The sequence below is a fragment of the Pygocentrus nattereri genome, chromosome 8, assembly GCF_015220715.1.
Source record: "Pygocentrus nattereri isolate fPygNat1 chromosome 8, fPygNat1.pri, whole genome shotgun sequence".
Classification (NCBI taxonomy): Eukaryota; Metazoa; Chordata; class Actinopteri; order Characiformes; family Serrasalmidae; genus Pygocentrus; species Pygocentrus nattereri.
Window position 1 is genome coordinate 39,883,827 of NC_051218.1, and position 144,179 is coordinate 40,028,005.

General features: G+C 38.6%; 8 protein-coding genes and 1 non-coding gene across 13 annotated transcripts in view; 5 read left to right on the top strand and 4 right to left on the bottom strand.

Annotated features, from left to right (window-relative positions):
• Window positions 1–23,782: 23,782 nt before the first annotated feature.
• clcf1 (cardiotrophin-like cytokine factor 1) lies at window positions 23,783–53,676 on the bottom strand. Its single transcript, XM_017691973.2, has 3 exons — window positions 53,400–53,676; window positions 27,861–28,021; window positions 23,783–25,225 (listed from the first exon to the last, which is right to left on the bottom strand). Exons 1-3 carry the CDS (start codon window positions 53,413–53,415, stop codon window positions 24,176–24,178), a joined length of 1,227 nt encoding a protein of 408 aa, XP_017547462.2. The 5' UTR covers window positions 53,416–53,676; the 3' UTR covers window positions 23,783–24,175.
• Window positions 26,445–26,547, bottom strand: LOC119263940. The gene has a single exon (XR_005130654.1). It is a non-coding gene; the product is annotated as a U6 spliceosomal RNA (small nuclear RNA).
• Window positions 53,677–55,618: 1,942 nt separating the features above from the next.
• On the top strand, window positions 55,619–81,811 carry ssrp1a (structure specific recognition protein 1a). Its single transcript, XM_017692083.2, has 18 exons — window positions 55,619–55,657; window positions 58,212–58,274; window positions 58,701–58,886; window positions 62,934–63,039; window positions 64,308–64,501; window positions 65,388–65,488; window positions 66,496–66,625; window positions 69,224–69,327; window positions 69,525–69,653; window positions 70,491–70,712; window positions 71,609–71,681; window positions 71,943–72,063; window positions 72,211–72,256; window positions 72,351–72,486; window positions 75,947–76,114; window positions 78,648–78,745; window positions 79,529–79,688; window positions 81,246–81,811. Exons 2-18 carry the CDS (start codon window positions 58,221–58,223, stop codon window positions 81,318–81,320), a joined length of 2,103 nt encoding a protein of 700 aa, XP_017547572.1. The 5' UTR covers window positions 55,619–55,657; window positions 58,212–58,220; the 3' UTR covers window positions 81,321–81,811.
• Window positions 81,812–86,916: 5,105 nt separating this feature from the next.
• p2rx3a (purinergic receptor P2X, ligand-gated ion channel, 3a) lies at window positions 86,917–98,457 on the top strand. Its single transcript, XM_017692084.2, has 12 exons — window positions 86,917–87,149; window positions 90,258–90,393; window positions 90,476–90,547; window positions 91,737–91,806; window positions 91,967–92,051; window positions 93,418–93,495; window positions 93,585–93,720; window positions 95,827–95,963; window positions 96,574–96,667; window positions 96,780–96,845; window positions 97,119–97,196; window positions 97,850–98,457. The coding sequence occupies exons 1-12, from the start codon at window positions 87,028–87,030 to the stop codon at window positions 97,994–97,996; spliced, it is 1,221 nt and encodes a 406-aa protein (XP_017547573.1). The 5' UTR covers window positions 86,917–87,027; the 3' UTR covers window positions 97,997–98,457.
• Window positions 98,458–98,602: 145 nt separating this feature from the next.
• On the bottom strand, window positions 98,603–109,001 carry zgc:113229 (uncharacterized protein LOC550612 homolog). The gene is made up of 5 exons (XM_017692086.2): window positions 107,987–109,001; window positions 106,579–106,757; window positions 104,826–105,420; window positions 103,039–103,290; window positions 98,603–101,091 (listed from the first exon to the last, which is right to left on the bottom strand). Exons 1-5 carry the CDS (start codon window positions 108,704–108,706, stop codon window positions 100,801–100,803), a joined length of 2,037 nt encoding a protein of 678 aa, XP_017547575.1. The 5' UTR covers window positions 108,707–109,001; the 3' UTR covers window positions 98,603–100,800.
• Window positions 109,002–110,773: 1,772 nt separating this feature from the next.
• Window positions 110,774–119,267, top strand: rad9a (RAD9 checkpoint clamp component A). The gene is made up of 11 exons (XM_017692088.2): window positions 110,774–111,108; window positions 111,303–111,373; window positions 111,578–111,700; window positions 112,221–112,335; window positions 112,998–113,097; window positions 113,262–113,368; window positions 114,614–114,720; window positions 115,237–115,301; window positions 116,872–116,979; window positions 118,548–118,755; window positions 118,860–119,267. The coding sequence occupies exons 1-11, from the start codon at window positions 111,075–111,077 to the stop codon at window positions 118,974–118,976; spliced, it is 1,155 nt and encodes a 384-aa protein (XP_017547577.1). The 5' UTR covers window positions 110,774–111,074; the 3' UTR covers window positions 118,977–119,267.
• On the bottom strand, window positions 118,386–133,333 carry tbc1d10c (TBC1 domain family, member 10C). Its single transcript, XM_017692087.2, has 10 exons — window positions 133,260–133,333; window positions 132,855–132,979; window positions 129,581–129,677; window positions 129,298–129,405; window positions 129,077–129,183; window positions 127,663–127,777; window positions 125,698–125,763; window positions 125,423–125,612; window positions 124,369–124,529; window positions 118,386–122,845 (listed from the first exon to the last, which is right to left on the bottom strand). The coding sequence occupies exons 2-10, from the start codon at window positions 132,974–132,976 to the stop codon at window positions 119,330–119,332; spliced, it is 4,482 nt and encodes a 1,493-aa protein (XP_017547576.2). The 5' UTR covers window positions 132,977–132,979; window positions 133,260–133,333; the 3' UTR covers window positions 118,386–119,329.
• A 2,156-nt stretch (window positions 133,334–135,489) lies between these two features.
• ndufs8b (NADH:ubiquinone oxidoreductase core subunit S8b) lies at window positions 135,490–142,400 on the top strand. 5 transcript variants are annotated; one of them, XM_017692091.2, is made up of 7 exons: window positions 135,490–135,554; window positions 137,072–137,129; window positions 137,302–137,367; window positions 137,853–137,942; window positions 139,946–140,118; window positions 140,708–140,836; window positions 140,959–142,400. In XM_017692091.2, exons 2-7 carry the CDS (start codon window positions 137,090–137,092, stop codon window positions 141,088–141,090), a joined length of 630 nt encoding a protein of 209 aa, XP_017547580.1. In that variant the 5' UTR covers window positions 135,490–135,554; window positions 137,072–137,089; the 3' UTR covers window positions 141,091–142,400. The 5 variants fall into 5 exon arrangements, with proteins under 5 accessions (XP_017547580.1, XP_017547582.1, XP_017547579.1 ...); XM_017692093.2 differs by having other exon boundaries at window positions 135,509–135,554; window positions 137,075–137,129; XM_017692090.1 differs by having other exon boundaries at window positions 135,537–135,601.
• Window positions 142,401–144,045: 1,645 nt separating this feature from the next.
• Window positions 144,046–144,179, top strand: part of ran (RAN, member RAS oncogene family) — a 3,626-nt gene continuing 3,492 nt past the window's right edge. Inside the window, exon 1 of the mRNA XM_017692095.2 lies at window positions 144,046–144,163. The gene's annotated coding sequence lies outside the window, so the exon portion shown is untranslated. The remainder of the gene's footprint in view (window positions 144,164–144,179) is intronic.

Sequence of the window (144,179 nt, forward strand, 5' to 3'; positions counted from 1 at the left end):
AATGAAACCAATTTCATTGGAGGTTCTCTAAATATGCATATGCAGGCTTCTGTGCATTTTCTGTTAAATGCAATGTTTTTTTTAAAACTTGTGCTTAACACTTTACATTGGCAAAGTTTTATTACATACATCTGTGACCTAAGAATAGCTCAACCGTTTGCATTGAAGTCCCTGTAGTTACAGAATAATTCGCCTTATTTCATAACAAGACTGGGATTTTAATGGTAGTTAATGGTAGTTTTACTTGGAAATTAAATACATAAATACATAAATTGTTTGGACTTTTGCAAAGTGCCGTATGTACTCATTTTTGTTATTTTTGAATGTAAAAATCTACGTCTTTCATATGTAATCAAAATTTTGTGAGATCAGGAATTGACATCCCTGCTGTTTGAGATGTGCATGATTTTTGATACTTGTAATTTGTTGTTTGAAGTCATGGAATTTCCAGTGAAATCACTGGTGAGTAAAAATGAAAAAGGCTCTTAAAAAGCTCTCTGTAGAATTTAAAATGAAAATAAACTACTTAAATCTTTCACAATGAATCACCTAGACCCAGAAATTAGTCAACAGTTGGCAACACTGTTTTGTTTAAAATTAACTCATGGAGGGAGGAAAAATCCCACTGTACCAGTGATGGGTAAAGTACAATCTCTATAGACACTTCCAGTTTCTCTACATGTGATGTAAACATTCAATAAACAGCTGAGAAACACTCAGCAAATTACAAGCCAAGCTTAATTTGTTCTAGCAAGAGAAAATGGAAAATCTGTCAGTTGTGAATGTGTTTTAAATACGGAGGTGCAGGATCAGGCTCTGTGGAACAGGGTGGCACAGTTACTCAAAGCTGTTTCAGTGGAAACATTTTATATTAGATTTACACAAATGCATTGCAGGAACTGATGAGGACAAATTTTGTTTGATTTGGAACAGTTCAGTATTTGATTTAAGAAAACCACAATTCAATAATTCTCCATTTATTTTTTGGAAGCCAAACGCTGCCAGACGTTCCATGTAATGTTCTTCTGCGTTTAGTGAATTTGCCGCTCTAACTTCTCCATTCCTAATGTTTCGCTGTGTATGTACAGTCGTGCAGCTGTATAAACATCATTGGAGCCCCAATCAGGATGAGTTGAGTACCAATTCTATTGTGGGCGTTTGAAGTTGTTGTAGGTTTGACATTTTTCATGTTATACTATAGCAGATTGAATTGGCAGTGAATGTAAAGAGCTCAGAAAGCCCACTAGTTCTTCTCTGGAGTAAAATTCACTAGCTTTGAGTCTAGCATGGCCGGTATTCATTCAGCAGCACTTTTAAAGTGCCTGTTTCATGGAAAACCACATTTCCCCACTGTTTTGAGAGGAGTTTGATGTAATATGTAAATGCAGTTAAAGTTTTGTAAATGTACTATTCACTGCCAAGGTCAAATATAGAAACTAAGCTGCTGTTTTGATTTCACTGTTTTTGTGATTACATGTATCCACCTATTCACTCAGTTTAGTCGACTACATTTTGAATAGGAAGCACCTCATGGACCTGGTTTGTAACTCACTCACTCACTCTCCCATCCACCCACCCACTCACTCACCCACTCACTCACTCACTCACTCACTCACTCACTCACTCACTCACTCACTCACTCATGTTAACTAGGCTGAAGATTCTTCACCAGGTGAGGCTTTGCATTAGTGACACTATATGTTCTTGTTGAATGAGGCACACTACAGGACACACACACACACACACACACACACACACACACACACACACACACACACACACACATTATCTTTTTTAAAGATAATACAAGAAGAGTGTGGGATATGGGCCCTTCAGTCTATCTATTTTTTTTACAAGGTAGTCCATTTGATTGGTGTATAGCTCAGGGGTCTCAAACTCCCACAGGCCAGAAACATAAGGTCTGTCATATTTACCACTCACCCATGAATTCGACTTGCAATTTTTAACATTTTTTCAGGGAGGGGTAAAATTGCTTCACTCACCAGACACTGTGGTTGGTTACCCAACATAATCTATATAACATCAAGCTTAGAGTAATGATAACAATTAAAAAAAAATAAATAAATAAAAACAATTAAAAGCAAAAACTTAGCTTAGCTTTAGCAATCATTTACTAATATTCAAGTTTAGATATTTACTGAAATCTGCCTTTGTAGGTTCATTCAGAATTAAGAAATTAATTGGATTATCAATCTAATCCATGGACAGAGATTTAATCACTGTAAAAAAAACTTCCATCATGTTTAGCACGAATTCCAGCACTTCATAATTATTTTCAATTACATTTAATTCATTAATTATTAACTTATAATACCATTATTGTGTGTATATATACATGGCTATGGTTGAATCTCTGTTTTTGTCATTTTTCAGTTTTTGACATAATTTGAAAATGCCTGTGGTCTCGTACATTGTTTGTACATTTCATGTTGAATGGACCAAAAGAAACAGCCCAATTGCTTAGAAAAAATTCTGGTTCCATTGACTTACTTTAAAAGCAAAGTAGGTTTTCTCCTCCTCCTATAAAGCTACCATTTTGGAAATAAAAGGTTTTGTTCTGACAACAGCAATATATATAGACTTTAGCTAATAAGACAAAATTCACACTCTTATTTTTTAACCTTGGAGAAGACCACCTAGCTAGTGGTTCCCAGATAATTAGAGTTTAAGACACCTGGTATAGAATGACACACTCACAAAAATAACACACCCATTTTTTTTGGGGGGGAGGGGGATCGAGGGGTGGGAGCAGTGGCACATGTTGATAATTGTCACCTTAGGTCAGGGTTTTACTGAACTTAGAGCTACTTCTAATGAAAAAGTCAGTTAAGTTGACTTTGCTTTGACTATTTTGCAAACATAAGATGTTGATGTTTAAGAATAAAAGAAGAAATTAAATGTCATTATATAGAGATCTCCAATCACTAAGCTGATCTTTATAAACTGATACTTTTGGCCTGCTATAGGCTCATACTAGGAGATATATTTTTTAGTAATGCCTTTAAACCACAATACTACACAGCAGATGGAAATGGGTACGGAAGAAAGATGACCACAGATTTTTCTTCCTTTCATCTGTGGGGAAATTCTCTTTATTCTGTGTCTGTTAAGTTCAAGGTAAGAAGACCTTGGAAGGATACTTGAAACGTGTTGGTTTTTACATGGAATCGGCTTGGGCCCACAGAATCTAGCACCATGCTTTCTAAATGCTTTTAACTGCAGTTTTCCCAGAGACATACTCATTTCATAATTCATTTGGATTCAGTGCTTGGAAGCACGGCAGTCCCAGACCTTTCGCTCTGTCTGATTTAATGCGGCTATCTGAGCAATGTTTACTTCAGCGTATCTGAAGACAATATAGTCAGCTGTCCTCACCCGCAGGGTCAGGATTGGAGAGGAACTCTCTTCAATTTCGATCTAATTATCATTCCTCAAACTGTCTCTGGATGATTGGACTGCAATCAGTATGAACATATAAACAGACATCTCTCTCTCTTTCTCTGTCTCACTCTCCCCCTCTTTCTCTCTCTCTCATGTGGTTTTAATTTCCAACCCCAGGCAGTGGAGTTGGAGTTTGGCCTAGCTTGAGTTTCATTGCAAAACTGGAGGGATTCCACCCCCAAGCCCAAATGTAAAGGCTTCAGTTTATTGTTATTTCTTAAGATGGAGGGTGTGTTGAAGATGTGAAGAGCCTCTGAGGTTTTTAAACAGCTTTGTATGGAGGCAAGTGCACCATCTACGGCTGCGCTACTTGCACTAACCACAAGGTGACAGCAGAGCACGTGAGATGTTATGTGTATGCTGACTTAACTGAGTTAGCAAGGATTAATAGGTAGCATTTGATTCCGAATCCAGCAAATCCGTCCAGCAAATTGAGTCCAGCAAATCAGGAAGCTGATGGGCTATAAATGTTTGCTTTGCTTAACCCACTTTATTTCATACTGCATTTTGAAAAAAACTCTAAAGGACACTTTTTTTCTTTGAAATAAAGGAACTGTGATAAATGACTGTGCATATATGGTCTACATTGGCTACAGATTTCTAAAAGATCAGGGTAGTTTGGTCCATCGAAGACCATACTCTCTGGGTGTCCTCTTTCTAAATCTGTGCACATGGCAGATCAAGTCGAGACCCCTGTTATAAGGACAAAACAACCTCAGGACTGGTGCTGGTTTGAGTGTCCTAGGACCTGATGTTCCTTCTACTAGCAGGAGTCTTCAAGAGTGAAAAGTTCTTCCAGGAGCGAAAGAGATGATGATGATGATCTTAACTGAATAGACAGGACGGAAGAATGATAGATGGTGTATGACCGCCAGCGACAGGAATGATGAATGACCGCGAAAGTCAAGAGAAGAAAAGCTGAGGATAAAGTTAAATTGTAGGAAACAATAGTCTTCAATGGCCTAACCTCTGTCATTGAACCACGTCCTCTTCCCGGATACAGTGTGTGCTCTGACATATTACATTGTTCAACTTCACATTTGACGTTCGTGTCTAGACCTACTAGAATCAGTTGGCCACAGTCATTAACCCTTTACTGGATGGCAGAACAGATGTTTTTGTTGTTTTCTTTTTTTCTTACCTTTTTAAGAAACTGAAGGCTTTCTGAGCAACATTGTATACTTTTATCTGATCATAAACCTTCCAGTTGCATTTATACTTCATACTACTCTTTTTCCACACACATAACGTGGGGAGGGTAGGCCTCTGAAGAGTGTCTGTAATTCAATATTCATTCATAAAAACATTAAGAAAGAAATTTAAATCTATATCTTTGGGATCTTATCATTTCTTTTCACAAACAGTTTAGATGTTAAGCCTTTTATATTAAGTGATAAAATGTAATTGTTGCCATATGGCAACAGCATATGACAAGAACTACAATCTGTAATGCAGTGAAAATCAATTCACTGCCCCACATTACATTCCACATTGATGGTTTTATGAATATAATGTTTTCATTATCCTTTCTGTATTAAACATGTATCTAAGCAGAAAATCTGAACACACCTGGTCAAATGGCATGGTTTTGTGACTGTATAGTAAATTGAAATAGTTTTTGCAAATTTTCTGCAAATTTCACGTCACGGTTTCTGTTTTATGCTGAATTTTACATATTTGAAAAAAAAGTGTAACATTAAATGTGCCTTTGTACAGGCCACATTTTATGTTCAGTTTTTCCCCAATATGTTAAATTCAGCAAATAAAGAGAAATTGTGCATTTAAATGTGCAATTGTATACTTAAAAATTACAGATATGCGTCTATTTTCAATTAGAAAATGACCAGGGGTGCCAAAACTTTTGCATACGACTGTATTTGGCTGTGATGTTTCCTTTAATGCCCGGAGGATGGCTATATCTTGTGGTGGTGTATTGGTTTATCAATGTATGCACTGCAGACTGCACTTCCATTGCTGTATGCTGTTGCCATATGGCAAAAAAATGTGACCTCTTGATTATTTTAAAACATCTCTATTAATTATGCCATCATCACTTTTTTAATGTGTGTTTCACAATTTATGCAATAAAAGATTAAGCCTTTTTTCCTACATATCCATAGCAAGATTGTTGCTGTCACAGCACTATATCTGTTTGAAATAAGTTCAAACATTTCCAACATTTTGCAAATGCACAAAGCACTCCTTTAGCTCTTGGTTAAAACTGACAACTGTAAATGCTTTAACACTTCACATGATTTCAAAGCTAGCTTACAAATGTTCTTTGGTCATTTAAAATCAAAGCCTGTTTGTCCATGCCTTCGCTGATACAGCACATGACGATGTTATATACATGGGTTATGAGCCGTAACTCATTGCTGTTGGAAAGAGAACTTCATCCAAATGTTTTCAGAACCACCTTCAAGTGATAAGATCAATTTTCTTCTTTTTTTAAAGACCTACCTTTACAGAGCTTTTGAAGTTGCCGTAGCCATCCTGTTTTTCATTATTCAATGAAAACGAGGCCAACGAGGCGTTCTTTTCATTGCCTCTCATTTTCGAATGATCCAGGAGTTGATTTTTATCTGAGATTTTCTTTTTCATTGTGTATTTTCTTGACAAGCTGCATACATGAGAGAATCTGTCCAGTGGATAAAAGCTCACATATATCGATTCTGTGAGAATCTCCAAAATGGTAACTTTACATCTAAAAATCTACTTTACTTTTTAAGTCAGTGAACACAGAATGGGGAAGAAAGGGGATTTAAGTGACTTTGAACGTGGCGTGGTTGTTGGTGCCAGACGGGCTGGTCTGAGTATTTCAGAAACTGCTGATCTACTGGGATTTTCACACACAACCATCTCTAGGGTTTACAGAGAACGGTCCGAAAAAGAGGAAATATCCAGTGAGCGGTCAGTTGTGTGTACAAAAATGCCTTGTTGATGTGAGAGGTCAGATGAGAATGGGCTGGTTCCAGATGATAGAAAGGCAACAGTAACACAGTAACTCAAATAACCAACCAAAATCTCTGAGGAATGTTTCCAACACCTTGTTGAAAGTGTGCCACGAAGAATTAAGGCAGTTCTAAAGGCAAAAGGGGGCCCAACGTTTTACTAGCAAGGTGTACCTAATAAATAAATAAATAAATAAATATATAAATAAATAAATATATATATATATATATATATATATATATATATATATATATATATATATATATATATAAATTATTGTAAATTGCAAAAGTGCCTGCATTATATTTTGTGGTCTGATTTTTAACTGAAATGTTTGGTCAATGTTTGGTCGACATAGAGTACTGATTTTTATATTAATGTTAATTTTATATTTCTATGTACAGATCACTGCCTATCTGTATTTCCCATAACAGTTTCTTTTCCCAAATCATCTGAACTGTTGCAGCATCTGTATTATTTGAAAAAAATACCTTTTGTATTCCTTCATTTTATTACTTGTAGCTTTATTAGGTATGAGATATAGAGCTGTCATGTTTTTCTTACAGCTTTAATTATGATCCTACATGGCCAAAAATGTGGACACCACTACTGTTTAGTAGTTTTAACTATTTCAACTACAGCCACTGCTAACAGATGCTTCAAGCATGCAGCCATCCCCACAGACAAATACTATCAGCAGAATCAGTCACACTGCAGAGTTCAGTGACTTTCCAATGTGGTGCAATCATAGGATTTCACCTTTACAACAAGTCAGTTTATGAAGTTTCTGCCTTGCTAGAGCTGCCCCAGTCAAATGTAAGTGCCGTCTTTCTGCTGTAGAAACATCTAGATGCAACAAAAGCTCAGCTACATCCTGGCCACACAAGCCCAAAACAAGACACCTAAGTACTTGAGCACAGAGTGAGAAAAAAATAATCGGTCTTTGGTTGCAACACTCACAATTGAGTGACTCTTTATCGTTACCACTATCAAACGCCTCTGGAAGCTGTATCAGCAATCACATGTGTAAGCTTCATGGTTTTATTATAATGGCCACAAACAAGCTCAAGTATCAGCTGGAGTGGTTTAAAACACACCACATTTGCACTCTAGAGCTGTGGAAAAATGTTCCCTGGAGTGAGCCATGATGTTTCATATCTGAAAGTATGTTTTTTAATGAATCTGGGTTCAGTGGATGCCAGGAGAAGGCTACTGGCACAAATGCATAGTGCACACTGTGAAGTCTGACTTGAGGAGAAACAATGTTGTGAGTTGTTTTTCATGCTGCTTAGTTCCAGTAAAAGGAATATTAATGCTACAGTATAGAACAATATTTTAGAGAATTTGTGGAAACAGTTTTGTATGGAAGAACTCAAACACCTTTTGGATGAATTGAAACACTGATCTCTCACTGATGTTGGTCTCGTCACATCACTTGACCTCAAGCACCTAATGCACTTGTCGCTGACTGGAAGGAAATATTGACAGCAGTGTCCCACAATTTAGTGTAAATCCTTTCTAGAACAGTAGAGGCTGTTACTGCAGCAAAGCACAAACTCCATATTAATACCCTTGGTTTTGGAAAGACATGTTTAACATTCATAACATTTAGCATTCAAAAACGTTCAGCCATGTTATATATCCCTGATATATTTCCTGGAAGGAAACCTCGTATCTCCAAAATGGTAACTTTACAAGAGAAGAACAAAACCTACTTTATTTTTAATGTAAGTCAGTGGAACCAGAGTTTTTTCTGAGTCATTTTGGACCATTTCTTTTGGTCCATTTTTCATGAAATTTGCACAGAATGTAAAGGGAAACAGGCATTTTCAAAATTATGATAACAACTGAAAAGTGATAAAAATGAAGATACAAGGTTTTGTTTCGACAGCAGTAATACGTTAAGATGTTTTCAAAATTATGTTAAACACCAACAAAATTAGGCAACAGATTTAGTCCAGTGCTGTACTGGCTTATGGTTTGGAAAGCTTATTTTAAGGCAAAATGCATTATTTTGGGGAAAAGAAAACGTGTATTTGAATCAGTTGCTTTCAACTTTTTCTGCCCATGAGTTGCACTGATGTGAAATGTAAATGTAAATCTAATAACCATATGGAATTATATTTTGTCTGATCCCAAATTTCCATTTCTGAAGATTTGACCCTGGCCCTGAGATTGCATCCTCTAAGGTCACCAAAGGTCACCAACCTCTGTTAGAGTTCTTGCAACTGACCTTTTACTTTGAAAGCCAACATGTGTCTGCAATTTCATCCCTGCTGCTGCTCTGAACTTTGTGTGAGTGAGTCTGTGTTCATGTGTGTGTGTGTGTGTGTGTGTGTGTGTGTGTGTGTGTGTGTGTGTGTGTGTGTGTGTGTGTGTGTGTCTTTCCTTCCAAAAACAGGTGTGTTTCCCTAAAGACTATCATTCAAGCATTTAAAAGGGGAAGCTCCAGTGAGTTTTCATTGTTTCAACGACATGTCTTTACTTTGACGGTTCTGACTAAATGGAACATAACATTTCTTGGACTCGGTGGAGTTGAGGAAGAATCTTTCTAGTTAAATTCCAGCGGAAAGCGCTCTTATCGTGCCATCAGAAGACACCGTCTACCCAGAAGCTGACACAAAGTAGAAATGATTTGCAATCAGCCTTTGCATACTAACCACATAATCTAGACAATATGTGATTCATATGCTACCTTTCAAGAAGTCAGATGTAGATAAGATACCATAGAGGCCCAGGAGGAAACAATGGACCTCTTCAGCTAACCCCTGTAGGGGAGAAGGTAGATCTCTTTCCAGAATAGCTTTGAAAGGCACTCAGGGCTTGTCTAAACCACACCATAAAACTGTGAACATAAATATCTGTATTTCCATTATGACAGATGGACATATCATATTCAAGGGTATGTATAACAGTCACACTGAGGAAATATACTGGACTTCATGATAATATACACTGGCATTGGGAAAAAGATACCATATCCTAAATTGAAACATATAAACGTAATCTAGAATAAAAACACACATATGCACACATATTTTAACTGTTTCAAATTTCAGCTGAATGCATTAAAGTGCTTCATTTATAACTATGTTATGAAAAATGTATTCATAACATTTTTATATCTGAATATTAGAGCTGTTTCCTGAACATTTGCAGGGAAAGTTTTCTTGACTGCAGTATTAAATATGTTCCAGAAGTTTTGTATGATTTTCTGGCAGTTTTTGAAATAATATTTTGCAATGATTATGAACTGTTTTGAGAATAATGCCAGTAAGTATTTCAATAGCTCTTTTGAATCAGAGATGACATCAGCCTGATTGTTTTGCTGTTTCCTTCCTGTATCCTAGCAGATGATCTCTTACAAACAGCTTTGCTCATGTAGAGCTTCAGAGGAAGGGTGTTGGAAAAGCCATGAGCTATCTAAGTATTATGCAGTACTGTACACCAACTTACTTACATCTGCCAGCATAACTACACTTAGGCCCTGACCCATTTTACCCCTTATGCCAAACACCTAGCCCTACCCTTCCATTTTGCACCTCTAGGAGTAGGGTTGTCCGGATTGCTGTTGAGATGGAGGGGTAGGGTGAAGTGTTAGGGCTACATGGCCCTACAAATGGAGTGTTATGAGAAAATTCCCAGAATGCCCTGCGAATCATCGGTAAGATGACGGCACAACATTTACATTTACAGCATTTAGCAGACCGGCAGGGTCGCCTACAGAGCAGCGCTAGTAGCAGTTAATGAAGTGATGTAGTTTTTTGTTCGTGCTCTTTTTTATTCGGTGACTCGTTTGATTGATTGATGCGTAAAACTGAAGTTGTGAATGAATCGCAAGTGCTTTTCAGTCTCCTTCAGATAAACAGCAAATGTCACTGTTACTGCTATAGTATATAGACAAAGCAGGAGAACATATCCTGATTATTTTTTCAGGCTATTTTAAATATGATTCACCTGTCCTATCATGTGACACACCAGTGAGATAATCACAGCTGGAGGCAGTGTATTGGAAATGTCTGGAAAACCTTGTCTCATCTGTTTACGTAAAAGTCGCTGACAACAACTGATGATGTGTCCGGTTCTTGAATGGCCATCCCATTTCATTGGGTGAAGATTTCAACCAGTACCCCGTGTAACTCAGTTTCAAGAGGGAGGGTTACACTCGAAAACAAGGGGTAGGGGTGAAAATAAGAAATGGGACTGGGCCTTAGTCTTTAACTACTTAAATTCAGTGCATGTGTTAGAAGTTATTTGATTGAAATGAAAGGTTAAGGTGATGGACCGCTAATACACTACACTGTGCATCACATGCATGGGATTGGATCCCATCTTCATTGACCAAACCATTAATTGGGCTCCTCATGCTACCTGTATTGTGCAGGATGTTGGTATTCTGTGTAAGAGATGTGGAGTAGAAGATGGCAGGCTCAAATCCTAGCAGTGACTGGTTACTACCAGTACCTTAAGCAAAGCACTTAACCCTCACCACCGTAAGTATTAAAGTTCAGTGGTGAACCGTGACTGTTATGGCTAGGTCTCCAGTTCAAGCCATAAATGTTTTTTGATTGTTCTAGATTGAACACTGATATTTGTTGCTTGTAAAAGATGTGTCACATTTTATCTGACACTTCTGACAGACATTGACATATATTTTACCTTGTAGCAGTTTTATAGTGACACCTGGCTCAAAGCTGCTGTCGCTCTTTTCCATTTCTAAACTGCATTGGTCAGCCTACTATGTGTACTAACTAAAACGTAATTGGTCGGTTCCACTGTCACTTCCTAATTATGTTAATGGTTAATCTGACATGTTAGGCCTTCAGGTCAGCTTCTGAAGTCCTAACCAATGGGAGAGCTCACTTGGCTGTACCTACCTAGATACTGCAGAGAAAAAATCTTGATTGTATCCTGGGTTTCCTCCGGGTGCTCTTCTTTCCTACCACAGTCCAAAAATATGCAGTCAGGCCAATTGGACACATTAAATTGTCCTTAGGTGTGAATGTGTGTGTCTGCCCTGCAATGGACTGGCGACCTGTCCAGGGTGTATCCTGCCTTCTGATCAGTGCCCGCCTTCTGGGATAGGTTCCAGCACTGTCTGCAACCCAGAAAGTGATTTAGAAAGTATGTATGTGTTTCCAATCAAAACTTATAAACATTAAAATGAGAATATTACTACAACACTTGCAGAGTTTAAATACAAGTATGTATGATTCTGTAAGTTAAATTGCAGACATGCACTTTTATTTATTTCTTAGAAATCATCAAGTCTTCTCTCATCCCCACTTAAACTTGCTTCCAGACTGGGCATAGTTAGGGAGCAAAACCATCAACCAAAGATTAGGATTCAATTAGCCAATCAAATTGGTTGGACAGCAAAGTGACCAATTAGAGAGCAAGTTTAATTAACCACAGGTTGCAACACTGAATCACTAAGTGAGGTTGCAGAATTCAAATAGTCAATTAGAACACAAGGTTTAACAAGCCAACCAGATTGCAGCACTCAAGTAGCCAATCATAATGCAGGATTCATGTAATCAATAAGACTGCAGGATTCAATAAGTTGATCAAAGTGTAGGATTCAACAGTTCATTAATTTACCACATAGAAAAAAATTGCTTAGGGCTTATACTGATGCTAATTACAATTTCAAAATGATACACGTCCTCAGAGGTCTATTTCAAGAAATGTTCTATTGTAAACTCCAGGGAAGAGATGCCAGCATGTTTCACAAATGTCCTCAGTAATATTTCCTTACTATTTGGGGAGTTTCACAGTCTGTAACACTGTAAACTAGAGGATATTTCACAGCAGAGCTTTTACAGAAAGTTCCTTCAACTATTACCTAAAAAAGCAATGGCAGCAGTAAAGTCTTGGTTGGTTTTCATGCATTAATATTTACTGAAGGATATTTACGCTCTTTTTCTTTAACAACAAATGAGAACTCTAATGTTGTTTTGGACTTTGTACGGTTTTGACTGTTGAACAATTTGAACTTGAAATCACCTGCTCGCTCTCGCAGCGTGAGAAAACCATTCCTCATCTGTCAGCTCGTGTTTGGGTCAATGAGAAACAACAGGACGAAGATGAGAGAGAGATGTTAGCAGAGAGACTGTGTGTGAGAGAGAGAGAGAGAGTGAGAGAGAGAGAGCAGAACGGAATGAAGGAACCTTTCTTTCATCCGGATTTTAGGGAACCCGCACGAGGCTCATTCGTTTATGTTGAAAATTCTTGGAACTTTTAAAAGCCTCTTAAAATAGGACTGGCCATGTGTGTGTGGAAAGAGCGAGAGTGTGAGAGAGAGATTTGACTGGATAGGTTTGTGTGTGTGTGTGTGTGTGTGGGAGGTTTCGGTACTGTAATCTCTGTCGCTCAGTCTGGGACACTAAAAGCCTTTTTATTTACCTTTCACTCACACACACAGCACTCTTTGTGAGTGTCCTCATGCATGTGTGTGTGTGTGTGTGTGTGTGTGTGTGTGTGTGTGTAATTTGCCCGACACTCATATTGACAGAGTTCAAGCTCTCCTCCATCCCTTCATCTCAACTCCTTTGTTTTTTGTGTTGCTCATTCGAGGGTTTTGTGAAGCTGCCAGCATTGATGTTAGACCTCCCATTAGGTTCCACTGAACATCTACTCAGTCATCCTATTTACTCCATCACTCAACACTCAACACTCAAAACTCCACCGCGCACACACACACACACACACACACACACACACACACACACACACACACACACTTGTTTTTAATACAATGCTGGGACGTGAGTCATACAGATGCCCTATACACAATTTATATTTGTATATTTATATTTATATTATATAAGACTTGAGCCCTCCAACATAACCTTGACATAACAATACCATGTCATGAATTGACATGACAGATTATTTTTCAGTATTCCTTGTCATGTTACTATTACCAGTAACTGCCATGATGTCAAAATGTTTAATGTCCTGACAGCAGACTAGACTACACAGTAAAAATTAGCATGCAATGCAGGCGTAACATCATAACATCATATCATTATTTCATCTGTCATGACATGTTTATGGTATTATTATAACAGTGTTATATGCTGTTAGAACAAATGCTAATAATATTAATACAATAATTTGTACTTTGTACATGGCTGTAAATCAATGTATTCGCATGTCCAACCCTCTCCTCATAGAAGCCCAGTATTAATTGTAGTAATCATACAATATCTGGTTGGATAATCAATATTTCATTGAATTGAATAATGTGTACTGCTGGTCACATATCTAAGTAATGAACAGATCAATGTAATTTCTCAAGTAGAAAAATCGAGTCAAAACTACTGTTTACTATTTTTATGTTTAATTATATGTATTTCACTGGCACAAACACACTGCCCATATACTGTATATATCTCTGTTGTCAGAAGAAAACCTTGTATCTCCATTGTTTACTTTTTTTTTAGTTTTTGACATCATTTGAAAATGCCTTTTGCTCTTTAAATTGTGTGTAAATTTCCTGATGAATGGATTAAAAGAAATGAACCAAAATGACTTGAAAAAAGTCAGGTTCCATTGACTGACATTAAAAGTAAAGTAGGTTTTTTCCTTCGCCTGTAAAGTTACCACTTTGGAGATACAAAGTTTTGTTGTGACAACTGCAATATATAGACTCGGGAATCAAATGTCAAGATTTGAAACTTACTTATTTGAGTCCTGAATTCTAATATTCAAGTTCTGGACAACTTACAATACTAATAATAATGCTTACTGTATTATAGCCTATTAATGACAGCATGCAGCATGTTAGTGGTGTATGATTGTATATTAAAGTCTTTTTTTTCCCACTTCCAAATAATATATAAAATTTATGGTATACAGATAACTACAACTAGCTTAGCACTAAAACAAGCGCTAGTTTTGATTAAATTATTTGATCATATTTATCGCGCCCTTTCACTTTTTTGGTTTGGAATTTTCAGACACACACTCACTCAGCTGAGTTGCATGTTCAGTGACATTGAGCTCTGTGAATCAAGTCCAAAGTAATCATCCGCAATCTCTTCTCAAAACATGTTAAAATAACCCTGAAACACACATACACACGCCCCACACTAATATGTGTGCACACACACACACACACACAAACACACACCTCTGTGGTTACCTGCTGTTATCTGGGAAAATCGGCTTAGTAAGCCGTAAATCAGTCAGCTGGTGCCTAAGGTGTCCCCCCTCCACACACCCCCCTCCTACCCACACTGAGCTCTTGGAAGAATCCGCCCAGCCCTGCAGCAGAGGAGCTGGGAGATTCCATTGCACGGCAACAGCGGGGGCGGGGGAGTGGCAGGTGAGTGCAGAGAGGTGACAGGAAGGGTTAGGCCACAGGTAGGAGACATGGATAAATAAGTAGATACGTTAACAGAGAGGGGGGCGGGAGAGAGAGAAAGAGAAAGAGAGAGCTCAATGAAATCATGGCATTCGTTCTGGCAAAAGATGCAAAGAAATAAAGCGACAGATGGGGCGAGTTGAGAAGAGAGGAATGCAGTAACTCCCTGGGAGACGGTGCAATCCTCTGGAGAGAAAAAAAAAGAATTTTTATGTGCTGCAGGTGAGCGGGAAAGAGAGAGCGAGAGAGAGAAAGAGAGAGGGGGGTAGAGAGAGAGAGAGAGAGAGAGAGAATATGAGGATTAATAAAAGATGAAGAAAGAGGAAAGAGTGAATGAAGAAACAGGACACAATGAAAGAAAGAGAGAACAAGTGAGGGAGAGGGAGGGAGAGAATGAGTATGGAAAAGAAACAGGACAAGAGAGAAAATGAAGAAAAGGAGAGAAAATGAGAGAGGGAGATAAAAGGGAGAGTGAGTGAAAGAGACAGAGAGAGAGAGAGAGAGAGAAAGAGGAGTGAATAATTGGGGAATAATAAGGGAAACAGGAAAGAAGGTGAAGCAGAATCAGAGAGAAAAAGTGAGAGCAAGATAGAGCGACAGAATGATGAGTGAGAGAGAGACAGAGAAAGAGTGAGTCTGGGAGGGAGAGAGAGAGAGAGAGAGACAGAGAGAGAGAGACAGAGAGAGAAGTGATGAGAGAGAGGGGACGAACAAGGATTAACAAGAGAAAAGAAGACAGAGAGAGAGAATAAGGGGGAACAGAAAGAAATGACAGAGAAAGAAAAGGAAGGAGAGAGATAAAAGTGAGTGAAGGTGAGAGAGGGAGGGCGAGAGACAGCAAACAATGAAAAATAAAGGAAATGAAGGAAAAAAAGACGATAGAGGCAAGGAGGCCAAACAAGGATTAACAAGAGAATAGACGATGCAGATAGAGAGAGAATAGTGGGAGACAGACAGAGAGAAAGAGAGAGACAGAGAATGTGAGGGAGAGCGAAAGGGTGAATGAGGATTAATATGAGAAACAGAGTAAAGAGGAGCAGACGGAGTAAGACAGTGAGTCAGTGAGGAGCTGTTCCAGTGAGTGAGAGAAAAGAATGAGCGGTGAGGGAGAGATAAACAATCACTAAATACACAGCTGATGAATTGATGACAGACTGATTGGCAGGAGAAGAGCAGGAGAGACCCGAGACTGGGACACTGTCAAGCATATGGCAAAAAGATTGTGAGTGAGAGAGAGAGAGACAGAGTGGGAGAGGGAGAGGATGACACAAGATGAGAACTTGGGGAAGGGGCTTTTAAACCAGAACAAATAAAACAGAGCAGAAATACATAAACAGGCTCACACACACACACATGCACACACACAAAGCAAACGCGCACACACACACACACACACACACACACACACACACACACACATTCGTAGATAAACAGACTCACACACACCCACTCACGTACACACACAGACCAACTGTGATTCACAGAGAGACGTTCTCAGTGATTCACTGAACCCACACATGATGACACACACACACACACGCATACACACACTCACACATGCATGCACACACTCACACAAAGCTGCCTTTGTTGGCAACGTGTGGTCATCTCCTCAGGGCTGCAGTCTACTGGACTCTGCATTACGCATTTAAGTGAATGCTCTGGCATCAGTGTGTGTGCATGTGTGTGTGTGTCTGTGTGTGTGTCTGTGTGTGTGTCAATCCTAAACGTCCTCACAAAGAGCTAAAAACTAAAATGCTTCCTCAGTGTAGTTAAGGATAGCCTCGTTCTGCATACTCCGATATCTTTTATAGATATTTTGATTTCTATTTTTGCCCTGAGTCGTCAGATTAACAGGCACTGTTGGCTCTCTGTGTGTGAAATTGTGACTCTGCGTTGAGCTGCTAGTGAGCAATGAGGGACGAGGTTCCCTTGCTGGGAGAACATTTCCCACCTCTTCACAAAGACGGCCGTGCTGAAATAAAACTGTCAGTACATCTGCAGCTTTCTTCATATCAAAAAGTCATTGCTATTGTCAGAACAAAACCTCGTATCTTAATTTCTGACGCTTTTCAGTTTTTGATATAACTTGAAAATGCCTGTTGTCTTTTACATTGTGGACCAAAAGAAACTTAAAAAATTACTTTTTTACATTGACTTACATTAAAAGTAAAGTATGTTTTTTCCTTCTCCTGTAAAGCTATCCTTTTGGAGATATGAGGTTTTGTTCCAACAGCAACAATATGTACAACTGCCACCAAAAAAAACATCATTTAACCCTTGTGTGGTGTTGATGTGTTTGTTACTCAGTGGTCTGTTGGACCCACCACATTGTTGATTGTTTAAATCAATATAGCCATAACGATTTAAGTAAAAATACTGGATGTTTTAAATATCACAATGCAAATGCGTGGGGGTGAACAGTGTGAAGACACTGAAAATGTGTTATTTTATATGCTCTTCACAGAAAATTAGTTAAATAAATTGCATTTTTTTCTTTTGGTAAGCATTAAAAATGGGACCCACAGACCTGAACACCAAACAAGGGTTAAACACAATAAAGAAAATAAAGTTTTCTAACTCTTGACTCTCTTGGTCACCAGTCCGCTTCTGGTTTTATGCAGTACTGTGCAAAAATGCCAAAGATCACCCTTCATTTGTTTCATTTACGGCCAAATTTGCCAGGGTGGTTTTCTGAGAACAATGAACTGACCACACCATGGTTTCGCCCCTAACATCACTGAATGTGTTTAGGATTACTTGAATTGTAAGAAGCAGAAAATGCAACCAACTCCTAAGACTGAACTTGAGTACAGATTACCTTGAGAAACTGAAAGCAGGTTTTTTGGAAATAATTATTATTATTATAGATTATAAAAAAAGTACACAGTAGGTGCAATAAATGCCAAAAAATATTGATTATTTACTGATTTTTAGTTATTAATGCTGTTAAATATGTTTTCTGCCTTTTTCTTGATGCCGAAAAAAAAAGCTTATACTGAACTTCCGTTCTGACTGGAAATTACATAAAGAAAAGGTGGTTTCTGACTTTGCCACAGTAATTTCTTTTGAAATATACTTAGTTATTATTATTATTATTATTATTGAAAAAAATGCGAAGTTCAATGGAGAGACAGACAAAACAGATGGAAGTTGTGTTTTATGGCTACTGTGAAATGAAAAATATGTGTGTGTGTGTATGTGTGTGTGTGTGTGTGTGTGTGTGTGTGTGTGTGTGTGTGTGTGTGTGTCTGTGTGTGTGTGTGTGTGTCCATGAACCTTGTCAACCTTAACCCCTGTCATCTTTAGCAACAATTTCACATACGTCATTGAAAGCCTGGCACGTATGTGTGTGTGTGTGTGTGTGTGTTGGGTGTGGTAGCAGTAGGACTGCTAGCATGCAGGTGTGTAGCTTGAAGGGATGAGACAAATTCCCACTGATTCTTTACTTTTACCCCAAACACCAACTGTTTGGGGGGACAGGAGGGCTGAAGTTCACCATTTAACACACAAATCTGTCATCTGTGTGTGTGTGTCTGTCAGGGTTATTACAGGTTTGACATTTTCATTAGTTTGAACTTTTAGGTTGTTTTTACTGCACTTTTCAGCTTCAGTTTAGTGTCTGTTTGTTTTAAAGGGCTCACATCCTGGATTTTTCGTATTTTTTATTTCCCACTCTCCTTATCCCTTTGATTTAGATAAGGTATAAGTATTTATTGTAATGTATTGTACTGCACCTATTGAAACTTTAACTCTTATTCTCGAGGTGTTAACACAGGCTTTTCTGTTTCTAGGAGTATCTGAGCTCAGGACTGGCTTTCTCTGTAGCCTATTTGTAACTAGCAAAGATACTTTCTCTAGGTAGACAAAGCAGTTCTTTAAGTTGCTATATAAAAAAAAAAAAAAAAAAAAAAAAATATATATATATATATATATATATATATATATATATATATATATATATATATATATATATATATTATGTTGACTATTTTATTTGAAATGGGTTTTAAATCCTTTTGGGGAATTTCAAGTGCTTAATTAGCACAACTCCAGGCTGTGCTCAGCTAAAATAATTAAAAATCTTCATTTCCTATTAAACACTGAAAACAAAGCCCTACTATACTATACTACTATTCAAACGTTTGTAATGATTTTTAATATAAGACCAGCTGATATGTATATAAAATTATTCTATGAAGATGCTACTACTCTACAGCTTCATACACCTCAACTAATTCATATGAAGCCATAAATAAAAATAAAGAAACATTAGATGTGTCCATTTCGGAAGCCCAAAATGACCATTGATTTAGTTATTTTTATTTTTATTTGTTTTCTTGAGATCTTGTAATACTTCTGTCACTATCAAGGCAAAAGGAATGTTGTTTTTTTTAAGATCTCAAGTTATTTATATTATTATTACAATGATATGGTGTTTTATTGAAATAACCCATTATCTTTAGATGTGGCATAAATATTTTCGGAACTCAAGAAAACAACATTCATTGTGTTGTGATAATGACATAAATGACTCAAGACTTCAATGAAATAAAAATAACGCCATTACTCCATATAACAGAAGTTAGGACAACATGTGAATCCATGGCCCTTTATGACTTTCTGTAGTCCAGAATGGTGTACAGAGCTGTAGATAAGTCTACGACTGAGCTGTATAAAACTGTATGAGGTTGAAGTTGAAGGGAAGAAGAAGTAAAGACAATTACATGGGGATGAACCGAAATTCATATGAACATATAGAACCCTTCATATTTCAGAAGTCATGATGGAATACATGGTATTTATGCTTCTTTAAAGAGTCTTTTAAAAATGGTTCTACATAGTACCAAAAAGGGGTCTGCTGTTGTTATGTCATAGAATCATTTTTGGCACTTTAGAGAACCCCTTTTTTATCATAGATACGGTATTGAGTTTCGTAGTTCACAATGATGATTTAATATTTGTGTTTTTGAAAACTACTTTTTGTTAATTTTATTGTAGTGTGTTTTTTTTTACTGCTTTTATTTTAGTCACAGTCACCTTTGTCACTTAAATAAGTAAATAAATATCTAGCACGTCCAATAAAAAGTAATGTCCTGAAAATTTTTATTTACATTTTAGAATATACTCAGCATATATATATATATATATATATATATATATATGTGTGTGTGTGTGTGTGTGTGTGTGTGTGTGTGTGTGTGTGTGTGTGTGTGTTTCAGTTTTGTGTGTGTGTTTTCAGTTTTTGACATTATTTAAAAATGTCTGTTTCCCTCTTTTTATAATTTTTATAAATTTCATGATAAATGGAAAAGATACAGCCCAAAATGACTTGGAAAAAGTCTGGTTCCACTGACTTACATTAAACATAAAGTGTGTTTTTTTTCCTTCTCCTGTAAAGTTACCATTTTGGAGATACAAGGTTTTCTTCTGACTGCTATATGTATGTATATATTTAATTTTCACAGTGGTAATCACTGTATGAATGTTTCATAATGATTGGTTCATTTGCAAAGGGGTCAAAATTACTTTACATAATACAATCTCTTACATTATCTCACATTACTGTGCAAAGGTCAGAGACCACCTTTCATTTATCTCATTTCCAGTCAAAATAGCAATTATGTGCCATAAATTATTCATTTCTGGGGATTACTTGGATGATGAGAGACTGAAAATGCAACCAACTTCTTTTGCAGATTTCTCTGAAAAACTGAATGTTTCCTGAAAAGAATGGAAATTCTGATAAAAGCATAAAGTATGATCTTTTTCATGTGTGTTCTTGTTTTAAATATGTTTTTTTTATTTAAACGAGTAACTTGCAATTGGCTGGTGGTCTCTGGCTTTTGCGCAGACTGTGCATTAAAGTGCATTAAAGTCCTGAACACTTCCTCCATTCTATGTAAAGTTGCTGTTACAATGAGTCAAGCTTTACAGAGGCATATTTCATTTAATGTATATGTTTTTCGTTAGTTTTTTTACTGGAGTGTTAAACGGTCATTGTGTTTGTGTGCGTGTGTGTGTGTGTGTGTGTGTGTGTGTGTGTGTATGCGTGAGAGAGAGACAGTAGGTGAGTGTAAGGGGAAAAGGAGAGGCGTGAGAGAGATTGAGGGGAAGAGAGCGAGGGATGAGAGGATGTGGTGTTAGATGAAAGAGTGGCCATAAATTTCATTTAGACAGACTAATAAAACTCTCTCTATCCTCCGAGTCCCCCCGCTCTTCCCTCCAGCGCTGAGACCTCTCTCACACAAACAGCCCAGCCGCACAAAACAGGCTTTACAGAAGGATTTATTCATGTGACACTGTACCAAAAAGGGAAATAAATAAAATAATTAATAAATACTTAAAAAAAAAAAAAAAACATCGACATATACAAACACAGAGATGTGACTTTTGCACATGAGAAAAGTTCCTGGTCCACTTGTACATGTGCTTCATCTGTTTTTTATCAGCGGCAACAACATGCAACATCTACACACATGTACCATCAACCATGTTTGTTTTTACATCATATCAGGACGCAGGGTCAGACCTTCGTCCCACATGTTTTACATACATACCTGGTCCGAACCATTAGTTCAGTAACTGAAAGAAAATGGTTTTAAAGGGCCCATATGATATCAGATCCACACCTTGCTTGTTTTTTTTTTTTCATAAAAAGTTTGATATAGTATGTAAACAGTGTTAACATTATAAAAAACTGGGTCCATATATCACAATGTCACAATTCAGATTTACCACAGCAGTTTAGCTCTGCCTATTCACATTGATGTTATACTGTTTTAGCCCCGAAGACTTTCAGAAAAAAGGCACAATGCAACCCAGACAGCAGACAGTTTTGGGCCAATTCTGGCTTTCCTATGTGACTGTTGGTTGTCTACTGGGTAAATGCTAGGCATGTGGGCCAGAATAGGGCCTGATCCTGAAAAGCTTCATATGGTTCTGCCTCATGTGTGCATTCATGGGACAATGCTGGCATGAATGTTGTGAACCAAAAGCTCACAGTTGGGCCAGATTAGGGCCACATATGGGCCATATCCTTTAGTTCTACTGACTTATAGTGTGTGGACCAGATCTGGGCCGAGGACCCAGTCAGATACTCAGCCAGAACAAACAAAAGATGTAGCCCAGAAGTGGGCCAGACAAATTTTGCTAATTGGGAAGGCAGCTGATCAGAACATATACATATATCAGTCTTAAAGGCACAGCAATCAATAACAACCCGTGATAGAAAGAAGTTGGAAAATGGTCATTTAAAAATGAAATCTGTCAGTTTTTCATGCATGACCCCACAGAGACATCATAAGTGGACCACTGAGGAAAAATGAAAGATAAGAAAAATATAAGATATGGGCCCTTTAAAAAAATTAAAAACCATGGAGCGTTTGTAAAAAGCACCTTACACAGTCAGGGCCATTTTCTCAGCCCTGTTTATCATTGGTTTTGCTACAAATTTGGGTCATTTTTGTCCTGAAAATTTACAAAAACAAACACACACTTTTGCAAACACCATACAGGAAAGTTCTCGTACGGGACAGTAGTGCTCCAGTCATTATTGGGAAAAGTGAATAAACTGGGTGATCTGCTAACGCACCAGTTCCACACACACACGCATGATGAACAGTATTATGGTAAGTCTGCTGGTGCGCTGGCGTGTGTGGGAGTGGAAAGACTGCGGTGACCGCTAGTGACGAGTTGCTGAGTCAGTTAATGAGACAGCAGGAGCTTTCTCTGCTCCTTTTTCCATTCCTCAACTCTCCCTTTTATCCTTTATTTCCCCCATTCAGCCTTTCCCCTCCGTTTCAGTCCAAATGTGATTCATGATTCACTTTCCCTAAACTGCTGAGTCGCCTCTCGCACTCAAAGAGTGGCCTGTCTCCTCTGTTTCGGGCCAGTTCCTCTGTGTCCTCTTTTTCAGCCCAGTCTGATTTTTCCATGAGAGTGCAAAGTGCGAGACCGAACCGTGTTCTTTTCAGTCCTGTCCTGGAGCGAAATTCATCTCCACACATGACCTTTCACCCACATGCACGCAGAAACATCACTGTTCAAAAGTTTGGAGTCGCTTCTCATAATTACTTCTTGTTCTTTCATACACAGTTATGTGCAACTGTTTGAGGAATACGACCAAATTAAATGTTTTCTTGATTTTCTAAGTGAAAATAAGTGAACACATCCTCTATAGTGAGCATTCTGCTCATTTTAGCACTTGATGTCTATTTATTGCTGAATTTAACATTTTAGAAAAGATAAAACTTAAAATATAATATGTGCCATCATTTTTGCAAAGGTCACATTTTACATTTCATATTTTTCCATATGTGTCACTCAGCAAATTAATGGTAATTGTGCATTAAAATGTGTAAAACTTTAAATATCTGCTTTTGGCGTCTGCTTTTTAACATTAAAATCTAAAACCTATTGTTATATATAAACTATATATAAACTAGTTCCTGAGCAGAAAACTGATCACACTGGCTGTTATTATTTTATGTTCTTATACAAGATTTTATCTTCTATTAGTTTTAGTTTGGTGCTTTACTGATACATATAATTACCCATGCTCAATTATTAAACTGCTTAAATACAAATGACAGAAACTCAGTTTTAACTACCCTCTGTGAAAAAAAGGAGGGTTCTTTGCACAATGCCACAGAAGAAGCACTTTTGGTTCCTTAAAGAACCTTTCAATGACTGATCATTTATAAATGTTATGCATCATGTATTATAATTAGATTTATACAGGCATTTGCAAAAGACACCACTTGTCAAATTTTGTTGGCTGTGCAAATGAAAATAAGTTAACGCCTCCTCTACAGAGAACCTACAGAGAATATACTGAACTGTGGCACTATTTAGAAAATTTTAGGGCACAATTTCTATTTTTCAGTCTTTTTTTTACATCATTTGAGCACAACAGCTGCACTTTTTATTGCGTAAAAAAATTCATGATAAATGGACCAATGGAAATTGCTTGGAATAAAAAATATCTACCAACAAAAATACAAAATATAAAGTGTGCCATAACATTTGCACAGGACACATTTTTTTGATTAATGCCTAAATATGTTAGTCAGCAAATAAACAGTAGGTGTGCATTGAAATGTGCATAAGTGTGTTCTCTGTAGAGGATGTTTTGACTTATTTTCACTACAAAAATCAACAACACATGTCATTTGACCAGGGATGCCTAAACTGTTTGCATACAACTTTTAATTGAAGTAAATTGGAACCACTTTGAACCACAGACCACTTCGGTAGCACTCTCATTTCCATTGGTCTATGCATATAGTATAGTTTCTCTCATTCCTTTAAACTATTGACTATTTAAACAGTGATTCTACATGTTGAAGTAATGTTTCCAAACTTTTGAACACATAAGCACACTCGCACTCATACACGCAGACGTTTCTTCAGTCTGGTGAAGTCTTTGGCAGATCTCCACAGCCAGCTCTGCAGCTCCCGCAGCACCCAGAAACCCTCTACCTTCCGTGTGAAGTCGTTGAGTGCAGGACGTCCCGTGGTCAGCGAGCCGGGAACCTCCGCATCCGAGTAGAGGAGTGTGAGGGGAGAGAAGGTGGAAGAAGGAGGGAGGGCGCGTCCTGAGCGCACAGGGCGGAGGGATGGAGAGGAGAAGAGGACGGGGACACTCTGCTCTTCTTCTTCTTCTCCACTTGTCCTTCGCGCTCTCTCTCTCTGTGGTAGAGCGTCTATGGGAAACTGGCTGTTATTGCTATTAATGTTACTGTATTTGTCCTCACTGTATTGGCTGAAATAACTCATGTGGGTGTTGTTCTTGTTGCTGCTGTTCTGGTCATAGCTCTGGCCGGTTCCTTGACCATCTTTGTCTTCTTCCACCATCAGCAGCTTCCTTCTCCTCCCCCATCTTTCCAAACCTTCATCCTTCTCTTCTTCTTCTCTTTCTGCCCAGCTCTCTCCTTCTCTCCTTCTTCCTCTCCTCCCTCTTTCTCTGTCCCTCTTTCTCTCCACTCCAGGCGTCCCCTCTCGGACCCCTGATGCGGTCATGCCACCCTGGTTACGGGCAGGGTTGCTCCTCAGTGGGATGGGGCTGTTTGCACTGGCTCTCTGCAGAGAGGTCAGCAGAGGGCCATATCTCTGATTGGCTGGTCCGTTGGCATGCAGCGGTGGAGTGTATCCCAGAGCGTTCATCAGGCCTGATATAGAGCCCAGCAGGCCGCTGAGTCCAGAGCAGAAATGCAGCAGGGAGCTCTGGAGGTAGGGGCACAGTGTGGAGCGGGCCAGCTCCCTCACAGCGCTCAACAGGACACTGTAGGCTCGCTGGTTCTGTGCTAGGCGTGCACCGTTCTCCAGGCCCCGCCACAGATCTACTCGCGTGGCTGCGCTAGGAACCGCCAGTGAAGAGATGTTGGGGCGTGGTGGAGAGAAGCCAGGGTCACTGAATGGAGGGCCAAGATATGAGAGCTGAGAGAATGAGAGAGAGAGAGAGAGAGAGAGAGAGAGAGAGATTAAATTTCACACATTTTACAAATTTCAGTCAATATGAATGGCATTTATTCATGCAAGCAAAATTTTCAGTTTACTTGCTTCATAAATTTTTGAAGTGAAAATGAATTAACTCACCCTCTACAAGGAACACACTTAAAATGTCAGATTTCTTGCTAATTTTTATCACCCAATTTTTATTTATTACATATAGCAAAAATGTTTAAAAATGTTGCTGATGACAAAGACTGTCATCTCCAAAATGGTAACTTTACAGGAGAAGGAAAAAACATACTTCACTTTTAATTTACATACAATGTAAAGGACAACAGACATTTTCAAATTATGTCAAAAATGATATAAGATATGAGGTTCTTTTCCGACAGCAGCTTTATATAATATATATGAAATGTGCCTTCACTTTTACGCAAACTACATGTTACACATATATTTTTTCCAATATGTTATTTTTACCAAATTTACCAACATTCATTGTGTGTTATGAGGTGCAGAAGTGTGTTCTATGTTGTGGACAGGTGGACTTATTTTCACTTAGAACATCAAATAACATGTGACCAGACGTGCCCTAAACTTTTGCATTTGATTACACACTACTTATACAGCTGTTCAGACTCATCATTCAAAAGTTTGGAATGACTGTAGTAAAATTAAACTCAGTTCCATACAGATGTTTAAAGTAATTCTACTATACAGATCATATGCTTGTCAAATTGCACGTTTTGTTGTTGTTCTAAGTGAAAATAAATAAACACATCCTCGACGGAGAGCATGCTCCTGCACTTTTAGGCACAGTGACTGTTTATTTACTGAACTTAACATATTGTTAAGGCATTACACACAAAATGTGGCTGTGCAATAGTTATGACACATTTTATTAAGATTAGATTAAGATTAAGTGACCCTTATTAGTCCCACAACGGGGAAATTTCATCTCCGCATTTAACCCATCTGTGAAGTGAAACACCACATACACTCTAGTGAGCACACACACACTAGGGGGCAGCGAGCACACTTGCCCAGAGCGGTGGGCAGCCCAATCTGCAGCGCCCGGGGAGCAGTTGGGGGTTAGGTGTCTTGCTCAAGGACACCTCAGTCATGTGCTGTCGGCTCTAGGGATCGAACCGGCGACCTTCCGGTCACAAGGCTGGATCCCTAACCTCCAGCCCACGACTGCCCCCTAAATATGGAGCGCTTCACGGATTTGCATGTCACCCTTTCGCAGGGGCCATGCTAATCTTCTCTGTATCGATCCAATTTTAGTATATGTGCTGCCGTAGCATTTATATTTTATATTTTAGTTTTTATTGGTATCGATTTTTTATTCCAAGCAGTTTCCATTGGTCCAGTGATTATGAAGTGTTCATGCAGTGAAAAAGGCAGCTGCTGTGCTCAAATGATGTACAAAAAGAAAAGTGATAAATCATTAACAAAAAGAGAACATTATATGTGGCCCATGCAAACGTTATGGCAACTTTTTCTTTTAAATGTCTGTCAGTAATAAACTCAAACAAAAGAAACAGTAGGTAAACACAAATCAATAGAAATTGTGCATAAAATTATTGTATTATTATATTTAAGTTCCCTGTTTTAGGATGTGTTTTTCATTAAGATATTTAACAAAACTTGATATTTGTCCAGCAATGTTCAAACTTCTGCATATGACTGCAATAATCCTGTGCAACTTCACAAATGTCTAATTGTTAATGAAAAGCTGTGATAAATAATATTTTAGAATGTTGAACAGGGCTCTATAATGATTCTGAAATGACTGAGAAGAGCTAACATTAAAAAGTCTACCATTAAAAATAAAGGTATACTAACATTAATATCCACAAAGCCTCACATTTTATAAATCTCAAAGAAGATAACTTAACAAGAACCTGCTTTGAATAGATAATTGACTAGAATTGTTTCCCAAACTTTAGTATTATAAGAGTAAATAAGTTTAAATACATTTGAATGTATAGTTAAAAGGATTTAAAACTGTGTTGGAACTTATTGTATTTAAAAATGCTAAAAAATATTACTACTACAGATTCAAAACTTTTGAACAGTTTTGAACAGCCCCAAGAGAAAAAGAAAGAAAAAGAACTGGGTTTCTGTTTCCCACTGTTTTTCATCCAAAATAAACACAGACAGGCTATTTGGACAGAGTTGCGAAAATGGAACAGGATTTAGAGACAAAAGCAGCGAAGAAGACAGAAGAGTAAAAAGGAAAAAGTGTGTGCGGGTGTTACACTCTTAGTGGGGACCTAACGTCCCTTTAGATGGTAGAAAACATCTAATTTTGACATAGTGGAGACATCTGTGTGGTGTTAAATAAAAAACAAATTATAAAAACAAGAAAAAGTAAAAGATTTTCTTTGTGGTTCCTGAGGTCAAGTTCGGGTTTGGGTTAGGCACAGCGGAATTTAGCTACAATCATACAAACATCAGTGGAAATACCCCACAAAGGAATACAAACTTTTGCATGTGTGTGGTAGTGGTGGTTGTGGGGGGTGGGGGTGGGGTCACAGAGACGAGTGACGAGAGGGAAAGACACACACATAAACATAAACATGCGAAACCGCAAGCGCAATAACTCAAGACTCACGTAAGTGTCTTTGATTTCTTTCAGCTGGTGGTCCAGGTATTTGGTCAGCTCGTACGTCCTCTCTATGGTGCTGCGCTCATTGGACAATATGACAGCACGGTCCTGCACCTGGACACACCCCACCACGGCAGCTAACAGCAGCACAAGGGGAGCCTGACGGACTGGAAAATAGAAAACAGAAAGAAAGGATGATTATGGTGTTCAGATGGTCCTCGAAAACTGTCACATTACCAAATTGTAACTACCTGTTGTTTGATTTTGGCTTTGCTTTGGCAACTGGTAAATTTCCCTTATATAAAACATCTATATTAGGACTTTCAGACATTAGATTTCTATACTGTACAATACTTTGTAATACTACATAATATTTTTGCAGTATAGGTGTCTGTAATGCTTGTGTACTATCCTGTGGTAGTATTGGTCCCAAATTACTCATTTGTGGGGGTAGGACTGTAGTGCTATCTTGGTCACTGAGTATTTTACATTGCCTCTGTCATTCTTCAGCTTCAGAAAGGTGAGTCTTACCCTAAGAATACAGCTTGACCACATGAAAAGCCAAACATAAAAACCCCCAGGATGCCTGGTGAGTGGATTACGATTAGGAAAACTCAAATCACATTCGAGGTGGTCAGAGACAAATCTTGACCGCATTTAACACAAGTGTAAACAGAATGCGTTTTTGTTATCCATATACAATTACGCGAGCAGAAGTCTGCTGAGCGCTGACTAGCAGATGAGAGAATAAACAATGACACAGAAGACGTGGGACTCGTGAGGCTGAAGTTAGCTCCAAACCAAATGCCTTCTTGCACATCAGGCCAATCAAAATGTCAAAGCCAAGTGTGTCCACTCATATCGTAATGACGTGTGTGTTCATGTGCTTTTTACTTGGGAAAAGTACAATCAGACCTTATCTGTTGAGAGTGGAGATGCATTTTACTGAAAAGCGTAAACAGAATCCTGTAAAGTTTATTCAGAGGTGTGTAAACAGGTGCAAACAGGCTCCCAGAGTCACCACTCCTGGGCGCCCCCTTCTGTAGCAGTACCTCCGCTGTGGCTTTCTTGTTATTATCTTGTCATCACCATAGCACTGGCAATCCCACCGATGAAACAGTGACAATCTCTTGTCACATTCCATAATGTGACTATTTTGAACAACAACCAAACATAATGTTGGCAAAACAAGGCATTAATAACCTGCTACACCAAGTTTTCATTATTGTAAAAAACAAGGATTTGTAGGGTTAGGACTTTGACTTTGACTTTTTTTTGGTTGGTTTATCTGAAACATTATTAAACTCATCATATTTTGATAAGATTGTTTGCACTATGCTTTAATTGAATAAATTATGTTCATGTTGCTCTTTTCCCGAATGAACTCCTGCACCCTCCCCCACCCCACATACTCTGTGTGTACAAAATCTTTGTCCATGTGTTCTAAAGTACTAAAATGTCCAAATGTGTTCTAAAGTATTAAAACCCATGTGTAACATTGTCACTACCGAAACACATATTTTCTGCAAATAAGTAAACTTCTTGTGTTTTAATAAAAATTATGATTTTATGTGTGTACAACTGCTCAAAGCTGTGTTTGCTAGTCACGTATTGGGCAGTATCTGCTCAAATTAACTACAGTTGTCACTACTAAAATTGTCATTACTTAAGCACTTGGTAGTTTTGGTAGTGTTACGGTTGTTTTGGTAGCGACAAAATGCAAAGTTAATCATTTGTTTAAACAAAATAAACATAATTAAGGGACAGGGTCACTCAAAGCAAAAGGATTTTAGTCTAACATCCAAGGCACGTACAAGTCCAAAATATGTTTTGAACCAGGCCAGTAGTATGATCCATATCTGCTGCAATGGACTAGAGACAGTAGCCACGTTTACATGCAGCCTAATAGTCCATTAATGATCCGACTACTAGCTCAATCGGAACAGAATATGTCCATGTATATATAACAATCAGAATAGACCAGTCCGATTGAGGCCATTTGGGATACAATAATCCTGTAAATAATCTGCTAATAGAAGAATATTAGCTGTGAATTTTAGAATTTAGAACCATCAGTCAACTGTGTTTGCACACTGTGGAATTAGACCTCCATATTTAACCCATCCATGCAGTGAAACACCCACATACAGTGCATCCGGAAAGTATTCACAGCGCTTCACTTTTTCCACATTTTGTTTTGTTACAGCCTTATTCCAAATTTAATTATATTAATCTTTTTCCTCAAAATTCTACACAAAATACCCCATTGTGACCATGTGAAAAAAGTTTTCTCGAGAGTTTTGAAAATGTATTAAAATTAAAAAACAAAGAAATCATATTTACATAAGTATTCACAGCCTTTGCCATGAAGCTCAAAATTGAGCTCAGGTGCATCCTGTTTCCACTGATCATCCTTGAGATGTTTCTACAGCTTAAATGGAGTCCACCTGTGGTTGATTGGACATGATTTGGAAAGGCACACACCTGTCTATATAAGGTCCCACAGTTGACTGCATGTCAGAGCGCAAACACCAAGCATGAAGTCAAAGGAATTGTCTGTAGACCTCCGAGACAAAATTGTCTCGAGGCACAAATCTGGGGAAGGATACAGAAAAATTACTGCTGCGTTGAAGGTCCCAATGAGCACAGTGGCCTCCATCATTCGTAAATGGAAGAAGTTCGGAACCACCAGGACTCTTCCTAGAGCTGGCCGGCCGTCTAAATTGAGCGATCGGGGGAGAAGGGCCTTGGTCAGGGAGGTGACCAAGAACCCAATGATCACTCTGTCAGAGCTCCAGCGTTCCTCCGTGGAGAGAGGAGAACCTTGCAGAAGGACAACCATCTCTGCAGCAATCCACCAATCAGGCCTGTATGGCAGAGTGGCCAGGCGAAAGCCACTCCTTAGTAAAAGGCACAAGGCAGCCCGTCTGGAATTTGCAAAAAGGCACCTGAAGGACTCTCAGACCATGAGAAACAAAATTCTCTGGTCTGATGAGACAAAGATTGAACTCTTTGGTGTGAATGCCAGGCGTCATGTTTGGAGGAAACCAGGCACTGCTCATCACGAGGCCAATACCATCCCTACAGTCAAGCATGGTGGTGGCAGCATCATGCTATGGGGATGTTTCTCAGCAGCAGGAACTGGCAGACTAGTCAGGATAGAGGGAAAGATGAATGCCGCAATGTACAGAGACATCCTGGATAAAAACCTGCTCCAGAGCGCTCTTGACCTCAGACTGGGGCGACGGTTCATTTTTCAGCAGGACAACGATCCGAAGCACACAGCCAAGATCTCAAAGCAGTGGCTTCAGGACCACTCTGTGAATGTCCTGGAGTGGCCCAGCCAGAGCCCAGACTTGAATCCGATTGAACATCTCTGGAGAGATCTGAAAATGGCTGTGCACAGACGTCTCCCATCCAACCTGATGGAGCTTCAGAGGTACTGCAAAGAAGAATGGGCAAAACTGCCTAAAGATAGGTGTGCCAAGCTTGTGGCATCATATTCAAAAAGACTTGAGGCTGTAGTTGCTGCCAAAGGTGGTTCTACAAAGTATTAAGCAAATGCTGTGAATACTTATGTAAATATGATTTCTTTGTTTTTTAATTTTAATAAATTTTCAAAACTCTCGAGAAAACGTTTTTCACATGGTCACAATGGGGTATTTTGTGTAGAATTTAGAGGAAAAAGATTAATATAATTAAATTTGGAATAAGGCTGTAACAAAACAAAATGTGGAAAAAGTGAAGCGCTGTGAATACTTTCCGGATGCACTGTACATACATGCACACTAGCGAACACACACTAGGGGCAGTGAGCACACTTGCCCAGAGCAGTGGGCAGCCCTATCCATGGCGCCCAGGGAAAAATTGGGGGTAGGTGCCTTGCTCAAGGGCACTTCAGTCATGGACTGTCAGCCAAGGGAATCGAACCAGCAACCTTCCAGTCACGAGGCTGGTTCCCTAACCTCCAGCCCATGACAGGCCCCTGTGGCAAGGCCATATCTGACTAAATTAATAATGTTTAATGTTTAAGTCCTTTCTGCATGTGCGTCACGTCATGAAAGTTTATAACGTTCAACATGGCGGAGCAGAAACTGGTCTGCAGAGGAGACAAAGTTTATGCTCTGACGGTACACATAAGGATGTTTTTCTGAGTCTGACATCATTTTAAAGCAATTAAAAACACAAGCGTGCCAACTGGAAACTCATCTCACTCTGACTGGACTCATGTGATGCTCGCTGTCATGGCAACATCTTCTCTAAGTGCTTCTCTACACATGTGTGCCATTTTGGCTCTGATTACTTTTTAGTGAGCATGTAAACAGTGATTCCCATCAGATTGTTGAGTAGAGTGCGTAGATAAACACCTCAGTCTTAATATATAATTGGAATGTATTCAATAGGATTGGCAAAAATCTTTGCATGTAAACACAGACAGAGTTCACTGCAAAAAATCATTTTGCTGTTGGTTTTTTACTGATTGGGATTGCCTATTTACTTCAGGTATGAGTAATCTCATGATCATTTACACACATGAAATATAAATTAAAGTGTCATCAGCATATTTACCATCGGCGCATTGATTGCTAGTATGGTCTACTGTTTTCGTGGCGACTTGACAAAATATCGTTTTTTAGGCCAGATTTGAGCTGATTTTTCATGTAGAATATTTGTTTTTGTTTGAAAGAAACTGCCAACATAAATTTCACGCACTCTCACGCATTTTCTCTGCACTCTCACTCGCTCTCTCTCTCTCTCTCCCTAGTACAGTCTAGCATGTGTACAAAAAGGCCAGTCTTCCTTACAATTCATCTTGGATGAAATAAAGGAAACAGTTTAAAATTCCAAGAGTCAGAGTCGTCTTTGTGGACACATTATGATCCGGTTGTTTGGTCGAGTAAAATCAGACTGGCCACATACAGTGTCCAGTTTGCATTAGTATTTTGAGTTATGATAGCAGGAAGACTGGTATGTCATCTCTTTAGCGACACATTTACTGTGGATTCAGCCATTTTGCAGAGATAGACAGAAACAAATGTCTGTGTCAGGGTACTTCCTCACACCCGTTAAGTCACTGTCGGCTACAGCAAAAGCTCGGCCTTCGGATGAGTTTTTTGAAGTTTTTCTATCAGCTCAAGCGCTTACTAACAAAGCAAAGCACTGTAAACTGTGTCTAGGATAATCGATCACTATTAGCGTGTGGTTGCAAGTTCGGGTTTCAAATTTCGCACTTTGGGTTGGGTCAGATCTCAAAGTTGTGGGCACGCGTCATGGTTCGGCTTTAGTTGTGAGCCCGTGCAGATTTCACGTGGCATCAGAAACAATGCCTCTTCCCTGAGTTTACCACTTATATTTACAATTTTGTCAGCCGTTTGAGCACAGCTTTCTTGAGGTAAACTTAGAAATTCAGAAGTTTACAAGGGCCGTGCAAACACACCATTAGCAGTGAATACATGGTCTTCACTAAAGGTGATTTTCATCAGTATTGTTCCATTATTCGCTGAGCGAAAGGTTAATCTTTTGGCTTGGACATAGTAGTTCTCAGACATGAATTCAGATTCACAGCGCAAGTGCCAAAACGCAGCATTTATCAAAACATGTCGCAAAACCCAAAGAAACAAAAATGTTGACGTTCTTATGAGAACCATTTCCTGCAAATCTCGTCGCAGCTGTCACAATTCAAAACACCCAGATCAAATAAAACAATCAAATCAGGCGCACTGACTACAAGACAAATAGTGTGTTTACTCTTCAGTAGACAGTGACTCAGTCAACACTAACTACAACTGTCAGCTCTAAATATGCAAAAAGCCAAAGGCCTCTTTCTCAACGTCTTGCTCTGAACCTTTAGACAAAGTGCGGAGAGTTTTGCTCAGTACAGAACTGTCACTTGTGTCGTAATTTGCACAACAGCTGTAAAAACCGAAAACCCAAGTAAAACGGTCAGCTCTTTGTTCTTTGGCTAGGATGCAAACTGAGCTCCTACAAATCCCTTTATTTCTCTGATAGAAGTGAACAATTGTGAGCCTCAGGGTTTTGGCAATTAGTTTTAGCTTGGACCTCCTCTCATAAACAGAGTATCTGTCTAGCCTTTCAAAATATTTTTAACAAGTGAGCTTGTTTTGTTTGTTTGTTTGTAATAACTTTATATGTCAAGCAGAAATCTCTTTAGTTGACATAATCCATTGTACAATTTGTTTTCTTTTTTTATCCATTTACCACCACAACACTAGTGCTAGTTAGTGCTAGTATAAGATCTGAGATATTATGTTAGCACTGAGCTAATGGTGGTGTATATTTACCATACTACACTATGTGTAGAGGTTTTAGCAAATATTTCAGACTTAATTAGATTAGCCTGTTAGCTATCTGCCAAGTTAATAGCTGTAAGGAACAATGTGCCTAGTTTGGGTTACATTACTTTTTAAAGCAATTAAATGAAATGAAATGAAATGAAACCAGATGCTCCCACAAGAAATGTTTTGCCACAGGCGTTAAATTGGGTGTTGTTGCAAAGGCATATTGCACATCTTAGCATTCATGTTAAATGTGTTGGGTGACCAGCTAAAACAGCACTAGACAAGCATAAACCATCTTAGACCAGACTGTGCTGGTTTTTTCTGCAGTGTGAAGAGCTTTTATGTTTTAAATCCTCAAAAACGTGTGTCTAGATCTCCTTGGATGGCGTACAGTGATTAAAAAATAGAGTGAAATTTGTATCAATGTTCACACAAAGGTTCAACTTTTTCCATCACATAAACATGCTTTCTCAGTAAATCTGAGAAATAATTCATAGTGAGCTGTACAGAGTGGCTTAGTTTTGTATTCTGCAAATGAGCTTTAACCTATGAAGGTCCAATATACTAATGTAATAGGCACCATGGAGAGTCATAAGGGGCAGCATAAGGCCAGCATTCAAGCCTCAAGCACCGATGAGAGCGCTAAAAGCTAGAGTTAGCTTAGCAAAAAGGCCTAAACAGCTGTACACACAACTGCCCAGGTTTATTCCAGCTCACTGAAGCCTCACTGACGCAAGTGAAGAGAAAAAAGACTAAAATCTGAGCTGATAAACCTCGGTTTGTGTGTGTGTAACTATCAGCTCAAGCTATTTTTAACTCATGTCCATGTTAGTACCAGAGGCTAACGTTAGCCTAGTGAGAAGGCTAAACCACCAGCATTTCTGGAATCTTTCTGATTATTAAAGTTACAGTGGGAGCTTTGTTTGTTTGTTGTGTTTGTGCTCTGCCTCCTCTGTTCAAACGACTGCTTATAGAGTAGTGGAAGGGGCGGGGCTTAGAAACAGGGTAGCAAGGAGTATTTGCATAATCGCATATAATGCATATTCATAGATCTTTGCATAATTTGAAGAGGTTTAGGGATGTTGCAATGTCATAAATAATAGTTCCTTTGACACAACAATGATACACAAAAAATGTAACTTAAAAATGCACCACAGATGGCTTTTTTGTCTTTTAATTATGACTTTATAGGAAGAAAATGCAGGTAGGATTTCCTGCTTAATTGAGAAGTTATCCTGGAAATCCAATATTACTAGGAATATTGCACCAGAAGGTGACGTGTCCCCAAACTTTTGGCTGTCAGTGTGATTTGGCTGGTTTCTCTCCCACTGAACAGGGAAACTGCTTTATGATGAACATTCTGGCAGGAGATCAGCAGCTACAGGCAAATTTCTCTTGCATTACACATGAAACATTTTTTCGTGTCTTAACACAACAAAAATACAATGATTAATAATTGCTTTAAATCATGCGTGACATTAATGCCTGTCTATTAAGATCACATACTTTTAGCCTTTGTGTATTAGATATCCTCTCTGCAGCAGAGTACTTTGAAAATGAAGATTCATGTGCAGAGAGCTATCAGTAGAACAGGGTGTACAGTGTATTTATGAGAGAATATACATTCACTTTTCAACAAACACACATTACAGCAAGTAAAGCTTTCCTTTGTAGTAGATTAAAAGGGGATTCAACAGATTTTCTAAAATTACTGTACACAGAGTTATTCGGAGTGATCTGATGTGAAATGGTTCATTGTGGAGAAATGTTCTCACTCAGATTTCTTTCCAGTGTTGGTGATAGGAACCAGGGGTCACAATGTTTACAATATAAATATAGACAATTTATTTAATATCCAAAGCGGCTCATGAACCTACATGTGCATTCTGAGTTTTATATGTAGTGTTGATAGAGGTAAAATTCATAATTGGAAAAATATTTTCAATTTGAGGACTATTTTACTTTGAATGTACAATCATACACAATCATACAATCTTACAAATTTGGGCACCCCAGTCAAATTCCATGTTTTTTTTAATTATTTTCTAAATGAGAATAAGTTAACACAGCAAAGAAACAGAAACTGTCCGCTAAAATTGCAGAAAAATGGCATATCAAAGTTCCCTGTGGAGAACACGTTCACTTCCTTTCACTACAGAACATGTCATTTGACCCTGTTTAAACTTTTGCAAATGACTCTCTCTGCCATGAATGGACAAAACAGGTTTCGACCAAACGCTTAGAACAAAACTATTGGAAAGCAATGTCTCAGGCATCCGAGAATGTATTCGTAACCATTTCCTGAAATGGCTTCTGTGAGGGAGCTTTTAGAGGCATGACGTCTGGTTCCTATCACCACCACTTTGAACAATTATGACTTTGTTTCTTTAGAATGAAGCACTTCACATCAAACCACTGTGAATGACCTTGTTCATGGTCTTTGTAATTTAATTAAAGTCTTGGTCTTTGTTTCTTGATGATATCAAGCCATTTGTTTTTGTCTAATCCTGTGTAATGTGCACAAATGAAGGTAAATGGTTGGTTCAGTTTATTTCTGCAAGGAAGGAACTACTTTGTTGAAACAGAAAATAATGTTTCTGAGAGAGTGCCAGTGACCTGTGGTGTCCCTCAGGGTACGATTCTCAGGTCACTCTTATTTAATTTATACATGGTTCTTTTCTCTTGGCCAAATCCTAAAGGCTAAGGAATATCTTACCACAGCTATGCATGATACTCAGATCTACTTGGCCCTCTCCCCAAACAGCCATGGTCCCCTTGACTCCGTTTGTTGAGCACATTACTAACTTGATGGAACATAACTTTCTGCAGCTGAATAAAATAGACCAAAAATAATTTTATTGAGGTATAGCAATAAGAGGCACAGACTAGCTGTCTATCTGAATTTGAATGCCCTAAAATCCAAAGAACTAGTACGTAACTTTGGTGTAATAACAGACTCGGATCTCAGTTTTAGCAGTCGTGTTAAAGCAGTTACTACATCAGCCTTTTGTTGCTTTAAAAGCATCAACAAGATTGGAGATTTTCTGACTAAACCAGACCAGCTCATCCAGAAACTCACCCATGATTTTATTTCTTTCTGGATTGATTACTGTAATGTTCTTCTAACTGAACTCCCAAAAAAGACAATCAAACAGCTTCTGATGATTCAAAATGCAGCTGCCAGAGTCTCACTAGGCGTAATAACAAGGGAACATATCACTCCAATTAAATCTGATTATTAGTAAGTGACAGAGTAGACTTTAACCCCTTGAATGGCCAGTTTCCACCGGTGGAAAAAAAAAATTACACACTTCTAACTTAAGAATAGCTACAGTTTGCTTTGTAGTCCATGTAGTTACTGAATTATATGCATTAGTATTTAATAAGCCTGAGATTAAAGGGGTTAAGGTTTTAATGACCTATAAATGTCTTATTAATGTAGGCCCAGCATATTTATCTGATATGCTGCAGCAGAATGAGCCAAACAGAACTTTCAGATCATTAAGAACAAGTCAGTAAGTCCTGCTTAAAGTGAAGACTAAAGATGGAGGAGCAGCATTAAGATACTATGCTGCTTTAAATGGAACCAGTTGACAGAGACCATTAAAAGAGCCCCGACTCTGTACACCCTTAAATCTGGGCTCAGCACGTTCCTATCTGAGCAGCTTTCAGCTCAGTTTAAAACACTGTTAGCTCTACTGCACTTCTCTCCTGTAACAGCACTACACTTAACTATTTTAATTAATTGGATTTTTAATTTAATGTTTAACTTCTTGTTTTTTAAATCTAGTGCTTTAATCATGCTGTAATATTTCCCACGTCGCTTTAATTTGAATTTAAATTATCTTTTATTTATGTATTTATGTAATTTATATAATTTCTTATTTGCAAAGCACTTTGAATGACCACAAATGACCACAGTGTATGAAAGGTGCTACATAAAAAAAATTGCCTTGCCTAAAAAGAAAACATTTCTTTCAGTCTGGCTTATTGAACTATTATTTTGTGAGATTGTGAGGATTGTGGGTGCATTTCTGCACATGCTAATACATTTTGTGAGAAAATAATGAGCATCACTACTGTGTGCTGTTCATGGGTGTCGGCCATGTGGAATTGGTTTGTGCAACTTGAGCAACTGAAAACACTGTGGTGAAGAAAAAAGATGTGCGAGAAGCTGCTTATAGTTAAAGATCTCCCAAGCATTGTTTCTCTAATTTCTCCCCTGGTGAATGCAGACCCCCTCACAATCGATCAAAATGATTCTCAACTGGCAAAGATGACGATGCTGCAGGCAAGGCAAAAAGCGGCTTGATTCCAGTTTTACAGTTATGGTTACAAACAAATTCAGAGAACGCAGTGTTTTTAAGAGGTTAGCATATGAAAAGCATTTGGAGTTTGATACAACTTGGACTGCATATAAAATCAGAGTGCAGTCTTCCCACGGTAGGCTATTTTGGGCCTGCAGATTTTTGAAATGGACAAGGCTGACAAAGCTGATTTCTTTACACATTGAGCACTTAAATACATTAGATGTTACTTTTTGAGTGTGAAAATGTGAAGTATGGGGCCGTTCCTCTGTCAAGTGTGTGGGGTCTTGCTTGCTGGAGATGCTTTTTTGTTTGTAGACTGCATTTGCATGGAATGATATCCTTGTCTTAATGCCAGTGCGCTGTTTACATGCCTTACATGGTGATAGTTTGCTTATCTGGGTGTTTATGATGAGTAGTTCTGATGAGCATGTTCATGTGTGTGCATGTGTTTGTTTTCGTATGTATTTTTTTGGGCAACCTACAGTAAGAGGACCAAAATACAGTCCTGACTTGGTAAAGTGTTTTTTACAAAGGCTATATGTTGTATTTGTTTAAAATAAAAGCTTAAAAATTGTTATTGTTTATACGTTGTTTCATAGAGCATAGGCATAGGGCATATATATATACACACACACACACACACAAGCAAAGAGCTGTCAGGGGGCTTCTTGGCCTAATGTTTCTTATGAAATAAAATATTGTTTCATTTTGTTCAACATAATCACACATGTGTTTTAACTCTGGATATATTGTAGTAATAATCTTACTTTTGGTATAGTTTTGGTTGAAAACAAAACGGTTACATTTCTGAACTGCCTTACAGAAAATTTTCCAATTGGGATAGTTTTCTGCATAGTATCTAGGTACACACAGCCAAGTGAGCTCTCCCATTATTCGGCCTTCATGTCAGCTCCTGAGGTCCTAAGCAATGGGAGAGCTAGTTTGTCTGTATCTACGTATCCATCTTCCTGTCAGATTAACCAATAACATAAGTAAAATAAACTAGGGGGTGAGACCCAAGTTTGTGAGAAAAAAACATCACTCTACACACTTCTGGATGCAGAGTCCGAGTGGTATGCTGACCAATACGATTCATTCAGCTGTTAGAAACGGAAACCAACAGTAGCTGCTCAGTGCCCAAGCCTTTTACTGAGTGAGTAAAGATAAAATATATGAATGTCATTTGCAAGCTTCAAGTAAAGCAGCTTAAAATGTTTAATGCGTTTAATCTAGAACAGTCAAAAAATGTTAATGTTAATTTCCATTAGTTTAGCATCAATGTACTACTAGAATCTCTTAGGGGCACTAGCAGAAAGTAGCATTATCAATGCATTTTCTGTAGTTTTACCATGGTCTGAACCAAAGTCCCAGTTGTAATAGTCCATTGATATATAGACTATATGCGGCTAAAACATGTGTCCAGTCAAATTTGTCTGGACACCCCATTTGATAACTGAATTCAGTTACACTCACTGCTGACATAGGTGTTCATCTCCATAGAAAAGTATCGGCAGTTGAATGAGAAGCTTTGGAGCAGCCACACATGAGCCTAATGTCACCATGTCCAATGCCAAGTGTCGGTTACAGGGGTATAAAGCCTCCAGCATTGATTGGGCTGTGGAGCAGTGGAACTGCGTTCTGTAGAGTGATGGAGCTCCACCCAGTATTTATGGAATGAACTGGAGTTTGTAATCCAGCATCAGTACTTGACCTCATTATAGCTCTTGTGACTGAATGCAATCAAATCCTTTCAGCAATGTTCCTAAATCCCAGAAGCCTTCCAAAGTGTATGTGTGTGTGTGTGTGTGTGTGTGTGTGTGTGTGTGTGTGTGTGTGTGTGTGTGTGTGTGTGTGTGGGTGGGAGGCAAACTCCCAATTACTATCCTTGATTACCTGTATATTTCATTCATATGGGACATATTGTATGGATGACATCATGTCTTGATATTGCATAAAAACAAACCTGTGTGTGTGAGTGAGAGAGAGAGGCCATCATCAGATTGTGAACCCTTTTAGCCTCATGAAGGCACACACACACACAGAGAAAATAGCAGCAAATGATCTCTCAAACTTCAGAGAGGGTCTGACTGTACTCTAGTTGTGCGTGTGAGAGAGAGAGAGAGAGAGAGAGAGAGAGTGAGAGAAAGAGAGAGAGAGAGAGAGAGAGAGAGAGAGTGAGAGAAAGAGAGAGAGAGAGAGAGAGAGAGAGAGAGAGAGTGAGAGAGAGAGAGAGTGAGAGAAAGAGAGAGAGAGAGAGAGAGAGAGAGAGAGAGAGAGAGAGAGAGCCTCAGGGTGTCCTCCAGCACAAACATCACACACACTCTTCTGTCTCTCTCTTTTGTCAGGCAGTCAGAAGGACACGGTGGAGATGTGTAATTACTTGTTTGAGGCGTTGAGGCTGCAGCAGGTGTGAAATATGCACTCCTCCTCCTCCTCCTCCCTCTTTCCTTTCCTTTCTTCTCCTCTTTTTGCTCTCTGTCACTCTCTCGCCCACCCAGCTCCACTCGACCACTCCCTTCCTCCTTACACCTCTCTTTCTCTTCTCTTCCACCTCCTTCCATTCCTAATGCATTCTCTGATGTACCAGTGTTTTCTACCACTATTACACACAGCATACATACATTCATAAAGATACACACTGTACATAACCAGAGAGGAACCGTACACACCTGCACCCTGTTCTCTCCTTACACAGTGTTCAGTCTTTCTTTATTTCTTTTATTCTTTCTTTTTTCACTGTCTATATCTATAACATTTTCTTTATTAATACTATACAACGGTTTCTGTTACTCTGTCTCTGTCTCTCTCTCTCTGTCTTTCTTTTTTCATTAATTCTCTCTCTCTCTGTTATTATTTTTTCTCATTGATTTATTTGTGTCTATATACCATATTATAAAGCAATACTTTTGTTACTTTCTTTCTCTCTCTCTCTCTCTCTCATTTTCTCTCTCTGTTTTTCCATTTTTTTCATTCTTTCGTTCTTTGTTTTTTGTTTCTTTCTTTTGTTCTCTGCTTTTTCTTTCTTTCTTTCTTTCTTTCTTTCTTTTCACTGTCTACTCTCTCTCAATACTACACAGCTGTCTTAGTTTCTTTCTTTCTTTCTTTCTTTCTTTCTATATTGCTTTACCACATTCTCTCTTAAACCTATACAGCAGTCTGTCAACCTCTTGTCTCTCTCTCTCTCTTTCTCTCTCTTTTTCTCTCTCTATTTCTCTCACTCTTTCTCTGTCTTTCTCTCTCTCAGTATCTCTATTTTGTCTCACTCTTTTTCTCTCTCGGTCCGTTGGTCTAGTTCTTCAAGTTGTTTTTATTCTTCCTCCTGTGCGCGCACCTCTTTTTCTCTCCACTGCGTTTGAAGTGGTTTATCTCTTTTTCGCCTCCAGCCAAAATAACAGCAGCTTATTAACCTCGATTAGCCCTGGCAGTTTAGGTTTTCTCTCCTCCTCCTCCTTTATTCCCTTCTTTCTGTTCTTTTCCGACTCCCTTTGTTTCAATCTAAATTATAAAAACGCTGTACACAAATCATTTCATTAGATTTGTAAAGGTCCGAAACTGGAAATCTCATACACACATACATACACCACCACCTCCACACGATAACACTGCACATACACACACACACACACACACACACACCGACACGCCTTCTCCTGACTTTAGGTTACAGTAATTATTCTCGGCTTATAGTCAGTAGTTTGATGAGAAACAACAAGTGAAAAAGTTCAGCAGCTGGACACACACACACACACGCACACACACACATACACAGGCCTTCAAGATCTCATAAAACTAAAACTCAGCATAGAGGGAAAAACATGCTGAAAAAAGGTGATGCACTTATTTGATTCATTTTCACAGGACAAAAGTAAGTAACTGCTATATAACTGTGTTTATAAATAGTGTTAATAATGTGCACAATTGCATCAAGAAAATTCAGGGTAGTGCTGACCAGTACGCAATCGTATGCAAAAGTTTTGACGTCCCTGGTTGATCAAATTACATGTTTTGCTTAGAGAACAAATATATTGGAGAAAAAAAGTAAAATGTGTGGTGTGAGCATTTTTTCTATATAATTCTATATAATATTTTATAACATGCAAAACTCAGCTAATATAAATTGTGTACTATTTGCAGGAAAATACCTTATTAAAGTAAGTTCTAAAGGATGTATTATCTTATTTTCTCTTGACACTCCATGATGTTGCTTTTAGCAATATTTTGGTAATATATTTGATCAGTAATCAATATGACATTTAATATTATGATATATAGTACATAACATAACTGTGTCACTGTTGCCAAGCAGTTTGCCTTTAGTGATTTCCAGTGATTTTGCACTTTAGTCATGATTTCCAGGATCTGACAGATCTCACACAACTGAAATAAAGGTTGTTTACTGGCTGCTTCAGATTGTTTTGAAAGAACAGTTCAAAATACATAAATATAAAGAAATATGCCCTGAAATGGCCAGGGCCTGTTTTATTGCACACTTCTAAAACCTAAGAATAGTTCAGCTAGTTTGCAATGAAGTTGTAGTTAGTGAATAATAAGGCTCTGTATGTAGTAGCCCTGATGTAACTCTAAGGGAAGAAAGTGGCGAAAAACAGCTCAATCAAATCAATCAGTTCATTAGACATTCTGTAAACATAGAGTAGCTTCAACTTTATTAATCATGTTAGCACTAAGTTAAATATCAGCTGAGACCACAATATCATTACTAATTTGGGAAAGCATCATGATATTGAAATTCATCAATGTTGCTTAAGCCTGTAAACATGTCTCAGTATGTGCTAATGTACTAGTATAGGATAAAATATAATATAAACAAAAGTGCAAAGGGAAAGTAAATTAAATGTTTGTAAAATGTTTCTCAGTATTCAATTTTTTTTAAGAGGCTGAAGCCAGCTTCTTGATTGAATTTTCCTGTTCCACCTTAAATGATGCCTGAGGCACCAGAATATAACTCCTGCACCATTTAAGGTAGAATAGGTCAAGTCAAATTAGAAGCTGACTTCAGCTTTGCAAGTTTTATTGACTGACAGTTTCTCGCTGCAGATTAAATGCATCAGGAAACCAGCTGGAGTGATTATAAATGCAAAAGAGTCCATTCATCTCCAAATTATCAAAGTCTGTCTTAAATCTTTCTCTTTGTCTTTTTGTTAGTTACTAGGTAAGCAAGACTGTTATCTGTGTTGACCAACAGTCTGTGCACCAACCTTCAGGTTTAAAGGGTGAATTAGCAGATGTAGCCTACATTAACTACAGCATTTACCGTGTATTGTTAAAACTGTGTTAAATTGATCAGCAGACCTTTATTTTACTGCAAAGGAGGATTATTTTACTTTTACCTACAAATCTAATTCTGGTGTGGAGTCACAACAGGGCAGTAAAAGAGCCGCATGCAGCTCCAGACCCACGTGTTGCCGACCCCTGACCTAGACCAATCTACCACATTTTTCCGTGCTATATCCATGTACTAATGACATGTTTTATTGATTTTCTAAGTAAAAATAAATCCCAGTTTCATTACATACAAACACTTATTATCCAGTAACTTCCAAGGACTTCATTGCAAACTGGTAGAGCTATTCTTAGGTTATAATAACCTTTGTCCAATTAAGGGGTTAATGTTGAGTTACTGTTATTTGTTAATAGAACTTATTCAACAAAAATAAAACATAAAATCTGGCCTGTGCAAAAGCTATGGCACATTTCACATTTTATGTTTTAGATTTTTCCAATATGTTAAAGCAAATAAATAGAGATAAATGCCATCTTTACATTTAAATGTGTTATTTTCTCTTAGAAAATAAACACATGTAATTAGCCCAGAGGTATGTACATGAGTCCAATGTGTCAGTGAGAGGCAGATCAATAAAATATATTACACCAACACATTACTTACTTTTGGCAGGAATAGTCTTTAGGCGGAGCACATCTGAGCCAGTGATACTGAGCCAGTGAGTTTCCTACTGATATTTGGAAATACTAGATCTTCTACTATCATTGTTGTATGTTTTTGCTTATTTCCCTCAGTTTCCTTTGTCATATGCAAAGGATGTCGCAGGTTACATTACACTGAACTAAATAGTGCCTCGAATTCACTCCATTAACTGTGTCAGTCGATTGCAAATTAATAAAATATGTTACATCAGCACCTCAGCTTTCAGTATACATGCTTTTGCCAAGAAATGTGTTGATGTGATCTATTTTACTCGCGTGCAACTGACACATTTGAATCATGTAAATGCTGTGCACTGCCTTTTCACTGTGTTTTGGTTGGCAAGAGCAGCTGTGAGGGAACGAGGTGGCTGAGTATGCTGTAAACACCATTCTGAAGCTAGCTTTTCTCTCTTAACAGAGAGACCGCTGGCATGTTTGCATAACCTTTGAAGTCTTTCCCTCCGAAAAAGCCATCAAATAATGAAGCTTATTAGAAAGGATGTGTGTGTATGTGTGTGTGTGTGTGTGTGTGTGTGTGTGTGTGTGTGTGTGTGTGTTTGTAGAGTTTCTTGCAGAGTCGTTTCTACAGTGCTGTGCAAAAGTCAGAGACCACTATTCATTTACTTAATTTTCAGCTGAAATAACCGTGAACTACAAGTTCCTTGTTGTTCAGAAGATCTTTCTGAGCAGATTAGATACAAGGTTATGCACTCAGCATGAGAAAAACAAAAGACAAATTTTTAAATAATTAAAAGCTACAGAGAAAATGTGACTCCTAACAATAATGTATAAGACCTGGTAGACACCAAAACTGCCCCCATCAGATGAACAGCACTTAAAGCTTTCATCTCTGAGAGGAGAAAATCAAGCTGCTTCAGATCTGAAAACATCCACAGGTGTTTCTGTCCATCCTTCCACTGTGAGAAGACCACTCAGCGCAATGGGTCTGAAAGGATGTGTAGCTGCCAAGAAGAACCTCACTGAGACAATTAGACGGACACATCAAACAAAGAAGCTGAACAATGGACTGACCTCCCCAGAGTCCAGACCTCAACATCACTGAATGTGTTTAGGATAACTTCGATCATCTGAGGTAGAAAATGCAACCAACTTCAAAGACTGAACTGAACAGATGCTATAGTAAAGGTGAAGAGTGATCACATGAAATACTGAAAATACTGATATTATATTTAGTTGTGGAGACGTGTGTTCATATATATTTTTGGTTTTCATGCTGAAAAAATAAAACCTGTACTTTATGGTCACTTTGAATAGAAATGAAATAAATGTGTGGTCACTGACTTTTGCACAGTAGTGTATGCAGTTGCTGAGGACCCAAGAGCCACCAGGGGGCCTTTGACCATGTAGGTTTTATTTATATATATTTGGTCACCTATTTGGGTTAGTACATTTTATTTATTTAGTAGTTATTTATCATTATCTATACTCTAGCATTTGTTTAACTTTTTCTTCTGGATCAAAAATAAATAAATGTAATGTCAATCAATAAAAATTTTTTTGAACTATAATATGTTTCCAAGTGAAACATGGCATCTGGCATGGCATGCTCTTTTGAGCGTTTCATTCATAATAGGTTTAGGAAGGAATGAAATATGTTATTATTATAATATAACGTTAAAATACTTTAAATATGTAACAATAAATGTATTTTGTCTGATGTACAGTGAAAATCAAAAATCAGAGGACGAAAGGCAAAAATCATTCAGTTCTGATGGAAGATTACAGGAACACATGAATTTAGTCTTTTAAATAATGTGATACATTCTTAGCTGAAAAGGGTTCTATGTAGTACATGCTATGTAGAAAAAGTTTGTACTAGGTTCTTTGAAGAACCCTATACAACAGGTTTTCCATTATAGAGAAGAAACACTTAACTGTGAAAAGAACAATTTATGCATTCAAATAGTTGTTCACAGTAGTTGAAGAGCTACTTTTCAAGGCTGTATGATGAAACATGCTTAACACGATCCGGGACATGAAGCACGATAAAAAAGGTCAGTTTTTCTTTCAGATTGACTTTTCATCTGTTCAATTCAAAAATATGATTCAGGTTATTCAGGGGGGCAGGTAACATGTCTCCTAGGGCCCCCGAATGTTAAGCAACAGCCCTGTGAGTGAAGGAGAGAGTTTGTTTGGGCCAACAGCTGGCAGCAATGATATGATGTCAAACGGGCAGATCAATAAGTTATGCTTTCCCCTGTTCTCTCCATCACACAGACACACAGACATAGGAAGATATACTTTCACTCTCAGACTGATTTGTTGTTGTTGCATTAATCTTTAGCAGATGAGCTCTGACAATACCTTCATACTGCAAATATCATAAAATGTGCTACATATTTCATAGCACATCAAATAATGTTATATGGGCCATATGACGGGCTGGTCAAGTCTGTACACAAAGAGCCTAGTGTTTGTGTGTGTGTGTGTGTGTGTGTGTGTGTGTGTGTGTGTGTGTGTGTGTGTGTGTAGGGAGAGTTAGGGTCAGGGTCGATGTTGTGTGTGTCTGTGTACAGTTAAAGTGGAGATTTATGTGCAGTCTGCACTCAATCAAACGTGCATTCCTTCACTAACTCAACACACACACACACACACACACACCAACGCGTAGAACAGTAACACACTGCGTACTCTAGCGCTGTGTATCAGGCACCCACATGCACTAAACATCATGTAAAGATAGATCTCATTAGATGTGCTCAGGCTCCCAGTGGAAGCTGCTGGGGTTCAGTTTGAAATTCAAATTGATGGCGTTTGGCCCGGAACGTCGTCAGCTCTGCCAGCGAACATCAAAACAAAAGCAGAAGGAAAAAAAAAGACAATAAAACCTGCCTTTACAACAAAACCTCGCTTCTTTCCCTTCACTTAAACCCATTCGCCTCTCCATCCCTTCTTTTCTCAAGCACTTTTTTTCTCTCCAAGTTCTTGTCCGGCCATGGCCCCCTTTCCCCCTCTCTCAACCTCTCTCAACCCCCCCCCCCCCTCTCTCCCTCTCTCTTTCTCTCACTCTCTCTATCTCTTTCTTATCATTAATCCCTCTCTTTTATTCTCATCCTGTCCTCTTTTCAACCTCTCTCTCTCTCTCTCTGTCACTTTTGTCCCTTCTTTCTTCTTTTCTTCCTTTCTCTTGCTTTCTTGTTCTTGTTGTCGTTTTCATTCTCCCTCACTTTCTGTCTCTCCTTCTTTTTCTTTCATCTTTCTCTGTCATTAATTTTTCTTTTTATCTTTTTTCTTTTCCTTTTCCTCTCCACTTTCTCTTACTTTCTTTAATTCTCTGTTTTTTTCTCTCTTCATTCTTTCTTTTTTATTTTATTTTCTCTGCTTCTCTTTCTTCCCTTCATTCATTCTTTATTTCTTTTTTGTCCATCTTTCTGGCTCTCTCTTTTTCTCTTTATTCTTCTTTTCTATTTCTCTTTCTCTCTCTCTTTCTCTCTCGTGCTCACTCTCCCCCTCCCCCCTCTCTCTCCTTCACTTGCTCTCTTGTAGGTCCTTTTACCTCTCTAATTACCTTTCTTTTCCCTCTCTTCCTTTTTTTAATTATCTGCCCCTCTTCCCCCTCTCTGTTCTTTTTCTCTTTTTTCCATCTTCCGCACTCGAGTTTCTATTAACTCCTGACACGGCCCCTCTCATCACAATAAACACAGAGAGAGAGAGAGAGAGAGAGAGAGAGAGAGAGAGAGAGAGAGAGAGGGAGAGAGAGGGAGAGATGTCCACTTATCCAGTGTGTCCAAGAAAACAGGGCAAGATGGAAACAGAAAGAGTGGAGAGAAGAAAGACTCAAGAGATAGATAGAAAAAGAGAAACAGAGAGAGAGAGAGAGAGAGAGAGAGAGAGGGAAAGTGAAGGGAGTTGGTAAAGCGAGGGGCCATGTTAATTTGGGAAAAATGTAAACAGCATGTGTAACTGTTCAAACCGTGACCAACTCATTTTATATCATTCCCCTGTGCGCCCGCTCTCTCTCCCTCTCTCTCTCTCTCTCTCTCTCTCTCTCTCTCTCCCTCTCTCTCTCTCTCTCTCTCTCTCTCTCTTACTCTCTCTCTCTTACTCTCTCTCTCTCCCTCTTCTCTTTTAGAGGGAATCTGGCCTGCATTAACCCCCTCTTTCTCTCTTTCTCTCTCTGTGTCTCTATTTCTCTCTCGCACTATTCTACCCCCTCTCTATCACTCCATCTTGCCATCTATCTCTTTAAAGCTTCAAGCTATACTCTACCTCTCTTACACATGCTCTCCTCCCTCCCTCCCTCCCTTCACCTCCTTCGCCCTCCATCTTTCTTCTCCAAGCCCACTGTATTGTTGCCCAGCTTTGCGTGGGTATAAATGCTAATGTGCGGATCACAGACAGCTGCTAATAACAGCCCTGCTTCACTCGTCAAACCGCGCGCGTGAATTTGAGAATGTTTGTCAGTGTGGTCTGTGTGTGATTGCTATGATAGATTAAGCGTGCATGTGTGTGTGAGAGATTGTTTGTTTTTGTACATTTTCAGCCAAAAGTGTTCTGACTTTGTAAAAAAAATAAGGAAAAAATAACCTAACCTGCAATATCAGGACTAACAAACAAAGCTGAGACAGCAGGGCCGTTTCTTTAGGCTGCTGAGGTTAAGCTCAGGAAAAAAATGTACATAGTTATTAACTTTTTAGATCATATATCTGTATATACATATACAGATATGCATGTACGTATGTATATATCGCTGTTGTCTGATGAAAACTTTGTATCTCCAAAATGATGACTTTACAGAAGAAGGAAAAAATCTACTTTACTTTTAATGTAAATCAATGGAACCAAATGTGTGCTCATTTTGATTCATTTCTTTTCGATATATATATATAATGTAATACATCTCGCTGTGTTGGGACAAAACCTTGCTTCTCCATTTTTGGTGTTTTTCAGTTTTTGACATAATTTGAAAATATCTATTACTCTTTACATTTTCTATAAATTTCATGATGAATGGACCGAAAGAAATGACCAGAAATGACATAGAAAAAAGTCTGGTTCCATTGACTAAAACTGAAAGCAAAGAAGGTTTTTTTCCTTTTCCTGTAAGTTGTAATTTTGGAGATATGAGGCTTTGTTCTGACAACGTTGACAACAATAATTTTATTATTTAACATAGTCTGACAATACCAGCAGTCCTTTACATTGTGTAAAAATGTCATGACAAACAAATCAATAGAGATGATTTAAATGTCTTAAAATAAAGTCTTGTCACATTAACACACATTGAAAGATGTTAATGTTTTTCATTCACCTTGTTTCCTTTACTTTTCTATAGATATGGTAATTTTTTTAAATAGATGCAGTTTTGTTCCAGCAGGAATGGTGAGAGATGACTGTATACACTATATAACTGACACATTACACTGCTGATGCTCTCGCTGCTCTCCTTCATCCTTCTGAATGAACTAGATGTGAATAAGATGCGTAGCAACCAATCAGATTGTTGACGAGTGGCACGGTAACTGATTATGTCTCACAAAGATTTTATACTCAAACACACACCGAGCGGAAAATATATACGGGTTGAAAAAAGTTTGAAAAACAATATTAAGCTGCTAACATTACTTGTTTTGAAGCAAAGGCCCACCAGTTTGCAAGGAAAGTGATTTAAAATATATAATTATATAAAGGAATATAAAAAACAAATAAAAAACACGAAAACAAACTCATGCCCTTACTACACTTTGTTGAAGTTTATGTATACATACACAACTACTTATTACATATGTTACTGCTGATATATACTTATATACTATATACCTAAGTAGTAATTTCAATTTCAATTTCATCGCAATACTGCATCCCTGGATACATTGGACCGAATGTTCTGGTATGGTATAAAAACAAATGTGTGTGTTTGAAATAGAGGGAAATAAAAAAGCAGAGAAGAGAAACTGAGAGAGGGGCCTGAGAGAGAGACAGAGGAAGTGTGTGTGTGTTGGTGTGTGTGTGCGTGTGTGTGTATGTGTACCTGTATGTGGGGTGTGTGTGTGTGTGTGCATGTGGGGTGAGTCTGCTGCTTTGTTTTAGTGTAAATCGCATCATTTCGTCACACTCTCATCCTCCTTTTCACAGACACGCTTCCCAAAGGACAGGTGGTGTGTGTGGGTGTGTGTGTGGGAGTGGGTGTGTGTGACTAACATGAATCATGTACTTTCTCATATCAGTGTCAGTTAACAAGACAAGGGTGACCCTCCACCTCTGACCTCCAGCCCACTCCCACTGCAACTGTTCATGCGCGTGTGTGTGTGTGTGCGTGCGTGTGCGTGTGTGTGCGTACAGTCCCATTTTAAGTTTTAAGGCTCTTTCATGGATCAAAATGACCTCACAGTGTTGGCACAACACAAATACACACAAAACCAAATCAATTTCATAAGGAAAATGCAAATATTATGCAAATTTAAGTTTTATGATTGGACCCAATTCATGGAATACAATATTTTTTTTAAATAAAAGACTTTGATCACAGCCTTTAAACATGATGTAAAACATGGGTAAACTTTCAAAATGAACCATTTGCTCCCAAATCCATATGGTCAATAAATTACTACACTGCATTTGAGTGGTGTCAGGATATGTACTATCTGGACCTCCGTACTTTCATTTTTCCGTGTGGTGGGCTGATCTTTCAACAAGCACCCAAACAGCATGAAGCCATATTCACTAGTTTACCATCAGGTATATACAACTTTCTGATTAGCAGCATAAGCTGTAAAAGCAGCGAGTTTTGAACTAATCGTGTGATGTCACAAAAAAATGCGCATTCATGTATATCCACCCATTCTGCCTACAGCAGTTCAGTTCCCTACATTTTTGAATGGGCCAGCCAATCAGAGCAGGGCTCATTTACATATGTCATCTTAAAGGTGCAGTAACAAAACCAGCCTGCTTGGTTGTAAGGGATAAAGAGAGGGTGGAAAATGGTCATGTGAAAATGAATTCTGACTGTTTTTTGTACATAAACCCACAAAAGTGTTATTGGCGGGCCTCAGGGGGGAAATAAAATATATCAGGCCTTTAAAAAGACTAATAGAGCCTAAAGATAGACTTAGAGTTGCAGAGGATGTTGTTTGCAATAAACAGAGCACCATTTATCTGCAGCAATACGCAGCGTTCAGTTTAAAACCCTTATAAAGACAGTAATGCATGCTTCCTGCTTCATAAAGCTCCCTAATGCTGCTTCGTTTTCAGTCTGCTGAGTATTCAGTTGTAAACTGTGGTTGGGTTGATGAAAACAAGATAAAACATCAAAAACATTTGAATCAAAGCTCAGAATCCCTAAATCATTCTCATCTGCCTTTTTAAATGCTGTGCGGTTTGAGCTCCATGAGATTAAATGAGCACTGGGCAATGGAAACAAAACTGCATTAAGCCCTTATTAATCTGCTAATAATAAAAAAGCCTTATTCTTCAGTAGTTTAAACTTTATAGTATAGCTAGATCTTATAATCTGAGAAAGATCTTTACAAAGATGACTGTTTAGAGACTTTTAGAGGTTGTTTTTGGCCTTGTGAGCCAGCAAATCCAGGGTTCAGATTGTTTTACATATTTTAATATGAACTAATATTTCAATTATGGCCATATTTTGATAGAAATTGTATCGCTGCAGTCAGGGCAAAACCTCCGATCTCCAAAAAGATAACTTGTAAAGTAATAATAGCACTATTAACAGTAATAATCCGAGCTTACAAGAGAAGCTCCAAAACACTGTCAAGTTAAAGTGTAGTCATTTAAATAATAACTGAGGTAGAAGTAAAAGAAGCCGAGTGAAAGACAGCTTGAGTAAAGTATCTGGTCCAAAACTCCTCAAGTGCCCTTTAGAACCGCAGTGGAACTGCTTAGTGCTTCCAGCATCTACCAGCATAGAAGCTGAAGGCTGTTCGACTCTAATCTTCTCTGTTTTGGGTCATTTAGGCCACAAATAAAATGTCCAAAAAAAATAAAAGGTACAAAGTGAGAGACGTGAGCAACAGCAAAGCGGCTCAGGAGCTCAACCAGCAGACCAGAATGAAATCAAAGCCGAAAGGAATTAGAAGCTAAATGTGAACTGAGATGGAAAAAAATCCTCCCAAATCCATGGTTTACGGTTCTAAGACCGTTGCTTTTACTACAGAACCCTCGGAGAAGCACTTTTCTTTTAAGTCCATACTTAAGTACATGGAACTGAGGAAATGCAGCGACACTTCAAATGATTCAAAGGTTCTTTAGTAAAAGAAATAGTTACATATAGAACCGTTTGAATGCATGAATGGCTCTTTACATGATTAAACCTTTCTCTGTGATGGAGAACCTGTCGCTTCATTAAAGAACCTTTTAAAAATGGTCCTATATAGCACCAAAAAGGGTCCCACAATGGTTCCGTGACATAGAACCTTTTTTGTTCTGTATGGAAATATTTTTGTTAAGAGTTCACAGTGTTTTTTTAAATATGGTTCTTCAAAGGTTCCTTAGTTAAGGCAGCGATTGTGTATAGAACCATGAACACCCATAAAATGACTTGAATGCTTAAATGGTTCTTTGATTCAAACGGTTGAATGGTTCTCCTCTGTGATGGAGAACGTGTTGCATATTGTTATTCAAAGAAGTTTTTAAAATGCTCCTACGGAGAACCAAAAGGGTTCCACTACTGTTACAAGTCAAAATCTGTTTGTGCTTCTACATAGAACCATTTTTTCTAAGATAGTTATTTATAGAACCGTGAACATTCAAAGGACCATTTCAATGCATAAACGGTTCCTTGCGTAATTAAATGGTTCTTAGCTATGTTGTATATTTGTTAGTTGAAGATTTGTCCTTAAAAAAATATTCTATTTAGGACCAAAAGGGGTTCTACTATTGTCAGAAGATCATTTCAGTACTATATAGAACCCTTTCAGGTATCTTTAGCCACATCTGATAATAATCATAACAAATATTGGTAGTAAAATCTAAATATTCTTTTTGTTGATATTCTAAAAGGGGTGAGCTCTTACCTTCACAGCGTCTCATTCTCTTCAGTTACTCGTCAGAAGTCCGAAGTTTGGTTCTCTGGGAAACTTATGGAACAGAATTCCGCTTGAGCACAAACTTCGTCAGCTTCACAGACACTGTTTGCTCTAGACAACACCATCAGGTTTGTCTTCTCAGGCAGCAGCGGCCAGGTTTTAGTCCTCTGAGCAGATTTCTTTTAGCCAGGTGTTCCAGGTGTGTGAGGATGAGGATGAGGATGAAGATGAGGATGAAGACGAAGATGAAGAAGATTCTGACACGCGCCACTTGTGTGAGTGGAAGTGAGTGAGTGAGGGAGAGAGAGGGTGAAGTGGTTTTATAAGCAGGGCTGAAGGCTCTGCCCCTCCTCCCCCACCTCCTCCTCCTCTTCTTTTCCCTCTCTTCTCCTCCTCCCCAATCGTTCTCTCCATTCTCTCTCTCCTACTCTCCTCCTTTCTCTCTCTGTCCTCCTCTTTTATTCGCTGAATCACCGTCTAAAAAGTTTTTCGAACTGGAAGCTGACTGAGCGCAGCCACGAGACTCCAAACCACAAAGTGCCGGGAGGGATTATTATCAGAAATTTAATGCCTCATCTACTACTCTGTGCCTCATCTCATTAAGCCTTAACAGATTAATACACTAGCACAAGGCTGGGATTTAAGCTGTAAGGCCAAAGGTAGCCAGAGATCTCTGCTAATGAGAGAAACTTGTCTCATCTTTGTAGAAATGCATTGTCAATTGAGTGGGATGATCTGGAGCAGCCACACATGAGCCTAAAGTCATCATATTCAATGGCAAGCATCGATATAAAGCCCCCCAACGTTGTGCTGTGGAGCAGAGGAACTGTGTTCTCTAGAGTGATGGAGCTCAACTTTTGGGATTGGCTGAAGTGATCCACAACTGATCATCCAACATCAGTACCTGATCGGACTAATGCACAATCAAATCTTCACAGCCATCAACCTTCTCAGAAAAATAGAGGCTGTTACTGCAGCAAACCCTAAATTCCAGAAGAATCGATGGATGAGCAGGTGGCTACAAGCTTTGGGACAAATAGGACCGGTTTACCAGACCTGGATTAATCTTGGATTAACTTTCAGTGTCAATGGAGAAATTACCATTGGAAATACTTTTTAGTCTAGATTAGGCTTAGTCTAGGAAACTGGCCCAAAGTGTATTTTCAAGCTAGTATTTATCATTATACAGTGAGGATGCACTCTAGAAACTTTTAGTATAATTTAAAGAGACTCAGTACATTCTTCTCTGATGCCTCACGTCTCTGGTCTCTTAAAGGACACTTAGATGAGTCAAATTTTCCACTCCACGTCTTTACCTGTCAATCACATTTAGAGAGAGAGAGAGAGAGAGAGAGAGAGAGAGAGAGAGAGATGGATTGAGCCTACATGGATTAGGCCTATTCTTGGACTAAACTGCAACGTCAATAGTATTTCACCATTTTAAATCTTACCGAGTCTAAACTCAATCTGTAAAGCTGGCACTAAGTGCACTAAGTGCTTGGCATGTGAATGCTGCCCACCTGCTGATGACAAGTTCTACATTTTGTCATTTTGTCGCCCTCTAGTGGCCGTGGATGTTGTCTACAGCCAAAAAAAAGCTCGAATCGTTTGTGTGAGTGCGTGTGTGCGCGGGAGGGTAGAAGTTCATTGTGTAGTTCATTGTGTAAAATTATGAGTAATAATTCTTATTATGTATCATCATGATTTGCCAGTCTCTTATCACAGCGGTCAATGTCTGTCGACTTTCATTCACAACAGTCTTTCCGCGCTGACAAACACACGTAAACAGGGTTAGGTCTCATATCGCTCCATACTCCCTACATAGTGAACTTCGCGGGTCATGAAATTTAGCTTTTTCACCTAAATATTGCAAAATATGTCCAGCCGAATTTTTTACATATGTGGCCGAGTCTCACAGGGACCTCTGTTGGACGAATTATGCCCTGTTTGAGTGAAGAAGCCATACTTTTAGAAGCCCTGCGTGGTGCACTTTATAGGGAGCATGGAGCCATTTGAGATTCGACCACAGCATGTTTAAAAATAATCATAATTTTGAATTAATTTAATTGATGAGAGATTCTTTGAGTCTTCGCTTTATTCGGCTGTGAAGTGGTAAATTTCGGCGAAATAAAATATGAAACAGGCAAAAAACCATGACATTATGAAAACGGAAGTGTGTATGCGCCGTAAAATTCTTTCCGGGTGAGTGTTGGTGGTGCCGGACGCTTCACGCGGGAAAAGAGGAGGTAGATGAAACACTTAGTTTATTACAATGAAACGAACCTAAAAACGGAGAGATTGGAGTTCATTTTGATCAGAAGTGTTTTATATTCTCTTCCGCAGCTGGTTTAATAATCACGCCGCTTGTGTGAACCAGTTTTGCGTCCGTCTTAGTCCGCCGAACCCCCCCGAGCGCAGTCCAGCCCGGCGGCGTCCTCGCTGCTTCGCCACGCTGAGCCGGTTTTCTGAGGTTTCGGAGGTTCTAACAGACTAAAAGAACCGCTCTTCTACTCTGCCTTGTCGGAATGAAATAATATTAGCGATAAGAACAAGAGCCACAATAATACAGCGCTCTACATAAAGCTGTAGGTGTAGTATTTTGATAGCCTGACGTTAAATCACGGTGTCAGAAGAAGCTTCCAGAACCAAAACTTCAGGTTCACACTAATTATGGCTCTCCAGGAGTTCTGTTGAGAACCATTGGTTCTGTATAGAAGCATTTCGTGCTTAAATGTTCTCTATGGGGAAATGGGTCTTCAGTTTGTTGGCGAATGTGTTGTATACGGTTCTGTAGGTTATAGCACCCAAAAGGGTTCTAGGTTACTATTGTTATGATGTCAAACTTGTAAGCCAAGAAGAACTGTTTTCAGAAAGGTTCTATATAGAACACTCAGAAGAACCATTTCACCATGCGAAGATCCATTTAAAGCATGACGTCTCTGAATAGAACCAGTGCCTTTACTAAAGAACCCTTGAAGAACCATCTTTTTTTTAAGGTGTAGGGTGTTTTGACAGCCTTAATTTCCTCATCAGAAAACTTTTCAAAGATTGCAATATAATTAGGACATTAAATAAAAATATATATTTCCTTATCAGGGGGTAAGTAGAAATATTAAGCTGTCTGTACTGGAATAACGTTATAAACACAATAAAACATTTGAAACATTTGACCGTGTTGTATTAAAAATATGTGCTTGGGAGAGCAAATTTTAGGAAATAAACAGAGCCACACTTACAGTATACTATTCAAATGTATAAACATAATTAATTTTAGACTACGTTTGAAATGTTGCAGTGCACTAAATGCACTTAAAGGAGAGTTCCGCAAGTTTTTCTAGTATGTACGCTTGATTGAGGTATTGAGATGTGAGCAAAGTCATTCAGATTGGTTTGTTGTGAAGTAGTTCATTGTAGAGAAACTTACAGACTCTGATTTCCTTACAGTGGTGGTGATGGGAACCAGGGGTCCTGATATCTACAACACAAATTTAGCCATTTTATTTACTGTCCCAAAAAACGACAACAGTGAACACACATTTCTTCTGAGCCTGCATATGTGATGTTGATGGTCATAAAATAGTGATAAATCTAGAAACGAAAAGGTTTTTGTGGACGTCTTTGCCTAGTAACAGCCTTACATGTATCCTTACACCATTAAAGGGTTAAAAAAAAAAAAGTACATTGTAGTTCAAAAACAAATCTCAAAATGATCATAGAGCAAGGGGGCATATTTATAGGCATTTCATATAATAACTTTTTGTGAGTCATTAAACTTTTCAGACGTCTGGTTCCTATCACCACCAGTGTGAACAATTCTGACTCAGTAAATTTCTCTAGAACAAAGCATTTCACACCAAACCACCCTTAAAGGCTTTGTTAACGTCTTAAAAAATGACTGGGGGTGGGGGATTAAGATAAAATGACACAGTGCTAGTTGTGCTTTCTTATTATGTCTAATTAGACATGCATGTGTGCACTGATATGGGAGTTGTAAGCCTTTGCTGAAATCTGATTTTTTTCAAATATTCTCAAATTGGTACACAAGCTAACACTGAAAAATAAGCCTTTATAAACTGTAGAACCTGAGACTGCCTCCGCCTGGATTAGCATTAGAGAGAAATACCATTTATTTGCAGAATGTTACAAGTACAGTCACAGATCATGTGCGTTCCGAGTAATGTGATAGAATTTATTGCAATACTAGTAGAATATATATATTATTTCTGACTGACGATGGATGGATGGATAAGTAGATAGAGAGAACTTTATTGTAGTGTTTCAGTAGCAAGACATATAATTGTACATAAACTCATATATACTATGCAGAAATAAAAAAAATTAATAAATCTAGACATAAGTTAAAGTACAAAAGAAATAAAAGTATATTTACATATTTACATGGTTTGTGAGACAGATTTGTATTTATATGACAGCAGCCACTGAGTTGTATGAGGTAGTCTAAAAGCAGTGATTATAAATGTAACTAACTCGGAGTTGCGTCAATATTATAATATAAAGTGCATAGTGAAAAGTGTCATTACAGTAGCAGTTATGATATATTTTCACAGTGATGAGGTTCAGACAGCAGAGGATCAGTACCGTCTTTGCAGTGTATTTAATACTCAGCGCTGTAGTTACTAAACCAAGAGAGCTCCTTCCTGCTGGAAACAAGAAACCAGTGTCCGCTTTGCTTTCTCACTGTGGACGTTGGCATTTTAGTGAAGAATACTGAGGGTCAGAGCTCAGTATGCACCCCTGCTTTACAGCCTGCATGTGCTTAATGTTCTCTGTTTTCCTCAGGTAGCAGATATGGGAGACACACTGGAGTTCAATGAGATTTACCAAGAAGTCAAAGGGTGCTGGGTAAGTTACACAAACATACACACAGAAGTGGCTAAAGTAGCCTAAACCGATTCTCAAGAAAAGTATTATAACTTTGGTGAAATAGTGATTCAAGTAAAAATGTATTTACAGTACATAGTTTGAGGAGAAGTATAAAAGCTTCAGTCTTGCAGATTTGATAAGTTGGTGCACACAAAAGACAAAAAAAAATGCTGTCCAAAATTCAGTATAATGATCATTATGATGATTCAGCGTTTTGCACACTAAGCTTTGAGTTGTTCAGTGTTCTTTAACTATTGATAAAATCTGATATACTTAGAAAAGCATATTGTGGCAAGTTCATAATTTATGAGTAGTTTCTGTTCGCCTCGGTCTACACAATAAACATCATATGTACAGAAATTGATTATTAGTTGCAAGTGAGTTGTATGTTTTGTTTTTTTGCAGAACGATGGGCGCTTGAGGTTCAGCAAGCAGTCTGTGGTTTACAAAAGCAACAAGACTGGGAAAGTGGACAGCATTCCTGCCCCTGATCTCTCTGTCGCCCAGTGGCGCAGAGTCTGTCTCGGGCATGGAATCAAACTGGCCACGAGCAATGGACATATCTACAAATATGATGGCTTTAAAGACTCAGTGAGTATTTTGAAGTGGAGAGTTTTCTTAATGATATGGGAAATGTGACCTCTGACTGTTTGTAAAGTGAATATTTTAATGATAGAGATGAGCAGTGCCTCTTTTCAGTTACCGATACTGAAACCTTGGTTCAGTATCAGGTGAGCTAATGACCACTACAACTAACATAACTGAACACGTTGTCATCAGTTGGGTTCAGTCAGCAAACCCGAAAATTCTGTTTTGCACATCCTAATGACATTAGGAGAAGCTGCTCTAAGTCAGGCACAAGGCCTCGAGGATTCCTGAAGGGTCATTTTTCACCCTCTTTTAGAGCAATGAGAAAAACCAGTTCTGAGTCCTGCACTACAGGCTACTGCCACGTCTGATAGGACAGTTTCAGGATGGGCTTTAGATGAAGATGGGTGATCCCCCTGCCAGACTTGTCTGTCCAGACATCATGCGGTCTAAGTTAGCTACTGTTTAGCCACTGCAGTGACAGTTTCTTGGTGTAATGCCAGCTTATGTAACACCTGATTCTGTTTCAGACCTCATTTCATTGAGTATTATTAGCAAAATTTAGACAATGGAACAGTTTCTAGGATGGCAGGTGAACGAGCTCTACAGGGAGGACCACCACAATCACCACACCCTGTAATCTGTCACAGTAGTTATAGTTAACAAACTGTAACAAAATCTGCTTTATCTGATTACAGGTTTATTAAAAGGCAAAAAAGGATGCAAAATATATTTACAGCGGCATGCAAAATTTTGGGCACCCCTGGTAAAATTTCTGATTCTATAAAAAATTAAATGAGTAAAATATTAACTCGTCTCCAAAAGGCATATAGTTATATAATAGTAAAGTTAGAGTATTATGAGCAAGATTAGTGTATTGTATTGTAGTGTATTAGTGTAGTGTTTTTATTTTGTGCAATTTTATAGGCTAAAAAAGGAAAAAAAGCACCATACAGATATTTGAGATTTGAGCTCTCAGATAAGTTTTTTTTTGTTTTTTGTTTTTTTTTTTTTCCCCCCTGTCTTTTTAAGCAATGCCTCAGACCTAAATTAGCTGGTTAAGGATGTGGCTTGTTCAGTCATCATAAGGAAAACCCAGATGATGCCAATTTAAAAGCTTTATAAATACTCTTCGCTTCTTAAGCATCGTCCCAACACTTAGGACTCCTCAAAGCAGCTGCCTAGCACTCTGAAACTTCAAATAATTGGATGTACACAAAGCAGGAGAAGTCTAGAAGAGGATAGTAAAGCATTTTAAAGTGGTTGTTTCCTCAGTTAAAGGGACCAGTTGAAAGCAAGTTGAGGTCTGGAAGACTAAGAAAACTTTGAGAGATCCATTTGTAGGATTGCTAGAAAGGAAAATCAGAACATCCGTTTGACTGCAAAAGAGCTTCGGGAAGATCTAGGAGATTCCGGAATGGTGGAACACTGCAGCGACGGCTGCCTTGAGCAGAGTTGTGTTTGAGGGAAAAACAGGGTTGCACAATTTTATGAAAAGAACACCTCTCCAACTGTTAAACACAGGTTGGATCAGACATGCTTTAGACTTGTGTTGCAGCCAGTGGCATATGGAACATTTCTCTGGTACACGGAAGAATGGATTTTACCAAAATACCAGCAAATGCTGGAAGCAGACATTGCAACATCTGTGTTAAAAAAAAAGCAGAAAATATGGCTTCTACAACAGGATAATGATCCTAAACACAACTCAAAAACTACAGTTGATTACCTCAAGAGGCGCAAGGTAAAGGTTTTGCTATGTCTGCATAGACCTCAAAAGAGCAGTGTGTGCAAGCCAGCGCATAAACCTCAGAGCTAAATGGGTTTTGCAAGGAAGAACAGGTGAAAATCCCCAAAACGAGAATTAAAAGATTGATAGCTGGCTACAAAAAAACACTTAGAAGCTGGGATATGTGACAAAGGAGGTTTAACTAAGCACTGTGCAGGGAGAACGTTTTGCTTTTGGCCCTTTTCTGTCATTTTGAAACTGAAAGATGGAAATAAACAGGTAAATCTGCTTGAAATATTAAAGAAATGCATCATCTTTATGCCTTTTGGAAGCAGGTCACCTTTAACCCACTTAGCTATTCACAGTAACAGAAAGCTTGGCCTGGGTGACCAAACTTTTGCATGCCACTGTAAGGCAAGTGGCCAATTTCCAGAATGCAGAATCTGCTTTTTTTTTTTGTATTCAAAATGTGATATGTTGTAGACAGGGGCACTAGGCAGTAAACAGTGTCTACCCCATTCTGATAAAGTGAAAATGGAAACATTAACATGTTACTAAGGATTATTTTCTCCATATTTGCCATCAGAATTTTTTTTTTCCATGCACAAATGTAAATGTCGATTTTTAATTCAGTGTTATGTTTAGATCTTACTACCTTGGTCTCTGGACTCTCGTATGTGCGCACGTTACACCCACATGTTTATATGTGTGTGTAATTCAAGATGCTACAGGAAAGGTATGCTCGTCTCTCAGGGTTTAATCAGTGGCTCCTGCTTATGGGTCTGTGTGTGAGCACGATGTCATACTGGGAGCATGCACAGTCATTACAAGAAAATCTGCAATCTCTGTCTGTATGTACAGCAGGGTGCAAAGAGAGACCACGAGTAAAAATGCTTCTATTTTGCGTTATTTTCTAATTCATTACTTTTTTTCATTATGATTTGTACTCTCAGCATAACAGTTTGAATGAACTGTAGAATGTGATATTTTTAACATGAATTTCAGAAATTCATAGTGCTTTATACAGTATGTCCCCCTTTCGCTTTAATGACCGCATGCACTCAAGGTGGCATTGACTTTACAAGTTTGTGCAAAAGCCTCTGATGAGCAGATTGAATAGTTGTTTGAACATGAGCTTCAATAGAAGAGAGAAGACAAAAAAAAAGAATTCTAAGTTGAACAGCCCTTAACATGGTCAGTGTCAAAAGTTTGCTTAAATTTGAATGGTAATGTAGAAGTCTTTTTTTTTGTGATCAAACATTTTTATTTTCAAAATAAAGCTCCAGTGTAATCAAATACATTATTCCCCACCTGCATTGCACCCATTAATTTACCATTGATTAAGGAAAAAAAAAAAACATTGATGTAAATCAATTAATACAAAACAAACCAGTACAATATAACAAATATAACACCAGCTGCAGTAATACAATAACGCTGCTAGAAATAAGAAATAAACTAGAAATAAGGTTTCACAATAAATTTCCACTTTCCAAAGTGTTCAAAATAGTGCACAACTAAACGAAGCCCTGTTCAAGTATCCTTTTTTTTTTTTTTGCTAAGTGAAAATAAGTTAACACTCGTCTACAGAGAACATTTTAAAGCACAATTGCTGTATTTTGCTGAATTTAACATTTTTCCTGTCTCAACAAATGAGTACAAATTATACAGTAACAATTGCATAAAAATGGCAGATTTAAGTTTGTCTTTGTTGGGGGTGTGTTTTATTTTCAATTAGAAAATCAGGAAAATGTAATTTGAGTAATTTTAGCATTGTAGTTTTGGATTAGTGAAAATTGTGCATATTTGATGATGGAATGTGTGTACTGATGAAAGCTCATCTAATCTGTGTTTGTGTGAGGAAAGTGTGAGATGGTGCAGAGGAAGGAGGCAGGTGCTGGTTGTTGTCATTTTAAAGTGTTTGTGAGGGACCCAGCGCAACTGTGCCAAACTCGAGTGCACAGATGTGTGTGTGTGTCTCACTCACTCACTCACTCTCTCTCTCTCGCGCACACACACACACACTCTCTCACACACACACGGCTCTGTTAGTGTGACATGTGGAAGCGATTGAGCGGCGCTGGATAAATAAACAGGCTGATTGGGCGCACTCAGTATGAGCCGTTGGCCGGATTACACACACCTCCGCCATCCCCGAGGGCCGCGGGGCTCGGTGCCGTCAGCCACCGCCTTATTAATGAACCAGAGAGGGAAAGAGGCAATGAGCTGGGGAAGTGAAGAATTAATTCTGTTTACTTCTTCTTTCTGCACACTCCCTTTGTCTTCTCTCTCTTTCTTTTCCCCTTTCTTTTCTCCTACAGGACTTTGAGAAAATCTCTGCCTTTTTTAAGGCGAACTACAAGGTCGAGCTGGCAGAAAAGGACATGAGTGTGAAAGGCTGGAACTGGGGAACGGCTAAGTTCTCAGGTAAATAAACACATATGAATAAATATAGAGAACATATGTAGTGAAGGTGGACATGGAGCAGCTGAAAGAAGAAGAAGAAATATAGAGAACAAAATTATTCTGCACATTTTCATATCAGACAAATAAGTTGGGGACTGTGACGATAAAGATATACCTCAACATGAAATTCAGTTGGCCATTTGTAACTTTCCGACTAGGTTCACATCCCTTAGTTAATGTTGCTGTGGTGGTCAGACCTTTAGCTCAGGCTACCTGGTAACATCGCAGCTCAGTTCTTCAGCACATAGAAAAAGTTTGGGTGCACACAGAGGACTTCATCCGAAAACATTTTATTATTGAAAAATAAAGTGGCTTTAAAAGATGTTCAATGCTGATATACATGTTTGAGAATTAGTGGTGTTTGTGCATTAATGGTACATTAACGCAATGAATTATTAATGACACTGATCCCCCCCCCCCCCCCCCCCAATTTTCACCCTGATTTAGTCATATCCAATTCCACTCACTAGTTAAGACTCCCTCAATCACAATATACTACCATTTTTAATGCAGGCTTCCTCTAAGACCTGTGAAGCACTGCTGCATCTCATCAAACTGCCACTCATGCAACATCATTGGACAGTCGAACGTTATGTCAGCTAACAGACGCCTGCACTGACTAGCATCCTACCCATCTAGAAAGCGCGGCCAGGTGTGCTCTCTTGGACTCCTGGCCACAGATGACTATAGCATAACCCGGAGATAACATGATGAACGTACCAACGCTTAGACAGTTGCGTCACTGTAACAAAAGCATTCTGAGAACTATATTTACATGAATCAAATCATGGAAATTTTATAGCCACTGAATGTTAAAGCTGGATTTTTTTTGTGACTGATAATGGTTGAATGGCTAAAGCGACCTATTTAGTTGACCTCTAAAGCGAACAGTAAAGCTGTTCATTGCTAAGCTAGGTCCTGAGGAGGTATCATCTTATGGCAGAGGTCTTTTATGCACATTTTAACTTGGTGTGTAGTCCTTTCTACACAGCTGACAGTTAAGAAATTCTGGCTCTGCTAGCTTATCGGTTTAACCTTGTTCTGTAATGTTATGCATTGTTAATGATGTTCATCTAGGAAAAGTTTAGCATACATTAGACTGTTAATGGAGTAATAATTAAGTTGTGCGTTTGGTCTTCCGCATAGTTTAATCTGAAACTTTTTCAACTTCAGGAATCAAATAAATGTTTTTTTTTCTTCTGCTATTGATGCCTTGTGTGTTTAATTAGGACCGTTGTTGTCGTTTGACATTAACGACAGTCCTGCATTCGAGATCCCGCTGGCCAGCGTGTCCCAGTGCGCCACAGGAAAGAATGAAGTCACAGTGGAATTCCATCAGAATGATGATGCAGAGGTGTCGCTCATGGAAATGCGCTTCTACGTCCCTCCCACTACCGGGGACGAAGGCACAGACCCTGTAGAGGTATGCAAGATAAAACTGTATCACATTGCTAAAAACAGTAGCAGCTATCTTAAAGCCTGAAAATTCCATTTGAGAACATTTTCACACAAAATCAGGAAACGCATGCAACTCCATTTGAGATTATTTAGCAACTCTGTGCACTTTGAGGAAAGTGTGATTTAGGCATGCGGCTTGTACAGTGCTAATTGGTGGAGTATAAGCTTACATTACATGTTAGCTACCAACACCTTTCCACTGTTTCAAAGTCTAATCATTCTGACTGATTTGTATGAAAAAGTTTCTGTTCGTTTCTCCAGAGTCTCACAGATAGCTTGGATTTAAATCTCATAGCCCAGATATGCACGTCCGTGTTATCTGATGGGTGCTATTCTAAATAACAATACACTAAATGGCTGTTTATTAGAAGGTTTTATTGTGTTGTGAGCTCCATTGAAACAGGTTTGCTGGACACCAAGCCACTAAGCTTATTCTTTATACATGTCTGCGTTTTTATTTTTTGTGTTGTTAGGTTTGTCTGTGTGTAAATTGTTCATTGTGTTTGGGCTGATAGCATCTACCCTCAGGGACTACAGTCTACAGGGACTAAAATTAGCCAGCTGGCTAACAGTGGAACATTTTACTGTATGCTGATTAATGTGCATTGTCCCTGATAAACAATAAACAAAATTACCAAGGGAGTTCTAGGTTCAGCCAATTATAGAAGGCCATTTACGCCACAATTATTAATGTCAGACTGTAAAAACTACACAGACTGATTGAAATCAGACCTGGTCAGTAATCACTTAAATTACAGTACCTCCTTAGGTAAAACTAATCCAGGCTTTCTCTCTCCCTGTGAGAACATGGACACATGGCAGACACAAATTCCCTCTCTGTCCTGTTGCAGGTGTTTTCCCAGAATGTCCTCTCGCGGGCAGACGTTATCCAGGCTACCGGTGATGCTGTGTGTATCTTCAAAGAGCTGCAGTGCCTTACGCCCAGAGGAAGGTAAAGCCATGCAGCGCAAACACCTGATGCTTGATATCCAGCCCTTTGTTACCTAACTCTTCCTTCTTTCAACAAGGTCCTTCTGTCTGTCTGTCTGTCTGTCTGTCTGTCTGTCTTATGATTGATTGTTTGTTTATTTATTTATTTGTTGTTGTTATTGTTTGTTTGTTTGTTTTAAATTAAACTTAAAGTACATTTACTACATTCACACTGCTGGGAAAGTGGCCCAAACCTGGTATATGGCCCCAATCCGATTTTGTTGTTTGGTAGTTCACGTCATTTTAATGTGGCTCATGTCTTACATTAGTGACCTGATTTGACTTCTGACTTGATCCACCCTGCAAACACAGCTGTCCTCTCTTATTTTTTTTATATGAGAGTCCTTTCATATGACATTGAATTTTTATGTGTGCAAACTGCTGCTTTAAACTTGAAAGACAGACAGCAGACATCAAACCACCCATGCTATGAAAAGTTGACAGAAAACAGTAAAAAATTGAGAAGTTATATGCTTGTTGTAATAGCAAAAGCTGACCAATCAGAAATAAAATAATTATAAAAACTAAGCTGATTCTTTCATTCAGCTTCCTTGATGTTAGTTTGTTTGTTCTCTTCTTGTCGTGCTTATTTGTTTACACTGCCTGCACTCATCTTGCTCATCTTTCAAAGCAAAAGATGCAAAATGCAGTACATTCTTGTGTCTGTTGAAAGGGGTCACTTAATCTTTATTTCTTTTATTTTTTTATTTCACTGAGACAAAACAAACATTGTTGCATAAAATACAGTGCATATAATGTATAGGGTGTTCATTTGAAGCACTAGATCTTAGTTTAAAGAAAGTTATTTGTTAGATAAGCATGTCAGGTGGAACATTATTATTTCGTGCATGCTGGCCAGTTCATAAGCATGATAGGTTCATAACCAAACAAAAATTTAAATTAGAATTGTGTGTGTGGAAATATATGACTGGTAAATGTTCATCTTAATGAACTACTGTCTTTTCTCAGGTACGATATTCGTATCTACCCCACCTTTCTGCACCTGCATGGTAAGACGTTTGACTACAAGATCCCCTATACTACTGTCCTGCGCCTCTTTCTGCTGCCACACAAGGACCAGAGGCAGATGTTCTTTGTGGTGAGTTAAATTAAGTGCATTAAAGTTTTTTTTTCTTCTTAATGATTTAAAACAATGCGCTATTATATTTAAAGTGGCTCTTACAGCATAATAAAATTGTCTGCAGTAAGACTTTATGAACCAGATTGTATTTGTTTGTGGTGCTGCTGCCACCTGCTGGCCTTAAGTAGAATACGTTTGTCATAAATTCAAGCTCAGTGCAGCAGAACTTTGACTTCAAGTGAAATAACACACCCACTGCAAAGGAAACTGATGGATTTCTCTTTTAGTTGCTCCTTAGTATGCAGTAGTCAAAAGTAAACAAGATTAAAATGGCGATTAACTAAAGTTACCGCAAATACCTTAGAAAAATGGTTGCATGTGGGATTACGATCAAGTGTTTAACAGGAAGAATTCACAAGAACAGGAAGAGAAGATGGAAGGAAGTTTTTAACCACATGCTTCGCATCTGCCCAAAGAAAAAATGTCATTAGCATGAATACGAAGTAAACGTCCTGAAAACTGCAGTAAATATACCATGCATAAGAACCCAGTATGCATAAGTCATTACTAGCACGATTTAAAACCATCATAAATACTATGATTAGCTTTGGCTCGGTGTACCTCAGTAACTGTTGAAAGCTGATGTCATCCACCACCCTCTCCATCCACCTCGTCCTCACCCATCACTGTAGCCATTTACACCTGCCATTTCTATGCATCTCAAATGGATCTGGTCACTGAAGGAAGGGAACCACTCACATTAACATTGTCAGCCTCTTGCTGAGTTTGTTGTCAGGCAAAAATGAACCGAAAAATTGAAAAATTATACAGTTATCATGAGGGCCAGGGTGGTGGTGATTCTAATCATGTGTGGAGAAGCTTTTCATCTCTTCTGTCGACAAATGCGGCTGATAACACTTTCAGATCAAGATGTGAAGAAGTGCGCAAGGTGTTCTGTTGCACTGTGATGGTGGCATTTTTTGACCATTTTGTTGCTCTTATGAGTTCATTCATTCTTATTACAACCCCAATTCCAATGAAGTAAAACACAAATAAAAACAGAATACAATGATTTGCAAATTAAAACAATTGAATACACTACAAAGACAAGAAATGTAATGTTCAAACGGATAAACTTAAAAATATTCACTCATTTTGAATTTGATGCCTGCAACACGTTCCAAGAAGTTGGGACAGGGGCAACAAAAGACTAGGGAAAGTTGAGGTATGCTCAAAAAACACCTGTTTGAAACATTCCACAGGTGAACAGGTTAATTGCAAACAGGTGAGTGTCATGATTGGGTATAAAGCGAGCATTCCTGAAAGGCTCAGTCGTTCGCAAGCAAGGATGTGAACAACTGTGTGACTGTAGTCCAACAGTTTAAGAAAAACGTTTCTCAATGTGCAGTTGCAAGGAATTTAGGAATTTCATCATCTACAGTCCATAAAATTATCAAAAGATTGAGAGAATCTGGAGAAATCTCTGCAAGTAAGCAGCAAGGCAGAAAACCAACATTGAATGCCTGTGACCTTCGATCCCTCAGGCGTCACTGCATTAAAAACTGACATCATTCTTTAACGGATATTACCACAGGGACTCAGGAACACTTCAGAAAACCACTGTCAGTGAACACAGTTCGTCGCTCCATCTACAAGTGCAAGTTAAAACTCTGCCATGCAAAGCGAAAGCCATATATCAACAACACCCAGAAACGCCGCCGGCTTCTCTGGGCCCGAGCTCATCTGAGATGGACTGATGCAAAGTGGAAAAGTGTCCTGTGGTCTAACGAGTCCCCATTTCAAATTGTTTTTGGAAGTCATGGACGTTGTGTCCTCCGGGACAAAGAGGAAAAGGACTGTCTGGATTGTTATCAGCGCAAAGTTCAAAAGCCAGCATCTCTGATGGTGTGGGGGTGTGTTACTGCCCATGGCATGGGTAACTTGTACATCTCTGAAGGTACCATTAATGCTGAAAGGTACATACAGGTTTTGGAGCAACATCTGCTGCCATCCAAGCAACGTCTTTTTCAGGGACATCCTGCTTATTTTAGCAAGACAATGCCAAGCCACATTCTGCATGTGTTACAACAGTGTGGCTTCATAGTAAGAGTATGGGTACTAGACTGGCCTGCCTGCAGTCCAAACCTGTCTCCCATTGAAAATGTGTGGCGCATTATGAAGCGCAAAATACGACAGCGGAGACCCCGGACTGTTGAGCAAATGAAGTTGAACATCGAGCAAGAATGGGAAAGAATTCCACCTACAAAGCTTCAACAATTGGTGTCCTCAGTTCCCAAACGCTTACTGAGTGTTGTTAAAAGGAAAGGTGATGTAACACAGTGGTAAACATGCCCCTGTCCCAACTTCTTTGGAACGTGTTACAGGCATCAAATTCAAAATGAGTGAATATTTGCAAAAAACAATAGTTTATGCATTTGAACATTTAAATCTTGTCTTTGTAGTGTATTCAATTGAATATAGGTTGAAAAGGATTTGTAAATCATCATATTCTGTTTTTATTTGTTTTACACAACGTCCCAACTTCATTTGAATTGGGGTTGTACATGTGCACACACTTTTTGTCACTCTTTCACACTTTTCCCCCCTCTCTTTTAGATCAGTTTGGACCCTCCCATTAAGCAGGGTCAGACTCGCTATCATTTCCTCATTCTGCTCTTCTCCAAAGATGAAGATATCAGCCTCACCCTCAACATGAGCGAGTGAGTAGTGTTTGCTCTCTCACTCTGTGGGTGGAGAAAGGCCCTTGGTCACAGTTGTTGAAATGAATTTGTCAGCACTCTTACAGCATACAACATTTGTTTCTCCTTAACCCCTCTTTATCTCTCTCTCTCGCTCTCTTTCTCTTGCTCTCTCTCCCCTCCTCCCTCTCTCTCCCCTTCTCTCCCTCTGTCTGTAGGGAAGAGGTGGAGCGGCGCTTTGAGGGGAAGCTAAATAAGAACATGTCTGGCTCTCTCTATGAGATGGTCAGTAGGGTCATGAAGTCTCTGGTCAACAGAAAGATCACAGTGCCTGGAAACTTCCAGGGGTAAGAACGCACATGCACAAAGAGTAATGTACATCTGAAGTTTGCAGATGAGGCCAATAAAAGATTGTCTTCCGAGAAAGCAGCTACTCACATCAGATCCCTCAAAACACTGCTAATGCACTCGCATGTTGAACCGCTGCAGTGTGTAATATTGGGTTTGTGGTAACTGGGCAGGGAAATGATATTGGCTTTCCTCAGAACTTTGAATGTTGTCTCTGTCTGTTTTTATGCATAAATACTTAATTATCTAATTAGCCACTTAAGCCTTCACACATATTGAAAGTCTGTCACCTTTCCTAACACTCCTAATTAAATGTGAAAGGCCTATAGAGGTCAAAACCCTGTTTTCCTTGCTTATATGAAATAAGAGTTTAATGCAGTGTGCAAACACTTTTCAAAAAAAGCATTTCAAAACATATTAAATCCCCAGTCCATAGAGTTCATATGTGGAAACTGAGTAAAAACTGCTTGTTACACTTTTACACTTTTTTACACTGTTTATTTATTATGTATGGAAGTTAAATAAAAATTACTTTTGGTTTTTATAATGTTGAAAATTTTTATCATGGTGCAAACCCACAATTAATGATGGATTCTGAAATTTGTGCATTGTTGCATCCTTGTAAATGTGTGTAAATAAAACAGTTTGTGTATGCATTTATGAGAGTAAGGATTTGAGAAGTGGCTATACAGTGACATTTAGAGTTAAATAAAAGCGTTAAGTAAAAAGGTAGAAGCCATAGCAATAAACTCAAGCCTTTAAAGCCATAACAGTAAACCCAAGCATTAAAGACTAACAAGTATGTTACAATAAATGCTTTCTTGCTCTCTTTGCAGTCATTCAGGAGCTCAGTGCATCACATGCTCATACAAGGCTAGCTCAGGACTGCTGTATCCTCTGGAGAGAGGCTTTATCTATGTGCACAAGCCCCCTGTGCACCTGCGTTTTGAGGAGATCTCCTGTGTGAACTTTGCTCGAGGCACCACCACCACCCGCTCCTTCGACTTTGAGATTGAGACCAAGCAGGGAAGCCAGTACACCTTCAGTAGCATTGAGAGGTGAACTATACCCACAATAACATGCTGTACAATAAGCAATTGATTCATGTGTTGTGTTCTCAAATACTTGTATAATAATAACTATTAGGTAGTGTTGCACAATATGAATATGGACAAAACAATAAAGTTAAATTTAAATATATTTAAAGGGCCCCTATCATGGAAAAAAATTCCATCAGGTTTTTGAAATAATGGAGTATGAAGTAACATGTAAAAATTGTTAGTTTCCAAAATGTTTTTTTGTCTTTGTCATGACAACAATCTTTTGCATAAATTCACCTATTCAGCCTACAGTAGTTTATCCCTGCCCATTTATATTGAGGTTCTAAGTTTCAGTTTGCTATGCTTTTTTTTGTCAGAACAGAGCTTATGTACAGGTTAAAGGTTGGAAAATGTTCATGAACAATTATGACATTTTTGGTGTACATGAAAACACGTTACAAGCAGACCAGGTTATAAGAAAAACTAAAATGCAAGAGAAATATAGGATATGGACCCTCTTTAAAACACTTGCCTGAATCAGTCATATGACAGTTTTAACATGGTCAGAGTTTGGAGCTATAATTACCAAAATGGTTTACTTTTATAGGGTTACATGAATGCATTTCTTAAAAGAAACACAGAAAGCTGCAGCTGTTTATATATTGTGTATAATTGACATATGTGCATATTGCACCGAAAGGCCAGAATCATTTTATTAATTGACGAAAGATTGTGCAGTTGATGTATGGCTAAAGTACTGTTACATAATAGATTTATACATCTGAAACCACAATTTCCATGAAGCCTCAAGTGCATTTTTTTAAAGAAAAAGCTAGCTCTATTTGAAAGCCTGTAGCGTGTCATTAAAATCAAATTAAAGAAATGTATTTTCTTTCATTGTGTTTCTCTTGTAGGGAAGAATATGGCAAGCTTTTTGACTTTGTTAATGCCAAGAAGCTGAGCATCAAGAACAGAGGATTAAGAGAGGTAATTGCTATTGCATGACTTGGAGTAAACAAAACTTCACTGTTTGCACAAATCAAGACAAGAGGCCCCAGCAGCGGCAGTCCCACACACTTCCTGTAGCACATGTACAGATGCACTGTGAATATATGAACAGGATTCTTTAGGGACAATAAAAACTGAAAATTGGAAAGTCATTGGGAGCTTTAGGTTTTGTTTTTTTTTTGGGTCCCTTATAAACAGGATCTGTCACAAATTTTAATTTGTGTGTGTGTTTGTTACCAGGACATGAAGGGAACAGATGGCTACAGTGATTCCGACGAAGATGAGCATGATGCTTATCTCGAGAGGATGAAGGAGGAGGGCAAAATCAGAGAGGAGGGAGATGAATCAGAGGGCGATAGCGGTGAGTGACAGTGTTGTTGGCCACTCACCACCGGCTCAGTATTTAGTTAAGAATTCTCAATGGATTGGGCAAAATGAATGGAGATACAGTGTCAATTTTCAGTTTTCCTTTGGGTCCTTTGTACATGAACTTTGTTTCTTTACACAGACGAGTCTTTCAATCCTGTAGAGGAGGAGGACGATGTTGCCGAGGAGTGAGTTCCATTTGTTTTATTTTTCCTGCTATTGTCTTGACAGAGTTTGCTTAGAGAAATTATCATCTGTGTGTTTATGCATTTGTATGTGCAGGTATGACAGTAACGCCTCAGCAAGTGACAGTGAAGCTGAAGAAGGTGACAGTGAGGATGAAGGAAAGAAGAAAAAAGTGGAAAAGAAGCCCAAGAAAGCACCGAAGGAGAAGAAAGAGAGAAAACCACGTAAAGAGGTAAGATTGGATTGGGGTAGGAGCAGAAGTGATTGTTCGGCCAGTGGCCCCCTTGCCACTCGCCACTTATGGCCACCAGTTACCATCATGCAAACTGAAAGCCTAAATCACACAACACTGACAACTGTGTTGAGTTCTTCAGGAATCTTAAATAGACTTGCTTGTATGTTTTTTTTGATGCAGTGTGATATACTGTGTCTACAAAAATGGGCAAAAGTATGCGTGGCATAGGTAAAGTCAGTAGTAGTTGGCATCTTAAAGCCTGAATTTTCTCCATACTTTTACAAACTTTGTATAGATTTGAGTTTTGAAGTTTGGTAAAGGAGTCTAATAATAAAAAAAATATGATATGTAAAAATTGTCATTGTTTACAAACTTGACAGTCAGCTGCCACTTTGTTTGTCTGATTTATTTCATTGATTTATGTGGACTGTAACTTAACTGCTATGAGAACTTAGTGGCTGTCTTCAAATTACATTGTACTTATCAGTTATTGGGGTCCAAACGATGGTTGCTTCAGGGCCTATTACGATTATTATGAATTAAGGGTACAAATAACTGATATTTGGAGCTCATTTCATTAATTTCCTATTCATTTACGATAATATCATGTTGGTTGTGTGCAATTACACAATAATGCAACTCTTACCCACAACTTAAATTTACATTTAAATATTTAATGTAACAGATAAATGAACATAAAGAACAGATAAATCATTTATGTAGTTCTTAGTGATGTTAATAGTGATCTTGAAGAAAATTGGAACGCAAAATATTTTGTGAATATATTCAAATATTTTTATAGGAAATGGATACATAGGATGAGTCACTGACGGTATTGAAAGGGCACACAAAAGAACAGCTTGCCTTTTCTGCTCCCACACAAAAACCTCTCACCAAACCTTTTCTGGCTAAAGTGAGTAAAATTATATGAGCAGAGTCGGATTATGAGGAGCCTGGTCTCTTCCTGTTTCCCTCTTTATATCAAAAACATGACTGCGAATCGCGAGTGAGTCCTCAATGAATGGGGTGAATGGAATGGCTAAAAACAAAAAGTTAAAATAGTTTGTAATAACATGCCCAAGGCTTTCCTTTAACTTTGGAAAGAAGAAGGATATATTACAATATAAAGCAAAGAAAACTTGGCTGCAAATTTCCTTTTTTCTATAGCTGTTTTGGGCAGCAGGGTGCCTGCTCCTTGGCTTTTCACGCTCACTGATGTCATGAAAGTAAATGAGGCACCATTTTAAAATCCTGTAACTCGAGTTCAAAAGCTCTCAATGTTTTCAGAAAATGAATGTATTATTTTATACTAAAAATAGTTAAGCATTTATAAACGTATGATTTTGCTCAAATGTTCCATGATAACGCTTTCATTTTGGGCTCATTTCATTTTGGAGCGCACTCTAGCATTTGATAAAGCAGAGATGTTACTGAGTGATAATTCTTTTCTCTACACTTTCTCTGATACTACCAAATGCACTGTTCATTCTGTTGCTCCACTGAAACATATGGTTTGTCACTGTGTGTCTAGAATAGATCTAAAATAACCGCAGTATAATTCGCAGGGCCAGCTGTATTAGGGACCTGTTTGGTTAATGAATGGTGACGTGTAAGCTAGTGATTTTTTTTGTTGTGTGTTTGTGAAAGTAATTTTGCTGCCTTTGGATTGAGGAAAAATCTGTTCCCATTTAACCTGCTCTGTTTGTCTCAAGAGGTGTGTGCTCGTAAAGATTCCCTTTATAATCAACATTGATGAGGCGCAGGCCCAGATTATATCAAAGCAAAAAAACAAAATCCTTTTCCCGTTTATTTGTTGGGCACACAGTCCTGGTTCTGTCTGCATGAATAAATAAAATGGTAATTAATACAGGCCATGTGTGCTGTATAATTATTTCCCTGTGTGTTGGTGAAATCAGGTTGTGTTCCTGTTCTGTTCTGATTAAATCAGCAGCAGTTGAGAATAGAATTCTCTCTCTATCTCTCTCTATCTCTATCTCTCTATCTGTGTGTGTCTGTCTGTCTACAACCCCAATTCCAGTGAAGTTGAGACATTTTATTTTACACAAACAGAATATGATGATTTGCCAATCCTTTTCAATCTGTATTCAATTGAATACACTACAAAGACAAGATATTTAAATGTTCTATCGGATAAACTTTGTTTTTTGCAAATATTCACTCATTTTGAATTTGATGCCTGCAACATGTTCCAAAGAAGTTGGGACAGGGGCATGTTTACCACTGTGTTACATCACCTTTCCTTTCAACAGGCAGGCCAGTCTAGTACCCACACTCTTTTACTACAAAGCCATGCTGTTGTAACATGTGCAGAATGTGGCTTGGCATTGTCTTGCTGAAATAAGCAGGGATGTCCCTGAAAAAAACGTTGCTTGGATGGCAGCATATGGTGCTCCAAAACCTGTATGTACCTTTCGGCATCAATGGTGCCTTCAAAGATGTGCAAATTACCCATGCCATGGGCACTAACACACCCCCACACCATCAGAGATGCTGGCTTTTGAACTCTGCGCTGATAACAATCCGGACAGTCCTTTTCCTCTTTGGCCCGGAGGACACGACGTCCATGATTTCTAAAAACAATATGAAATGTGGACTCATCAGACCACAGGACACTTTTCCACTTTGCATCAGTCCATTTCAGATGAGCTCGCTTATCTGCCGCTTATATGCCGCTTACTTGCAGAGATTTCTCCAGATTCTTTGAATCTTTTGATGATATTATGGACTGTAGATGATGAAATCCCTAAATGCCTTGCAATTGCACGTTGAGAAACATTGTTCTTAAATTGTTGGACTATTTGCTCACGCAGTTGTTCCCAAAGTGGTGAAGCTCGCCCCATCCTTGCTTGTGAATGACAGCCTTTCAGGGATGCTCCCTTTATACCCAATCATGACACTCACCTGTTTCCTTATTAACCTGTTCACCTGTGGAATGTTCCAGACAGGTGTTTTTTTTGAGCATTCCTCAACTTTTCCCAGTCTTTTGTTGCCCTTGTCCCAACTTCTTTGGAAAGTGTTGCCGGCATCAAATTCAAAATGAGTGAATATTTGCAAAAAATAATAAAGTTTATCCATTTGAACATTAAATATCTTGTCTTTGTGGTGTATTCAATTGAATATAGATTGAAAAGGATTTGCTAATCATCGTGTTCTGTTTTTATTTATGTTTTACACAATGTCCAACTTCATTGGAATTGGGGTTGTATCTAAATACACAATTTTTATTAGATGAGATATATTATGAGGTTGCTGTTGTTGCTGTTATTCTCCTAAATGTTTGTATATGAAGAAAACTCAAATCAGTGCAGGATTACTGGTCAAATAGGACAAAGTTTCACTGGGCAGTGTAATAAAAATACTGAAAATAATCCTAATAATAAACTGTAATAATAAAAAAATTGAAGTAATTTTAAAACATCCCATTTCTCACAAACAGAAAAAGGTGAAGGATGCAGGAGCCCCTAAGAGACCCATGAGTGCCTATATGCTGTGGCTGAACTCGAGCAGAGAGCGCATCAAGGCTGAGAATCCTGGAATCTCCATCACTGAAATCTCCAAGAAAGCAGGAGAGATGTGGAAACGGCTCGATAAAAGCCGCAAAGAGGTTTGTCACGGCCCACAAACACTGCCCATGTACTTGTAAATAGCTAGGAAATTTTGTCTAATGGATAATATTTGACATGATTAGCATGGTAATGAGCATGCATATGTTGTACCGCTACTTTGGTGTGTGCTAGCTTAGACTTTGAAGTGAATGAGCTTTTATCATGGAAAAGGATGTATGTATGTAGGATGTATGCAGTGTGTTTACAGTAGTGTATATATACATTATTAAAGTTTTAAAACATAATGTGCACTCATCAGTTTTGTGATGTCACAAATATATGTACAACGCGTCTCACAAATGCAAGTATTTTATCTTTTCATGGGACAGCACTATAGAAATGAAACTTGGATATAGCTTATATTAGTCAGTGTACAGCTTGTATAGCAGTACAGATTTATAGTCTTCTGAAAAGAACTCAACACACAGCCATTAATGTATATAGCTGGCAACACAAGTGAGTCCACCTCACGGTGATCATCTCCAAATTGTGCTCAAAGTGTCAATATTTTGTGTGACCACCATTATTATCTAGCACTGCTTTAACCCTGTTGGGCATGAAATTCACCAGAACTGCACAGGTTGCTACTGGAATCCTCCTCCATGATGAACATCATGGAGCTGGTGGATGTTAGACACCTTGCGCTCCTCCTCATTCTGCTTGAGGATGCCCCACAGGTGCTCACTTAGGTTTAGGTTTCGAGATATACTTGGCCTGTCCATCATCTTTACCTTCAGCAAGGCAGCTGTCATCTTGGAGGTGTGTTTGGGGTTGTGTAATAGTGTTAGAAAACTGCCAGGTGGGGCAGTTTCCGAAGGGAGGGGCTCATGGGCTGCTTCAGAATGTCACAGTACATGTTAGAACTATTGTGTGTCTCAAAGAACTGCAGCTCCCCAGTGCTGGCAGCACTCATGCAGTCCCAGACCATGATGCTGCCACCACCATGCTTGACTGTAGGCAAGAGACAGTTGTCTTGGTACTCCTCACCAGGGCGCCACTGCACATGCTGGACACCATCTGAACCAAACAAGTTTATCTTGGTCTCGTCAAACCATAGGACATGGTTCCAGTAATAAGTATTCTTATACTGTTTGTCTTCAGCAAACTGTTTGAGGGCTTTCTTGTGCGCCAGCTTCAGAAGAGGTTTCCTTCTGGGACGATGGCCATGCAGGTCGAGTTGATGCGTTGTGCGGCGTATGGTCTGATATGACGCTGAACACATGGATTCATCTTCTTTGGCCGACCCTGGCAGGGCATGTTCAGAGTGGTGCCTGTCCAGAAAAACCATACGTCTTTGGCCACCGTGATGTAACTTAGTTTGAGGGTATTGGCAGTCTTCTTATAGCCTAGGCCGTCTTTGTGGAGAGTAACAATTCTATTTCTCACATCCTCAGAGAGATCTTTGCCATGAGGTGCCATGTTGAATATCCAGAGGCCAGTATGAGTGAATTGTATCCCAAACACCAAATTTAACAGCCCTGCTCCCCATTCACACCTGGAACCTTGTAACTCTAATGAGTCACATGATACCAGGGAGGGACAACAACACAATTGGGACACGTTCACTGTGAGGTGTACTCACTTGTGTTGCCAGCTATTTAGACATTAATGGCTGTGTTGTTATTTTCAGAGAACAGTAAATCTATACTGCTATACAAGCTGTACACTGACTACTTAAAGTTCTTAGTTTCATTTCAATAGTGTTGTCCCCTGATGTAAAAAAAAAAAAAAAAAAATTATTGCAGTGTGTGTGTGTGTGTGTGTGTGTGTATATATATATATATATATATATATATATATATATATATATATATATATATATATATATATATATATATATATATATATATGAGAGAGAGAGTGAGAGTTATAGCCCTGCCCGTTTATCTTGAAGGTGTAAAGAATGCTTCAGCCTGGACTGATTAAGAGATGGTAAGAATGAGAGAGACTAAAGGGCACCTACTCAGAACAGAGAATGTCTACATACATCAGTCTTAAAGGGACAGTAACAGAAACAGCCCGTTTAGTTCAAAAGGATAGAGTTTGGTAACTTTTTGACATATAGACAGGCATTGTAAGTGAACCTCAAGAGGAAATAATGAAATACAAAAACAGTGTAAGGTATAGGCCCTTTAAAGAAACCTTTTCAATCAAGTTGTTAATGCCTTTACAGTAATCCTTACATGATTTCAAATTATTTCTTTCTCTGTGTTAATTATACAATTATTGATGTAACAATATTAAAATTTGTAGATCGCCGTTTTTCACTTTTCCACCCTCACTGATTACCAGAACACACACCCAGAGCTGCTTTGCACCTCCTCCTAATCAAACCCACAGACAGACCACAACAACCCAGTCCCTGCCCTGTCCATTACCAACTTCCTGCTATTTACTCCCTCTATTACCCAACCATCTTCAGTAAAACCACACTGACATTGGTTGTAAGTGACTATTAGTACAGGGACAAATCAGTGCATGTCCTTTCTCTCTCACACATTTCACTCATTCTTGTCTCCCCCTTTTCCCTAGGAGTGGGAAAAAAAGGCAGAGGAAGCTAAGAAACAGTATGACAAAGCAATGAAAGAATATAAGGAATCTGGAGGAGGAGCCGCATCTTCTGCTGTCAAGTGAGTTAATTGCTCACACACACACACACACACACACACACACACACACACACACTGTGAGCGTATGCTTGCATGCATGTTTTTTTGAATGCAATAATCTGCGCCTTTGATGCAAATAACCAGAAAATAAAAGTAGTAGTAATATTCCAGTAAAAACAAAGGAAACAATAAAAAAAAAAACCTAGTCAAACACTAAAGAAATGTTTTTAAATTTTTTGTTTTAAAAAAAAAAGACTGACAGAAGGAGCCTGACAGATGTTTATAGGTAAATGATCTTTGGTGCATAAAAACAAAATGCTGCCTCTCCGTTCTTTAAGGTTCGTAAGTGGAATATGGAGGAGGCTAGATGATCTTACAGCTTGATTTGGAACATAATCTGAAACATAATTTGGAACATAATCAGGCACTCAGACATGTTTAAAGGTGCTAAAACCATTAAATGGCTTAAAAACTAGTAGTAAAATTTTGTAGTCAATTCTAAAGGAAACAGGCAGCCATTGGAGCAAATCTAAAAAACTCCTCTAATATGATCCTGTTTTCTAGTCCACGTTAATATTCTTGCTGCTGCATGAAAAAACAAAACCGTGGACCAATTTCTTAGCATCTAGCAGACAGAGGTAGTCAAACTCGTGCTATATTCCTTAAATGATAGAAAGCAATTTTGGTAAATATTTGTATTGTGGTTTAAATCAGAGTCTATAGTTACATCAAGATTCCTAACTTCAGTTTTTAGATTTCCTTGTCTTTCATTTATAATTATTCTATTTTTCTGCTTTGTGACAGAGAAAAGAAAAAGAAAGGAGGCAAAGTGGAGGCAAAGAAAAGGAAAAGTGGAGGAGACAAGGAGCCCGAGAAAGGAAACGACAGCTTTAAGAGCAAAGAGTTCATCTCCAGTGAGGAGAGCTCATCCGATTCTGACCGAGGCAAAAGCAAAAAGCGCAAGGTAACGGCTCATGAGGGCGTGTATGTGAGGTGTCATGGTTATACTGTATCTCTGTGCTGATTTGAAAATGACTATTTTAAAATAGCAGTGCTGTGGTATTTTTTGTCCCACAACTAGTAAACTTCAAAATATGATGGTGGTGTGCTATAAGTGATGAGCACTAAGCTAGTTCTTTCATCACAACCAGCTTGGTCCTAGACAGCACCAGATGCTAGTGGGCTAAGAGAGTCACATTAATCAAGATGTGAATTCCAATGTGGTAAGCATGGCATTCTCCCCAGCAACCTGTGGATGCCTGCATTTTTTTGTACATACATTTTTTTTTTTAAAAGATGCGTTAAAAATGTTTTTGTGCTGCTTAAGAGGGAGACTATATGGACAGGGAACAACTCAGATAGCAGCAGCTAGCTAACCACTATCATTGCAGAGGCACCTAATGCCAAACAGCACCTAATGACAACCTAGATCAGCGGACACCAGGATGGGCTAGCTCAGGGTGGGGACTGCTATGGTCATCGGACTGATCTAACTGATGCCCCATTGGTGTGTTGTGCTATTAGCCTTCTAGTTAAGCTAGTGCTTGCTCCACATCCAGCACCACTTTACTGTCCTATTAAGCATTAGGTACTGGCGCTAGCTTAGCTGGGAGGTTATATGTGGTTGGTTAGTGTAGTGGTTAACACCTCTGCCTTCTACGCTGTAGACTGGGGTTCAATCCCCACCTGGGCAAACACCCTACACTATGCCAATAAGAGTCCTTGGGCAAGACTCCTAACACTGCCTTGGCCTATCTATGTAAAATGATCAAATTGTAAGTTGCTCTGGATAAAAGTGTCAGCCAGATGCCATAAATGTAAAATGGTTAACACAGCAACACACCACAGCAACTTTGAGCTGAGCCTATAATATACATGTTTTAGCTCAATTTTAACTATGATCTGCCCCTTCTGACCATTTTTTTTTTACAGTTTGAAGCAATTTTCCATGTCAGGAGCTCACGTCTGAGCTCTGAACTCCACCAGAGGGCCCAGTAATTTTTTTTCTAAACAGACTATAGCCTCTGTAATGAAAATAAAAAAAGATTCTCTACACATCAACAGCTTTATGATGTGTGGACCCAGACGTCAAGTTGCATTCTTTAAAATTTCACCCGCCAGTTGTAGTGAAATGTTCTCCAGCTCTCACTGTGATATGATTCTTACCCCAACATTCATCCTTAGTTTGCGTTTATGCTGTGCTTCTTGTGTGTCTGTGAAACCATGAACAAGTCCCATCACATTGATAACTGGGGAGATCTGCCATTTTGAGTTTTTTTCATAGTTGCGTAGTTACATCATTACATGTGATATGGTCTCTCTGACTTATGATCTAGTGAGCGTGCCAAAAATTCAAGGAATTCTGTGAAAGGCTTATTATGTTTGTGATATTAGGATTTGAAAAGTGTACACCCAGCTTTAGAGGTCAAAGCTTCTGTCTGTGATATAGTATTTAAGAGAAAACCATAGGTGATACTTTCTTACTTATTTTCTTGCTTATTGTGTTTTCTGTTTCTGTCAGTCTGATGATGATGAAGAGGAGGAAGAGGTTGTCTCTACACCACCAACCTCAGAGGAGGAATCAGGATCTGACTGAAGTCATTCATCTGCAATGGCACATTTTTACAACTTCTCAGGCATCGCAGTCACAAAACACACATGCACTCACATGTGCATGCAAAAGTGTTTTCTTGGACCAGGAGTTTCTCACCACATGATGTGCATTTTAAGCACAAGTTTACATTCTGTCTCTTTTCCACTTATGGACCAAGATTAAAGGAGAGGTGGGTAGCTGAGGCCCTTCTTTTTTTTTTCTCTTTTTTTTTTTTCCCCCCCTTTTTAATAATTGCAATTGCGTGTACCACAGCCAACTAGAGCCCTTTGTCATTATTTTCTGTATTATTGGTAGATTTGAGAAAAATTCAGGGAACTCTAGCTCTTTCAGTAGTATTTTCTCTACCTTTTATAATTGTCTTGTACTTCAGTACACTTGTACTCCATAAGATGTTTGATTTGAATAGATGCATTTTTTGCTTTCAGCTGTCATCCTGTCTCAAGATTAATAAATGTTTTGTAATAAAGTGTGAAGTCTGCTCGATCTCTGTTATGAGCTGTGTACCTTTTGCATATGTGAGTGCAGTCATTTTAAAACTGCTTCGCATTGGAACTTATGACCCAAAAATAATAGGTTTGAGACCGGTCTCAAGGTAGAGATTTAGCCTAATTTATAATTTTGGTTAAAAAAAAACTGCATGTCTTTATGACAGTCTCCACTGCCAGTGGAACTTAATCCAGTGTGGTGTATGTTTGAGGAAAAACTTTCACAATTTAGCCTCAACAGGCCAACTGTCAGTCCAGTATTCTCTAATGGCTTTGTCATTGTACAGCTTTTCAACAAGACGATATTCTATTAGAGATCATCAGGGTGCAGCAACATAATGAGCACAGGTCCCAGCCGTCCGTCTGTCTGTTGTTTTAATCAGACTGACTTGAGTTCAGTAGCTCTAGCAGTATAGTTTTACAGTAATGGATGTCTGTTGCAGTTGATTCTCTACAATTTGCCAGCCACAAGCAGATAAGAGGTCTTGTGTTCTCATTTGCAATGAAATGTGAGCTTAGTTTGGTACATTCAGATCAGCCTCAAAATCGGTCACGAGTCATGATTATCCAAAGCTACAGAGGAAAAACTGCTTTGCATCTATGAAAGCCAAGCAAGCTACAGATAAAATGAAAACTGTAATTAAAGAGAGGTGGTGACTAACGCACAATGAGGGATCAGCAATAACAATCTATCAGCCCGTCAACAGGCAAACTGTTGACACTGTCTTAGAGCTGATTCCTTCCTTATGTTTAGTGTAAAAACAAAAAGAAATGGGGAATTAGTTAGCTACCTTAATCTTATAGAAACTTAAGTGGTAACTGCTCTGAGTTTCAGGGCCATTACTATTACCAAGACCCTTTAAATGTCTAGGCAAAAGCCCTAAAATCTTAAGGCCTGTATTCCTCCCTTCAAGTCTGGGAAATGTTTCCAGGGCCCATGTTGTCTCCTTGAAATTTAGAGATCTAGGATCTCTTTCCCATGGTCCCATTTTTCAGCTCTGAATTGCCTCAATTATGCTTTTCCAACATGAAAATAAGACTAGCATCCAGACTAACAAGTATATAACTGGTAAACCTTCATACATATATATCAATAAAATATGCGTAATCTGAAATTAGGTTTATGAGCATGCTGACAAAAATGAACAAGAATGAAAAGCTGACCTGTGATTGTACGCTATTCTAACTTATCCAAAAAAAAAAAAAAAAAAAAAAAAGAATTGCCTCACAGGTATACTCAGCTAGCTAATGAGATCACCGAGGCTAGCCAATCTGAGGATAAGTGCATATCCATTGAAACATGTTTAATGTCCCTTATGACCTTTGGTGACCCTTATCCATGACTATGGAACACTTACACATAGCGCTGCTATGCGTATCTCCTCATATCTCCAAAATGATAACTATGAAAAAAACCTACTTTACTCTTAATGTAAGTCAGTGGAACAAGAATGTTTTCCCAGTCATTTTGGGAAGTTTCTTTTGGTCCATTCTTCATGAAATTTACACACCATGTAAAGGGCAACAGGCATTTACAAATTATGTCAAAAACTGGAAAACGACAAAAATGGAGATACAAGGTTTTCTTCCAACAGCAGTGATGGGTTTCTTGATGATGTGTCAGGGTTGAGGGAATATCTGGTCTACATAGGTCACTGAGAACATAGGTGTGCCTCCTAAAGTTGACTTAGCAGTTATTTGTGTAGTGTTGCTTGAATAGGCCACACTGGCTAAGGTTAGCTGCTATATCATGCTAGCAAGCCAGTATAATAACCTGTTGAGAAATACCTCTAACATGGTCACTCGTCCTCTTTTTGTGCTCTCTAGCACTTTTTTACCCACATATGCTGTTGCCACTATTGGTAAAATCCAAATGATTATTTGCTTTATTTGATTTCTACCTAAAAGCTAGCTAGCTAGAATTTTGCTATCTGAGGGAAATAGGACTTATTTTTAAGACATATAAGACCCTTTTAAGAACTAAGGATAAAAAGGCAAAATGGTTTTGTCAGTGTGAAGAATTAAACTTCTTAAAATTATATATATATATATATAAGAAAAGGGTGTAAAACAACCTAGATAGCAAGAGGTTAGTCAGTCACTGTTAGCCCCCTGATGGCAAAGCTGGCAGCCCACTGGCTTTTAAATTTTAATTTAGCATCGTCAGCAACATTTTTAAGAAAATCATTTTGTATTAGGTCTAGTCATTAATTATTTCCTCAATTGTTTGTAATATTTGTCTCAGTTTATTTTCTGAACTAAAAGGCTATGTGAATTTTAAAATGTTTTAAAGGAGACTAAAAACTTGTTAGACCTTGCTAACAAGAAAACTTTGGCAAAAATGATTTTGAAAACAGAAAGGTTTTGAGCTCTTGTTGAATTCTTATTAACATTTCGTTAGCCTTTCTGTGCTTAGCGTAAATGAGCCAGTAAAGCCAGGTCTTCAATAGTAATGAATATCTGAGACAGATGTATTATAAGGTGGGCGCTAAACTGTGCTGGACAGTAGATATCAGCACTCGGCTCCTAGTCTTGTAATGGACTCATAGTCTATATTCACAAACCGTCTGATCTTGGATCAGTTTTTCTTGTGTTTGAAATAACAGTGAACTCTGGAGGAATCTGATCCTGGATCAGCGCATTCCTTTAAGAGAAGTGTCCATCTGTGCAGATAGAAGATAAAAGCTAATCCACCGTGTTTACAAAGCTAAGAATACTGCCCCTGTGAAAGCTCGAGTGAACAGTAATGGGCCTGAAAGAGGGAGTGTGTGGTTTTTAATATGATGTACTGGCAGTAAGAGACAGTGTGGTGTTTAATATGTCATCGGGAGAATGGGGAGATAAAACAGAATGTGGGATGTGTGTGTGTGTGTGTGTGTGTTTTAATATGATGGAGAAAGAGAGATGGAACCATTTCCCTTTGTTTTCTACAGCACTAATCAAATCCTGGGATGACGGGGGAGTGTTTATTCCATATTTCGCTCTCCATCTTTCTGCCTACTTTCTGCCAAGAGGTGGAGAGAGAAATAATGGCATTACAAGATGAAAAGACCAAGTGCTTGTTAATGTTTCACTCACTCCCTTTCTCTCCCTCTCTCTGTCACTCGCTTTCAGTGTGCTCCCATTGGTCTCGTGGGTGTTACTGAATGTCACAGTGTTTGGAAACTACACTACAACCCTTAAGAAATGGTAATCACTAATGAGTATATGTGCCTGTCCTTGGACCGTGTGATTTATGGGAAGTCAAATCCATTTTGTCCCCCTGGTCACTTGAAAGCATTTTTAGCATGTAATTGGCTCTACTGTTGACCACAAGCATAATGGGTCCACTTTAGCTGGGAGGAAGCGTGATGTCACTGCCAATAAGTACGCAATTTTCAGATTACAGGAGCCCTTTTAGTACACACCCCATGCTGTGGGTGTTGAGGTGAGCAGAGGTGAATATACTAGATGTCTTAAAGCATCTGTGCATACATTTGAATGGGTAAATCTAGTTGGAGCACCCATTGCTGACACAGGTGTTCAGTTGGACACATGGCTTGTAAAATCTCCATAGCAAAGTATTGCTCTGAAAACGCTGCACATGTACAAGCATCTGTGGAGCAGTGGAGCTGTGTCCTCTGGAGTGATGGAGCTCTATCCAGTCTCACTGGGATGAGCTGTGATGCAGAACTGATCACCCAACATCTTCACTAATGCTTGGTTGAATGCAATCAAATCCTCACAGCAATGTTCCAACATCTAGTGTAAAGACAACAGGCTGTTACTTCAGCAAAGGGGAACAAACTCACTATTAAATGGGAATTCAAGTGTTTTTTTCTAAAAGCCTGCATAATTGAATGAATAAGATCTACATAAAGTCATTCGGAGTGGTTTGATGTGAAATTCTCAATTCTGGAGAATCGTTCAAAGCGGTGGTGATAGAATTCAGACCACCCAAGAGGTCTTTGAAAAGCATTTCACAGAATGGTTAGATTGTTTGATGCCCAAGACATTTTTTATAGTAGTGCTAAAAATATTTTAAGATCCATTCACAACAGAGAGGGACATGCACGATGTTTAAAGGTGAAAGAATTTTGGATTTACCTATTTTACCATCATGAAGGTTTTATATCACTGTGGGCCAGAACAAAACCTTCTATCTCCAAAGCGATAACTTTATGGGAGAAGGAAGAAACTGTCTTTGGAAACAAACTTTTTCCCATGTCATTTTTGGCCATTTCTTTTGGTTCATTCAGCATGAAAATTACACAATGTAACGCAATGTAAAGGACAACATGCTTTTTCAAATGATCTCAAAAACACAAAATGGAGATACAAGGTTTTGTCCCAGCAACAGTGATATACAGAAGCACAGAAGACACATGTAGGTTCACTGGTTATTGTGGATAGCAAATAAATGGCTCTATGGGGGCCAGCTGTGGGTTAAGGGGACCAGCCTTGTGACTGGAAAGTCACCGGTTTGACCTCCTGAGCCTGAACGTGACTGAAGTGCAAGGCACATAACCCCCCTCTGGATGGGTTAAAATGTAAAGGTGAAATTTCCCCATTGTGGGTCTAATAAGGGTAATGTAACTTAACTTACATTTACATTGTAGGCATCTTAATCTGATTTCATATCAAACCACTCTGAATGACTTTCTTGACATCTTATCCATTAAATTATGCAGCAGTTTGAAAAAGCGCACAAGTGCCTAAATAAATTTGCTTATTTAATTGTTTGCTAATTTATTAAGTACCTACATTAAAATTAAAGCTGTGTTTTTTAGAGAGGCGGCGCTGATATCAATTGCACATATGGCAACTACTTAGCTCTCTGTGGTCTGTAAAATGAGAGCTGGAGTGGTAGGCTGAGAGTATATGCTCTCTCTCTCTCTCTCTCTCTCTCTCTCTCTGACACTTTGTTTAGATGTTTCTGGGAGGATGGCAAATGAACGACAGATCATTAAGGAAATGGGGGAACCCCTGAGACCAGGCTGGGCGGGGGTGTGTGGTGAGGGAAGGAGTATAGAGACTGGTGTCATTTAGGCCTCTTTCTCTTTTTTCATACCACCATTTAGTGGAAGAAGCAGACTGCCCTGGTCCTCATTCAGCAGAAGCTCCAGGAGACACTTTGCTGCTCTTTCTTCACAGAATATCTGGACCCAAATCGGAGCTTATCACAACTGTTACTCCAGCTTCTAGCTCCACTACCTGAACCCAGTATGTTGGACTGTGCTAGCAGTTTCTTCACCTATGAGACAACCAAGTCAGTGGTGGTCAAGAGAAGGTCACTGGGCATCATCAACCGCATAGTCCAGGCGCTCATCATCATTTACTTTGTTGGGTAAGAGCTAAATAAATTTTTATTTGAAGTATTCAAGTAGCAAAATATACTTTAATGTTGTAAAACACATTTTTAAAAACTCAGTTTGAAATCTGCCTACCTTCGTTATTTTTATATTGTTTTTTCTTTTTGCCCCACCACAAATATAGCATGAAAGATTTGCACACCTCTGATCTTAAGAACTGGTAAAATGCACTATTGTAAGGTTAATGGGAACTTTAACAATACAAATGTTAACATCAGTGCTGTTGAAATGAAACCTTATATCTTCATTTTTGTCATTTTTATTTATTTTGCCCGATTTGAAGATACAAGCTGCCCTTTTGCACAGTGTGAAAATTTCATGATGAATGGACCAACGAGAGAGAGAGAGAGAGAGAGAGAGAGAGAGAGAGAGAGAGAGAGGTCATTAACTTTTAATGTAAGTAATGGAGCAAGGCCTTATTCCAATTCATTTTGGGCTATGTGTATTAGTCCATTCATCGAAATTTTGACACACTGAAAATACAAGGTTTTGTTCCAACAGTGTGTATGTACTTCAGGAAAAAAATCTCCCCAGCAATCAGGGCTGTAAACAGATCTGTGTTTCTGAAATATGACCTAGTTCACACAGCACATAAGCCACACTGCCAAATATACTTATTATACAAAGTGCTAATTTCTGATCTCCATTATGTTTTTAAAAACTGCTGTTTTACCTGTGTACATATTTTAATTAGTTTATTTTCTTCCAAAAAACTGCTTTGAATCCAGTTATACTTTTTAATTGCATCTATTCAGTTAATTATTGAACTGTTAATTGAGCAATTAATTTATGCTGAAAATACACATTGAAGCCTATAAATAAAATCAAACCCATTGTCGTTATTTGTACTGTCCAAGTAAATCAAGCTATTTTATTTAAACAGTAGAATTAACAGGCCTCTTACTGCTCAGTAGCATTACTGCTTGAGTGAAGTGTTGTGCACTAACACCACCTGCCAAATGTAAATTTACATGCTGATTTAGGTAGCAATGTTAAGAGCAGTATAAAGAACACATTTGGGGGTTGTTCCCTTTGTAAACATGCACAGTTATGTCTTATAGTTTCACGAAAACATTCAATTTTATTTCAGAGCTGTAGCCTAAAGTGTTAATAGTTGTAGTGTCTCATCCAGAGCTAAACATAGTGGGCAATAAGTCTATGGGCAATCTACAGCTGAGATCAGTCTTGTCACTACTGATGGGATGATCTTGGAATTTAAGGTTTTCCACATAGGCTACACTTTTCCAACATATTACCAGAGGCCCAGAACTCGATAGTCTCACAGCTAGCTATGCCTTTGCTAGCATTAGAATACAGATAGAAAGAAAGAGAGATAGAAAGAAATAGAAAGCAGCTATGCCTTAGACAGTCTATGTATACAATAGATAATTCATCACTACAAATCAAAACTATTATAATGCACTGACTTCGGCTCAGAAACTGAACACAGTCGTTGGTTAGATTCAGTCAACACAGTGTCCCTCATGATGTCAGCAAGAGGAACTCTTAGTCAGGCTGAAGGCCTTGAAGGTCCACAAATGGTTTCACCCATATATGATGAAAAAAAAACCCAGTCCAACTCCAGTAACACAGGCTGCTGCTATGTTTGGCAGGATACGCTGGAGGTGGGCATAAACAAGTTGTCCCATGTGATACTGTCCTTGTCAAGGTCCATTTCACAGGCTTCACAGAGACACAAAGGCCAAAGAACTATTGTACCTAGATGTAAACTAAGCCTAACCCTATTGGAAATGCCAAGTGATTCAAAAAGATTCATCCAATTTCAAAGCGCCATATTTTTACAGCCATGAGACGCATAGGAATCGATCACAATCCAATTGAAAGAGGGAGTCATAGAGTTTCTAGAAGAGGGAAGATGGCTCCCTTCAGTCTGGGAAGAGATGGAGACCCCTGAGCAGAAAGCATTCTGCGTTCTTCATTTCAATAAGAGTGAATTCGTCTCAGAGTGTCTGTTGTTGGATCCACAACACTAAATGATCTCCGAAATCGCACTGAAAGAGCCGTGAGTACAGACATGCTCAATCCGCTATGGGATGAATTTGACTATGGTGTTGATGTTGTCTGTACAGCAGGAGGTTCATGACGTAATAAACTCATGCTCGCTTAAACATTTTACAGTTTACTGCATTGTTCTGTAATGATTTACAAGTGAAATAAAAAATTTTGCCGAATCTTTTTGAATCACCCTGTATATTATTGCTGTCCACTTCACAAAATGAAGTTAATGTTAATGTAATGTTAATTTTGTAGCAATTTTATTGGTCCAATCATCATGAAATTTTCACATAATGTAAAGGACAGCTGCTGAGCTCAAATGACGCAGAAAAGTCAAAATAGCAAAAAATTGAGATACATATTTTTCATTTGACAGTGATATTCTGAAGAAAATATATTTTAAAATTCTATATTAAAAAATTATTATTTGATTTTTCCCATCCAGTACCTAATTTATCTACTCAAAGCTTCATTAAATCAAATTGGATCCAAACCTTTGTTCTTCTAACTAATTTTCTAACCAAAATATTAAGAACTTTTTGAAAAACAAGAAATTCTTAATGATTTATATTTATTCTGAAGTTATAGTGTTTTACAGGGAAAAAAATAACCAACTCAAATATTTTTAAACAATTTTCTAAAGACATTTCAGCAATATATTAGTTTAAAGGAAGTATAACCACATTATGAAAAATATTGCAGCAGAAAGCCATTCTGATGGGTTCCAAGCGTCTTTATAATCAGTGTATCAGTTATTATGTTGAAATGTGAAGTCACTAATTCGTCTTTATCCATTTGTACTGCAGTTGTCTTGGTGTCAGACAAATGCTTTCTGTCTGAGGGACACATAATGAGCTTATTGCTCAAATTCAATTAGTTGGCAGGGATTCTTTTCAGCCAATCTGAAAAGTCAAGAGATGCAGGATTACTGATGTCTAATCTGATAACAGGAGTCATGGATGGTTTTGTTCTTCTGTGTGTGTGTGTGTGTGTGTGTGTGTGTGTGTGTGTGTGTGTGTGTGTGTGTGTGTGTGTGTGTGTGTGTGTGTGTGTGTGTGTTTGTGCAGTTATGTGTTTCTCTATGAGAAGGCCTATCAGGATCGTGACACAGGGATTGAGTCAGCGGTCATGACTAAAGTGAAAGGCTTTGGGTTCTATGACAATTATTTGATGGACGTGGCCGACTACGTAATACCACCACAGGTTAGCAACACTCAGACTATGTCCTCCATTGCTGCAGTACAAGTGGGTTATCATGCAATTTGAACTGTGTGGCACTTTGCAGGGCGCCTCTGTGTTCTGCATTATCACCAGGATGGTCATCACGCACAATCAGACACATGGACTCTGTCATGAGGTTGGTCTCTCTTATAAGGCTATGAGGCTCTGAGGCCAATATATATGGGTGCCTGTAATCAAAGGTAGTCACTAGTTATATTTACTCAGTTAAATGTACTCAGATATAATATTTAGAGTTTGCAAGGAATCTACTTCTTACTCTTAGATTTGTGACACCTTCTAAAATAGTAGCTAACTATTAAAAACAATATTTTCTTGATAAAACAACACGATTATCCCCCTTAGTGTAGACCTCCTGTCTATGCCATCCCGAATGGCTTATTTGCTTATTTAAGCATAAACAGATTTAATGAAAATCCCTCATGAAATCAATATTGAATAATATAATCCTGAGTAACACAACACTTTATGGTAATAAACCTTTCCACCTCTCGTGCTGAAAGTTGATAGTGAAAATGTGTGCATGCCTAAGCTTCTGCTGGTGTAGGTTTAAAGTTGACTCTTCTCTTTAAATGATGCACATAAAAGTGACTTGTGCTATTAGCTCCCTCTTGTGGAAGATCTTCATGCTGCTAAACATGCATGAGTGAGTGAGTTCCAAAGCCACATGCTTTACATTAAAAACTTGTTTTCTGTTGTTATAGAAGAGGCACTGTGGAATACAGCTAAAGATAACTTACCTGCGAAACAATTAAGCTGTATGGAAAATACGGTTGGCCCGTAATAATCCATTGTTTTAACAGTAAAACTGAATAAAACGTTACCAACATCACTATATAAATATTATTTAGAAAGTTAAACTGAAGTTAGTCATCTTTAGATCTCTGTCATCAGACACATCATCATTTTACATTTAGTTTTTGCATTCAGCTGCTTTTTTACTTTGAATTTTAGAGTGACAGCATCTGTTCTGCTCTGTCCATCTGACTTCTGAGGTTCATAATTTTATTTAAGTCCTGGAGTACTTATAAGGAACAGAGATGAAATTCAGTTCTTGTGCTGATAGATTCTTGTTGATCTAAGATGTTCCATTGCAGTTCTAGAAGTTACTCAGAACTTTAAGTTAAACAATTTTTAAAAATTGTTTAAGCTTGTTTAAAGTTTTATTTTTGGAAAGGCGTATATGTTTTAAAAAAGTACTTTTACATGGGTCATTATGTCACTGAAGAAACACTTGAGTTTGGGATTAGGCTGCTCTATCCACCTCCAATAAAACAACCATAGCCACATTGTCCTCTCTTTCTTAGACTAATGGAAAATTCAACTGTAGCACTGATGAAGACTGTGAAAGACAATTATCCTCAAATTTGGCAAGTGGTATGTTTGCTTGTTCTTTCTTTCTGTCTGATTGTTTATATTTGTTCCATTTTTTTTGTTTTTGTCCTCTCTGTTTATTTGCTCCTCTCTTCTCTCATTTATCTTTGTCTTCTGTTTTTGTCCTCGGGGTCATTCTATTGCTCCATTCTCTTTTTCATAGGAAAGATAACAGGCAAGTGTGTGACCAAAGTTCAGAGGTGTGAGATAGAAGGCTGGTGCCCGGCGGAGGATGACTCCAAGAGGACGTAAGAAGCACTCATGTAACACTCATTAAAAAAAGTTTGTGGGCTTCTTTTTGGCTTTCAGGGAATATTTGTTTTTTTATATTACAGTTGCAATGAGTTTCTCTTTCAATGGGTTTTCAGTTTGAATGTTTAATTGGCATAATAAATTATGTGGATTAGTGTCATTTAAGGTTCTTTAGGGAGATAAGTGTACATTTTTCTGATAATTTTAGCTCAAAATTTCTTTTTATTTTATCAAACACAACATATAATGTGCCATAACTTTTGCACAGGCCACATTTTATGTTGTTTTCTTAATTCAGCAAATAAACAGTACGTGTATTTTTTTATTTAAAAAATATAATTAAAACAAGGCCCAAATTTTCATATACAACTGTATAACCCAGTCAAGCTGCTCTGACAAAAGAGGGATTGAAAGGCTCAAGAGAGACTTGCAGCCAGTTCCAAAAACCTGAAGGATGTCCTTCGTAGGGGCATGGCAGAGCGTCTCTGAGGAATGCTCCTAGAAACTGTTCATGTAAGGAAAGTACCAGTTAAAACTGAAGGCTATTTTTTAATGAACATATAGTTTAGTCATAAATGTGTGTATGTTGATCTTTTCTTTAAAATAAAACCTGTTATTCTTTAATATTTTATATTACTGGCAAGAAAAGGGGGGCTGATGAGTGGCACAAGCATCTAAACTCCGACCCCATGCTTGGAAATGAATGACAGTTAGTGTTCTCCTCCAAGCATGTTGAGCTGTCCAATGACGTCATGCAAGCAAAAGAAACGATGTGGTGGCGCTTCATGTGACTCATAGAAAGTACAGCTTGTTCACTCTCAGAAAAAAGGTATTGAACTGTCGCTGGGGTGGTACCTTCCTTTAGTCAGGAAACATATACCATATTCCAAAGCAGCTACTTTTTCCCATTTGACTCCATATACTCCATACACCCTGCCTTAACTTCAGGCTTTTTATATTATTGCTCTATTATAAAATGTTAGAATGTGAAAAGTTACAATGCCCCATTTTTTGGGAAGGTCAATATACCATATAATTAAAACTTTAATACATATAATTTGGTCTTAAGACCGCTGTTAAATCTTTGCTGTACCAACCAAACTTTTTTTTTTTTTTTTTTTTTTTTTTTTAAAAGACTTAGAAAAAGTCCAAACTTTTGACAGGACATATATGGACTTATAGAGTGGCAGAAAGTTCCTCCAGTAAACTCTGTATAGCTCATAAATAAAACAGTTTTCTATGTTGACATAATGATAGTGATCTGTAATAAACATCCCAGAGGAGATGCTTAGAACTGCTTTGAACTAAGTGCATTAGAACTTTAACCTACGGTTCCCTGCTCTGTCTGATGGTCTTTCTCAGGCCACCCATGAAAGAGGCTGAAAACTTCACCATCTTCATCAAGAACAGCATTCGCTTCCCGCACTTTAACGTCACCCGGTGAGATGCCAATGCAAATTCATAAGAGAGTGAAGAGCCATTTATCCTGCCATTTATTCCCCTCTAAATAAGCATTTTCTCTGTCTCAGAGGGAACATTGGATCCATGATGGAAAATAAGACAACATGTCTGTACAACCCTGTCAGTAACCCATCCTGCCCCATCTTCCGAGTAGGAGATGTGCTCGAGTATGCCGGTGCAAACTTCTCCAGCATTGCATCAAGAGTTGAGTCCTACGCTTCGCTCTATCTCTTCCTCCGCTGTTTTAGAAGATGCAGTTCTTTGGTCTTCTTGTTTTTCACAATTTTGAGTCAATGTTACAAAGCCTATATCTTAAAGCGATGATTTGGTCAAAAATCAAGTTTGCACACTTACCGTAACCAATCTAGTGTTGCCAGGTGTCTGGTTTTGGACTGGACAGTCCTGTTTTGTGCTCTATTCTCTGGTGTTTCACATCAAATTGGCACATTCAATTAGCACACCTCCAGCGGTACCATTGCTGTTTTGAGCATGCTATTTAGTATGGTAATACACACTTTGACACCTTGTTGTAGGCATATAATTCTGTCATTTTGGGCTCCTGAGTGGTGCCACTGTCTAAGCGTTACCCCTAACATTGGGAGTTCACAAGCTTGATAACCAGTGATGTGAGTCATTCTATGTAAACATCCATTTTTGTGTCCCTAGCATTTACAGACATACAGAAGGTTACAATTTATTTATATTTTAAAATAAAACAATGTCATTTTAACAATTACAAATTTTTGAGCCGTCAATTTAGCAATATTGGTTTTCAAATCAATGATATAGAATTCCAAGCACCACAGAAGTGCTCATCCTCATAGTAATGTGTAAAGGATGAAGCCATATTTACAGGTAAAAAAAAGTTTTACTGCAATTTCAACTACAGTAATCTAAACATGACTATGAAATGACACGATTCAAATGACATGAAGAAAACAAATGCCAGATAAATATTATTAAATATATAATGAAAGCTGTGGTCCACAGGAACCATGTCACTGGTATTTCTGCATAACAAAAAATCTCTTATTTTGAAGTAAAAGTCACACTGATGGCATCACTCGACTTCATTTTACCTATTTTCTGACAATCTATGAATGTGGTAAGCACACTGTATCTTACAGTTATCAGAAATTTTCTCATTTAGCTCATGATTTCATATGAAGCTCTTTGTTGACATCACTGGTGTGACCTACTTTATTCTTAGGTAATTGTGAAAAAGTACAATACAATTAAATGACATATTTTAGAGGATATTCCGTGAGTGTCAACATGTGGTTTGATGCTCTGGAGCAGCCATTTTGTAAAATGTCTTTTCCATTAAAAATGTCACCGGTGTTACCTTTCTTGTGTGTAACACCAATGATGATCAGTAACACCAGTGACTCGTATGGATAGATAGAAAAGTGAACATTTCTGTAGAATGCCCCATTCCACAGCTATCTGTGGTGGGGGGTTCAAGAGAGCACAATTGTTTTCACTCTCTCTTGGTGGGCAGGATGGTCCTTCCCCTTCTCTCCCCCCATTACTCAGCATGACTCTCGTCAATAGCTGACATGGTGTAAATTCTTAATTGAGCTACTTTCAAAAGGCAATTAAACAATTAGGTATCTTCAGTTCTATTTTATGCATGAGTTAGCATGCAGAAGACAGTGGATAAACAATTATTGTCATGGTTTTGTTTGTGTTACACGATGCCAACCGAAAAAAAAATGTATTTTAAAATGTTATTTACAAAAAAGACACAATTTTAACCTAATAGTCATTTAAAATATGAGGAACAATGTTAAAACCAAAGTTTGAAAAGCATTAATGCCATAAAAAAGCTTTTAACTGGACTTTCTGGTTGTGCTGAAATTGGGCAACCCTGAGACGATCAGCCAAGATGTGTTTCATATCTAAAGTTTTACTACAAGGGTAGTTTAGTTTCATACTGGAGCTACAAGGTTAATGTAGCTAACACTTTTTAGGCATTTAGGCATGCCGTTTTCAGAGTGCTAACTGGTGGCTATTCATGCCCGTTACTTGTTAGCTACATTAGCCTTGTAGTAGGCTGAAGACTCAAATTTCAAACACCAAACGTGTCTTGGCTGACTGACTGCATTTAGGCTAAGAGGTAAATTGTGTACATTTGACTTTGGGCTGAACCATCGCTTTAAGCATGGGCTTGTGCCCTTTTCCTCTGTCTGGCCAGTGCGGGCCAGTCACTAAATTACTGAATGAGTAAAAGTGCCATTTTTAGCTATACCGTAAATCAACAGCAGTGTCTTTACATGTGTGTGTGTGTGTCTGTTTGTTTGCATTCAGGGAGGAGAAATTGGGATAAATATAGGCTGGGTATGTAATTTGGACCTGGGTGAGAAGAAGTGTTTACCCAAATACAGCTTCACACAGCTGGACTCTGCTTTTAAAAACATTACCTTCTCCAAGGGATTCAACTTCAGGTAGCAGTACTGTTCAGACAAACACCACCTGCACCTTCACTCACCGGCCACGTTGTTTCACTGTCCATTTTATCAGGTCCTTGAGCCAAATACAGTACTGTGCATAAGTCAGAGACAAATTTTTTATTGATATCATTTCCAGTCAAAACAAGTATAAGTTATTAATTTTTCATCGATTATCATCGACTAAGCAAAAGTAAAAAAAAAAACGAAAAAGAGAGTTTGCAAAATTTAATGGAGGAAAACAAACTCTACTCATTGCTTAGGATCTGTTTCTGATGAATTGAACCGATGAATATAAATTTCTAATTGGAATTTTTTGCATGTTGAAAAGCAGAAAATGCAATCAACTTCTAGGACTGAACTTTAGAGGTGTGGGAAAATCCTCTCTGCATATTCTTTTGAAAAACTGAAAGCAGGTCTCCTAAAAAGAATGGGAGCTGTAATAATATTAAAGTGTGGACACAATAAATGCTGAAATATTTGATACTATATCGAGTTGTTGACACTTCTGTGTAATTTTTATTTAAACATTTATATACCCTGATATATTTAATATTTATATACACTGAGAAATGAATAACTTGTAAAGTCTATTTTTTTATTTCAGATTTGCAAAGTACTTCATGTCAGAAGATGGTCGGGAGTATCGGACACTTCATAAAGCTTTTGCCATCCGCTTTGACATACTTGTGTCTGGCAATGTGAGTAAATGTGCCTGGGCATATGAGGACAGTTAATGTGCAGATATTTGTGTGTTTACCACATGTTTATCATACTCAGTTTATCGTACTTACTCAGTTTATCTTTTTCTAGGCTGGAAAATTTTACATAGTCCCAACACTGATCAATATCGTGGCAGCTTGCACCTCAGTGGGTTTGGTAAGATCACCATAAATGCTCACCACTGCAGCAAAAAAACAGCTGCAGACTTTCACTTTTCCACCTCAGCGTTTTACGGTACACTTACTGCAGTCTGGTTGAAAATCTTCTCCAGGCTTTTTCCACACAAAGACTCTATGATCAATTTGGTGGTCTTGTCTTGTTAAGTATTTTATTGCATATGCATTAAGGACCCGCACACTGCATTGAGTACCATGTTAGCTTCACTCTCCATCACTCTAAAACACTAATCATAATTCTTATTGGTTTCAGGCAACCATCTTCTGTGACATAATCCTGTTAAACTTCCTGAAAGGTTCAGATCAATACAAAGCAAAGAAATTTGAAGAGGTGAGTTTATTTTTTTCAAAATGTTGTTTTTGTTTACATTTCTGCAGTTCAATTGTTGAGATGCAAATAAAGTCATTCAGAGTGGTTTTAAGTGAAATCATTCATTGTAGAGAAACTTACAGACTGATTTCTTTACAGTGGTGGTGATAAAAACCAATATCTAAAACAAAATATAGCCGTTTTATTTACTATCCAAACCACCAGTGAAGTTACATGTTTTCTTATTGTTTATATTTTATATGTAATGTTGATAATGATAAAATTGCTTGTATCACTCTGCCATAACTGTATTTTTACAATGTTTTTGGCCAAAACCTTATCTCAGGACTATTGTATAACAATATCTCTGACATCAGGCAAAGTGTTCATAATTATTTGGTATTATAACTGTCTGTGAGGGAGTTTTTAGCGCCATAAATTATTCAGAAATCTGGTTTCTATTGCCATAAGTGTGAATTCTGGCATGGTAAGTTTCTGTAAAGCACAGTATTTTACATCAAACCACTGAATGACCTTGTTTACATCTCAATAAATTCCTTATATAGAAATTGTGAAAAATTTGTGAATTTTTTTGTGACGTGGTTTGCGATATATTGGAATACATGGAATATGTATTGAGAATACAGAAACCAAGTATGTTTTTTTTCTCTCAGGTTTCTGGTTTGGCGAGTCAGTCAGAAAGCCATGAACTCCACAGGTACAGCGTCCACAGCCACGTACTCAAAGAGGAGGTGAAGAACTCTAATGACTCTGGCGCTTATTCTATTGGAGACAGTGCTGGACAAAGTACTTCTGCTTAAATGTACTTAAATATCAAAAGTAAAAAGCATTCTGAGTTATTACAGACATAATGTTGTTATCCCGATAAACAGCCTCCACTGTGACTGCAGACATGAATATTGAGTTAGCTGTTTATGTCTCCTTGAGATGAGACTGATGAGACCTTTGTCAAAATGATGTAACCTCTATAATAACTCACATCACTTTTACTTTTGATACTTATACATTTGAAAAGTATATAATTCAGATGATTTGTACTTTGGCCCAAGTAGAAGTATAGATAAAATACTTTTACTCAAGTGACAACTTACTGAAAAGTATTTCCATTTTTACTCTACTTTTTTGTACTTTGTCCACCCATAAAGGGACCTCCCTTCCTCCCGCCCTTTGCACAGTGACCCCAGAGGCATTCCTGCCAACGTTCATGTAACATTAAATCTTATATTAAATATTCTTACATTCCTAACAGACACACCCTATTGTGTACTCTCCTTAAAAACACAATTCTATGTAAAATCATTGTGGTCTTATTTTATAAATGAAATGTAATTAAAGGAACAGAAAGTATTTCATCGCCACGCTAGAAGAATTGGCAGATGTGATAAATTCAAAAAAGGACAAGAAAATAGGAAAATCATATACTTTATTAAGGATATAATGCAGTAGACAAAATTGTGGATAGATGATCTTTGAGAAGCATTTGCAAGTGGCTGTTAGGTTTCTTCCCAAATGGACTTACCGACTTTGCATTTTGTCGCTGTCTGAACAAACCCTTGTATCTCCATAATCATACATTTTCAGGAAAAGCAAAAACACATTAGGCCTCATTCTCCAGTACCTTCCTAAGTTTTTCTTAAATGTGTTCTTGAGTGAAAGTCTACGTCAGATTCATGACATGTTCTTTAACTGTGGAAGTAAAGTACAGAAACTGCAAACCAAAGTTGAGAGAGAAGTGAAGAATGCCAAAACAAAAAGATAGATTTATGTGGTCCTGATATATATGCATTACCTTCTCAGAGCAACTTGAAGCAGCAGTAAATAAGCCATTTTGCAAGTAGGCCAAGGCTGCAGAAATGGGCCTACTTTGGGCCTATAAGTAGCATGATCAATCACTCATAACTGGATGGCATGGTTCCCAATTAACGTAAGTGATGTCAGTTGACCATGATGCATTGTAAAATAATTTTAAAAGAATACAAATGTTATAAATGGTGAAAAGATTATTGTATTTCATACAATAATATAATTGTTATGCTAACTGTAGATTTGAAGCAAATGCATTAACCAATTATTTCGCACAAAAAAATCAAATGTGTGTAAGTGAGCTCTTGAGTGTGCATAGATTTTGTTCTTACCTTAGAACAAATCCCAAATAAGAAACCGTTGATGAATGTCAGAATCTTCGTGAAAACTGCGTAAGTGGGTTTTGAGGAAAAAAAAGCTTGTAATAATGGTTGGTGAATGAGGCCCTTTGACTTATAATGGAAGTTAATGTAAAACGACTTTCTTCAGAATAATTTTTGAGCATTTCTGTCAGCCCATTATGACATTCTCACACAATGGAAAGTACAGCTGGTGCTTACAAATGATATTTAAAAAATCCAAAAAAAGGATTTTTCCCAACAGTAACAATATGCAGGTCTAAGCTGGGAAATCAACCTTGAATTGCTTAAAAATGTGGATTACTTTGGTTTCTGATTTTACAACAAGGCATATAATCCACCATGTGCTCAGTAGTGAGCAGTTTTGTGTGAATTGTCCAGGAAAACATAGGCAAATACTACATACTGCATATCTCAATGCATTATAGTCAGGCGTCTTTCTGTGTTTATTGTATCACTGATCTTAGAATAACTGCATGTTTGTCATTTCTATATTAAGTGTGGTCTGGTTGCCATTTTAGCCATCCAAACCTTGTTTGGTTAACATTTTTATAGAACTTTGCTAACAAATTTGAAAATATAATCAAATACATTTGGTAAATACACATACAATCTGCACAAAAACCATGAATGATACATTTTGAAATCACTTGCAGCACTCTCTTCTAACAGGGTTAAAAGGGTCTAGGAGTTGAAAGCTGAGTGTCTTCTGTGATAATTGGTGTTGCTTTCTTCTACATATTTCCCAGCAATGTCTTTTCATTTTCATAAGTACTTGATTATTCATCAAATTCTCTTCGAACAGTTTGTTTACATATGTACAAGTTAATAAACTGCAGTTTTACCTGTTTTATTCTCTCGTTGTGAGTTATTTCACACCTTCCCCTAGCAAGTTATTTAGTTTATACCTTGTATATAAAGTTGTGCAGAGTGAACTGACCAGTGCTGACCACACTTCTGTTCATAGTTCACTGTCACTGCATTTTCAGGGTTTTTTCCATAGCTTAGCACGAGTGCATTGTAGGTGACAGGTTGTCTCCCTTTGCAGCAGTAACAGCCTCTAACAGAACTGTGGGAATTTAATGGCATTCAGACACAAAAGCATTAGTGTGGTCAGGTATTTATGTTGGGTGATCAGTTCTGGACCACTCCTGCTCGTCCTAAATTCACTGGATGTAGCTCCATCACTCCAGAGCATGCATTTCCACTGCTTTACAGCCCAATGATGGGAGCTTTATACCCCTGTAACCATTGCTTGGCATTGGACATGGTGACCTTAGGCTCATGAGTGACTGCTCCAGATCACCCTATTCTTTTGGTCAATGCTTTGCTATTGAGATTATACAAGCCTTCTGTCAGCAATGGGTGAACATCAAATTAGTCAAAAACCTTTGGACATTTAGTGTATTTAAAGAGGTTAACAGCGATATAACAGCGACAGACTATGATTTTGAGATTTTGAACTTTGTGGGCTTGCTTGCCATTTGTGGAAGTTTAAGCTTGGGCTTTCTCTTTGCTTTGGTCCTGAGTGCCACAATCCAGTTCGGAACGGAGGAGCGAGACTGCGGCTCTTCTTGAACATCGTCTTCATCTTCATCGCTTGCCTCGCCTTCTTCTTCATTATCATAATCATCGTTGTCGTCTTCATCATCGTAATCCTCAGACAGAACTAGGGGTGGCAGAAAGACCACCTCCTCTGCAAAACGCACACGTCGGGTGTTTTCCAGCCTCCTCTGATAGAAAAGACGAGAAAAAAATGAGATTGAGCACCCCTGGTCAAAGGATGTTTTGATGATTCTCTAAGTGAAAAAAAATTGAACACGTTCTCTACAGAGAACACAGTTCACCTTTTAATGCAAAGTTACTGTTTATTTGCTGAATTTAACAATGATATAGACAAAGGTAATAAACAACTCAACAAATAAACAATAAACTCACCAAATAAATAGAAATTAAGCAGTAAAATTTGCAGATACATGGCATATATAAGACATGCCGTAGACGAGGTGTTACCTTAGTGTCACAAAATAATGAAACATTTGAATGAGGTTTGCATTTTTACATATATTTATATTTTTATAGTTATTGACTGTAGGACATCTGTTACTACACAATTTATCAGGCCCTTTCTACTGCCATAAATCAGTGGAATGGGACCACCATATGACAATAGCTAACCAGATACTATTTGGATATTGGACTTTTCTATTGACATACTAGTGGGATTAACAGGTTCAAGTGTATCAAGCACATCAGCCAAGCTGGAGCCTTAAAACACTTTTCAGTTTCATTTTATGTGTCCGCATTGTTCTACTTGCTGTTAACAGATGACTAGAGGGTGAATATTTTGGATGTCTGTAGATTCAAGAACAATAGCACCACCAAGAGGTCTAAGATGGGGGTGACCTTCTTTTTGAACCTATGTATGTGACGCTGTTGCATAAAGAAGTATGACGAGGTCCAGAAAACTCTGGAAACCTGACTGATTGCCTTTCATTTTTAAACGATTTTCTCAGGCTTTACAGAGCAGCTTGCAGCACCATATTTTAGCATGTTTATTTTGCTCTTAACTACTGCTACTTTTTTCAATTTTAACAAAAAAACTTAAATATTGCTGCTTTAGTAGAAAACAAGGCCACAAGAAATGTGAAGTTAAATGCAAAAATCTGAATGTTCATATTTTACATTTACGGCATTTCGCAGGTGCTCTTATCCAGAGTGACTTACAATTTGATAATTTTACACAGGTAGGTGAAGGCAGTGTTAGGAGTCTTGCCCGGACTCCTGTATATGTATAGTGCAGGGTGCTTGGCTAGGCAGGGAATTGAACCCCAGTCTACAACATAGAAGGCAGAAGTGTTACCTCTTCATCTCTTACATTGACTTTTAAGCTTTGTACGGAAAACAATGTGATACTAATTTCAGTTTCCATAAACTCCATAAAAAATGCTTGTATTTATCAGATTTCCAAAACTGCAATAATGCATAGTTAGCACCCTTAGCAAACTTGGCTATGGCAGCTGTACACAGATATTTGAAGCTTTGAACCCAGCCATTTGAAGCTTATTACTGCTTTTAACATGCATTAAGGTAAAATATTTTGAGTTGGCTGAATAAAATATAGTGTGCTTTCAGTTATTTAGCCATTAGGTAATGACGCATATTGCCGCTATTGGAATAGAACCTTTAATAAATTCTCTAAAATCGTAATTTAAAAAAAGCTTTCTTAACTTATAATAGATGTTAATGTAACAAGATATTTTTTCAAGCAATTTTGGGTCATTCTATTTGCCTGTTCATCTTTTTAAAAATTTGCATAATAGAAAAAGTAGCTGTAGTTTTCAAATTATGCAAAAAAGTAACAATAAAAGTGGAGGCACATGGTTTTCGCACAACAGTGACGATATGTACATATGTACATAAATTTAACCAAAGGCCAGCTAGACAGTACATTTCATTGTTTCATTGCAGTAGCTGGGAAGGAGCTCTGAAAAGTGATGCTGCAGTGTGTGAGCTATTGATGCTGTTACTCTTTTTAGCCCTCCCATCCAATATTATAACCAGCTGTCACTAAGAGTATAGATAATGTATATGCTTTGTGAATCAGTGTATATTTGAGGACATAAAAGCCCAGTTACAATGATCGTGAAAGACTGGGCCCCTTTCATGAACATCTTTACCTTTTTGATTATAGTTTCTATAGATGCAGATGACTCAGAATCTTGGCAATTGGAGTCCTGGAAAGAGGAGATGGAGGAAGCAGGTGAAAGGCTGGGAGCTGGATGCAGCGAATTGAGAGGTGCATTATCTCCCCACTCATCCAATTCTCCTGTCTCTGATCTGCCTCGATCACTGGAACCCCTCTGCAGCATGCAGTGTCCTCTCTTACGACTCAGAGTCCCAAACTTCCTCGGAGAAGAACTGTCCTTCGGCTGGGAAAATGAGATGATGAGAGGCAAATGTAAATAAAAGGAAATGTTAATAACATGATAATAGAGTTTGTAAAAGCATTTTACAAGTGAACACTCCATCTTCAGGGAATGAGCTTGGGGATGGCACTTCACTGCTGTGAAGTTGATATATTTACTGTAAAAATTACTTGATTTTAGAAGAATCTAGAAAAAAATGTATATGTTGACCACTGGACCTGACCTCTTCAGCCTTATAAAATAGGCCAAAAAGTGAATTATCTTTGACAAGCTTTCTGAACATTGTTCGGCAGGATCATCTTAAGAGTATTGTCTTTCTATCTAACTTGTCTACATTGTATTCCATGTATGATGTTTACAATACTTTCATGGTATCAAATTACTTGAGTACTACTAATTATCAAAAATGATGTAATTCAAAACCAACGCAAGCCAATAAGCTTGTTCAAGAATCTAGACTGCTGATTGGCTGTCTAAATTACATTTCATATGCATGCTATTAACGTTACAACTACTATTAGTCTGCAGTCTGTTGTGGTGAGTAAATATACCCACATTCAGCACCTTGTACTCATGTGGTTTAAGTCATACTCACTCTCTGTACACTAAAAGAAGTTATTGAAGCTCTGGTACTAGTACTGGTATCTGAAGCTCTGGTCGCAAATCACTTTTGCACAATTCTGCACAAGATTCTCCAACAAACACCCCCTGCACTCACTTTGTAATTCTGCATCTTCATCTATCAGCTAAATCCGATTCCAGAGGGACAATAAACTTCATAACAGAAGGATTTACATTCAAAGACTTTGTCCTAGTCTCTCTTGCTTATTCATTCACCTATGTTTAATTGCAGTGCCATACTGTCATGTATAGTACGTTTGTAAGATCATAGCATAGGGACTCTTTACTAATACCCTTATAGACCACAATTTTTAGCACATAAATGGTCATAGAAGTAAAATATGATTCTTGTTTGAGACCCAAATTGCATGCCCATACAAATAAAATTCTATACAAATTATTGCAAATCACACCAGCCCTCAAGGATTTAGAGTAAGTTAATAACAGTAAAAGAAATGAATACTTTTACAATGTAAGATGTATTAAACAAAATTCATATTGGAGGCATTGTTACTCCACACATTTTACATAGCTGGGGCATTTTGCTTCATTTTTGACCCTAATAACAAAACCATGCTATAGACATGCAAAAGTTTAAATATTTCAGATGAAATTACATATATTTTTTCATTTTGGTTGATTTTACTAGTGAAAAGTTGATACACGGCATAAAGCAAAATGTAGGGCATAATTTCTATTTATTGTTTAACATATTGGAAAGAATTAAATCTAACTTTTGCACAGGCTGCGTTTCACATGTTTTTCCCAAATATGTTAAAATCAGCATATATTTAAAATTATGCAGTACAGTGCGTTCTCTGTAGAGGATGCGTTAACTTATTTTCACTAAGAAAAATCAAGAAAACATGTCAACTTTTACATTTGACTATGTATACTGTCACTGTTCCAAGTCTTACCTGAAGATAAGATAAGTCCAAAAGGGGGAGAAATTCTTCATGCACTGTTTCAGGTTGTGTATGGTTTGGGTCGGATTGCTGTGACTGGTTCAGATTTCGTTCACTGGTCAGCGATTGATGATAACTTGCTTCTGCTGTATTTAGTTGATAGTTTTGATGAAGATCCTGTAACTGGGGTTGGTATTTTGTTTCTTCATCATTTTCTGATTGGCTCAGACCGAGGTCCATGCTCTGTATTTGGTTTGAGGCAAAGAGTTCTGACTTGTCTTTGAGGAACTCAAAGGTTTGAGACAAATCTGAAGTCCTTGGTTGTTCGGTGATGTCCATGTCCTCCTGAAAACTTCCAGATTTCATCTGTGATGAAGGCGTTCTCAGATTTGAGTCTGCAGCCTCTTTGTAATCCCATTGGTTGCCTGTTGTGCGCTCTCTGTAAGGTGACTGGCTAACAGTGTTCAGCGACTCTGTTGTTTTGTCTGCTGTGATGCAGGTGAACTCCGGTTGGCTGCCGGTGTTGGTCTGGAAGAAGCTGGCCCACTCCTTTCCAGTGAAAATCTCTTCCATCAGGTTAAAAGTGCCAAATGGAAATATGCTTTCACTGCAAGGAAACAGAGGATTGGGTATGTAATCATTGCCATCTGTTGTTCACTAAAGTGAATTCTAACTGTTTCTGTTCACTGTGACTGTTTATGTTTTAACCTTCACAGTATAAGCTAGTAAACCTTAAGGCCTACACTTAAAGAGTTGGCTATGTTACAGTTACAGTTTGTGAGTCAATCATTCAGTGTTTGGTGATATTTCAATTAATATAGTATGATGTAATATAATTCCTCTCAGTAACACTATAAATCACCGACTATCCTTATAAACGCCACCAAATTCAGGCTAATGGCTAAAGGCTAAAGACTAACTGTAGTCTTTTTTTAAATCAGGAGGTAGACCCTTCGAAGCTACCTGTGTTGTCAGGCATACATAGTCAGTGTATCAGAAGTATTTCAGTGCCTTGCAGGAAAGCTTTACAGGAACAGTTTTAATATTTCCTTAAACCAAAGTCTAAATATATCTGCTCTTGATTACTAGGGCTTGAAGAATGCTTGGAAGCTGGCTATCTCTGCAAACATCCTGAAGGGGGAGCTATCTGGTTTTCTAATTGGAAAAGCAGCAAAGAGGAAACACCACACTTGTTTTATGCCTTCCCTTACCACCTTTTCAGGAATAAACACCATATTTTAATAAAAGCAACTAAAATCATATGTCCACAAATGCCACCTAAAAACCAAATAGGAAGCAAATGTCAGCCTGCCAGTTACGTGCTAATGTCTACGTCCTATCCATTAGTATTTCCTCCACCATCAAATAGGTCGGGCAGCCCACCTAGTCAAACTCACATGTTGTCTGGCCTATTTAATGGTGGGGGGAGCACTGATTGAAAGAAAACACCATGGCAATCAGTATTATTCTACACAAAAATAAAAAAAATCTTTACAAAGTGTATAAACAAACAACTAAAACATTTGCTTGATTTGCTTCATTCACCCTTGATACTCACTGTCTCTTTCATAGCTGTGTCTTAAAACCGTCAATGTTATTTGCAGTCTTTGTCACTCACTTATGCACACATATATTCTGAGGGTGTGTTGGTTTCAGCAGAGAAGCTGACAGAGGTGTTCTTGCTGATGACAGCTGTGGTATGATAACTACGTCTGATTCATATTTCAACCCAAAGAGGTGTCATCGCTCATGTATTTGTATTTACCTCATATGATCCAGTGGGCTAGGAGGGGCTTCATCCAGCCCATTGTTGATTGGTTCAGGGTGGATGGTGTTTTGTTCACGAAGTGTAACAATTGTGCTGTTGTCACTGATGTTTTGTTCATAAAGTGTAGCAGTTGTGTTGTCGTCACTGGATTTTGTAGGGGCTGGACAGTGGTCATTCTACAAAGGTGTACATTAAACATTACTAAATATCAGGTTCAAGCAGAATTTCTTGAAGTGGACTACATATTTAAAGTGACTTAAAAACAAGTAACAACATCTGGAACTCGGCTGAATGTGTCTTATAATATTCTTACATACAATCTCGAAATGAGAAATGTAAGATACTGTACATTTGCAATGATTTCACTTACTATGAAGGGTTGACCACTATTCTCAATGTCATGTATGAAAACTTAGAAGACACAGGTAGGTTCACTGATCATTTTTTATAGTATACAGTTGTGTGAAAAAGTATTTGCCCCCTCCTGGTTTGCTGTGTTTGTCACACAAAATGCTTTCAGCTCCTTATCCAAAATGTATTAGACGACATTAAGAACATGAGGAAACATAGTTTTTAGCAGCAACAATTGCAATCAAATGCTTTCCAAAACTGGAGATCAGATTTTACATCACTTTGAAAGAATCATGTCCCTGCTTCTTTGCAGAATTGCTTTAATTCAGCCACACTGAGGGCTTTAACGTGATGTTCAGCTTCAACATGGCTGCCTGGGTGTATCCAGCTTAATCGATCTCAGTTTTCAGCTAAAGTTGGTCAATTGGTTGATTGAGTTAGTAAGGGGGCAATTACTTTTTCACACAAGGTCAGTTGGTGCTGGTTAACTTTTTTTCCTTCAATGAACAAAAGGATCATTTAAAAACTGTATTTTGTGTCTAGTCAGGTTGTCTTTTTGTCTGAAAGTTTGAAGATCTGAAACAATTAAATGTAACAAGCATGCAAAAACAGAAGTTATCGTAGAAGAACAGAAGAAGTGCACAACACTGTAAAACATTGGTTCCTATCACCACCACTAAAAAAAAACCTTATGTCTGTTTCTCTACAACAAACCATTTCACATCAAACCACTCTTTCTTTGTTTACACCTCAGTAATTGAAACTTAAAAAAAAAATAGCAGAAATTGGTGGATTTCCCCTTTAACACCAGCAGTAATGCTACAAGTGTAACAATGATACTAAATGTATTAATTAACACATTCTGATGCTAAAAGTGTAAAAGTACAAAAAAGATTTCATAATTTCATAGAATAGCTTGATTTCTCCAGTTGAATTAAACAAACCAACACTTGTATCTTATGTAAGTGTTCGTCATGTTTACATTTTCCACATTTTTATATTTATATAAATATTTTAAAGTTAGAATTTGGGATAAAACAGGAGCAAAACTCACTTTTGCCATATCATTCGACTCTTGTTTCTGTTTTCCATCACGCTCTTTCTTGTGCCGCTCCTTCCATCTTTCCTTCACCTTCTGGGTCCATCTCTTCTTTCCTGGATCTTCCCATTTCCTCTTACTTGTCCTCGATGTGCGCGTTCGCATTATTTTATCAGGAACATTGATGCTGTCCTTTCTTATGTCTCCAACACCTTCACTGCACACTCCACTGTGGTCACTGTGTTTCTCTGATGTTTTCTGGGACAGGATGGATGATGTGGGCGATGGAGTTGGAAGGTCGGTGGGGTTGAGGGTGTTCTCTGTTGTACTGGAGGAGGACAGGCTAGAGCTATCATCACTCACCTTACTATGTGAAATTTTTAGCTGCTTTCTGTTCCATCTGGGTATCTCACTATCAGAAATGACATCTGGTTCAAGTGTAGCCGGGATCCCTTCAATGGATTGTTCTAGGTGAGGCTGATTAGATAACTGGAGCCTCCATGAACTGTCTAAGTTGGTCCAAACAGAGGGAGGTGTACCTTGCTGCTTGCTGGGATCGCCAAACTGGTACACTGTGCTTTCAAGTGAAGACCTACCATTTAACCCTACTGTTGGAGAAGGTGCTTGCTCTTGAGTGGGTGTGCTGCTTCTTTCTGAATGGTTTTGGAGCTTCAGCTTTTGAAGCATAGACTGCAGCAAGGACTGAGTGTCCGAAACAGCGCTCGACTTGGCCATTTTGAAAGTGAAAGATTGGCTCACATGTTCTGTGCACTCACAAAGGCTGTCAACACATCCAGCTCAATGAAAGATCGGTATATCTGAATTCTTCAAGTCTTACGTCTTACGTTTCTTCACGTCATGTTGTATTTGGCATATTTATCCCAGTTTTACAGATAAATTCCTCAAGATGCCCCACTCTGTGGCTTCAGAGAAGTGGTACCTCCACAGCAATGAAATCCATCCTTGCATGAGTTCAATTCCTCAAGAAAAGAAGCTCCTCGTTATTCCTACTTGAAGGATCCAAGTATGCCGAAACAAATGTCACCGAAGAAGGGAGGAATCAGGGAAATGAAATGCAGGCCAGGCAAGTCAGAGAGGTGTGTTCAGCTATGATGGGTCGAGCCAGACAGACTAGAAAGACGAGTGTGTCAACATCTCTCTGTATCCAGTGCCATCCCTCTTTTTATTTATTTTTTTTCAGTTCTCTGTCACTGCAAACCTGGACCAAAGTGGGCATCTCAAAAAGTTTGCCAACACAAAATAAATAACCGAAAAATGTCTGAACCTTACACAATAGGTTTTTTAATTACTTCCTCAGTTCAAGCTTCTTCTAATGACAAACTCACAATGTCTGCTTTATTCAGGATTCAGTTGGGGTTTATTTCTACAGGTCTTTAAATTACACTATACCACTTGACAAACAAGAAAAGTTTTTTTTGTTTGTTTTTGTTTGTTTGTTTTAGCTGCATTACATACTTTTAAACAGCTCCTTGCTGAGTGAATGATCATTTCTCAAATTATGTAAACAAACGAACACCTGTATTTGATATTATCATGCATCATATTTATATTTGCCACATTTTAATGCCCCCCCATCCCCCATATTTACAATATACAGTCCTGAATGGGAACAAAAGTTGTTTTCATCACTTTTTATTTACTTATATCATTTTTATTATCATTCCGTGGAATGTCATAGGTTCAGTACAGCTAAGAATACTTGGAGCAATAAACATATTTACAATTTAATGATCAATCCTGCTCCTATTCATCTGTTCACAGAGGGTGTGTATGTCTTTGAGGGATGCAGGGAGTGGGGGTGCTGAGGGGGCTGCAGCATCCCCTGATCTCAGAGCTGCCCCTGTTCAAAATAATGGTAAAAATAAATGAAAAGTTCTGAACTTTGTAACGATTTGTGCATGGTACTGACCCGTGTGCATTTTCTGTAATGTAAATAAATAAATAAATATTTTCTGTGGTATGATGGAGCCAATAGCAATACAATTTTCTTTTACATTATTGAACGCGACCACGTCAACACGCTTCTTAACACGAAGAAAGTCAAGTCAAGTTTATTTGTATAGCGCTTTTCACAACAATGTTGTCACTAAGCAGCTTTACAGAAGTTTGAAAACACACAGTTACAACATATATTCCCCAGTAAGCAAGCCAGAGGCGACGGTAGCAAGGAAAAACTGCCTCAGACTGGAGGAAGAAACCTTAGGAGGAACCAAGGGGAGACCCATCCTCCTCTGGTCAAACAGTATTTACAATTTAATAAGCTAAATACCAAATAAAAGCTAAGAGGATCTCTGTCTGAAGACTGGATGGTAAAGCTTTAGAAACTGCATTGGTAGAGGCAGTCTCTGACTGAGGCGGTCTCTGACTGAGTCTTTATGAAAAGTGGGAGTGAGCTGAAACGGTCCCATCCTATCTCAATGCTGATACATCTGAATGGCACAGTGATGTAACTGAGGGTGTTACAGTTGCAGTTGGAAAGTGACCAGCTTCTTGTTCTAATCATTCCGTTCCACCTTAAATGCTGCAGTAGGTACATTCAGGCGCGCAGGTCGTTTAAGGTGGAACGGAGGTGGAAAGTTCGAACAAGAAGCTGGTGAATTAGAGGGCAACTTCAGCCTCGCCTTCTCTACTCGTTTTATTATTCCACACATGCATTAAGTCGCTTCTGTAAATCTGCCTCCAAATATTCCTCCACCTTAAAAACTTTCAGACATAAATTCGTCTTTATTTACACTTTTCACACTTCGCCCGTCTACGTCGCATTTCTATGACGCGGAGCTCTGTGATTGGCCCCATCGAGATCAGCGCGCGACTCGGGGGGACGAAAAGAAGTGAGCTGATGTCTGAGAGGAAAGTCATTATTATACATGAACAACACGTTACCACGCTATAAATGCTCACTAACACTGTCCCTTCCTGAGAGCGGGGGGGTTTGTATTGCTGGATGGAACCCAGTCAGTCGTTTGGGTCTCCGCTTCAGCTTTATGGTGTCGGTTTAAGTTTCTTTGGCCGCGTTTATGAAGCTCAGTGTCCGACGTCGTCGTTCTTGTAGTGTTTGTGCTGCAGCCTGAACTGCAGCAGGATGGACTGCGTTACGACTGGAGGAAACGTCAAAGGTAACTTGCTGAATTCAGACTGCTGAAGAAGTTCTACACACTTTACAAACATGTTTTTTTCAAGGGTTCATTCTCAAAGGCACTAGTTCTACTTAGAACCACGAGTCCTGTATAGAACCATGTACCTGCTTAATAAGAATAGGGTTTTGGGTGTCACCACTGTGTCATCATCGTATGCCACTTGTGTTTTGCAGTGCTGGCGAAAGCAATACACTCCCTTTCAAGGATTGGAGAGGAACTTTACTTGGAGCCTGTTGAAGATGGGGTTAGTGCCGGCGTCTGCTGTTTGTATGTGGTCGGGGAGTGTTACAGAAGATCAAATAAACATGCTTATATGGTGCAAGACTATAATTTGATTGAAAGGCTTAGTGCATTGTTTGTGCACTTATACATTTGTGTATGCAGTTCGTCCTTTTCTGTGTGTGTGTGAGAATGTGCATGCTTGACAATGACTGTTTTCTTTTTGCAGTTAACTCTACGTGCCGTGAACTCTTCCAGATCAGCTTTTGCATGTTTCCTGCTCTCTCCGCTCTTCTTCCAGCGTTACCAGACCCCGTCTGACCAAATGTTTCGCTGCAAAATGCCCATCAGGGTAACAGTCACACTCCTCATATTGGTTCATTTGAATTGGTTGTTTTTAATAAATGAGTCTACCTAAATTAATTATTTGGACCATGTATTTAGATTTCCGTGAGACAACAGTTTCGCCATCACTGCTGTGCTGCAGCCTGCACACAGTTTCACACAGTAGCTGGTGAGCTTTAGAATCAAAGAGAAAATACAGATGCACTGAGACACACAACAGAGGATACAGATTGTTACGTACTTGAGAAATAGTGTACTGGCCACATTGGCTACCAATCACTCCAGCTACCGACCACCCTGACACATTCACAATAGTAGAAAAATCAGTAGTAAAGAGCCAGGGAATAAAGGCTGGTTACAGTTATAGTCTAAGCAAATGCATGACATTGTTTCAAGAACACATGTTTATCCTGACAAATAATAGTAATTTATGTACCGAATGACAACAGATGAACTTTACTATTATGGATATAGGATAACTATCCCCCTTGATAGGCCCATCAGTACCCTTTGTCTCTCAATCTCAGAGCATGCTGACAGTGTTCAGGTCTCTGTCCTCTCTGGAACGCTCTGTAGAGAAGTGCCGCATTGAGTTGAACAGTAAGAGGAGTCGTCTGACTGTCACTCTACACTGCAGACATGGTAAAAACACTACAGCTCATTCACTCTTACCTTGTATAGCCTTGTAAATTTGTTGAACTGTGAATTGATGCGCTGTGATGCCGTATTCTGAAGGTGACTGCTCAAAAACTTTCTGATTTGTAATAGTGAATTTGCTCATTTATTTATATATATATATATATATATATATATATATATATATATATATATATATATATATATATATATATATATATATATATGTTGAATTCCTATACAGGTCCTTCATGTATATCCAGTGATCGCCTTGTACTTATATCAGCTGATATCAGAAGAATATCAACTGATATCAGCAGAAAAAAGAATAAATCCATTCCAGTCCTGTAACAGAGTAGCACATGCTCACACTGTCTGATGTGATGTTGTTAGCTGTGGAATTATGTAATAAAAAATATGGGATCGGTATCTATTTTGGACGATATTTTGGACTGTATAGATAAAATAATTAGATTGAATTGTATGCAGCCAAAGTTGAGATGCATAATTTGAACTGTAATCAGATCATTATGAGTTCAGATATGTATGTCCATGGTGTATTTATTATACCATGTACATTTTACACAAATTCTACACACAAAGTTTGCCTTTTTTCTGCATATATGATCACCATATTACATTATTCTGTTTGTGTCTGTTTTTTGCAGGGCTTTTAAAGACACATAACCTGTCCTTTCAGGACTGTGAGAGCTTACAAGCAGTGTTTGACAAAGACAGCTATGCTAATATACTGCGAGCCCAGCCCAGGTCTGTACCCCTCTTTCAATCTCTCAGTCTTAATCTTCAGTCTCTCTTATCTCTCCATTTTGCATCAATTTAATGCCACAGCGCGTCAGTCTTAATCTCTGTGGCTCCTATTGTATACATTATATATTTTATAATTATATCTCCCTGTTTTTCTGTGTGTGTAGGCTGTGGGTGGATACAGTTCTGCACTTCCCTCCATCACTGGAAGAAGTGAATGTTTCTGTGAATGGTGAGCGAGTATGGCTCAGGAACCATGTTGAAGATGATGCAGGTGATGCTTATGTTTTAGTTTCAGTTTCTGCTTATTGTCAGGCTTTTATCAATCCATTTTGTACTTGTATTTATACATTTATTTGTTTTAATTGTGTTATTTATATTGCATGTTCTCCTTGTGTCTCTGTGGGTTTCCTCTGGGTGCTCCGGTTTCTTCCTATAGTCCAAAGACATGCAGTCAGGCTTATTGGAAATACTAAATTGTCCTTAGGTGTGAGTGTGTGTGAATGTGTAGTGGACTGATGGACTGGTGGCCTGTCCAGGGTTTCCAGCCTTCGGCCCATTAAGCACTGGGATAGGCTCCAGCACCCCCGTGACCCAGAAGGATAAGTGGCTTAGAACGTGCTTGCGTGTGTGTATGTGTGTTATTCATCATCTTTTATTGCCTCTAACGTCTTAGGTATGCTAATCATATTTTGTACAATAATGAAAGCATCATAGTGCTCAATATTAGTCCTTGTTGGGGAAACATTTGAATACACATTGGTTATAAACAGGAAAATTGGGCGGTGATGAATAATGTTTCTCGTAGTTTTTTCTCATTAACCCTTGTGTGGTGTTGATGTTGTTGTTACTCAGGGGTCTGGTGGACCCACCACATTATTGTTTTTAAATCAATACAGCCATAGCAGTTTATGTAAAAATACCAGATGTTTAAAATATCTCAAGTGGCCAGGGTAGTGTTCTCCTTTAGCAGCTGTAGCACGTCATCAGCCTGTCTGTTTTCCAACCTTTGCACTCACTCACTCACTCACTCACTCACTCACTCACTCACTCACTCACTCACTCACTCACTCACTCACTCACTCACTCACTCACTCACTCACTCACTCACTCACTCACTCACTCCCTCATTCACTCACTCACAGCAGGCCATGTTGGAGGAGAACAAAGTGAAGAGACACAGCACCTCCACACTATTACTCCCCGTAGTTTCACACCACATGTGTAATATAAAATAACCCATTTCTTCACACATTTATATATTCTTCACTGAAAATGATTAAAGGCCAAACAATCTCAGGTTGAAAAAATAAAAAACTGCATGTTTTTTATTGGTAAACATTGAAAAAATGTTACAGACCTTTGTTTCTATTGCCGATGTAGTCATGTCTTTTTTGTTACTTAGTGCTGCTGCCATTTTTCTACATATTTTACCTAATTTATGTTTGTATTTAAAAGGAAGAGTCAGCAAGCATTGAATGTCTCCTCAGTCTCTGTCTTGCTTTCTCTTCTTCCTCAGATACATCACGAGCAATGATGACTGAGTTGTGTTTGAGTTCAGAGGAGTTTGATCACTTTGCTCTCAGCTCTCAGACCAGCATCACCTTCTGCCTCAAGGAGTTCAGGGTGACTATATTTTGTTTACTTGCTGCTTATGGTTTCAAACACAATTCAGGAATAATGTATTAAGCAGGAATATCATTTCACGTTCCCTGGATCATCATCATGTGTGTATCTCACCCTGAAAGGCTTATTGATGAGTAGATGCAACTGCCTGCTACTAGCATTCAAGTTAGTAAACAGTTGTTTCCCATCGATCAGTGTACGGAAGCATGGATAGCCACAGTCAGTTTAAATTCTCTGTTTGAGGTGAGATTCTGAGAGCTGTGGTAATTTTAGCATGCATTTGAATGTTTGTGCACATCTGTGGGCAGAATGAATCTCTCGTCTCAAACCTCAAACCACAGTGTTTGCTGGCCTAGCCCGTCTGAGTGAACTATAAACAAAATGCTTACAAAATACAGATGTCTGTAATGCTTACATTTTATGTGGTAATGACAACTATGACGTTTGCATGATGTGTGTGTGTACACTTATGTGTTTAGTGTGTGACTAAATTTAAACTGTACTTCTCTGTGTTAGGGGTTGCTGGTATTTGCTGAGTCGTCTGGTCTTCCTGTCTCAATGCACTTTGATGAGCCTGGCAGGTATGTGTCAATCAAGGCCTCTACCTTTCACACGTTAAAAAAAAAGTATATTAAATATGCTTTCTACCGCTGTCATTTGTCTACTTTTCATTTGAATTCTGAATGGTTAGATTTTTGTTCCAAAGACACAATCAAAAGTCGGCCAATTTATTCTTTTTTGGCTGATGTGTTACAATTTTATGACTGAAAATAATAGGGTTGTAAGAAAATATTGATACATTTCAGTATCACAATATTATATTTTGTGATACTGTTTTGATTCTCAAAAACACAGTATTGGTTTTTAATTAATAGTTTACATACAAAGATTTATGACAAACAGTGGTGCGTTTAAGCCCCCGACCTAGATAGCAGTGTTGTATTCTTCAGAATTAGGCTTATTCTTTTACTTGTGGTGTTTATACAATGACAGTCTAAAAAACTCAATATGTTGCCTCAGTATATTGCATCATAACTGTGCTGTATTTGAAAAACTGCTGCTACACCTCCACCAAAATGTCATAGCATATTTATGTATGACTCATTGTGCTAAATAGCCATTTACCTCTTACTTTTGATGTAGCACCTTATTTGATTAATGTTATTTAAATAGGCAAGATTTGCAACTGCTTTGCATCAATGGCTGTTGTAAAAAAAAAAAAAAAAGCTATATAAATAACTTTGACTTGACCTGATAAACCTTTTATCATGTTATGTATCGTATGGCCAGGTTCTTGCCAATACACAGCCCTAGTGAATAATGTGAGGAATGTAAGTGCACTCTTGCTGATTTTCAAAACTGCTGCTACACCTCCACCAAAATATCGCAGCATAATTATACATGAATCATTGTGCTAAATAGCCATTTACCTTTTACTTTCAATATAGCACTTCATTTGATTTCATGTGAATAGGAAACTGACTGACTTTTCATTTACAAATTTAAAGTGTGCAAAGAAAGACATTTACAATAATAACTTGTCCCAGTGTGCTTCATGTGTTAATTTAGCCCAAGCAGTGCGAGCTTTAGCTTAAAAAAGGCTAGTAAAAATCAGCCAAACATCACCAATTCATCTGAAAAGGAATTTGAATCAGATTCATCAATAATAATTCAGGATTAGTGTATCCCAAACTATTACTGTCAAAAGTTAACACAAAGAACACAATTAAATATCACATTTTTTGTATGTTTTAGTGCACAGTTTCTATTTATTTGCTGTGTTTAGCATATAAGAAAAAAATGAAATACACAAAATAAAATATGCCTTAACTTTTGTGCAGAATATGTTCTGCTTTTTAACATATGTGTAAATGTGTTCTCTGTAGAGCAGGTGTGTCAAACCGGGGACCCTCTGGGTCAAAGGCCTGTGGAGACCAGCGTTTAACTTCATCCAATGTTCTGAATTCAGTTCATGAAAGCTTTGCTAATTAGTTAATGAGCTGAATCATGTGCATTTTAAATTTTCACTTAGAAAAACAACAAGACATGTAATTTGAGCAGGGGTGCCCAAACTTTCGCATACAACCGTATGTGGTTATATGATGGAAAGATTTTGATGTCTGTGTGTACATTTCATCCTCTCCCCAACAGCCCTGTTGTCCTGAGTGTATCGGACACTGTTCTGGAGGCTAACTTTGTACTTGCCACTCTGTCAGAGGATTCACATCAACGCAACCATAACAACAACAAGGCTGAGAGGTACCTACTGCTGTTCACAATATGAAATAATTGAATAATTAAAGGAAACTAAATATGTACATTAATATGAAATGGAATAGAGAAGTCTCAGGCATTTCAGTTAAGAGGGTCATTCTACAAAACGTCCATTTTTGTGTCCCTAGCATTTACAGATATATTACACTTAAAAACATGTTAGGGTTACAATTTATTTCTATTTTAAAATAAAACTAAGTAATTTTAACAATTACACCTTCTTGAACCATCAATTTAGCAATAGCAATTGTTTTTTTAAATCAGTCATCTACAATTCCAATTACCACAAAAGGGCTTGTCACCTCAGCCATGTGTAAAGGCTGAGGCCATATTTTGAAGTAAAGAACTTATTATTATTATTATTATTATTATTATTATTATTATTATTTTGCTATTTTAACTACAGTAATCTATACATTACTATGAAGTATATAAATTACATAACATAAAGAAAACAAATGCCAAATAAATATAAAATATATAATGAAAGCTGTGGTCCCCAGGAGTCGTGTCACTGGTGTTACCGTGTAACAAAAATTTCTTATTTTGAAATAATTCACACTGATGACATCAAGTGGCTTCCTTTTACCTATTTTCTGAGGATCTATGAGGAAAAACACATGGTCCACTGTGTCTTTTTACATATCAGAAATTTTCTCATTTAGTTCATGATTTCATATGAAGCTTTTAGTTGTAGTCACTGGTGTGAGCGACTTTATTCTTAAGTAATTTTGAGAGAGAGAAAAAGAACATAAATGGATTAAATTACATATTTTAGTGGATATTACATGATTGACAACATGTGGTTTGATGTTCTGTAGCAGTTATTTTGTAAAATGTCACTGGTATTACCTGGTGCGTAACACCAGTGACATCTATGGATAGACAGAAAAGTGGACGTGTCTGTAGAATAACCCAAGTTTACAAATTAGTTCACCGTAATTAATGCATTAAAATACTTAACAGGCTTCTTGAGTGAATTCATATTATTTGGATAATAAAAAAACAAGTGTATTCCTGCATTTATTTGTTCTGAAAGCATTACTGATTGATTTGTTTTACATTCTAACAACCCTAATATCTAGAACCCATTATATGGACACATTTGTAATTAATTTGAATGAAATTATATGTTTTGTTGATTTTCTAAGTGAAAATAAATTAGCCTATCTACTATAGGGAACAAACTTAAATATGATTTTTTTTCTGCAACTTTTAATTTACTTTTTCTATTTATTTTACATATTGGGGGGGGGGACAAAACATAAAATAAATAAATCTTTTGCACCATCCGCATTTATGTTTTATTATTATTCTTTTTTTATATTTTAAATTTACCTGTAAACTTAACCCTAACTGTAACATCTAGCACTCAGTAAGTATACAGGTCATTATATGTACACATTTTTTAATTTATTTGAATGATTTTAGAGTGTGGTAAATCATGATTAACTACAGCATTATTGCAATTAATGCACTGAACATTTATTTGCCTACTATTGTCAGTGTAAACAGTGGAGTTTGAGCATGCTCTGTTGTTCTCTCTCTCTCAGACCCCAGGCCCTGCCCGAACCAGACGACTTCATGAGTGATGATATGGACTCCTATCTTATTGCCATGGAGACCAGTGATCTTGCTGGGCCGTCTCATGAGCCTGTAACGGCATCTTGTTCTACCAATCACAGGGCACGATTGCCCAGTGAGGGAGATGATGACGAAGAAGAGGATGAAGAGTCACTAGACAGACCGCCCAATAAAAAGGTTAAAGAAAAAAAGGCTAATTATTTGAAGAAAAAAAAGCCAAATATATCTGACCTGCAAACATTACTATTACTTATCAAGCACTCATTTTTTTTTGTTTTCAGTTCTGTTCACTTTTCTTTGGCTCCGTGCTGCCTGTGTCCTCCCAGCTGACCAATCAGACGGTGCAGAGCCAGGAAGTGCTCGCAAGCGACAGCGAGGATGAGAGACAGGAGGAATGATCATGATGGCCAGCAGAAATGCACATGGAAAGGATATGTTCCAGGCAAGAAAAGAGGGAAGGACCATTTACAATAGATACTGGAAAAAAAATGTTTGTATAACGGGGACAGAATCTTCCAAAGCCTCTACAAACAGAGACTAAACCATCTATTTGGAAATCCAGTCTTGCCTTTTTATTGTTTTTGAAACTGCTAATGTTTTTTAAAAGCTGGATCAGTGATAAACCCACATGTCACCTCCAGATCATTGCACTGAGCTGTCATTAAAGATTTACAGCCACATCTCTGTAATCAAGAGCTTTTGGTAGCACTTTGTTTGAGAGTGAAATATAAAATTTTATTGCATTCTTCAGTCAGAAGTAACTTTCTGAGTGTGGTGCAGAGTTCCTTTTAGACCTCAGTGTCTGAGAGCCACTGCTTCCCTGCCCAGCGTCACTATCATCACTCTTCTTGCTGAGCACCTGGAAACTCTTCCCTCTTGTCTGAGGCTTTTTCCTCTCTTTCTCCTTCTCCTTTTCCAGTTCTTTCTCCCTTTTCTTTCTCTCCTTCTCCTCTTCCTTCTCTTTCCGCTCTTTCTCCCTCCGCCGCCGCCTCCTCTCTTTAGAGCTCAGCTTCTCCTCGCCTTCGCTGAAGTCCTGGATGAGGATTTTCGGGACAGGGGATTTGGGAGTTGTCTCCCCTCTGAAGCGGTGGAATAGGCCCTTGCGCTTGGGTTTGCTTTCCTGTTGAAGAGTGTGAGTTTTGCCCTGGGGTACATCTTTTGCTGCAGCTGCTTCAGGTGCCTGTGCTTGCTGTGTAAGGTTTTTTGTAGATGTCACATTGTCTGCCTTTGTAGTTTCTGTGTGTGTGCTGTGCTCCTGCTCATCACTCTGGTGTGGGTCCCTGAAGGTGTTCTCAGAGAGAATTGTAGGATAGGAGGTGTGCGAGCTAGAGGATCTGCGTAGGCGGAGAAGAGGATGAGGGTTTGAGGATGCAGGTTTTGGAATGTTTGCTGACTGTGCTTGACCTGAAACAGGGTCATTTTGTATTTCCACATCTCCAGCCACTATAATGTCAGCTGGCTGCTGAGGTTCAGGGTTGCCACTAGTTGTGCTAACTTCCCAGTGCTCGGGGATGGCGGGTTGGACTTCAGGAACTGTCTTAACCTCCAGGTTTTCCACCTGTGGGGAAGGTTCCACCACCTGAGAAGACACTGGGGTTCCAGAACATTCAAGTTCTGTCTCTTGTTGAACATGTATGAAGGTTGAAGATGATGCTGATACTGTATGTGGCATATCTTCATCTACTGTGTGACCATCTTCCACTTTTGAGAGATTATCTGTCTGAGGAGGACATTCCACCACCTGAGAAGACTCAGATGTTGCAGAAAGGTCCATTTCCACCGTTTGTAACGTCTCTTCATCTGCTGACTGATGATTGCTATTTCTGTCCACTATCTCTTCTTCACCTATGACTGCTTCCTCACTCGGTTCCTCAGACTCCCCTGGTTTGTCAGTTATTTGTACGTCCTTCTCCATCTCCTTGGAAAGCTCACTTTCAGTGACCTGCTCTTGCTGAATCTCTTCTTCTTCCTTCTTGCTTTCCAGCCCCATCTCTTCCTTTTGAATATCCTTCTCCTGAGTTTGTAAAGGCAAGGTGTCTTGCTCTTCAGACGTTTGCATCTCCAGAACTTGCTGCTCTTTATTTGCTTCTTCAGCATCTTGCTTCCTCTGCTTTTCTTCAGGTGCGTTTAGTTTGTGTATGAGACATTTTGGGGTTTTTTCTTCCTCATTGCTGCTGGTGGCTTCACAGTCTTCTTGCTTGCTTGTGGTATGCACATCCAGTTCCTGTTCACTGCTGTTTATCTGTCTTTCCTTTTCTTGCTCATTGCTTTTCAGCACTTCCTGACCACTGCTAAATAGCTCTGTTACCTTTTCTAGGTGTACTTCTTCTTGGCTTATGCTATGAGTCTCTGTTTCCTCATCCTGTTTACTGCTGTTTAGATGAATTTGCCCTTCATGTATTTTGTTGTGTATGTCTTTTTCCTCTTCCTGTTTAATGCTGTCCTGGTGGATTTCCTCTTCTTCTTTACGGCTGTCCAGATGTATTTCCTCTTCTTCTTTACAGCTGTCCAGATGTATTTCCTCTTCTTCTTTACAGCTGTCCTGGTGGATTTCCTCTCCTTCTTTACAGCTGTCCTGGTGGATTTCTGCTCCTTCTTTACAGCTGTCCTGGTGGATTTCCGCTCCTTCTTTACAGCTGTCCTGGTGGATTTCCTCTCCTTCTTTACAGCTGTCCTGGTGGATTTCCGCTCCTTCTTTACAGCTGTCCTGGTGGATTTCCTCTCCTTCTTTACAGCTGTCCTGGTGGATTTCCGCTCCTTCTTTACAGCTGTCCTGGTGGATTTCCGCTCCTTCTTTACAGCTGTCCTGGTGGATTTCCGCTCCTTCTTTACAGCTGTCCTGGTGGATTTCCGCTCCTTCTTTACAGCTGTCCTGGTGGATTTCCTCTCCTTCTTTACAGCTGTCCTGGTGGATTTCCGCTCCTTCTTTACAGCTGTCCTGGTGGATTTCCGCGCCTTCTTTACAGCTGTCCTGGTGGATTTCCGTGCCTTCTTTACAGCTGTCCTGGTGGATTTCCTCTTCTTGTTTGCTGCTGCCTAGGTGTACTTTCTCATCCTGTTTTTTTCTATGTATCTCTGTTTCTGTTTCCTGTTCACTGACATCCTTCTGTATTTCCTCCTGCTGTTCATTTATGTTTATCTGTATTTCCTGATCCCGTTTACATCTATTGAGTTCTGTTTCCTCTTCTTCTAAGTTACCATTTCCTTCCATTTCTGCTGCCTGCTGAGTGCAGCTCCCCTGTAATTCTACATTCAGCTCTATTTCCTTTTCTTGTTTACTTCTAGTTATGTCAGTTTCCTCTTCTAGTATGTTTCTGTTTTCTTCTGTTTCTGCTGCCTGAGGACTGTTCACCTGTAACGCCCCTTCCTGTTCACTGATTTTCACTTCCACTCGATCTTCCTGGTCTCTGCTGTTTCTCTGGGTTTCCTCCTTGTGTTGATCTGTTGTGACATGTGTTTCCTCTTCTTGCTGAGAAGTTTGTGGTTCCTCCACCTGTTGTGTTTCATCATCGTTCCCCTCCTGATGTAATGTCGTCTCCTTGTCCTGTTTGTTACCGTCTGTCTGCGTTTCTTCTTTTTCGTTGTCTTGCTGTGTCTGTATGCTGTCCTGTGACTGAGGAGTAGCTGTTTGTGTTTCAGTTTCCTCTTGACTCTTTCCTGTTTGCAAATCCTTTTCAGCTGCCGTTGGCCGATCACGTCCATCACAGTCCATCTGCGTCACGTTTTCTGGTGGGTCATTCTCCTCTTCTTCAAACACAGGTGCACTGTGATCTGACAGTTCAGAGCTGGACCACCTGTCCAGTTGTTCATGCTGTGCAACATTGTTGCAGTCTTTCTTGAACCGCATGCCACTCTCGTGTGTCATGCCGTCCATCTTGAGTCTAATCTCTCCAGCTGCACTGCACACACTCCTCCTCCTCTCCTCTCCATCACTGTTCTCCTCTTTTACTCCCTGCGAGAACCTCCTTCTCCCTCCGTCCCACTCCTCCGTGTCAGCTTTACTCCCTCTCTTCCTCCATTTTTTCCGAAGAATCGCAGGAGACAGGGACGAGTGTGAGCGCGTCAGGGGCACGGTTAGGTTCCCGCTCTGTCTCTCCTTCTTCTCGTTCTCCTTCTCCTTTTCCTTCCATTTCTCCCAAACCATGTGGTATCCATGGCAACGATCCCGAGGGTCAAAGGTAGAGCCTGGCCGCTCTTTCCTCCATTTCACTAGTTCTTTCTCTGTTTGCCTCTGGAGCTCTCCCAATGACAGCGGAACAGAACACACCTGAGGCAGAAAGTGGAAAAATGTTAGCACTGTCAACCCTATATATTACACAGCTTCCAGTGATGAAAAGACCCTCTTGCAGGCCAAGACTCTTCTAAATACTGGCAGGCTAAAATATTATATAATATTTCCTGCAAATATATGCTATTTTATATCTAAATCTACAATACACTCTCAGAAATAAAGGTATGAACCTGTCACTGGGGCAGTACCGCTCTTGTCGCTGGAGTGGGACCCTCAAGGGTATATCTCAATTCCTTTAGTCAGTTATATTTTTTAAGTTGTATTGGCTCCACACACCCCGTCTCATCTCCAGGATTTTTTATTTTCCTGTTCTATTTTAAAACATTTGGTTATTAAAAGGTACAAATACAAACTTTTTACGTGGAAAAAAACGTATTTAAGGTTTACAATCAGATCATAAAACCACTGTTGTACCTTTGAGGTACATTATGTAGTTTGTACCTTGATGAACAAAAAAAGTACCTGCACAGAACTTTTATTTCTAACAGTGTTCTGTGCAAAAGTCAGAGGCCACCACCTTTCACTTATATCATTTCCTGTCAAAACCGCCATTAAGTACAAGTTCATCATTTTTCATAAGACATTTCTGAGCAGATCAGATACAAGATAATTTAATTGCATGAAGAAATGGATCAAAGAAGTCAAAGAAAAGTAGTATTTTCCAAAACTGGTGTAGAGAACATGCTGCCATGATAAAGTGGTAGACACTAAAATTGTCCCCATCAGATAAACAGCACTTAAAGCTTTCATGTTTGAGAGAGGAGAAAATCAAGCTGCTTCAGATCTGAAAACATCCACAGGTGTTTGTCCATCCTTCCACTGTGAGAAGACAACTCAGCGCTATGGGTCTGAAAGAATGTGTAGCTGCCAAGAAGCCCCCACTTAAAAAAATTAATTTGCAATTCAAGCTGAAGAAGCTACAGGTGTTCTCTAAACAATGAACTGACCACACGTGAGTCCAGACTTTAACATCACCAAATGTGTTTTTGAGCAGAAAATGGAACCAACTTCTGTGACTGAACTTGGAAAAATATCCCTGCAGATTTTTTTGGAAAGCTGAAAGTAGCATCTTGAAATGAATAGAACCTGTAATAATAACGACAAGGCCTTTTTTCTGATGCTGAAAAATGAATAACTTGTACTAAATGGCCGTTTTGACTGGTGAGTAACATTTGCAGTACTGTATCTTCTTGTACGTTGCATTATTATACCTTACTGAAAGGGTCTTATTTTCAGTGTAAGATCAAGCTGCTAAGCTAACATTCATCGAAGTTAGTGTATGACTTTTTTTGCTTCACAGAAGGTGCTAATACTGCTGGTGGATGCTATGTATGTGGCAACTTCACACATAAATGTCCACTTCCCCAGAATGAGATTTAGTCTGTAGATTGCAGCTTATGTAGAGGCTTGAGCAAAGGGAATTACCTGGGTAGTAAGCATGTTGCTGATAGAGTGAATAATAGCCCAGGTTAAGCTGGCATCCTGACCAAGTTTCTTACCTCTTGAATGAAGGCGTCAGCAGGTTCATGTTGGACGCGTCCTCTGACACCCCGCAATTGCTCCAGGGTCTCCATCTGGCCCTCGCATTCCTTCCGCTGCCGAGCCTCGCCCAGGCAGCGCCGAACCAGCACTACAGCAACCTGAAATAGCACGCGCACACCTGAAATGCACAAACATTCATAGAAGTTAGAGAAATGCTGTAATGCCCACATGCACAATGCAGTAGTGCTATGAAGCAGAGCTATTATTAATATTACTGAACTCTTCAAGAATTATGGTTCTTCAAAGGCCATGAACACACAAAAAACCCTTTGCTTGATTAAAATGTTCTTTGCATCACTAAATGGTTCTACAGATTGATGGAAAATGTGCTGTACATGATTCTATACAGTACCTTTTTAAAAAGTGTTCTATAGCACTATAGCAAAGGGTTCCTTGAGTGTTCATGATTATTTATAGAAGCATTTTAACCTCTTTCAGGAACAATCAGGTTAAGCTCTGGTCTAACTTGAGTTGGAGCAGAGGGGTGTTTCACAAAGCAGGATTTGTCAGTGAGCCAATTCATTTAGGCAAGTGGTCAAGCTTGTCTGACAGGGGGAAAATATAATGTGAAATATTGGACAGTCCACACTTTTGGCACTTTGGCTTAAAGTTTTTGTATAATTCACATTGAGATGAAAATAAAGTCACAGTAAATTCAGAGTGGTTTAATGTGAAATAATTCATAGTAGAAAAAAATGCTGTCTCAGATGTCTTCACAGTGGTGATGATGGGAACCAGGGGTCACCAAATGTTTTATGTACTATCCAAAACAACAAGCGATCCTGAGTTTTTATGGTAAAATAGTGGTAAATATTAAAAGTTTTGTCTGGAGACTATTTTGCCTCATAACGCCCTGTGTGTACCTCTCAGCCTTGACTTGTGTTTTGAAAATACATTGTAGGCGAAAACCTTCTCAAATCTATGATAAAAGAATGTCTCAGACATTATCCAGCCTATGCATAACCAATCCTGCATTGTGAAAACCCCACTCTCAGGATTCAAAAAACTGACCATAGCAGAAAAAAAGGTCCCAGACTCTGAGTAATGTGTTGAAGGGAAGGTGGCGACTATATAGGCACATCAACCAGTCAGTGGCAAACATGAGAGGCTCCACCCCCTGCCTCTGCAGGTGTTTGTATGCAGCAGGACACGTCCTTTTCAAAACACTCGAGAGAACGGCGGCATCAAACAATACTCCTTCCTACGAAGTTAAACAAAAGAAGAGGCAATGTTAAAACAATGACAGTTTTACCCATGTGCTCTAACTTGTAGTAACATTGCCCTACCAGCAGGGGGCTGTAGTAGCCAGGGAGGTAGAGTTCACTTATCTGCACCAAACACCAGAATGCCTCCTGAAATTGGGATGAAACATTGAAACAGCGTTACTTTTACATTGGTATCCATGTCAGTCCTCTAGTCTAAATTGTGAAGGTAAGCTTCTGTGTTAGCATTTTAGAAAACAGTCATTTGGTTCCTTTTTCGTTCGAGGACAAGTTCAACCACAAATAAAGTTTACTAGATTTTCCACGTTTTCGTGTAGTTTATCAAGTTATGTTTGATGTCTAAAGCATTTGAGTTTTGTTAAGAACTAACAGAGCTAAATAACTGACAATCATTACCATATTATACTTTACCATATTATACACTAATATGCATTTTGTTACAGTATAGTTCCACAAAATATCTAATGCATGTGATTTTGCATTTACCCCAAATCCAGTAAATCAACCAAGATATGTCCAGTGTTCAAATTTCACTTCTTTAGTTTAGAACTGGAGCTGACAGGCTAATAAACAACAGTGCAAACAAACACAGGAAGCAAATAGTCACCAAAACTTTTTCCACAAATACATGTGAAAATGTTCATATTCTTGCTTTAAAATATGTTGATTACCTATGTGAACAGACCCTATTGACACATTTAAGCTAAAATCTGAACTACATCATTCGTCTAATTTCCCACTTTCCAGTACGATTCCACCTTCAAACTGTGATTCTGGAGCACAAGGGTGTGTTTAAAACACTACTACGTAGGTATGTAGTGTTAGCACTGCAATAATTAATTTAAAAATTATTTCATTATTATCAAATAATGATAAAGTTATGAAAATGAGGGTTTCCATCCTACAAAAAGACAAATCTAAGAGTAGTCTGCTATGTTACCCCCAATTTCCTACTGATGTCACACAACTACCCCAAACTATCAAGAGACATGTTTAGTAAATTTACCATGCAAAATCTTTGTGTATGTGACGATCAGGTTTCATCTGACAATTTCCAGCAGGTCTCCAGAGAATTTGGGAATGTATTGAGGGAAACAGTTGTGGGCTGCAGGTTAGGGAACCAGCCTCATGACCAGAAGGTCGCTTGTTCGATCCCCAGAGCCGACAGCACATGACTGAGGTGTCCTTGAGCAAGACACCTAACCCCCAACTGCTCCCCGGGCGCTGCGGATTGGGCTGCTCACTGCCCCCTAGTGTATGTGTGCTCACTAGAGTGTATGTGGTGGTGAAATTTGCCCGTTGTGGAACTAATAAGGGTCACTTAAACAGTTTGGGTGACTACTGGCTTCCAGTATTTGTTAGCAAAGTAAGCCTTGTAGTTTCAGTGATAGACTAAAGAAGGAAATATTTTGATACCAAACATTTTGGCTGATCGACTCAATCTGAGGTAAGTGGAAATTTTTTTTTTGCCAAACTCATCCTAGGCTTTATGCCTTAAACCATGCTGAGTTTTTGAGTAATTTCACTTGCTTAAGTGGTTTCTGGGATTATTACATGCTGATATATATGAAAATAACAAAATTATGGACAAAAGTTATACCTAAAGATGGCTGCTACTACTGTTTTTCCCTGCTAAAACTACTGTACCTTTGTCCATTTTCATATACAACAGCATGTCATGTGATTTGAAGCAACCTTTTATGCAAATCTAATGGACAATAAATTTTCCTTATCTTGTCTTTAGACCCCAAACATTTGTGAAAATTGTTATTTATTCCAAACATATCCTTTAATGCAATTGCAACTGGGGGCAGTCATGGGCTGGAGGTTAGGGAACCAGCCCTGTGACTGGAAGGTTGCTGGTTTGAACCCCAGAGCCAACAGTACATGACTGAGGTGTCCTTTAGCAAGACACCTAACCCCAACTGCACTGCGGATAGGACTGCCCACTGCTCCGGGCAAGTGTGTATGTTGTGTAGACTATCTACATCAAAAATGTCTAACATGTTTTCTACAGTAGATTGGTACCTCCATGGGCATGTTCATCAGTAGCACCGCTGCGACAGGGCCCTGGGCCTGACAGTAGCCCTCCTCTGGCCGAAACTGAGTGTATGCCTTCAGAACCCGTAACAGGCCCTGCTGACTGCTCAGACAGAACCAGACAGATAAAAACAACAGAAGACATTAGCTTTGAACGATCGTTTGCTGGTTAATCTGTGAAGTTGTTATAGTAGTTTGTTAGACACTCAATTTACATTACATATCTATATAAATGTAATGATGTAGTTGTATAATAAACATAATATACAAGTGTATATTGTTATTGCACCCTTTAGATTGAGGGGTTACAGAAGTATTAATATCACTATATGTGAAGACTTCTTAGCACTTTTGTGAACATTGCCTATCCAGTTTAAATGCTTTCATTAAAGATTTACAGTTGCATGCAAATGTTTGTGCACCACTGAAGTTCTAAGTGAAAATAAGTTAACTATCCTACATTTAAATGCACAGTTTCATTTGTTTTTGCTGAATTTAACATAGCGAAACAAATAAATAATAAATCCGGCCTGCGCAAAAGTCATGACACATTGTGTTTTATGTTATAATTTTTCTAATATGGAAAAGTAATATGCAAAACATTCAAAACATTTCATTTAACTGGGTGTCCAATCTTTGGCATATGACTACCAAACTGAAAGTTTAGCATTACACACTGTAAGAACTGAGAAGTCACTGACTCTACAATGTTTCCTGAGTTTAACTAGCATGTGAGGACACTTCAGTTCACCCAATCCAAACTTCTTATCTGTTGTTATCTGTAGTTAGATAAACAAAACTAGAATGTGTTTGTTTTACTCACTAGCTGGGTCTCTTTCCATCAAACAATCCTATCAAATTTTTTTTTTTGCTCTTGGGCTTCCAGTTACGGGCATGTGTGGTATTGCTGAGCTCCTGATGTTGAAATGAATTGTTAGACAGTTGCACCACATGTGACCTCCCTACTTTTCAAAGTTAAAACAATAAATACTTTCTATAGTGTATTAAACATTTATGGACACAAAATGTGAGTAACACGTGTTCTGAAGTGGTACAAAAGACTAAGCCATCACCCCAAGAGTGAAATGTGAGTTTGAACCCTAGTGATACCATAGCCATTCATAAGTGAGCACCCAGAAGGAGAAAATCACACTTTTTAAAAAAAAGTTATTTTCCTAACTGAGAAGCAAAACTAAAAAGTTATAAACTTTAGACTCAATTAATACGTCTGAGATGGGTGAACTCTTAACTCAAGAAAAGCTGTGTAATCAGTTACTTTATAATGTTGAGTTGAGCTGGCTGTTGTATTTAACAGTGCAACATACTTTCATCTAGACTCCACATGGTGTTCGTCAAGGCAGAGGAAAGAAAGAGGGAGACAGAGAGGGGATGACCACGTTACCCATGGCTGTCTTTGTTCAGGAACATCTCATGGAAGGGAAACTGCCTGTCCGTGTCTCTCTTAATCACATCAATCCAACTCTGCTGACCAGGGGCTGAGTCCAGAGTCTTGCAGAGAGAAGGAAATAGGCAAAAACAAGCAGAATAAAAACCTAATAAAGCTACTGTAGGCCGCAGAGCTGGTTACAACTTGCTCCATTGCTCACACACTCATAGACTCACCTTGTAGAGCTCTTGGTTTTTTTCCTTCCTGTGTGTAGCTCCACAAAGTAGGGGCCAGCACTTGGCCCTGACTGATGCTGGAATGCCCTTCTGACACTGTCCTTTGATCTGCAACCGAAAAAGAGGAATGGGTGTCATGGACATTGGTGTGCTTGCATCACTTGCAGTTACTTGCAGTTACTTGCAAGGTAGGTTCATCTCGTTAATGCATAAAGTCTTTCTTTCTCTTCTTCTCTTGCACTCTCACCTAGATACACACACATCCACACACATACACACCCACCTTACTGTTCTTCTTCTCGAGCACCTGATCCCACTGGTTCATAAGGCCGAGCCATTTCATTTCACGGTGTCTCACCAACTGAGGGCATGGTTCATCACTACAGACAAGTCAAAATGATTGTCACATTACTGCTCTTCAGTGCTTTTTGCTAGAACTAAAATAAAGCAGGTTTTGTTAAGTTCCAAGATAAGTACGAGTACAAAGGTTTCAACTAAAGTTACCCAAAAGAAAAATGCCTTTCATAAGATCAACTTTTCTTTGTTTTAATGAAGATTTACTGACTTCTGAATTCTCTCTCCAGTATATTTGCATATAATTGTACATAAGAACATGATGAGATCTTTCATATTTTCTCAGTAAGTATCACTAAGCTAAGATAGGGTGTGATAAGTCAGAAATAAAAGGAGTGAATCCATCTGAAATTAAAATAGTTTGATTAAAGTGAAGAGAGACTTATTTCAAAAATAGGAGAAAATCGCTCTGTGTATGTGATGATAATATTTCACCTGAAAATTCCCAGCAGGTCGAGAGAAGTTTTGCTTATTTAGCAATGGAAGCCTGACAGTTTCAGCGCTAAAGAAGGAAAATTTTGACACCAAACATTTTGACTGATTGACTCGTTCTGATTTGAAACAGGTCTATGGAAAGTAAATGAGATCATATTTCTCATCTTATATTTCTAGTTCTGCAGTGTGAGTCAAAAGGCACAGAACATTGTTTTATTTTAATTTATTTTTTATTTTATTGGGGTCACATCAAACAAATTGTGTAGGCTGAGAAAATCCGCAACAAACACCACCTTCCGCACCGCATCATGGAGGCTTGAGACAGCATAAAAAATTAAATGAAATAAAATCCTGTGACTTTTGACTCACCCTGTAGATCATATTCTAGTTCAGAATTACTACACAACCCCCCACCCCACCCCCGCCCACATTTCCTTAATCAGCCAAGACATTTGGAGTTTATAATTAACTTTTTTTGTTTTGCACTGGAGCTATGAGGCTAATGTAGCTAATACATACTAGAACTTCTCCAAAGACTTTATAGTCCTCTATAGTCCAGTTTCAGGGACATGGATTAAGCCTAGTCTTGGACTAAACTGCAATGTTACCTGCTCACTATTAAAAACCTAATGTAGTCTAGGCTTAGGCCCACTCAGGGTCAGGAAAAGGGGTCAAATCTATGTTAGCAGAGTCCTGTGTTCTCAGGGTCCTTTACTTGATCACTAAAATGTCTAGGAGACAGTGCAGCGTTCCACAGGCTTTATGTTCCCGCTTTGTGATTTTGGAATCCTTTTTTCCCAGAACACTACATTTTTATGGCCCCATGTTTCCATACTGCCTCAATCATGCTTCTCCAATATGAAAAAACACCCATGCCATGATAGTATATTTACAAATATACATATTCTGATATATTAATGATATCTGTAAGTAATGTATGTTATAAATAGCATTGAAAAATAGAAATCCTAATCATTTGTGTACATTTCAGTGAACAGGAATGAGAATCTACTCAGCCATAGGCAGCGTTTTTATTCCTGATTTTAATTTAACACAACCTTAATCACAATATTAACAAAACATTTCTAAAGTCAGCTTACAAATGTTTGTAATTTGTTCTTACAAATGTTGCATTGCAGAGTTTTCCTTGCTAGCTAATTAGTGCACTGAGGCTAACTATACCCTTAGGAACTCTCATAGGTTTACTTATTGTAACATACTGAGGAATGAGACCATATCAAGAACTGAGTGAAAATACATCCCATAGCTACATACTCCTGGCCCATAATGTGTCTGCTTATACCCATCCTGCTTACCAGTTAGCATCATGCAAATAAGCAAATGGTAATGCCTAAATCATTACACGCTCACCTTAGACCACATCAAGTAATCAAAAAGAGACTTGCTTATGCAGTTTCTGACACTATACGGCAGTGTTACCTAGAAAAATGGGCAGTAGGGACAATAATTCAGGCTTTAAATTAGCTGCTGATACTGCATTTAGCTCATGTTACAGCTCATCAGTGCTATTGGCATCACTAAAATAAAGTCACTGCTGAAAAAACATGTATCGAGTTTTAGCTTGCACTCAGTTATCCCTGCAAAGTGGTATTCCATGCTGGTCTAAGCTGGTTATGCTGGTCTGGTGCTGGTTTAGCAGTATACCAGCATCCCAAACCCAACATATCATCACTGTCCAAAGAAAAACATGTATCTCCATTTTTGTCCATTTGAACACAGCAGCTGTGTTCAATGGTTCGATGAATGGACCAATAGAATTGCTCCAAAATCACTTCACCACAATATCTCTTTCCAATAACTTGCATTAAAAGTTAAGAAGATTTCTTCCTTTTCCTGTAAAGTTACTATTTTGGAGGTACATGGCATGCTGGCCTGTGCTGGTTTTTCTAGCAGGGTCTACAACTGTAGGCCTGAATTTTTTTTTTTTTTTTTTTTGTCACTTAATAAGTGTAAAAAGATACAATTAGTTTCTTACTGAATTTGTTCTACAGTGCATAGGAGTTGCTGTTTTCAGAGGAAACACCAATACTTCAGTGGAATTTTTAGTACTCTCCACCCCTGCATGATGCATTGATGCAGACTTCTTTCACAATTCCGCAATTACTAGATACACCAAACGCACTGACACAACAAGTGACTGACATAAGTGTCCGTGGGTGTTTTAAGTAGTTGATGATGTGTTTTATCATATGACAGTGCTGAGGTCACTGTCCACTGTCCACTGTGTATCCAACTGCCGCGCTTCAGATGGAAGTTTCACACACAGCACAAGGCACTAGTGCCACAATAAACACGTACAGACACACGCACACAAAACAGGAAACCACACTCTGACAGGGCTCAGATCACCATGGTAACGAGGCAGGATGTTGAGAGAGAAAGGAGCTGTAGGTGACGGTTGAGAACAACGCAGTTATTCAACCTGCAGCAGCTTCTCCAAACGGGCTTCTAAATAGTTCACAAAATAGCACCAAAGAAGGTGCTTTGTAATTGAACTTGATTCATAAGTGTATGGCAGGAATAAACTGCCAAATTGACACAGTGTTGTCTAGTTACTTGCTTTGGGTGATAATTGTTTTGCCAAAGTGATTTAATTTCTAATAAAGTATCATTTATTCACATGAAACCAGTGTATAGGTTTGAATTGAGTCAAAACCAAATACAAAGCGGGGCAATTTTTTCAGTACATGCAACTCTCCGGAACACAAACAGAGCGAGTGCTAAATATCTGTGTTTATAACTCTGACCTGTGACTTTGTGCATCTCCATTGCCCAGCAGGAATCCATAGCGGTCAGTTTCGGCCCCTGAAAGCCCGAGGGAGTCAGGGGTGCCCTGCTCATCTGCTTTCTGCTCTGAATGACCAGACATCACCTAAAAGAGATCAAAAGAAAGAAGTTCATTAAACTTACACACTTAAACGTGTACGACCACTTTACACCCCGGCTTCATAGCATATTACAGTCTAATGACTAATATGAAGAGCGAATGATCGCTTATGTCGACACACCACAAGCCTCAACCGCTCGACACGCAGGACACATATGCTTGTCCCTCTCCTGTCAGTCTGTATGTGTTCATATGAGTTGAACAGTGATCATGTCTGAGATATAAGAAATGAAAATGATGACAAAGATGACTTTGTGGAACTTACCTTTGGATGTGCTGTCTGGCTGAAAGGTGTAGTTGTGCTACAACGGAAGGGAAGACAGAACTGAGAGTGTGACTTCCGCCCTAGGGAAGTGTGAGTGTGGTTGTGTGTGTGACTGTGTGTATGTGTGTGTTTGTGTGTGTGCATGTGATCTTCACTACTTGTCCTAAATCAAACCAGTCCTTCATTGTAATCAGATGAGAAGGAAGGGCAAGTAAATTGTATGTTTGAAATACTGTATGTTATTGTCTGACAGGAATACATAAACTCAACAGCATCTAATATTTTACTTGAAGAGAAATTACATTGTTTTTAAAACGTTAAGATAAGGTTTGATGTATAATACAAGTGTAATTCTAGAGAATCTTACAATGTCGGAATTGTTCACAGTGAAGGTGAAGGGAACCGAACATCTGAAGAGTTCAGTTCCTTCACAGGAAGCTCTTACATTAATATCTTACAAGATATTAAAAGCCAGAGAGTTGCAAGCAGGGTACTGTAAGGAAAAACAACCTCTAAAGAAAATATTTTTCAAATATTTTTGATTGACCACTATTTTACAATTATTAGCATTACGTATAAAAATTCAGAAGATACTTCACTGTTCATTTTCATAGTAAATAAAATGTTTATGTTGCAGGAATTGCGATCTCTGGCAACTTTGTCTTAGTAACTTTGTCTACAGTGCAATTCATGTGCAATCAAACATCTAAATTAGTTTAAAAAAAGAAATGGGTCCATGCTGAAAGAAGCAAAAACCCAAAAAAGTATCCATCCAGCCAGAGCAAAGAAATCCCAGGCACACCATGCTTACAAAAAGTATAAAAAGCCTTTATTAAAACATGACGATAAGTGTTAAAATGTGCCGACGCATAGGAGCCTTCTCAGGCCTCCATCAGGACACAGAACAATGGCAGGTTAATAGAAAACACCTGAGAACACCCTGTTGTTTCATCTAAATTCGTTTTCACGTCTCAGTGATTGAATTATGCAGCAATTTTAAAAACTTGGTGGAATGCCCCTTTAAGAAGTTGCATTGTAATTGGCAGATAAAATAGAGCTCATGGGTCAAACACAAGGCCCCCGGGCCAAGCCAGCCCCGTGACACATTCTTATTCGGCCTGCAAAATTATTTTAATTCTCTATTATTATTATTATTATTATCATTAGCACATTTCACTCTGAAATGCACTACAGTGCTCAACATGCACTGAGACATAGTGTGCATTCTGAGCCCCGGCAGCAATCTCTGGGCCAGCATTTGCACAAAAAGAGAAATGCCTGGTGTTTATCCCAAGCAAATAGATGGTTTAAAAAAAATACCTAAAACAATTTATTTTTATTTAGAATTGTTTTTGAATAAGAATTTAATGCCTATTTTACATTTGCAGTTTGAGCATGTTTTGAATTAAATGATGGCCTGTTCAGGTCATTGCAAAACATGAAAATGAAATAAAAACACAGCCGGCCCACCGATTTGCTGAGATTTTTTAATATGGCCCTTTTAGTGGTTGAGTTGAACATCACTGAAATAGAGGAAGCCGTACTCAACATGGTGCATTTAGGCTCTGTTTTCATGGTGTTTTCATTTTCAAAATAGTGCAGCATACACTGTGAAAAAAATAAGCAGCTGTGCCCCCCCCCCCCCCCCATTCTATTTTTCTACAGTTAATGTTTATTTTACAATTAGTGTTCAGTGTTTTTAAGTGTCTATTTAAATTCACACTTATCCTGTTTACTGTCTATTTAATGTTATTGCTGCACCATGGGGGTCTGAGAGTAGCGCAGTTTCAGTGCACTGTATGGCCTGTACATATTGTAGTATTGACAATAAAGCTGACTTGACTTGACTTACAATGTGAATAATTTCGTATTTAATTCACAATTAGTGTTGATCAAACAGCTGTAAACAAACCCCTTCACTCTGTTTGGTCCTCACAGGGAATTCTGGGTAAGAGGCCACTACAGAACCTGCACTGGTGTAACTTGGTCCTCACTAAAGGCCCACATCAAGTGGCCCAAACCTCAAAGGGCTTTTATGTGTGATATCAGTTGCTTTACAGAACGGTCTTACCAAATGAATCTTACCAAAAACAGCTGCTATGAAACTTTTTGAAGAAAAATAAAAGTAAAAAAACGTTCACGTTTTATGTATTTCTATGTAAACTGTTAGCCAATCGTAGCGCAGAGTATGAACTTAACAGCCAATCACAGCGCAGAGGCGGAGTTTGTCGGAAAACGGGTGGGATCAAACGCCTCTAATCCCCAACTCGCTGGTTTTCTGCAGATGATCGTTTGGTAAGTGAGCTGCGTCATCGTTTGTGTCAAACGGCATTTTTTATCAGGTAAATCTGAAGTTTGGGCGCCTTTTGAGACAAAAGGTTTCGGTTTTAATTGTCTCCTTTTTTAGTTCAGCTGGGGACCTGTTAACTGCGTGAAGGCTGAGTGAATGAGTTTAGCGGTCAGTATCCTTCCTGCAGTAGCCGCTCAGCCTTTCTCAGGCTCTCCTGAGTTTACCGTGTTTTCACAGCAAATTTGTTCGTATCTGAATCTACAGTTATCAGGGGCAACGGTTATTCCTGAATATGTGGCTTATTATAAACTAGAGATTCTGGCTGATTTGGGCAAATCACTCAAATATTAACGCACTCACCCAGAAGAGAATGGTTCTGTTAAGAACCATGGGTTCTGTATTTCATGCTTGAATGGTTCTTCAAATTGATGTAGAATGTGTTCTATATGGTCTGTATAGGACTTCTTTGAAAATGCCATCAAAAAGGGTTCTTCTATTGTTTGCTAGATTGACTACAGCAGTAGAACCCTTTTTGGTGCTACACAGAACCATATAACACATTCTCCATCAATCAGGAACCATTTCACCATGCAAAGAACCATTTAAGCATGATGTGTAGAACTATGGTTCTAAACAGAACTATTTTAAGGAACCCTTGCAGAACCATCTTTTTAAAGAGTGTACTGTTCTCAGACAAATTAAGAAAGCATCTAACAGAACCTCCTTTCACAAGAGCCGGTGACAGATTTGAGATTGGGGCCAGAGATTAGCCCAGACACAAATCTGGTTCTGGCAGTGTGCGTGTGGCCTGTGTGTGTGTTTATTTTTAGCACTTTGTGAGGACCAGATGTCTTTATCATGATACAAGGACATGACATATTTAGAACTGATAATATTTTGCAAGGCCTTGCAAGACAGCATGCTCTTTTCACCAAAAAAATGTACCAGATTTGGAATTTTTGTTTTGTTTTGTTTGTTAAAAATCTAAAAAAAAAAAAGCTGTTCAGTTCCTGACACACACAAGGAACGCTACGCCCCACGTCCAAGATTTCAAAAACTAACTGCTCTGAGGTGGGATTCTGGGGGGACAGCTCTTTAAAATGACCTAGCAGTAACATTAGCTGGTCTCCTTTTACATTTACCTGCTATTAAAAACATTTGTAATTCTCTAAATGCTGTGCATGTGCATGCAGCCCTCCAGCACAGACCCCAAGAAACCACTTTAAAGTAGTGATAGTTTTTCCAAAGCTCCTCCTACTTTTTAGATATGTCATCAGAAGGTTTTTTTCAGGTCTAATGAGAACGACCCTTTAAAGTTAACTAGAGTAACACCGAAGTCAGATGAAGTACTCACTAATATAGTAAAACCAGCACATGTATGTGTGCTAGCAAACAGGCACTATGGAGACTTCCAGTCCCCTAAATGTGGAAGTTTTACCTGCACTTCTGATTTAATCTTACGAATTGAGGTGAATATGATGTATGTATTTATGTATTTTGTCTTACTCACTCTCTCTTTCAGTAGGCCTTCCCTGGTGTGATGTCTACAGCACTGCGATTACTCTACTCCTCCCAGCCAGGTGAGCCAGTAAGAGGAAGCAGATTAATAGAAATAGAACTGAAGTTGATGACCTGAAGCAATTTTTCACTGTGACTGTCCAGAATGTGGCTGGCCTGTAAAATGAGCATGGTTTACTTCTTCTCTCTGCTCTTGTCAATAGCAGTTTCTGTCCTTCTCAATGTTTCATTCAGGCACGTTCGCTGCCGGCCCTGTCCTGGTTCGACCTTTCAGTGTCACCGTCCAAAGAGGAGGCTATAGTAGGTCATAAACACGCAATCAGATCATTGTACATCAAAAAACTATCTATCTATCTATCTATCTATCTATCTGTCTATCTATCTATCTATCTATCTGTCTATCTATCTATCTGTCTGTCTGTCTGTCTGTCTGTCTATCTGTCTGTCTATCTGTCTATCTATCTGTCTGTCTATCTGTCTATCTATCTGTCTGTCTATCTATCTGTCTATCTATCTGTCTGTCTATCTATCTGTGTCTGTCTGTCTATCTGTCTGTCTATCTGTCTGTCTATCTGTCTATCTATCTGTCTGTCTATCTGTCTATCTATCTGTCTGTCTATCTGTCTATCTATCTGTCTGTCTATCTATCTGTCTATCTATCTGTCTGTCTATCTATCTGTGTCTGTCTGTCTATCTATCTATCTCTGTCTATCTGTCTATCTGTCTATCTATTTATATGTATATGTATATCTATATATGTCTGCAACTCTTTCTCTCTCGGAAAGAATATGTGAACGCTCAGGAGCTGCCCATGGATATGAAATCTGTGACTGACCGCGCAGCCCAAACACTGCTGTGGACTGAGCTCTTCAGAGGTGCGTTTGTGTGTGTGTGAGTATGCATATGTCTGTGTGTCACTAAGCTTGGCTCCTCATGATATACACAGACAGAGTTCATTGAGTTTTATATGCTGAAGAATAACGAACAATTTTGAAAAAGCACTGCTAGACCTTATGTCCAAAAGTATTCCGACAGTATTATGATTATCGAACTCTAAAGAGAACTTTAAAGAGACTGTATTATGAAAAAAAGAAAATATTCCCCACTCTTTTCAATAAAGGAGCTTGATGTAGTGTGTAAATGTTGTTGTATTGTTCTGTCACGCACTGGACTCATCGATTGAACTCCAACTCCCAGAATGCGCTGGGAGATCCTGTGACTTTGGACTCAGGCTTGCGCACCTATCAGCGCTTGACAATCAGTCAGTGTGAGGTATTTTTTTTCTCCGAAACTTACTGAGCGTACTCTCCCTGATATCTTATGTTTGACCGTGATTTTGACCTTTTGGATTTGTGTTTTGACTACGTCTTTTGCCTTTCCCCTTTTGGTACTGTTGCTGGTTTATTGGATTCGTTATTGGACATTTGGCCTGAACTTGGACTACTTCTTTGTGTTTTACCTCTTTTTGTTGCCTTGGCTGCTAGGTTGACGATTAAACCGTCTAACCTCTCATCCGCTAGAGTCTGGGTTTCTGTCACTTCGCAACCTGTTCACGCCCCAGTCCATATTTAAAACTATGCTGCAAAGACAGCACGTTTTGAATTTGTAGTTTCTGTGATGTAACAGCCAACACATTTACATATATCCACTTATTGAGCCTACAGCAGTTTTATAAGAATTGTTTTTGGCATGAACTGGGTTATGAGTAAGGTGCAGTACAGGGCTGGTGATCAGAACTGACATCATTTACATACATCATTCTTTTTTTCCTTAGTTAGGACTCCAGTCACGATACTACTAGTGCTAGGAGGCCAAAGGCAAACACAAGCCATGGGTCACACAGGTGTTCAGTAATCTCCATAGAAACGCATTGTCAATATAATGAGATACTCTGGAGCAGCTGCACTCAGAATCTGATCTCATTAATGCTCTAGTCAGATCCTCACAGCAATGTTCCAACACCTGATGTAAAACCTGATGTAGAGGTAAAAGATGAAACAGTGGTTGAGTAGGTGTCTACAGAATTTGGACTTTATATCACCTGTTCAGGTTAAAGAGATCACATCATAAGGATAATTGGAAGGGTTCACATCATGTAGAATCAAAATTTCCTTGCTTTTTCAAAAGAGTAGAGTTTGATGTAGTATGTACACATTGTGGAGTTTCGGAACATATCATTAACTCCCCAATCCGTACTGTCCCAGTATGGAAACTGACTGTAAAAACAGCCAATTTTGAACTAATTTTTGTCAGAAAAATGAAAACATATTTACATATATCTGCATATATGCAAATTAGCCCATCAATTCTGAAGTGGAGTTTTTCAGCCTGGACTGCCCTTTGAATGAGTTGTCATATAGGGCAGCCAGTCAGAACAGAGATCATTTACATAAATCAGTCTTAAAGGCACAGTAATAAAACTGTGTTTTAAGGGATGAAGAAAGGTTTTTAAATGGTCTTGTAAAGATGGATTATGGCTGTTTTTATACATAAGAGCACACAAATGTTACAGGTTTATCTCAGGGAGAAAATAAAATATATGAAAAATATAGGATATGGACCCTTTAAAGTGTGCAAATTACCCAGCTAAGAGCTCTCATTTATGAACTGTAATTTAAGACAAAAAATAATTACAAATAAGCACAGATTTTGGTGACTGTAGAGCAGGAAAGTGAGAAACATAATCTTTTCATGAAGAATAGTTTCAGGACTGTGTCAATGCTCAGAGAAAAGGAATTCTGTTTTTGCTTCTCTCAAATATTAACATTTTGTGACTTTGTTTACCAAGTCAGACCTAAAGTGAGGTCAGGAGTGTTTACAGTGATTTTTGTGCATGTGTTCATTCTGAAATTTTATGTATCTGTGTTTGTGTGTGTAGGGCTGGGTATGACTATGAGTTACCTGTTCCGAGAGCCAGCCACCATAAATTATCCTTTTGAGAAAGGGCCTCTGTCCCCTCGTTTCCGCGGGGAACATGCGCTGCGCAGGTACCCGAATGGAGAGGAGCGCTGTATCGCATGCAAACTGTGTGAAGCCATCTGCCCTGCACAGGTATTCATTTACAAAAACATAATTTTATTACAATGTAATATCACATGCACAATTAATGTGTTTTGTTTTTGTGCATTGTTCCTATGACTCTGTTGTCATATTGTTTTATGCAAATACAGCTTTCTCCTTAACAAGCCATAGGCCCGTGGTTGGGCCCAAAGTTTTATTATACACTTCTATAACCTAAGAATAGCTCCATTAGTTTGCATTGAAGTCCCTGTAGTTCCTGGATAATAAGCCTTAATATTAAATTAAACTGGAATGTTAAGGAGCTAAATTGCAAATTCCTGTTTAGCTCTCTTGATAAAAAGTTATTTTCAGCTACCAGCTAAGTCTGAAGTTTCATTTACAAGCAAAACACAGCGCTGAAAACCAAGACGTCCCCACAAACCAAGACATGACATCACTGTATGAGAGTGAGAGGCTTCAATCCTAGAAGAGTTGGAACATGCAGTCACTGTTGCTCTCACTGGATGTTGTGATGATGATTAGAAACAGCACTCACTTTATTTTTGTGTGTGTGTGTGTGTGTGTGTGTGTGTGTGCGCGCGTATGTGTGTGTGTGTATGTGTGTACATGCACACTGCAGGCCATCACAATTGAAGCAGAAACCCGAGCTGACGGCAGCAGAAGAACTACTCGCTATGATATCGACATGACCAAATGCATCTACTGTGGATTCTGTCAGGAGGCCTGTCCTGTAGATGCAATAGTGGAGGTACACACACGTGCACGTATACACACACGGATTGTTCCTGAGTGAGTTCATTATTCTCCTCCATTTTAACTCTCTCTTTCTTTTTTTGATGTTTTCTCTCTCTCTCCCCTTCTCTCTCTTAGGGTCCTAATTTTGAGTTCTCCACTGAGACACATGAGGAGTTGCTTTACAATAAGGAGAAGCTGCTGAACAATGGGGATCGCTGGGAGGCTGAGATTGCTGCCAACATCCAGGCTGACTACCTGTACAGATAAACACTTCTAAATGCATAGCAGACTGCATAACCTTGGTCAAACCAGGACATACCTGGCCTGTCATAGAAATTAAGAAAATATGTATATTGTCTGCTATTTGTCATAGTCATTCATGTACTACACAGTGTCCAAACGGCTCGTATGCACCTGCTCATCTAATGCTTCTTCTAAAATGAAGAGTAATTCATTTACTGCAGTAACAGCCTCTTCTCCTCTGGGAAGGCTTTACACTAGATGTTGTAACATTGCTTTGAGGATTTGATTGCCTTCAGCTACAAGAGCTTTTGGCCAGGTTCACATTACCAGGCTAAAGTGGCAGAAACTTAACGTGACACAGATCTGACATTTTTATAGCTGTGTCGACAGGCAAATCTGACCTTTTCTAATCAGATCTGAGCCACTTCCATATGTGGTTCTAGATTGGATACACATCCAATTCATGTCCATGTGACCTCAACAAGAACGCTCAGATTGGAATTCTTGTGTCTTTTTTACTGCGCATGCACCATTCATTCAGCCGTAAACACTGCAAAAACAAACTGTTTGACCCTTTTTCACCTTTTTCTCGCTCTGGTACTGAGCATCAGAGAGCTGATCAGAGTGAATGATCTTTGTGGTGAAGTCTCATTCTGCTGGTTAGTTTGTTCACATTGATGGCAGATTTGAGTCACTTACCTACTTAACATTGTCAGAAAGTTCGGATGTGTGCAGTGAGGCTTGTAATGTGAACGCAGCCTTGAGGTCAGGTACTGATCATCAAAACTGCCACTCCAACTCACCCCAAAGTGATTGGATCGAGCTCCATCACTCCAGAGAACACAGGCCCACTGCTTCACATCTGATGCCAGAGTTTTATGTTTTTCAGTGGAGAATATACGAGCTGTTCACACCTTTATCAGCAATGGATGCACCTTTAAAGTTGCTAAATTCACTAACTAGAAGGGGTGTCTATATATTTGGACATATAGTGTATGTACACAGAGCCACTCAGTGTACATGGCCTAGATGGATACATTGTACTGTTTAAGAGCTGTGTTAATACAGTTAACTGAAACATGAATATTCTCAGGATATTGCAAATCACGCACAAATGTACACAAAGCGAAATTGTGATTTATATGTGACTTATTAGATTGACAAAGGTGTCCTTTTGTGGACAGCATTGAAAGTAATTTGCGTTGGACTGAAAGTATTTCTTCGTTGCTCACAGTACATTTGTGTAGAAATGAACAGGTCATCCTAACACTATGCATGTATTATTATTTTATTAAAAGTAGTAATGTTACAAATTAAAGCATGTATTAATCTTCCTCCCTTTACATGTATGCGTTTATGCAATTTGTCAGACCGTCTAGATAAGAGCATCTTACAAATCATGCTACAAAAACTGGTGGGTGTAGTGTTGGGTGTCTTGTCCAAGGACTCACATTGGCATAGCGTGGTGTTTGCACTTGCAGGGGATTGAACCCCAGTCTGCTGCAATATAGGGCAGAGTTGCCCACTATGCATTACCGAAGGTGGGTAATAACTAGTTACACTCAACTCAAGTAAAATTTGATAGATTTGTACTTTCTAGACTGCGATGGACTGGCGAACTGTCCAGGGTGTATCGTGCCTTTCACCCAATCCAGCACCCCTGCCTGTGACCAAGGACAAGCGGCTTAGAAGATGTGTGTGTGTGTGTGTACTTTTTAGACTTTCTAGTACTTCCAAAGTACTTCTACTTTTTACTCCTTCATTTCATTTTAGGCCAACAGTGCTCTATAAGCATATGATAAACATTCATTGCTATGCAGATAAATGCTGGATGTACTAAGACATTCTAATGCATTTCTGTTTCTCACTCACTACTTCAGAAAAATTATACATAATTCAAACTTTGAGATGTTAACAAAGTCCTTCAGAATTGTTTGGTGTGAAATGGTTCATTATAGACCCGGGGTCATAACTGATGTCTGGTTTCTAACCCCACCACTGTGAACGACTCTGACCTGGTCTGTTTTTCTAGAAATAGTTACGATATACTCAGCCTGATTCCTGAGACCTTGTTTTATGATAGTTTTGTGATAAAGTTGTGTCCTAAGACGTCTTTTTCATCCATTTGTTTTAATCTATTAATGGCGGAGGGGTACATGTAGAACGTTGTAAAGCAAACTAGTCCCCAAAGATTTTCCCACAGATTTCTCTGATATTTTACAATCATATGTGAAAACCCAGAGAACACAAGTAGGTTCACTGCTGCTTTTGGATAGTAAATAAAATGGCTATATTTGTGTTGTAGACATCAGGACCCCTGGCTCCTGTCACCACCACTGTAAAAGCTGAGTCTGTAACTTTCTCTACTACAACCCGTTGCTTATCAGACCATCCTGACTGGCTCTGCTTACATCACACTGATGAAATTATGCAGTAATTTGCCCAAGGGGCAGTCGTGGACTGGAGGTTAGGGAGCTGGCCCTGTGACTCGAAGGTTGCCACTTCGATCCCCAGCACTGACAGTCCATGACTGAGGTGTCCTTGAGTAAGACACCTAACCCCCAATTGCTTCCCAGGTGCTGTGGATAGGGCTGCCCACTGCTCCAGGCAAGTGTGCTTACTGCCCCCTAGTGTGTGTGTGCGTGTGTGTGTGTTCACTAGTGTGTATGTGGTGTTTCACTTCACGGATGGGTTAAATGCGGAGGTCGAATTAAAAAAGTATCACTTAACTTTAAGTCATGTCCCTTTTTGCCTTACTCTTAGAAAAGAAATTCAGAAGGTTCATGATTAGAGAACCATATACAACACGTTCCCCATCAATCTGAAGAACCATTTTTACCATGAAAAGAACCATTTAAGCATGTCAGTGTATATGGAGCGACTGTCTTTAATGGAAAACCGTACTGTGAGAGTGAGACCACTCTGTTCAGGGGGGGCTTGTTCCATTAATCGCCATGCGGCGGCGCCGCGGATGCGCGCGCGTTTGCCGGGTCACGTGCTTGGGGCGGAAGCGTTAATGCGACCGCGCTGAGAGTCGCGCGCTCGGTGCCATTTGCTCCTTTCTCACCGTGCGGCAGAGCGAAGCACGAGCGCTGAGGTACGAACCCGCGGAG

What these genes read in the sequence shown, in the direction of transcription:
- clcf1 (XM_017691973.2), bottom strand. An exon ending in AAGAAATCAAAGACACTTAC is followed by an intron (nt 25,226 to 27,860) that starts GTGAGTCTTGAG and finishes TCATTCTCTCAG; the next exon opens with CTCTCATATCTTGGCCCTCC.
- ssrp1a (XM_017692083.2), top strand. Translation starts at nt 58,221, where the DNA reads ATGGGAGACACACTGGAGTTCAATGAGATTTACCAAGAAGTCAAAGGG. An exon ending in GTGCCTGGAAACTTCCAGGG is followed by an intron (nt 69,654 to 70,490) that starts GTAAGAACGCAC and finishes CTCTCTTTGCAG; the next exon opens with TCATTCAGGAGCTCAGTGCA. An exon ending in AGAACAGAGGATTAAGAGAG is followed by an intron (nt 71,682 to 71,942) that starts GTAATTGCTATT and finishes GTTTGTTACCAG; the next exon opens with GACATGAAGGGAACAGATGG.
- p2rx3a (XM_017692084.2), top strand. Translation starts at nt 87,028, where the DNA reads ATGTTGGACTGTGCTAGCAGTTTCTTCACCTATGAGACAACCAAGTCA. An exon ending in GAGGATGACTCCAAGAGGAC is followed by an intron (nt 92,052 to 93,417) that starts GTAAGAAGCACT and finishes GGTCTTTCTCAG; the next exon opens with GCCACCCATGAAAGAGGCTG. An exon ending in TCCAAGGGATTCAACTTCAG is followed by an intron (nt 95,964 to 96,573) that starts GTAGCAGTACTG and finishes TTTTTATTTCAG; the next exon opens with ATTTGCAAAGTACTTCATGT.
- zgc:113229 (XM_017692086.2), bottom strand. Translation starts at nt 108,706, where the DNA reads ATGGCCAAGTCGAGCGCTGTTTCGGACACTCAGTCCTTGCTGCAGTCT. An exon ending in AGCCCACTGGATCATATGAG is followed by an intron (nt 105,421 to 106,578) that starts GTAAATACAAAT and finishes GTTTCCTTGCAG; the next exon opens with TGAAAGCATATTTCCATTTG. An exon ending in TGGACTTATCTTATCTTCAG is followed by an intron (nt 103,291 to 104,825) that starts GTAAGACTTGGA and finishes TCATTTTCCCAG; the next exon opens with CCGAAGGACAGTTCTTCTCC.
- rad9a (XM_017692088.2), top strand. Translation starts at nt 111,075, where the DNA reads ATGGACTGCGTTACGACTGGAGGAAACGTCAAAG. An exon ending in CACTCTACACTGCAGACATG is followed by an intron (nt 112,336 to 112,997) that starts GTAAAAACACTA and finishes TGTTTTTTGCAG; the next exon opens with GGCTTTTAAAGACACATAAC. An exon ending in CCATGTTGAAGATGATGCAG is followed by an intron (nt 113,369 to 114,613) that starts GTGATGCTTATG and finishes CTTCTTCCTCAG; the next exon opens with ATACATCACGAGCAATGATG.
- tbc1d10c (XM_017692087.2), bottom strand. Translation starts at nt 132,976, where the DNA reads ATGTCTGGTCATTCAGAGCAGAAAGCAGATGAGCAGGGCACCCCTGAC. An exon ending in CTGAACAAAGACAGCCATGG is followed by an intron (nt 127,778 to 129,076) that starts GTAACGTGGTCA and finishes CTGTCTGAGCAG; the next exon opens with TCAGCAGGGCCTGTTACGGG. An exon ending in CTGACGCCTTCATTCAAGAG is followed by an intron (nt 122,846 to 124,368) that starts GTAAGAAACTTG and finishes TTTCTGCCTCAG; the next exon opens with GTGTGTTCTGTTCCGCTGTC.
- ndufs8b (XM_017692089.1), top strand. An exon ending in AAGCCATCTGCCCTGCACAG is followed by an intron (nt 140,119 to 140,707) that starts GTATTCATTTAC and finishes TGCACACTGCAG; the next exon opens with GCCATCACAATTGAAGCAGA. An exon ending in CTGTAGATGCAATAGTGGAG is followed by an intron (nt 140,837 to 140,958) that starts GTACACACACGT and finishes TCTCTCTCTTAG; the next exon opens with GGTCCTAATTTTGAGTTCTC.